The sequence below is a fragment of the Coffea arabica genome, chromosome 10e, assembly GCF_036785885.1.
Source record: "Coffea arabica cultivar ET-39 chromosome 10e, Coffea Arabica ET-39 HiFi, whole genome shotgun sequence".
NCBI classification, from domain to species: Eukaryota; Viridiplantae; Streptophyta; class Magnoliopsida; order Gentianales; family Rubiaceae; genus Coffea; species Coffea arabica.
In genome coordinates, this window is record NC_092328.1 from 43909817 (window position 1) to 44031712 (window position 121896).

Sequence of the window (121896 nt, forward strand, 5' to 3'; positions counted from 1 at the left end):
TTGTATTTTTGAAATGATAAATATAAATTTTTTCAATTAATACTTTATTTTAATATATGTAAAATATAAAAATAAAATTTAGACCTTTATAAACTATGTTTTTGATATATCCACATGTGCATGTGCCCACACCACATACATATATGTGTGACATAAAATATTTAAAAGTGAGCTATATAGTAAAATTATTTGAAGGTGAGCTATATAGTAAATATATTCTACTGAGATGAACCTAAAAAAATAAGGATGTATTTAGATGGTTCGTTTCAATAATATTTTAGGAATTTTAAAATTTTTTTCAATGGATATTTATAGAAAAATTTCAAAGATGCAAAATTTTATGAGATTTTACACTAATCTTACTTATCAGAATTCTAACATTAGATTTGGCTAAAACCTTTTAGATGGTGTTGAAATAGGTTATGAATCGAGAAAAATAAAGTTGAGAGGTGGAAGAATGGAGGAAGTATGCTAAAAGAAGGAATATATAGGGCTATGAGAGTGGGAAGGAGATGAAATTATTGAGTGAAAGAGAGGCGTTGTGATGTTTGCGTGGTGAAAGGAAGAGGAAGGATTTTAAGAATAAAGAAAATAGGGTTGTTGGATAAGAAGAAAATAGGGTCACGAAAGGAGAATGAAGGAGATGACACTGGGAGTGGGTCCTCCCACTTATAATCTAATATAGCATAATATATATCTATCTATGGTATGAATTGAATAACATGATATTTTGTTATGAGAAAATGATGAATTGTTATTATCAATTTATTATGGTAAAATTGTTATTTCTTCTATTAGTTTATTTAATTTTTTTCATATAATGTATGTTATTTATAAAGAAACGACAGCAATTAGTTTAAATATTATGTAGTATCAAATATAGAGAAATGAATTCAAAAATCAAAACAATTTTTAATATTATTTCACATTCAAATTTTTTTTACTAAAAATTAAAAGAATTATTAGTTAAATCATTATTAGTGTTATACATATAGAAAATATAAGATAAAGTATAGATATTACAATGATAATGGGCCACGCAAGTGCAACCACGAGAGGTGCAACAAGGATAGGGACAGGGACAAGAGTGTGTTAGGAGCGGGTAATTGGGTTAGGAATTGGGAAATCGGGTCAGAAATTGAGGGCATGAAACGATGTCGTTCCATTTAATAGCAATTGATTTGGGTAGGGCGGCTAATGGCTGAGTCGGATGAATGTAATAAAGGTGGGGACCCACTTGTGTACAGATCAGACAAGAAATAACAGAATTAGTTGCTTCCCTCTCTTGCTCATTCTTTTCTCTCTCTCTCTCTCTCTTCCTCTCTCTTTTTCTCCTTACCTCCCCATTTCCTTCTGGACATCTCTTTCCCTCGCCAGATCCCATTCAAATTGCATGATTATTGCCTCAGATCCTAACAATTGGTATCAGAGTCTTAGATCCTTGGAGCGAGAGCAAATCCATGGCAGAAGGTACGAGATTCAGGACATTGGAGAAACAAGTGAAGAGGCAGGAAATCAAGCTCCAAGAACTGATGGAATCTCTACTTTCACATCAATCAGAACAGCAACAGCTTAAGAACAACTTAACAATGGAATTGGAAGAAAACAACAAGCGGATGGAGAATATGCTGTCGGGAATGGAACAGAACTTCAGCAAGTCACTGGATCAGAAATTCAATGCACTGCTATCCAGGATGACTACTGCGCAGGACAAGGCCACGGACAAAGGAGAAAGAATTATGATGGATCAGGGGCCAATTCTCCCTACGCCGCCATCTCATCAGAGATTACAACCTGAAGGAGATCAACAGAATGCCTGCAGAAGAGATTGAAGTAAGTACCAACTTCCTAATCCTCCTAAGATAGATTTGCAACTGTTTAGTGGAGAAAATCCTAGGGAATGGTTGCGCAAGTGTGATAAATACTTCATGAATTATCAAATTCTGGATAACCAGAAGGTTGAAATCATAGAAATGTACTTAGATGGAAGGGCGGATAAGTGGTTTCAAGGCATTAAACTTGAGAGGCCTGGATTGAGTTGGACAGAATTTGGAGATCTGTTATGCAAACGATTCACAGACAGTATTTGCAAGGATATAGTAGAGGAATTTAACAAGCTGCAACAGGTAGGTAGTGTGAAGGAATATCAAGAGCAGTTCGAAGAATTGAAACCATTGATGTTAATTAAGAATAGGAATTTAGATGAGAGCTACTTCATTTCTAGCTTCATTAGTGGCTTAAAGGAGGAGATCAAACCTATGCTTCGAATGCTGAAGCCTGCTACTTTGACTGAAGCTTTCGAGCTGTCTCAGTGGCAGGAGTACTCACTCAAAGTGTAGAATAAGAACTCTAAACAATCTGGAGAGGGTAGGTTTGGATTTTCAAGGGGAAATACATCAGTGGTAGACAGCAACACTTACAAGGTCCCTGTCAGTAATGCTCTTAAGGCCTCTAGGTACAGTAATAAGGTGCAGGAGGATGCTATGGACATGAAGAGGATTTCAGCACAGGAGCTGCAGTTTAGAAGAAGTAGGGGACTGTGCTTCAAGTGTGGGGAAAAATATGGTGTAGGCCACCAGCGTAAACTAGGGTATGTAAACTGTATGACATTGGAGGATGAAGAGGATGCAGTTTTTGAAGATGTTGTGGGTGAGCAGGATGAACAGACAGGGAATCCAGGGCAAACTATGGAGCTGTCCCTACATGCATTGTCTGAATCCCTGAGAAGGAAAACAATTACATTGGCAGGCAATCTAGATGGGGAGAAAGTTTTTATTCTGGTAGACACTGGTAGTTCAGATAGTTACATCAACAGTGAGATGGTAATTGGGGTGGATATTGCTTACAGACAGGTTGAGCAGCCATTTTCTGTCAAAATGGGAAATGGAACCACTGTGACCAGCAATGGTATCTGTCCTAATGTGCACTGGAAAATTAACCAACATAGTTTCAGATTTGATTTGAAGGTGATGGAGTTCGAAGGATGAGACATAATTTTGGGGGTGGACTGAATGACGCATTTTAGTCCTATCACGTTTGACTTCCAACAACTCAGGATATCCTTACACAGTGAAGGAAATGAAATTCACTTGCATGGACAAGCAGAGGATTGTGATATGGATTTAATCAGAGGAAGGGATCTGAGAACCTTCATAGAGTATAAAAGACAGATGTGCATGGCATTGAACTGTAAGAAAGAGATGGAAGAAGAAGCAGCAGTTATTTCCCAGGAAGTCATGGAAGTGCTTCAGGATTATGATGATGTGTTCCAGACTCCAAGCTCCTTGCCTCCTCACAGAAGTATGGATCATGAGATCCTCCTCAAATGAGGCACAACCTTTCAAATTGAAGCCTTACAGGTACCCCCACCGTCACAAGGAGGAAATAGAGAAACAGGTTGCAGAAATGCTTCAAAAAGGAATAATTAAGTACAGCAACAACCATTTTGCTTCCCCTGTGCTGCTGATTAAGAAGAAAGAAGGGACTTGGCATTTTTGTGTGGATTATAGGAAGTTGAATGAAATGACCATCAATGACAGGTTTCCAATCCCCAACGTGGATGAACTACTGGATGAGTTAGTTGGGTCTGTGTACAAAACAAAATTGAATCTCACAGCAGGGTACCATCAGATCAGGGTTAAGCCTCATGACACATTCAAGACAGCTTTTCAGACTCACTGTGGGCACTTTGAATTCTTGGTCATGCCCTTTGGGCTCACTAATGCACCAGCAACCTTTCAATCATTGATGAATCAGATATTTCAACCCTATTTGAGGAGGTTTGTATTGGTCTTCTTTGATGATATTCTGGTGTATAGCCCTACCATGGATACTCATATTCAACACTTGAGAGTTGTTTTCGAGGTTCTGAGGAAACATCAACTTTATGTGAAGAGATCTAAGTGTGCATTTGCTCAGAAAAGGGTTGACTACTTAGGGCATACTATCACAGATAAGGGTGTTAGCATGGACTGTTCAAAAGTTAGTAGCATTCTGCAGTGGCCTGTGCCTCAGTCAGTTAAGGAGTTGAGGGGTTTTCTGGGTCTTACAGGGTACTATAGGAGGTTTATTCAACACTATGGTCTGGTGTGTAAACCACTCACTGAGTTACTCAGGAAGGATAACTTCAAATGGAACAATCAAGCTCAGGATGCATTCGAACACTTAAAAAGATTGATGTGCTCAGCTCCAGTTCTCCAGTTACCAGATTTTACAAAGCCTTTTGTGGTGGAGACAGATGCTAGTGGGGGAGGGATTGGAGCTGTCTTAATGCAAGAAGGACACTCCATTGCCTTCCTGAGTAAGGCACTTTCAGTAAAAAACTTGGGACTCTCAGTATACGAAAAAGAGCTCTTAGCTCTGGTAATGGCTGTCACAAAATGGAGACATTATCTTGTGGGAAATCATTTCATTATAAGGGCTAATCATCAGTCACTGAAGTATCTCTTGGATCAGAAGCTTAACACTACTATTCAACACAAGTGGATGACTAAACTCTTGGAGTTGGACTATAAGATAGAATATAAGAAGGAAGCTGAGAATTTGGTAGCGGATGCCTTATCCAGGAGGCATGAACCTGCACACTCAAAAGAACTGGGGTTCTGCTTAGCCATCACATCTGTTAAACCTGATTGGATGGAGGAGTTGCAGAAGAGCTATGAAGGAGACTTGCAATGCCAAGATATCATGAGCCAACTAGTTCTAGACCCCAATGCACACGCTGAGTACAGCCTGCTGGATGGAATTCTGAAGTATCAGGGGAAGATTTATGTAGGGGGAGCCAACAACATTAGGAGCCAACTGATCCAGACCTTGCATGACTCTGCCTTGGGGGGGCACTCAGGTCAGAGGAACTGCTGGCAGAAGCTCAAATCCTTATTCTATTGGGCTGGAATAAAGCAGGCAGTGATTGCATATGTGCAGAACTGTGATACTTGCCAGAAGAATAAAGCTGAGCATGTTTCTTATTCCGGATTGCTACAACTATTCCTATTCCTAAACAAGCATGGCTCCACATTACTATGGACTTTATTGAGAAACTGCCTAAGTCACAAGGGTATGATACTGTCCTGGTAGTGATAGACAGATTCACCAAGTTTGGACACTTTATCAGGCTTACTCATCCCTTCACAGCTAAGACAGTCGCTCAGATTTTCCTAGACCATATCTACAAGATGCATGGACTGCCAGAGTCTATCATTACTGATAGAGACAAAGTGTTCACCAGTGTATTCTGGAAGGAGCTTTTCAAACTAGTGGGAGTGCATCTTCACTATTCATCAGCTTATCACCCTCAAACTGACGGCCAGAGTGAAAGGTTAAACCAGTGTGTAGAGAGTTATCTGAGATGCATGACTGGTGAACAACCCTCACAGTGGAGTAAGTGGCTACCACTTGTAGAATGGTGGTACAATTCCACTTTCCATTCTAGCTTGAATATGACCCCTTTTGAAGCTTTGTTTGGATACAAACCTGCACCATTGCCACTAGGTCCATATCTGGACTTAGTGGTACCTACAGTGTTTGCTATGGTCCAAGAGAGAAGCAGGATTTCAAGTTGCATCAAGGAACATCTTGTGAAGGCTCAACAGCGTATGAAGCACTATGCGGATCAGCACGGGACTGAGAGGAGTTTTTCGGAAGGAGATTGGGTGTTCTTGAAACTACAACCTTATAGGCAGCAAACTGTAGCAGTAAGGAAATGTCTCAAATTGGCTGCCAAGTATTACAGACCATTCCAGGTTGAGGAGAAGGTTGGAGCAATGGCCTACAAGCTTAAACTACCAGCAGATGCGAGAATTCACCATGTGTTCCATGTTTCTCTTCTTAAAAAGAAGCTGGGACCGCTGCAATACAGCTCCCCTAAGTTACTAGAACTAGACGACTGTGATCAATGTCCATTGAGACCAGAGGCTATACTTAAGCGAAGGGCTATCTTGCGTGAAGGAAGGACTGTCATCCAATTCTTGATCAAGTGGAATCACTTGGGCTATGATGAAGCTTCGTGGGAAGATAAGTCATTCATTGAAAACCAGTTTCCTGAGTTCCAGACTTGAGGACAAGTCTGTTTTTATGGGGGAAGGAATTGTTAGGAGCGGGTAATTGGATTAGAAATTGGGAAATCGGGTCAGAAATTGAGAGCATGAAACGATGTCGTTCCATTTAATAGCAATTGATTTGGGTAGGACGGCTAATGGCTGAGTCGGATGAATGTAATAAAGATGGGACCCACTTGTGTACAGATCAGACAAGAAATAACAGAATTAGTTGCTTCCCTCTCTTGCTCATTCTTTTCTCTCTCTCTCTTCCTCTCTCTTTTTCTCCTTACCTCCCAATTTGCTTCCGGACATCTCTTTCCCTCGCCAGATCCCATTCAAATTGGATGATTATTGCCTCAAATCCTAACAGAGTGGGTAAAAGGAGATGGACAAGGGCAAGGGTAAGGTTAGAGAGTTAGGAGAATATAGCAAAAGAAGGGAGATAGTAGTGATAAATATATTGTTATAGCATAAGATATGAGGAGAAAGGTGAAAATGTATATGTTTGGCGTATCTTTTAAATCTTTTGTAATATATGTTGTTATCTTATTTGGGTGTTTTTCTATTTATTTTTGGTTTTTCTTTTTTCTTTTTTTTTAAAAAAATGTAGTTATTTTAACAAAATATTATGTAATACCATAGCTACAATTTATTATTATTTTTTTGTATTCATTGAATCATGTGTAATTAAAAATATACTAAATTCTTAGGGTACAATATGATGAAAAAAAGGAATTTTTTTAGGATAGGATAAAATTTTATAGGCAAGTGCAAGAGTACGTGACAATTAAAAGAAATTCTAAAGTTTTTCCTAGTGATGAGTATGTCATTACATACTTTCCATGAGTGAAAAATTTTTGTCCTTTACATTCATTTAGAATAATACATTTTTATATAGATTGGTAGTAAAACTAATACCATTTTTAGCTTTTCAGCCTTTTCTTTTCAAATAACTATTTTCTAATAACAATAATTTTATTATTTTGATTTGAAATCTTAATCCATGTATAGCACGAGTCTAAAGTCTAGTATACATTAGCATTCTAAAACATCTGCAAGTTTTATAGAAACACAAAAAAAAAAAAGAGAGTACATTTAAATAGGATACCGATGGTAAATAGCGAAAGTTGTTAGTGATAGGTGACGTAAAAAAGAGTACATTAAATAGGGTATTGATAGTAGATATTAGAAGTTGTCGGTGATGGGTGACAGAAAAAAAAGTACATTAAATAAGATACTGATGGTAGATATCGAAAAGTTGTCAGTGCTGGGTGATGGGTGAATGGGTTTTGGAAACTAGAGTATATTTTGAGTATTCTAAACAAATATAAATATTTTTTTTCAAAAAATTACAATAAGTTATGATAAAGTTTTATAGTGCATTTGGGAGTGAGATTCCAACAAAACCAAAAGAAAGGTATAGAAAGTTAAGTTTCCTTATGTTTGGAACTTTCAAGTGAGACGGAAAAGAAAAGAAACGAACCCATTTTGTGGGATCTCAAATTGTCGATTTTATCCTCACAAAACTATCGAATAAAATTTTTTTGAGATATATATCCAAAATCAATCTACTTTTGTTTTCCTTAGAAATTTCAAAATAACATCAAAATCTCTTCTTTTCTTTTCTTTCTTGACTTAACATTTCTCTTCTCTTCCTTTCTATCCTAAGCTTTCATGACTTAGCATTTCTTTTCTTTTCTTATCTATCCTAAACTCCCAAACTAGCCAGCCATTAGACAAACACCAAGAACAACCATATCCAAACCGACATAACAAGACCAAATCCGAGTTGGACGTGCTCTAATCACACATGTATTCTCAAGTGATCCACTCGTTTCCTTTCCTTAACTCTCCCAACTCCCAAACAAGGCCTAGTCTCCTCGTCACTCCTCTGCTGTGGGTGTGGGGGCAGCCTCTTCCGAAATGCAAAGCAGCAAACCTCAGTTAAACGCCAAAATACCACACGTATCTTTGAAGCGGTGAAAGTAAACGCGATTCTTCCCCCCCGTCCCGTTTCCCCAAATTTTTTTCAAAACCCCCAAATTCCCAAAAAAAGCCAAAAAAGAAAATTAAAAACGCAAATTGAAAAAAGAAAAAGAAAGAAAATTCCGTTCCCCTCCCCCGCGAGACACACACACTCAAAAAATATTTTTCAATTTTTTAGGGTTTAGAATTAATTCATGTCAAATTTTTTGGAGCCCAAGTGATTCCAATTTTTCAATTGAATTGCAATGGACGAAGTAGGCGGAGGGGGTGGCAGCGCCGGCGGAGCCGGAGGAAGTGAATCGGGCGGTGGTGGTGGAGGTGGTGGGAGGAGTGGCACGACGTCGGTTGAGGTCGGCGGTGAACGGCTGAGGTTTAGAGTAGAATTAAGGCCCGGCGAAACGACAATCGTTTCATGGAAGAAGCTTCTCAAGGACGCCAACGCCCACGGCCACGGCGCTGCCGCAGCCGCCGCCGCGATGGGTTCTAGTAGTACTGCAGCTGGAGCTTCTGCCTCGGCTTCGAAGCCAAATGGGCCCGGGCCCGGCCCGGACCCGGCTGCTCCTTCGTCTTTTTCGACTCAGGTCAACAATCATGATAATATTCCTGGTCCTCCTCCTCCTCCTCATCCTCCTTCCATGGACCCCCGGTTGGCTCCGGTCAGTTTTTCTGGGGTGAGTTTACAGTTTTGCCCTCTGAGCTTGGGTTAATTACAGTTGGTTTAGTTGATGTAATTGCGTTGGGCAGGGGCAAGTTGGGGAAAAGGGAGAGACAGATGCACCGCAACCGCCCAATCGGTTGAATACAGTAATTGAAAGAATTGAACGGTTATACGTGGTATGCATTGTTATTTTTTTTGGGTTAAAGTTAATATTTTTTTATTGATGAAATGTGGTAAATTAAACAATTCTGAGTTTTTAGGGGAGGGCTAGTAGTGATGAGGAGGATCTGAACGATGTTGTGCCGGATGACGATGAGTATGATACTGAAGATTCTTTCATAGATGATACTGAGTTGGTTAGTTACGGCATCTATTGATAACCTTTTGATATCAAATTCAAATTCGGCAAGTAAACTGATTGATACGATTTGTTGGATTGCTATGGTGCAGGATGAATACTTTCAGGTTGATAATTCAGCAATAAAACATGATGGTTTTTTTGTCAACCGGGGAAAGTTGGAGAGAGTGTGAGTTATTTCCCCCAAAAGCTTCTATTTTTGGTATATTGTTAATGCAAGGAGGACATGAGTGATGGTGGTGCTAACATCTCAGCTGGAATCTTTCTTCTTTTATTGCTTGTGTTTGTGCTCAAATTCCAGATTATCTCAGTTTACATTAATTGGTTTTGCGTTCAAAGTTATCTATGTTTATTCCGTGTTGATGGGATAAATGTTTTGTTACTGTTATGCTGGGGTTTTGACCATACATTGGTGTATGACTTTTCTGATTTGGATTTGGTCAGATATTTGGACACTTATTTGTCTTGTTTTCCCATGTTTTGGTTGCACTATATTTTTTTGTTATATTTATTTGCTATCCACTGTGATATGAAAATGTGCTTTTAGAATAAATACATTTGCATTTGTCATTTTAATTTGGATTTTTTAGATTTTGGTTTTACAATTCCCTGGATTTCTTTTAATCACACTTGGCCATCCTTATGCCACTTGTGCTAGTAGTGAACCAAGCATGTTGCCAAATGAGCAGCCGAAGAAAAGGAGAAGAAAAGATGGAAAAGGTCTTGATGGCAGTGATGATGCTCTTAATCCTGGTAAACATCTAAAAGCTGGAAAGAAGGCTGGAAAACCAGTGCCAATGTTTGGGAGGAATGCATCTGGTCTTCCTACCGTTATAGCTCTACCTAATGTGCACGGTGAGGATCTAAAATTTCAGAATCAGGTGAACGCTTTGGAAGTTTCTTCAAAAAAGAGATCTCATGATTCTGGAGAACAACCTCCATTAGGAGTAATGAATGGAGATGCTGTGACGCTGGGAAAGGTTTCTGAACAACAGAAGCTTGGAACTCACCTGGCCAACAATCAGGGTAATCAAATGAAAGAGGGTTGTGAATATTCTGATACTTCAAATCAAAGATCACAGGAGAAAACTTCCTATTCTCAAAGTAAACCTCTGCCAGGTAAAGCTTTAAACAATGCTGCGCTGGATCAATCTATTCCGCAGAAAGAAAAAAGTGGTATTCGTGAAAGGTCTGAAGTTGGTGTTGCTGATAGTAAGAACTCCATGCAGAATGTGGTGAGTTATCACATACATAACGGTAAAAGTTCATGGAATATGTTTAATTGTTCAATGTATAGTAAGTGTTTGCTCTGACTTGTAGATTGGGAATGATGCTTATGAGTTATCATTTATTATTTGTACTCCAAAGCTTTTCTTAACAGTGATGATTATTGATTGGTTTTATTTTCAAAGCACTATGTAATTCTGTGTTAATTGTGCTATCAGGGAAAATTAATAGGTAATAAGTAAAAAAAGAATTTTAAAAAAGGGATATGGTGTGGACTTCCACCATAAATAAGTACGTAATCACCAAGGAAAATTTCATGGTAAGTTACTCAAATTAAGATTCATGAAATATCAGTTGCTATATGCAATAGCCTGCTCACTCAGGTCTTTGCTTGAAGGTTATGCATTTATTTCTTCCAAGAGTTAACATATAAGTTTGTCGTCAATGGAATTTCTGACTGTTTGTGGTGTTGCTTTTGAAATTTCTCTTCTTTAAGATCAGTGAAGTTTTGAACTTCATGATTGGAGGTTTTTCAGTTTGCCTTAATGTAGAGTTTATTGTACTTTATATCTTTGATACAGCCAACAAGTGAAGAAATTCTAATGGGGATATAAGTGCTTCCATTTCCATTTATACTTGCAAGCAAGCAAGCAATCGTGTAAACTATACATATAAGTCGTGAATGTGTTGGATAGCGTGAACTTCATTTTCAATTGGGCCTTGCTCTAGCTTCATAAAGGAAGCTATTTGATTTCAGTGATTGGGGTCTACAATAGAATTAAGTTAGTGGTCAGTTAGTCCTAAGCAGTTCCTAATGGCAGAGGCAGACCACCACATACACAAAAAACCAAAATTGAAGAAAGCACAGAAGAGAAAGGAACGTGTGATTCCCCATTAAGAGGTTTCCAAATACAATCGCTGGAAAAATTTGTTTTTCTATTAATGTGGATGCAGAAAGGAGAAAAGAATAACTGAAAGGAAAGAAATCTTGACAGCTTATCAGTCTCGCTTTATACTATTTGCTATCTCAGAGCTGTTACTTGGGCTTTTAAGTTTGGAAAAACTTAGTCATGTTTTGAGAATTTAATTCAGTGTTTCTGCTACAATCAAGGCTTGTTTCATCTAGTTGTGGACAGAATGGTTTGGGCTTGAGCTTAGGCTTTGTGGTCTAAACTGAATGATGAATTTTATTCTAAAGTTAGGTTGGAAGTAAAACAAATTGGACGATGAGTAACTCTCCCGAAAAAGGAATATTTATGTTATAGTCCACTGGTTTGGTTGGCCAACACTCCAGCTATTAGTGGCTACTGAGGAAATGAGAATCTCCCTCTTAATGTTGCTTTACTGGCATAAACTCATTCCTGGTTGCTAATATATCTTTTGCATTTAGAAAAGGACCAAAGATGGAAATCGATCATATTGACGCAGATCTCAAGTTTTCTTGCCAATAGTACTCGAAATCTCCTTAACATTACCTTGGAAGGTGCACAGTGATAGTCTTCTGAGCTAAATGAGAGCTAAAACCATTCTTGTCATGATGAGATAGGCTAAGTATTGTTGTCTTGGATGCACCCAACAAGTTCATTTGGATTAGTGCCTTTTACGGCACCAGGCTTGTCATTTTTCTGTCACTCTCTCCATCCCTTTTCATTGTTTTGCTGTATGAAGTAAGGAATTTAAGAAAATAAATAGAGTGTTCGATGTAAAAAAGTAAATAAAAGCATATGATGATAAAGATCCTGAAAGAAAATTAGGACTATTTTAAATTGCACCAGCACCCTATTTTCCAGCTATGCACATAGTTTGATTTCACTATTGTGACTTAAATTTTGTCAAAGTACTTCAAAAGTACCTATGTTTAATGTCTTTGACACATTAGACTCATGGAAAACGAAGTGAAGTTTATATAAAATTTGGTAACTTTAAACATTATTTTCACTTTCTACTTATAGTTTTTTTTCCCGACAACTTAAAGGCGGAGAATTCTTTCAGACAACCAATAACGGATTCGGCCAAGAGAGGCTTAGTGGGGCTTTTTTTAAAAAAGGGAATGGCATAGCTCTCTTGCCTGCAGATTCCATAAGTATCGCGGAAAATTTTAAGCTGCTCCTATTGGTGGGCTAGATAGACCAAAGAGATGTAGGGAGTATCTGGATGTCCCCAGACAAGCTGTGAGATTTTGGATGCGACAAAAGAATGTGATGGGGAGAGTATTAACTTTATTCATGTACGCATTACAGGTTATGGCATATCTCTCTTGTCTGCATATTCCATAAGTATCACGGACAATTTTAAGGTGCTCCTATTTGTGAGCTAGATAGACCAAAGAGATGTGGGGAGTATCTAGATGTCCCCAGACAAGCCCTAAGATTTTGGATGTGACAAAAGAATGGGGCTGGGAGAGTATTAACTTTATTCATGTACACATTAAAGTGATTGGGCTAGCCTTGCAAGGAACCTTACTCTTACAGATAATTTTATTCTGTAAAGATGAGGATGCATTATCATGTAATAAATGATTAGTGATGGTTGCAAGTGTATTAGCATGATCTGTTTTCTTAAAATAAACCAAGAATATAGAGTCAGCTCTAGACCATAGAATGGAGGCATTAAGAAGAGCTGGAAGGGTACATGATAAACTTTTGTCTTGTTATGCAATATTTATGATCTCAACAGAGTGAATTATCATTAACCGACGAAAAAGCAGATATTTGGTCATTATAAGAAGCAATGCGGAAAAAGTGCAAAAAGCTAAAACTCGGCATACTTTTGATAATGTTGCTATTTTGCACTGCAGTTCTCCTTTTTCAGTTGAATGATTAGTACCTTTAGCATATCAGTTCTCTGGAGTAGTAATATCTTGTTTATTTCTGTTATATATTATTCTTTTCTGAATTAGAAGCATGTATATGGCTGTACCTCTCAATGTTCTATGTTGGCTTTTAACAATATTTCTGCACAAATTGGTCTAATATGAGCAGTTATTTGCATCTGTTTATGTATCCTGAAGTCCAAATTAATTTTTGCTCCCTGCTGCATGCAGTTTTGAGACTGTTGATTTCGTAATTGTATTTTATGGTCTTTTTGTATTTTATTAAATGTTGATTCTTTGTAAACCTTCGCAGAGAGTTTCGTACATGCAGAAGAGGGAAGGTTCCAGTGCTAGACCTAAAAGTACATTGCTTGAGAAGGCTATTAGGGACTTGGAGAAGATGGTCGCAGAATGTATAGTGGCCTATTTTTTGCATTTTTTTTAATCTACAAACATGAATAGAAATTCTATATACAAGTTAAGTTTTTTTTTCTTTTTCCCTTGTAACAGCTAGACCCCCCACAGCAGAGGCTCAGGATGCAGATAATTCATCTCAGGGAGTCAAAAGGAGATTGCCACCTGAAATAAAGCAGAAGCTTGCTAAAGTTGCCAGATTAGCGGTATTAACTATGATTTAGCATACTGTGTACATATTAAAGAGGCTGGCTACAATTATAATTTTTGCCATCTGCACTCTTATGTGTCCATCAACCACAATTAGCATTGTACCTTCATATTTGTCTGTTTGCAGCAGGCGAGCCATGGAAAAATATCCAAAGAGCTGGTTAACCGTTTGATGAGTATTGTTGGCCATTTAATTCAGCTTAGGACACTAAAGGTAAATTTTCTGTGACACTAGATTATCATGAGTACATTATGTTCTTTTTAGTTTCCTTCTGTGTGGCTGTGTATTTAACTGCCTATTATGGGTTAAGTTTTGATTTAAGTGCTTTTGTAATTCTGAACTAAAAGCACTTTTGAAAGCTGAACTTTCAGCACTGGAAACATCTCAAGCAAAACCAAAATCTTTAGTTAACTATACTAGTATCTGTTCCATTCCAGCATTGAAGTATCTTTTGGGATATTAATCGTTTCTGGCACCCCCTGCCCCAAGAGGGGAATTTATTTTGGTGAACTTGCTGGTTTAGGTGGTATTAGGCATACATATCTGAACAATAAACTTGAATTATACTAGCAGACAATCCACATGTTTTTAGGATTAACCTTTCTTTCTTTGGTTAAAACAAGAAAGTAGCTATATAAGTTGTTTTATGGCTGATTGCATCTCTTGTAATGGACACTATTTGTTATAACATGTCCCAGTAGCAAGCTTAGATGGTCAACAACAGTTGAAAAAACTGAGATCCCTTGTTACCTGGACCTCTGTTTATAGACTAACTAGTTGGTACAGTTTGTGAGAAGTCTTATATTAATGTTAGCCTTGAGGCTAGGGTTGATTTTTGACACATTTGGCTGGCGCAAGACTGCCTAGATTCTATTAGAAACTAGATGTAGAATGACTGATTCAGGAAAAGAAGAAAGAGATTATTTTGGAGGAACATTGAATAGTTGTAATTTAGAAAATCCTGAAGGGTAGGAAATGTGCAGAAAAAGACTGGAATAGCCTAGAATATTATGATACAAAGCTTACGTGTCTAACTGAAGAGCATTGCACTATCCAAGAACAGAATGCTAATTCATACATTTCTGAAATTGATCTTAACAGCTTTAGATCCTATTTTTAGTTGATAGAATGCTAAATAATAGTCATAAATTGAATAAGAATTGACCCTTTAACTGTGTGTGCATTTAAATATTGGAAAATGTCTCCAAATAGAATTTTGTGCTGAGAATTATTTTTCCCAGCCTGAAAAGGATTATAAGACCTAAGAATCTTCCATAGTAATCTACTAGTTAATTGTCATGACATGCTAATTCTGAAGTAACTGGGAAAGCAATTTAGTTAATGCTGAGACAGTGATTGATGGTGAATTGTTAATATACTTCCTTCGACAATTTCTCTCGCAAACGCTAAATTGCCAATTTTGGGGTTTGCATTTGCTTCTCTTGCAAATTCTTGTTGCTTTATGGGGAATAAATTGGGAAGTTTTGCCTGATTCCCCTATTGTTAAAGTTGGGTGATTTAATTTACTCAAGAGTTGAACAATCAATGGTTTGATAAGAGGACCTTTCTGGATTTTGTACTCGTGATAGTTTTTTGCATGTGCCGTCGCTTTGTGCGTATTTTTAGTGGCATAGTTAAGTGCTCAACTGAACTACTTATGCCTGTGTGTAGTGTCCAAGGACTGTGTTGCTAATGAAACTTTAGCGTTTCACAACTCATATAATTGGAAGAGTCCTCGTACAGAATTGCTTGTGTATCATGTCTATTTGCTTTTGTAATTATTAAGTTAATTTTTGGTGATTATGGATTAGGGAATAGACATTTCTGCTTATGTAGTTAAGAAGAAAGCTGCTTAATTGTGAGAGAGATGTGATTGGAATGGTGAACGTCTTGGAGAGGGCAAAAGCAATGTGATATTTTTCTATGAAGTTTATTATTTTGAGTGCATCTCTTGAACTCTTATCATTTATAAATAAATGGTTACTAGTCTGGAGCAAGTGTTGATTATTACTGCTTGTTATTTTGCTGCAGAGAAATTTAAAGATCATGGTTAGTATGGGATTATCAGCAAAGCAAGAGAAAGACAATAGGGTGCAGCTGGTGAAGAAGGAAGTTGCAGAGATGATTAAGATGCGGATTCCTTTCATGAAGTCCAAGGTATTCTTTTCATGAAGTGTGCTGTGTTACTAATCTGTTTGCCCAACTTTTCTGTTGCATGAGGGTGATTCAGTGTCTTTCGAAATAGTGCAAGTAAACTTTCTTGTAGACATTGTTTAGTCTGATAGTTCTGATGCTCATGAAGGGTCATCGGGCAGCTTAAATTTTGCTATCTGTCTTCCAGGCAGCTGAGCAACAAGCTGGAACTTCTGATGATTTCCAAGAAATTAGTGCTGAGGAGAAAGAAGCATTTAAGAGGAAATATAGCCTGGATGATGCACTGGAAGATAAAATTTGTGACCTTTATGATCTTTATATAGAAGTATGAATTTCTTAAGATGTCCTTGTTTATTTTGCTATGATTCTTTTTACCTTCTTATTTATTATCTGATTTATTTGTTTTGTGGCTTAATTAAGTTAGGCTTTTTTTTTTTAATCTGCGGTTGCAGGGCTTAGAAGAAGATGCCGGTCCACAAGTCAGAAAATTGTACGCTGAGGTAATTGGCATGTCAATGGTGTTACTTAATTTTGAATCACCGGTGGATTCTATTACTGCATGGTGCATTATTTGAGAATATGAGGCCAAGGCCGAGCATTGTGTTTATCTTAACACCCCCAAAAAAAAAAAAAGATTCTTGAAAATCTCAATGGTGTTTATTGCCTGTTGTCACTGCTTTCAGTTTATGTTGATTTCCGAAAGAAGTTATCCTAAAATGGATGCCGTTGCCATGAAGCACTAGATATTCTGTATCACAAATGACTACTATCTCAAGAATAAGTTTCTGTTGTTACTTTTTGTCTCCTAGTCTGTGGGCACTACATTATATTCCTTACATAATGCTTCCTACATCGGACTTTTTGTTATGATGCAGTTAACTGCACTATGGCCAAGTGGATTTATGGATAATCATGGTATCAAACGTGCCATATATAGAGCTAAAGATAGGAGAAGAGCTTTATACGGTCGTCATAAGGTATCAATATACCCTTTGTTTCTTTTGTATCTTTCCTAACCACCTCGAAGTTATGTACTCTTTCATATTTCCTTTTCCTCTTTAAGCTTCATTTATGCTTATCCAGACATGGATTTGCTTCTCCTACGTGGTTGTAGACTTAGTGACTTGGCTATCTAAAAATTCACCTATTAGCTCCTCTAATCTAGTAGCATGTGTGTGGACATAGTATAGTCTGAGTGGAGTTAGTTTCCCTGAGGTCCCAAGTTTGTTAAATTGAAGGATTTATTTATATGAGAGGATCAGGCTTCAAGAAACCTGGAATTCATCCTTGGTTATTTTGCTTGTCTTTCTTCTTCAGCATTTGAACATATTTCATGAGGCTGAAGTTTAGGAAATACCATTTCCAAATGATAATTGGATCTCCATATATGTCACTACAGGACAGTTCTGCCTTTCAGCTTTGTGCACTTTTGTTTTTGTGGTCAAATTTCGTCGATAAATTTAGAACTAAATTCTGATAAATGTAGGAGTGAGTGTAGTGTGATAAAAATTGGGGAGTTATGACACACATAGAACCTTTTTATCACTGAAATTGATCCGACTTTATGGCTCTCCATTCTGCTTTTTACTGGAATGTGTTTCAATTCAACAGCCCAGCTATGCACCCACACAATCATCCTCCTCAGCCTATAAGAAAATCACTGCATAATGAAAATATCACTCATAATTTTACTGCATCTTGTTTCTTGACTTTTGGAATGACAACTATGGGCTTCTTTCTTTCAAGTCTAGTTTTTCTACCTTTTCCCCCTTTTGTTGGGGAGCCCCCGGGGAAAAGGGGGGGGGGGGTTTGTCTATCAATGGTCAGTGGATAATAGAATGATTGTTTATAAGTGAATGGAGTCTTATTGGTAAATGGTTATAGAATGATTCCATGCAAGTTTAGCTAATAGGACCATGGATGTAATTAGGCTAATTCAAAAGAAATAGTTAAGCAATTGAACAGGTATAATTAAAATACAAATATGTTAAAGAGTTGTAAACCTGCAGTCTGAATTCCTCGGACCGATATCCCATTTCCCTACCCAATTGATCACTTAGATTTTATCCAATCTGTAACTGTTTAGATGATGCATTGGCAAAACCTATGATGAGGTGCTACACGTCCAATTTGAGATGAATGAATATTGTGTAATGGAACTTGTATGCCTTGGTTTGAGTTAATCTTGATTAAAGAAGAATGTGCTTGTAAATTGAAAGCTTTTTCCCACTGCTACCCTCGACCCACAATACACAGGTGCACGTGCTGTGCACATTTTAGCTAGGCTGTTCTGTTGATTGAGTTATCGTTTCCCAAGTTGTGGCTTTCATTTCTCAAAACACTTTGTTTGGATGGTTGTTGTGCTTACTGGCTTTAAATTAAACTCTTCATGGATAGGATCCAGAGAAAATTAAGAGGAAGAAGATGTTGGCTCGGAAAACTGAGGCTGCCCGAATGGAAGTGCATACTGTTGCTCAGCCAGTATATATACAAGAAAAGTCGGTTGCTGATTCCAGCGATCATGGGACAGTTTTAGTAAATAGGCCTGCCTCCAGCAATACGGTGGCTGGTGCTGCTGTAAGAATGCCAGTTAACTTCTTAAATGGTTCTAATGTGGACCGTCCAAAGCAAGAGAAAATAAAGGGAAGTGCTAGCGCACATCCTGATGCAATTGCGTCTGAAATTTTACAGTCGAAGAAAATAAAAAGGAAACCAGAAACGGAGTTGGGAGATGCAGCTCAGTTTCGACCAGAGAAGTTGCTTTCTGTTCAGGGAGATGACAAAAATAAATCTCATAAGGTGCAGGTTGCTGGATCTCTCCCAAAGTCAAACCCTCATCCAACTGCTCCTACGAACTTCGAACAGCATTTTGGATAGTAGGATGTCATATAAACTAGAGAGCCGCATTCTAGTTGGATGTACTTACCAGTAATACAATCTTTGATTTCTTTTTCACCCTCACCCCGTTTTTCTTTTGGTATTAGTCCTTATACAGTGGTTCATTTGATTATGATCCTGATATTGTTTTGTAGCTTTTCACAAGAGTTACTAGTGGTCTGTGAATATGATGCATTCTGGATAATGCAGTTCTTCGGTGGAAAATATGGACCAGGAAATGCAGGAAAGAAAATGTAGGAAAGAGTTCCGTAATGCAGAACTCTTTGATAAACTTTCAGATTTTTCTATCTTTTTTTTGTTCTAATCATAGACAGCAGAAGAGCATGGAATATGAGCCATACAACTCTGAAATATATTAGGCTTGACTAAGACTAATTTGATTACCGGATGGGATCAAGTTTAAGTTTCAAAGCGTTCCAAGTGCATTTGGTATTTGTCGTTTTCATACTCATTGTGAGATTATAATGTTCATCAATGATTGGAGAAGGATCTTCAGTCATTTCTGTATTGATAACACTTGTCTCTTTAAGAAAAACCAAAACCTTGCATCTGATATTGAAAACGAAATTAAGCTGTTTTTAGATTGCCTCCTAAAATTGCCGTGACAATTAGTTTGGTTCCCTTCTAAATATAGCACTAGAGCTAAGGTTTATACATTTATTCACACCAAATAATTCAGGAGGCCCTTTCTGAATTTATCATAAAAATACTAGTTTAATTACCTCCGAGAAATAGAGTAATGAAGTGAAATGTCAAAATGAAATGCTAAATAAGATTCACACCAAATTCCTCAAACAAAAATCAAAGTTTTAACTCTCATAGCAATTTCCGAGAGTCAGAAGCTTGTTACCTAATATCATTAGCTGTTATCGAGTTTTCTAGCATCTCATAAATTATTTTTAGGGTTAATCACATTTTATCCCCTTAAAGAATACCACATTTCTCAGTTTACCCCCTAATCTTTAATTTTGCTCACTTAACCCCCTTTAGGACAAAATTGCCCTTGCATTATTTTGACTTTTCATTTACCTTGTTTTCCTTTCTTTTATTTCTTTTTCTCTTTCTGCTTTATTTAATTCTTCATCTTTCCCACAAAAATCTTCACCTTAATGATTAAAATTAAAAAAGAGGAATTGCAGAGATCTATCTTCTCCTCAAATGATTAAAAAAATATTCAAATCACTTTCCTAAAATACAATTTTTTAGCCTTTCAATTCTTTTAATTTTGGATTTTCCTCTTTCCTTTCTAGTTTCTCATTTTATTCCCAAGAAAATATCTTAAGATGAAATTGTGACCTGATTAATAATCATCAATTGAAATTTGTGACACGTGTCATCATACAAAAAATCAAAATTAGTTTTTGATATTTTTAAACCTTCACCCAGAAATATGCAATTACAAACTCAAAACAAAAATTTTCGTTGAAATGGAATTTCTATTGGGCAGGATGAAAGAGAGAAGAAAGAGAAAAAGAAATAAAAGAAAGGAAAACAATTTCATCTTATGATATTTTCTTGAGAATAAAATGAGAAACTAGAAAGGAAAGAGACACTCTTTCTAGCATTTGGAAGTTTTTGAGGGGCATAAAAGGATTGGAAGCGTCTGATTTGCACCGATGAGCTCCTACTGTTATGGTTATCAAAGTTTTTCGTCTAAATGTGGGTGGAAAGCATCGGAAAAGCTAAGAATGCCTAATAAAATTTTTTTAAATGTCAATTTTGTCCTCAAATGTGTACTGAATAAATTTTTATTGACATATATATATCCAAAATCATCTCTTTTCCTACCTTAATTCCCAAACAATATTAAAATCTCTTCTTTTCTTTTCTTTCATAACTTAACATTTCCAATCTTTTTTTTTCTAACCTAAACATCCAATAGCTATTAGTATTAGAATTTGAAAGATTTTGAAAAGGAATTGAAGAAGACAAAGTATGGCCTTTTTATGAAAAAAACATCACAATAGATGGCTAATGATAAAAAATATAGATAGCTAATGATAAAAAATATAGAATATGCTAAAATATGTTATGTTTTTTTGAATTATTTCTTTAACTTTCGGGGTCTATTATTTCACATGATTAACAAGAAATTTCCATCATTTGTAATTATAAAAAATCAACTCTCAAGCAATGTTTGGATTAATAAAAAGGTATGATTTTAATGAAAAAGCAAATAAATCAAAGTAGAAAATTTTTTTTCTAACCATCTTGTTTGGATTACTTATACAAAGAAAAGAAAACAAACACCAAATATTTTGGAAAAGAAAGGAAAGAATAGATTATGTGCAGTTACATTTTATCCATAACTTAATAAAGTCGAATTGTAAACATATTTTAATACTTTACCCTCTTTTTGTGTATTTTCATATTCATCTTGTTATTCTTATGAAAAAATTATGAAATAATAATATTTAAATAGGAATTTTAATCTCTTCTTAGGAGAAAGAAATTACAAGAACTACTAAAATATAGAAAAATAATTTTAAAATGTTAATAATTATCATTAAAAAAATTTAGTATTCAAGATTTTCAAAATTTTTTTATATTCAAAATCATGGTTAATTTAGTACAAGTGACTAAATTGTTTCTCTCCATATAAATACGTAGTATTTCCTAAGTTGTAAGGATAGTAAAGTTAGTTGACCATCGATGAGATAAACATTGAACTCCAAATGACTTATGGTCTATAAAGGAGGTAAGTGATATTTTCAAAACTTCAGAGGACGATAGTGAAATTGTCAGAAATCTCCAGAGATGTTTCTGAAATTATCCTAAAGTGAAAAATGAGCCCATAGCCCAAAATCAAAACCCTTCCAGTCTAGGGTTTTAGCAACCGCTGCTCTTCCTATTTCCGCCACCACGGATCCACCATTCCCTCCGATCATCACAAAGGAAAGGAAATGTGGAGATTGGCGAGGAAAGCAGCTTTTCTTCGAGGAACTCCAAAATTCCGTACAATACAAAACCCTTATAGTACTCAGGTAACCCGATCTCATAATCAGAGTCCACCGCTCCCTGATTTAGCTCTGTTTCAATGGAATCGATTTACTTCATCCGTTTGTGTGAAAGTACCGTATTATCCATCAGCAAGGTTTTTTTCTTCGAACCCATATCTTGAAAATGAGGATTCTCAGTCTGAGAAACCGGTCATTGATGGTTTTGATGAAAACCCTGGATTTAGTTTTGTAGAATCTAACCCAAGATGGGATTTGGTTGATAACCCAGGTGAGGTTTTTCCTGAATTTGTTTTTGAGAGTGAAAAAACTGGTGATTTAGCTGATAATTTGGTTGGGTCTTCGGCTGGAAATGATGATGATGATGAAGGTGGCGTTTTGGATTGTGGAGATGGTAACGCTGGAAAAACTGAGAAAATAGAGGATATGGTGCAGAAATTGGAGGATTTATTGTCTTTGCTTCAGAGTAGTGGCGATGCGAAGTCTTTAGAATCTAGTCTTGAGGAAATGGGGTTGGTTTTGAACGAAGAATTGGTGGTGAAAGTGCTTGAAACTCCGTTTGTTCCGGGTGAAAATTTGATTGGTTTTTTCAAGTGGGTTCTAAAGAATGGTCAGTTTTCAATTACAAAAGCAGCTATAGATATGCTTGTTAGAGCAATCAGCAATGAAGTTAAGACTAGGGATGCTTATGCTTTGTGGGATCTGGTAAAGGAGGTAGGAGGAAAGGATATTGGAGTATTAAGTACAGAAACTCTGAATGAGTTGTTATCCATGTTTTCAAGGTTAGGTAAGGGGAAAGCTGCCTTTGAGGTTTTTAACAAGTTTGAGGATTTTGGTTGTGTACCAGATGCAGACACATATTATTTTACTATTGATGCTCTTTGTAGGAGGAGGATCTTTGATTGGGCATGCTCTGTTAGTGAGAAGATGCTAAATGCAGGTAGACTGCCAGATAGTGAGAAAGTTGGGAAGATTGTGTCTCATTTGTGCAAAGGTAAGAAGCTCAAGGATGCCCATGCTGTTTACTTGTGGGCAAAGGAGGGGAAAGTATATCCCCCCCAGTCTTCTGTAAATTCTTTGATAAGCTCACTTTGTGAAAATGAGAAACAAAAGGGAGTGGAAGTGGAAAGACTGAAGGGCGAAACTGATTCACATTCTCAAGCAGAAGAAGGTGCAGCACATGAAGAGAAAGAAAATGTTTATCTGGCTTTAAAGATGTTAGATGATATCTCTGGAGAAGAACTCAAGCATGCTATTAAACCATTTTCATCTGTCACTGGGGGTTTATGTAGGATTAAAGATTTTGAAGGTGCAAAGAAGTTACTCAATAGGATGATCGAAGCAGGTCCACCTCCTGGGTATACGATCTTCAATACAATCATCACTGGCCTTTCCAAGTCTGGAGAAATGCAAGAGGCTATAGACACATTGAAAATGATGGAGGAAAGGGGTCTAAAACCTGACGTTTACACGTATACTGTCATTATGAGTGGTTATGTAGTGGGGGGTGCAATGGAGGAGGCTTGCAAAGTCTTGGATGAAGCCAAAAAGAAGCATTCAAAGCTTAGCCCTGCTACTTATCATACTCTCATCCGGGGGTACTGCAAGCTTGAACAATTTGACAAGGCTTTAGACTTGATTGGAGAAATGAAGAACTACGGCGTTCAGCCGAATGCTGATGAGTATAATAAACTAATTAGATCTCTTTGCATGAAAGCCTTAGATTGGAGAACAGCAGAGAAGCTACTGGAAAAGATGGGGGAGAATGGATTGCATCTAAATGGGAAAACAAGAAGTCTTGTTAGGGCGGTTAAGGAGTTAGAAGAGGAAGGACTAGCAAGCCAAGATGTACCTACTGCTGCCTAAGTTAGCTCCATGTAATTGCAGCTCCATGTAGCCATGTTTCAGAGATACTTCCATTTTGTTCATCATATCATCTTTTTCCTTTCTTTTTTCTGAACTCACAATGATTGATAAAGAAAGATGTACTGCAGGTAAATCTTTTGCAATCCTGCACGGTCATTACCTCTTAGTAAATTTTTTGAAGTAAAGATAGAAATTTGCTGAGATCCATCTGAGTTGCAAGATTGGGCTTTCAGTTGCTCTTTGTTAGTTGTTACCAGAATTGTTACGGGCCTGTCAAAAATCCCATTTTCTTTTGCCATCAGAAATTTCGTCATAAGAGGTAGCAAGAAATATAAAGGGAAAAAGAAACATAAAAGAAAGGAAGTTTGACAAGGAAATATCAAATATGACTAAAGTGGTCCTTTTTTTTAATAACAACCGAGAAAACGTCATCTCTTACAGCGGATAGCGGGATACGTTAAGAATATACACGTCATAAGCAAAGTCAATTTTAAATACTACAAATACGACAAAGACAAAGACAAATTAAAAACGCAAACAAAAACAAAAAACCGTTAAATCTGAAGTTCAAATAAAAAATATCTATATTATATACAATGCCTAAGCATCACTGTGTGGTGTAAACATACCGTGTCATTTTTTAAAATTTCTAATCTACACTTAATGACAAGGGTAAATAAAGTTATCCCAATTTATTAAAAAAAAAACAAAAAACTTCCCCACAATTAGGAGAGACCTATTTGAATCGTTTATTTGCTGAGGCTATTCACTTTCCCACACTAACTTCCAACTCCCGTCTAATCTGCTCAACTTCCATCATCTTTCCGTGTAAATATCTACACTATAAAAGAACTTAACCAATAAAAAAAAAATTATAAAGAGATAAATTAGATAAATATAATTTTTTTTTATTAACTGCACACATGTTAGGGTAGGATGTGGCTCAAACACTAGCTTGAATAAAGGGGTAACCAAGGCCATGTTGTTGCTAGATTTGAATCACACAGCAAGTACATATATAATTTGTTCTTCTTAAGAAGATACTTGTACAATGAAATGTAAAGTATATATCCTCCTTGTTTTATTGCTCTACCACACAGTACTAATACTACTATTGTCTGATTTCCTCTAAAGAAAAATGCTAAATGAGAAAAAGTAGAGACAACCATGCTCATAAAAGTCCTAAAAAGAAAAAGTTTATCAATCAAGCGCATAAAGCCAAAAAGAGAGAGAGAGAGAGGGCTGAGGGCATTGGCAAATGAAATTTTAACGAGTGATTTTGTTATTGTTGGATGGATGGACCATCTTCTATCGCAATAGTAGTATAAGACCAAATTTCCTGTCAAATCATTTGATATACACATGCCTAACATGTTAGGTGATTAAAAAATTGGAGACTACAAATGAGACATGATGGATTATTAATTAATTCTCCATTATTGTTGTACCTTATTTTTCAGTCTTTGGATTTGTCTAAAAGGGTTTATTTCTTTACAACTAAAAGTTTGGATCAAGAGTGAAAAAGAGGGATTTCCCAGGAAACTTTCATATAGTAAAAAAAAAAAATATTAGTATTCATACATTTCAATGCATGAAGCAAAGAGGGATGGAAAGGTATATACCTTAGGAATTTATGCTACAAAATTGTAAGGATGAGATGATGGACAGTGTTGTAATCTATAATCAGGAAAAGAAAGAGACAGAAAATACCAGAGAAAATGGTCAATCTAATGAACAATAATTAGTTTGGGGGAAATATAACAAGTTGTGATTTTTATTTACTTAATATGATGATGACTATTGTATAAAGTTGTGATTTCTTCCACCAAAAGAAAACAAACTGGGATGCTTCTGTACCAGTTTCAAAAAAGGGATGCTTCTGTACTGTACCTTCTCTACAGGGAGTCAAAGTTGAGCTGCTGATCTAAAGTGCCTCAGTAAAACACATCTCAGTTGTTGCAACTTACATATACATTTATTTTTGTTCTGATCATGATGACTTGTGATTGCTTTTGCTTCTATCTATCACTTTTAATTAAGTAAAATTTTTGGCACTTGCTCAATTCTAATTGATCAAAAGTTGTATGATTAAGGGACACTAATATCAACTTAATTTTACAACCATCTTCAGAGCCAATTTTTAGATCGTAATTTTTTTTTTCTGAAAACATGATGTTAGTGTTCTTAAATTTCATATTCATCCAAACAAGTTAAGAATTATGAAAATGTTGCCCAAATGGTAACAAATTAAGAACGTTACCATGACGCTTTGAGGTTCAATTTAAGACATATTTCTAAACTAATATAAGTAAGTCGATAGTTTTATTTTTATGACATATTAGATATATGGAATTGATTTTTTTTTTTTTTTTCGACACAGGGGTGTCCGGGTCAATCTTTACGGGGCCCGACTAATCCCCTGCAACCCGGGCCCGGCGCTCCAACCCGATCCAAACACGATAAGTGCGCGGAGGAATCCAGCAGAGCGGAGACTCGAACTTGGGACCTCAAGGGTCACCGGTGAGAGACGCTACCGCTGGACCATTCACGCGGGGGGCGATATATGGAATTGATTATACAGACCAAATTGTGAAAAAAATAGGAAAAATAAAGGAGGGGGCCAATTCTATTACTATGAATTTATCCTATTTATTTACACTTTAGTCGTTATGAGCTGGCAAGCCAGTTAGTAGGATTGGAAAACCATGTAGGGGCCAAACTTCAGATTGTCCCAAATCTGAGGGGCCGGTCTATGAAAATTAGCTGCCTATCAAGGTCCATAATTCCATCCATTCCTTTGGATTTTCCCAGCCCTAATATCACCTGACTTCACTATCATTATCACTCCCTGTATCCTTTCACTTTAGCTTCCTAACCCCCAACCAAGAATACCCCTCCCCCCACCTTGAATTTTCTCTGCAATTCCAGCAGATCTCCACTTTCGACCCTTGGATCTCCTTCCATTCTCGATACCCTTTTGCATTTTCTGCGGAATTCTGGTGTGTTTTACGTTTCTTGCACTATTCTTCCTTCCATATTTTCCACGCACATTTCACACACTAGCGGTGTAAAGTTTTCTGCTTTAGGCCATTACTTTTCTCAGTATCACATTGACATTGATGAGATTGTGTAAGCTGACTTCAAAGTCAGGTTAGCTCACTTTTGTTCACATTTTTTGTTTATTTGAACTTTTCTCATGTGGGCTTTTGTCCCTTTTATGTATATACTGCATGGAAGTGCAGCTTGAGTTGTACGGTGTTAGATATTATGTGATATTGCAAATGGGATTTGCATTATTTTGAGGAGAGTTTGAGTTTTTGGGCATTTGGGTTTTTGATAAATTGAAGCACAAATTCAGATCTCAAACATGAATGCTATATAATTGTGGTCTTTCTTCTATTTTTCTTGAATTTGTTGAAAATTTGTGTGATGATCTGATGAGAACTATATGGTTAATTCTTCTATATCATACTAGTTTTCATTTATTGGTATTATATGATAATGAGTTCTGTTTACTTTTTAAAATTCTTAATTCAGGTGCTTAAATCTCAGCTCTTTTCTTACCGGGTCGGGTCGGGCTGTAGCCTCATCATCTGGATAGTTCACGAGCAATGGTATAATGCATTTTTCGTGGATGTTCTTATTTGAAACATGTATAAAAATTTGTGTAGTTTAATTGTTTTATAGGGTTGCTATGAAAACTTTATTTGTAATTTTCTTCTCATGATGTGAATATTAGTTTTCCATGGTGCTGCTGGTTATTAGCTAATTTCTTGTGGAGCAAAATATTTCCCTGTGGCTGTGAATCCTTGAGGGATATATAGAAATCAAGTGGTTTTACTGGTGATCTGCCAATAAAAGCTTTATTCTTTTCTTGATCTTTTCTTTTTCTGCTCATAGGACAGAGGAATGGAAGACATCGATGCAATTTAGTGTATATTGTGTCTTTTGGATAGTTTTTAAGGATTATGCGTCAATGGACCGGGATTTAATTTTTTAGGCACATACAAGTTCCAATTAGACATTCTTGGATTAATTGTTTGCCACCTTTTTTTAAAAAAAATTATTAGCCACTCTTTTTTGTGAAGTGTTCCATTTTTTTTTGGGTTTGCTATAGATTGTTAGATAATAACAATTTTTTTGGAGGATGAGGCTAAACATTTTTGTTTTTAGAATTTTTCTTCCAAATGAAAACACAGGTTTATAAGTTGTCTCATTTTGATTGTACTGCCTTCGAGAAATTACTATTTGTCTCATGCATCTATCATTTTTGCAATATTTCTGTGCTATGTATGACTAAAAACAATTTGGTTGGTGCAGTCCTTTTGTTCCCTGGAAGTAGTTTGGCGAGTTTGTATATCATTACTATATGTTGTGTCCAACTGAGCATGCTTGTCTAGATGCATTCATGACTGTTTTGAGAAGATGCAGATATGTTGTCAACTTGACATTGTTAAATATTAGAGATAAGAAAATATGAGAACTTTCTTCAAAGTATTGGATAAATGTTTGCCATTGCCTGAGTTAATGCAGATGGTAAAGTGAAAAGATGAGTAGAGCTTTTATTACTAACAAGTTGCTTTTTTTTTTTTTTTAAATTAGCTTTTTATTTGGAATATAAGGTTTACCAATTTTTGGAGATCAGAAATACACAATTAATGATTTTGTGATGGCCAAAATGATTTTATTGTATTCTTTGCTGGTCTTAAAGTTGTAACATGTAATCATAGGTCCTCTCATCTGAACAAGCTAGAAAGGAATGGAAGGAAGTGAAGATATTCTAGACCAATCATAAGCTCGTTTAATATTCTTTTTTATGACCTCTTCGTCATATCTAATTTCTCAGTTGTGAGAATTTCATGATTGATGATAAGGTCTGATGATTACTGAAACCGAAAAGGTACTATTTGTATTTGCTCAATGCAGAACTAACTATAAATAGAAAAACAAATTTTTTGCTTTCTATGGCATTTTATTTCTTCACTGTGCATCATTTTTCCTTTCGAGTAAGATAAGCTATGTTAATGTGAACCTTGAATTCTGGTCAAAATTAATTATACATTGATCTGTTATCTATAGGAAAGAGGAAAAAAAACCTGTTGGAGTTCCTTTTTCTATTGTTCACATTGGTTGTTTGTTGTTTCTTATATGACAAGAGGGTGAAGAACATGGATATCTCCTAGTCAAGGTTTCTAGCCATCTTATCCAATGAGACTGGAATTCAGCCTCCATTAATCTTGCTTTCATATGGCTGGGTTGTGCATCAGATAATGTCTCAACTGAGTTATATATACAAAATACTTTATGAAAGCCTATGCCTTTATAATTTTGCCTTCCTGCAATATGATGATTAGGAAGATTATAGTGTTACCCTATCTGGTTTACCATATATTTCTGTACATGTCCTTGTTTGGTTTACTTTGGGTAAGGAAATGAATTGATCAGGCTTTGATGCTTCTTGTTTCAATTTATTACATAGGCCTATCAACAAGAAGCAATGAACTTGGTAGTCAAGTTACTGTGATTGGATTCTGCTGTATTCTACAGCTCTTCAAGAAAATGAAGTTGTAAACAAGAATCCATGAATTTGATAGCTGAGTTACTGTGATAGGATTCTGTTGTAATCTACAGCTCTTCAAAAAAATTGAAGTTGGTTTGCTCAGTTGTTCTACCGACCTGCTTTGAGATCCTTCTGTGTTCCCTGTATATGAGAAAAGAGAATAAAAATATAGGCTTAATCATTCTAAGAGATGGCATCGTTGTTATTATTTTAAAGGACAAATGTCTTATTCTTTGTACCCTATTCAATTATTTACTCTAGGAGTAAACAGTACTGCTTCGTCCTGAAGCATGCTATAGTTGTTTCTCCTACTTCATTTATTTGCTTAATATGGTTTTGCTCCTTTTGATTAGCAAGCATTATGTATCTCTATGTAGTCATTTCAGTTTGTCATGCATAATTTTTTTCCCCTTTTGTTATGTGTCCCATCTTGCATCTGTTAGTGTAAACCACTGCATAGAGGTTCAAAAGATAGAAAGAAATTTACAGTTGTAAAGAACCTGGTGTTCATAGGAAAGTCGGGCAATATGGGAGACTAGCACACAAACTTACACACACACACTCTCTCTCTGTCTCTCTTCCATACCCTGTAAAAGAATACAACATCCGGTTTTAGTTTATTTCTGCTTTACTTTTTCATTTGTCACAAGATGGGGGAAAGAACTCTCAGAATAGGAAGAACGGAAGGTATTGAATGGGATGTAATAGCACTGGATTAGTCTTTCAGCTTTGGGTGGAGAAAAGTTCTTTATTCCATGGAATACAGTTAGACTTTGATCTCTCTGCTGTGGCATACCACTGCTTGCACTTCAAGGTCAATACCATGCCAAATCTGGTTTAGTTAAGTTTAATGGAAGATGCTAGCTTGCAGTTGTAACTAGTAAATTGTCCTTGTTAATGGATGATGCTATCTTACTTCTATTGCAATGGAGATTCATATAGTGAAAGAAGTATCCAACTTTGATGAGATGAAAGTCATGCATCAATGTTCTTATGCTGGTTAGTGCTACGTCTGATTGAAGTTTTGCCCTTCTGGATTCTCTTACTTTGATTTCCTAGGTTTTCTGCAATACATGTGAAGTATTCACACAGAATCAGGCAGTTCATGCTGGTAGTTTTCTGAATGTGAAATTTTACACTTGCGACAAAAAATATATACTCTTGGAAACTTTTTCACTGTGCTTGATTGTTATTTGGGTAACAAATGGAAGCTAATAGTTCACTTTTAAAAAATTTTTTTTTTTACATCGCAAGAGATGGGGAGGATGTTTGTGTGGATTGGCTTGTTTTGGCAATCAAAAAGGTGACAAACGTATTGTACCGGCTTCTCTTATCCCTGAGGCAACTTCAGTGGCCAATCAGCCTAATGGAGCTCAAGTTGGAGGATTGACTAATCAGAATGCAGCGCTCTTGGCTCCACCATCTTCACCTGCTTCCTTCTCAAATTCAGCACTCCCTTCAACAGTTCAGTCCCCCAGCTGTTTCTTGTCTGCAAATTCACCTGGGGGTCCTTCTTCAACCATGTTTGATACTGGTCCATTTGCCCATGAGACACAACTGGTATCTCCTCCAGTTTTCTCAACTTTCACAACTGAGCCTTCTACTGCTCCTCTCACACCCCCTCCAGAATTAGCACACTTAACTACCCCCTCTTCACCTGATGTACCATATGCTCAGTTTCTCTCATCTTCAGCTGGTTTTAGAAGCTCTGGGAAGACAAATTATGTCGCTGCTAGTGATCCTCAAGCGACATATTCACTGTTTCCTGGGAGTCCTGCAAGTACTCTTAGATCACCTGTTTCAAGGGCTTCCCGTGATGCTCTATCGTCATCTTTTCCAGAAAGAGAGTTTTCACCTCAATGGGATCCTTCAGTTTCTTCTCAAGAGACTAATTATGCAAGGTCAGAATCTGGCCGATTGATTGGGCTTGATGAAAATGCAACTGGTGGCTTCAAAAAGTCCCAAGAGTCAAATTTCTTCTGCCCAGCTACATTTGCCCAATATTATCTGGATCCCTCATCATTCCCGCAGTCTGGTGGGAGGTTAAGTGTCTCCAGAGAGTCAGATGCTTACTCAAATGGAGGGAATGGGCATCAGAACAGGCAAACCAAGACAGCTAAGCAGGATGTTGAGGAATTGGAAGCTTACAGAGCATCTTTTGGTTTCAGCGCTGATGAGATTGTCACTACAGCTCATTATGTGGAGATTTCGGATGTCCTCGAGGACTCGTTTACCATGACACCATTTCCCTCGACTAAGCAACATGAGGTGGAAGGTATTCTTACTGCAGCAGCAGTTGAGGAAACAAAAATGGAGAAAACAAAAGCAGAGAAAACGCAGAAAGATACTCAAAGTCCAGAATTCTTTAAACCAGTCTTGAATCCCATTGTGGTTGAGAGAAAAGTGGCAGTTTCTCCTGATGGTCGTCAAGGTGGCACGTACATACCTGAGATGTCTTTTATTTGTCTTCTGAGTATAAGAAATCTATGTGGTTCTCCTTATATTAGTTCTTATTGCTTGCTTTTTCCCACGTCTTCATGCGTCCTGTTTCTGCAGGGACTATAACCGTTTCTTTTCTATCTCAGGCCATGTCTCTGATAGGCAATCTGGAAACATCTCTGTCCGAAGTGCACCTGGGAACCACCTTCTGAGTGATGATGAGGACATCTTTTCTAAGATGGGAGCTTCTCGAATTAGTAGAAAATATCATCTTGGTTTGTCAAGCTCGGATGCAGAAGTTGAGTACAGGAGAGGCCGAAGCTTGAGACAAGGGAAAGGAGACTTTGCATGGCGTGACTAATGGTCACAGTACAAGAGTAGACAACGAAATTGTGTCTCGTATTATTGATATGCAGGCTTGCAATTGGTCTTGAATGGGGGTTTTCTTTGATAGGTAATCTAACCTCTGATCTAACCCCTCTCCCTCCATCTCCCCTCCCTCTCTCTCTCTCTCTCTCTCTCTCTCTCTCTCTCTTGTGTGCTGTTTCCTACTGCTGAATGTATTCTGTCTCTACAGTTATACTCATGTCTGGGTCATGTGATGATCCAGTATAATATCTGGTAAATGTTATTTAATTGGGGTGTTAGGCATTAAGGAACTCCTTTTCTGTAAATGGTCATGTATGCATTTGTTTAGAATTGGCCTGAACCCTTGTTCTGGAAATATAGTACCACTTCTATCAGAACATCACCAATTGTCTGCTCTTTCCTGTTAATCTTTGAAATTTTATTTTCTTTGCTCTTGTTCTGTAGCATGTTACTTTTAACACCATAACAATTAACACTATGAAGATCCGGGGCCTCTGTAGTCATAGGTGCGAGTGATTGTAGCAGCCAATTCGCGGCCACAGCGGCCTGCTGTGGGATTTCAGGATATAATCACCTATGATTCAGACTGGTTTGATGAGATAATTGTTTTGTTCTTACCGTTGGCTTTAAGAGTAGTAAATAAAGTCGGTATGTAAGTCGAAATACTTCATCTTTTGGATTGCTAACTGAAGTATTTGACTAGCGAGCTCTGCTCAGCCTGGGGAATTAGTCTGGGTGATTTCGGGATATCCCTCTAGACCCCAAAGAAAAAAAAGAAACTGAAGTATCTGACTTGCATGTACCACAACAATTTGCCATAAAGATCACACTACCACTGGCCTCTGCAACTTACACGGTCACCTATAACATATTTAGAAAATCTTTTCAACATACAAAAGATATGTGTTCAAGGAAAGAACAGATCAACACTACACATAAAACTAGATGGCTTCAATTAAGGCACAGACTTGCGAAATAGTTCCAGAATACCAGCATATCAAGGAACTTTATGGTCTAAAAGAGCGTCAAAAAATTATCAAACAAATAATGGCACTAATTATTCATCAAAGTTTCCTCGAGAAAGAAGGGATGTGCAAATTGTTACCAAAGAGTTGAGACCAGAGCATTTTCCAACATCATCCGTATGATTAAAGAAATTGGTCCCTTGCAAAAACTAATAGTTTAACAGCATTACTAGACGTAAACCCTTTTTCTCCCAGAAATTTGGTTATGCATTTTCAGATTTAAATCTGGAAACGTAGAGCTTGATTCAACTTCATCTTGAACTCAAGGTAAGCCTTTTCGCAGATTTCCACTCCTTTGCATCTGGTTCTGCTACTGCTACAAGAAACCATCAGTCATAGCTGAGTCTTAACTCAATGTCCAACATTCTTCAAAGCCTTGTACTGTATGGATCATGACCCAATTGCCATATCTGCAGCTACCTCTTCAATCAATCGTTAAAAGGAAAGAGAGAGATTTTGACAACAAGATCACAATGTTCTTTCCTTGCTCATCCCTTATGCAGAGGTCACCAATCGTGAAAACTTAACAGAGGAAAGACTGAATTAGTAGTTCTTTATTTCCCGGTACTTCCAAGTTCCTCAAATCATCAAGCAAAGGGGGTCAATCATTGCTGAAGTTATCAGTTCACCGCAACACTAATAAGATGAGCTGAGGAAAAATTGACAACATATAAACATTACTAACTTCAGTTGATCAGAAACAAAGAACTGCTACTTAAATAACTGTAACATGGAGAGTAAAATGGGGGAATTTCATAAAACAAATGCGCTAAGCCAAGAAGAATACAAGTTCATTTACAATGAAATGAGAGAATTGTAGATAAGAGCACAAGTGTCAGAGTACACTCTGAATTTTAAAGGTTTCTCTGTATGTCACTGTCAGAGCTATTTCAAAGTTCTGCCATGGTAAATGTGTCCTTAATAGATTTCAAGGTATTAACAACTTGTGTTATATTCATTCTATCTTCGGGTAAGTGCATGGAGCAAGCCAAGCCAACTTTAAGCAATGAAATCAAACACTGCTCTAGTAAACTGCTTTTTGTTTCTCCTAGTGAAATGCATATGCTATTGGCTGCTGTAGCCCTTTTGTAGTCTTCGCAAAGAAGTACTGGATCTACAATATCCATCACATGCTCAGGAGTTGCCATTTCAACGTATCTATGAAGATCAAGGCCTCCGGCGAACAAAGGATGCGTGGGCTTCTTCCCTGTCATCATCTCCAGCATTAGGATCCCAAAGCTGTAGACATCTCCACTACTTGATACCTCGGCATCTAAGCCGTACTCTGCATTAATGTTGAAGCTTTTCAGACAACAAAAAATGTCAAAAATAACTTGTGTATCAAGGGAAAATTTTCGTGTTTTTTATATGATGTTGCATAATTATATATACAAACAATAAAGAATCAAATATATGTGTTCTTTCTTTCCTGGAGCCACATATCCTATAGTTCCTGTGATTCCAACAGAGCTGCTTTCTAATGAACTGGGAGGTGAATGAAGATACTTTGCGAGCCCAAAATCTCCAACATGGGCTAGGCGATCACTGTCAAGAAGAATATTGCTTGGTTTAAGATCGCAATAAGCAATCTGCCTGTGGCAATGATGATGTAGGTAATCGAGGGCACAAGCCACATCAATAACAACATTAATTCTTTGAAGAAGGTTCAGTCTATGAAACATCTTCTGCTGATCTTCTTCTGTTGGATGCAACCATTTTTCTAGACTCCGATTAGGCATGAACTCATAGATTAAAGCTCTAAATTCATTCCCTTGGAAATCCAGACTAGTGGAAGAACTTACAATCTTCACAAGGTTTCGATGCTGGATGTTTCTCATTGCTTCACACTCAGCACTAAAACTCTTCAAGGCTCCACTGGTATGATGAACCTGAGAAGCTTCTTATTTTTCTTTGACTCTCTTAGGGGCTGACACTTTGGTAGCTGTAGTTCAGGAATGCCTCCACAGAGTCTCCTGTTCCCAACAACTGATACTGCACTAGCATTTCCAAAAATGCCTTGTGTTGGTAGCTCGCCCACAAAATCATTGAAGGACAAATTCAGGGACTTTATGGACATTCTTACTAAAAAATGGGGGATTGGTCCAGAAAAATTGTTACTAGAAAGGTTAAGATTTTGAGTACCTTTCAAAGAACTGATAAATTCTGGAAAAGATCCCTGGAAAGAGTTACCAGCAAGGGAAAGGATTTCAACGCTACTACAACCACCAAAGGTCCCAGGAATTTCACCTGACAGATGGTTTTCTGAAAAATCCAATCCAGCTAAATTTTTCAAGTTGCCAACCTCTGATGGTATGGTTCCAGATAAATGATTCTGAGAAAGATCTAATGAAATGGACAGGGAAGATATCCCAAAAATCTCTTTTGGTATCAAACCACTGAAGTTGTTTTGAGAAAGTCCTAAGAGTAACAACTGCTGGCAATTTCCAAGAGCTGGTGGTATGGATCCCTCCAAGTTGTTATCATCTAAATATAGTTCATTCAGCAATGAGAGGTTTCCTAAAGACTCCGGAATTTCTCCTGACAATTTGTTGGAAATAAGAGCCAGCTGCTGAAGCTTTTGAAGATTACCAAATGTCCTTGGGATTGTGCCTGTGAGTTGATTCCTTTCAAGATACAAAGTCTCTAAGCCAATGAGGTTACCTAATGTTGAAGGTATCCCTCCATATATTTGATTTCCGCCAAGTGCCATATAGTACAAGAATCGGGATGATAAGTTGCCGATCCTTTTGGGCAAGACTCCCTTTATTTGGTTGTTCTGTAGGCTCACTGCAACCAAATTGCTGCAGTTTGTCATGGTACTCAGAAACTGCATCCCATCCCTTACTTCCCCACTCCCGAAATTATTACTGGATGCCGCTAGTGTTTTAAAATTGTGCAGACTTCCAAAATCAACTGCTATTCTGCCGCTGAATCCATTGTTTCCAATGTCAATCCAGCCTAGCTCAGTGGCATTCGACAGTGAAGCTGGATGTAACCCTGTGAGCTGATTGTCTCTCAACCATGGTTCAAAGTCGCGGTCGCGGCCCGGAACGTTCGACATCGGTCTCGGCATATCGATCGCGGTCTCGGTGAGACGCAAATTTTAAAGTATTTAATATTCTAAAAATTGTTAATAATATAAAAAAGTATGCTAAATAAAAATAATTAAAAAATAGCAAAAGAAACGGCCAAGTCAATCCGTCGCGGTGTGACTCGGCTGATTTCTCGTCTTGACTCGGAGTGATTCGGTGTGACTCGGCCGAGTCAATCCGTCGCGGTGACGACTCGGCCGAGATTTCGAACCATGCTCTCAACTGGAGATACTCAAGATGAGGAAGCATGAAACCTAATGCTGAAGGAAGACTTCCATGTAGTTGATTACTAGTATAATTGATAATATCAATTACATTACATATACTAATATACATTGTATAATAACTATAAGTAATAATAATATTATTATAAGTTTGTAACTAATTAAATTAAATATTACATATATACATATATATACATTATATAATAATTATAAGTAATAATAATATTATTATAAGTTTGTAACTAATTAAATTAAATATTACATATATACATATAAATAAATAAATAAATATATATATATATTCTAACGAGTGGCGGGCCAAGGGAGTCCGCCTCACCCCACATCCTATTAGCCCCCATGGTTGTCATTCCTAGTTTTGAATCTTTTGCCTTATTCCTTTCGACTTCTTAAATTCTACCCTTCCACTATTGGGATTAAAAAAAAAAAAATTGAAAGGGTCAAAGTTTTGAGATTAATTCTGGGATGAAGTGAACCCCTCTCAAACTACGGTTAAATGCACTAAACCTCTTAATGTTTAGAGTGATTTGAATTTTTTTCCCCTACATTATCTTTATTGCACTTTTTTCCCTGGCCTAAGCCACATCAACTTTTTGCCTTAACAAAAAAAGGGTTCCAATTTCTTATTTTTATCCATTCTTCTTCATACTGCCCAAACTTCTCCTATCATCCATATTTTTAGTGCTGAAATTTTATTCTTTGTTTTTTGAGAAATCAAGAAATAAATTTCCAAAATATTCCACTTCTATTAAAAAAATCATCAAATTAAATAAATTCAAAACTTTGTTATTATCCAAAATATTCCTCCTCAAGTTATGAACATTAATAAGTGAAGGTCATATAGAAATATGGTAATACATCCCTTATGCATTCCGTGGACAGTTAAAAACTTTGATAACAATTTAACTAAAAAGTTTTACATGGTACTCTTTTTTGTTAATCATTCTACAATTTTTTTCCACACAAAATGACTTATGTCACATTAGACAATACAGAATGAATTCAGATGCAAAAACTAGTAGTCAAAATAATAACTATAGTATTTTTGCAATGCGATGTATGTGAGATAAAAAAATAATTGAAAAGATAAAGAGAATAGTATGTTGAAAAATGTGTTTGCGATGCAAGCAAACAATTTTTTGACAAATAATTCCTATCCAAACACCCCGGCATTTTTCTTTCTTTCTTTCTTCTTTTCCCTGAACATCTGGTTATGCACGTATGGATTTAATCTGGAAACTTAGAGCTTGATCCAACTTCATCTTGAGCCCATGCTAAGCCTTTTTCTGCTGATTTTCACCATTGTTATGCATCCCATTCTACTACTGCTACAGAAAACCATCAATTATAGCTGAATCTTAACCCAATGTCCAACATTTTTCAAAGGCTCATACTATATGGATTGGATCATAATGCAATAGCAAGATGAAAGACTGAAATCTCTTACCCCCGCCCCCCCCCCCTCTCCCAAAACAAAACAAAAACAACCTTCTTGTAATTCAACGTTCCTCAGATCATTAAGCAAAAGGTCAGTCATTGCTGCTTAAAGATTGTCACACCTGAAGTTAATTAGTTCACTGCCACACACTGACAACATATAAACATTATTAACTTGAGTTGATCCGAAACAAGAAACTGTTATTTAAGCATTAAGGTGAATTGAACAATTTACTTTCAACTCAATCGAGAATGTGCGAAAAGGCTAGTGTTAAATTGACTTGATTAACTGCAATGTGGAGAGTAAATTGGGGGGATTTGATCAAAACAAATGTGTAAAGCCAAGAAGAGTAAAAGGTCATACATTAAAATGAGAGATTCGTGGATCATAATACAAACCTTTGAGTACACTATGAATTTCCAAGGTTTTTCTGTTTATCGGAGCCATTTTAAAGCTCTGCCATGGTAAATGTGTCCTTGATAGATTTTAATCTGCAAAGAACTTGCGTCATATTTATTCTATCTTCTGGCAAGTGAATGGAGCAAGCCAAGCCAACTTTAAGCAATGAAATCAAACACTGCTCTAGTAAATTGCATTTTGTTTCTCCCAGTGGACTGCTTCTGCTATTGGCTGCTGTAGTTCTTCTGTGATCTTCACACAGAAGTACCGGATCCACAATGTCCATCACGCGCTCAGGAATTGCCATTTCAACATATGTATGGAGATCAAGGCCTCCAGTGAACAAAGGATGTGTAGGCTTCTTCCCTGTCATCATCTCCAGCAATAGGATTCCGAAGCTGTAGACATCTCCATTACTTGATACCTCTGCACCTAAGCCATACTCTGCATTAATGTTGAAGCTTGTCAGACAGCCAAAGTATGAATTGTCAAAAATAGCTCAGTTTTAAAATTTGTTGTTTTGTATATGATGTTGAATGAACATAGGTAAGAAAGATTAATTTAAAAAAATCAGTCAGATTTGTACTTTCTTACCTGGAGCTACATATCCAATAGTTCCTCTGATTCCAGCAGAGCTCGTTTCCTGTAAATTTGGAGCTGAATGAACATATTTTGCCAGCCCAAGATCTCCAACATGGGCTGTCAGATCGCTGTCAAGTAGAATATTACTTGGTTTTAGATCGCAATGAACAATCTGCTTGTGGCAATGGTGATGTAGATAATCAACGGCACAAGCTACATCAATAGCAACATTAATTCGCTGAAGAAGGTTTGGTATAGGAAAAATGTGCTGCTGATGTTCATCTGCTCGATGCAACCAAGTTTCTAGACTGCCGTTGGGCATGAACTCGTAGATTACAGCTTTAAAATCATTCCCTTGGAAATCCAGACCTGAGGAAGAACTTATAATCTTCACGAGGTTCCGATGCCGGATGTTTCTCATTGCATCACACTCAGCAATAAAACTCTTGAAGGCTCCATGGTGTTGAAGGTTAAAGACTTTGATAGCCACCGACAAGTTTCCTCCTTCAGTCAGCACTCCTTTGTATACGGAGCCAGAGCTACCAGCACCAATTAGATTTTCTGCAGAGAAACCATTAGTAGCTTGAACAAGTTGTCTGTAGCTGACTCTCAGGAAGAGTCTGCCTAAGAAGTTTGGTAATTTTGGTTGGGTCCTTCTCCTTTTAAATGACCGTAGTCTGAAAATTGAGATTGAGGTTACCACTATCACCAGGAAGGAACTTGTAATCACCACTGGTATGATGAACCTGAGAGGCTTCATATTTTTCTTTGACTCTCCCGGAGGGTGGCACTTTGGCAGCTGTAGTTCAGGAATGCCTCCACAGAGTCTCCTGTTCCCAACAACTGATACTGCACTAGCATTTCCAAAAATACCTTGTCTTGGCACCTCACCCGAGAAATCATTGAAGGACAAATTCAGGGTCTTAATTGATATACTTGCCATATATTGGGGGATTTGGCCAGAAAAATTATTACTAGAAAGGTCAAGAATTTGGACACTTCTCAAAGAACTAATGAATTCAGGAAAAGATCCCTGGAAAGAGTTACCAGCAAGGGAAAGGATTTCAAGGCTACTACAACCGCCAAAGGTCCCTGGAATTTCACCTGACAGGTGATTTTCTGAAAGATCCAATCCAGCTAAATTTTTCAAGGTGCCGACCTCTGATGGGATTGTTCCAGATAAACTGTTCTGAGAAAGATTTAATGAAATGGACAGGGAAGATATCCCAAAAATCTCTTTTGGTATCGTACCACTCAAGTTGTTTTGAGAAAGTCCTAGGAGTAACAACTGCTTGCAGTTTCCGAGAGCTGGTGGAATGGATCCCTCCAAGTTGTTATCATCTAAATAGAGTTCATTCAACAGTGAGAGGTTTCCTACAGACTCTGGAATTTCTCCTGACAATTTGTTGGAAATAAGAGCCAGCCGCTGAAGCTTTTGAAGATAACCAATTGTACTTGGAACTGTCCCTGTGAGTTGATTACTTTCAAGATACAAGGTCTCTAAGCCAATGAGATTACCTAATGTTGAAGGTATCCCTCCATATATTTGATTTCCGCCAAGTGACATATAGTCTAAGAATCGGGATGATAAGTTGCCGATACTGTTGGGCAAGACACCCTTTATTTGGTTGTCTTGTAGGGAAATTGCGACTAATTGGCTGCAGTTTGTCATGGTGCTGAGAAACTGCAATCCATCCAGTACTTCCCCACTTCCAAAATTATTATTTGCAGCTAATAGGGAAATAAAATTTTGCAGGCCTCCAAAATCAACTGCTATTCTGCCGCTGAATCCATTGTGTCCAATGTCGATCCAGCCTAGCTCAGAGGCATTTGACAAAGAGGCTGGAAGTACCCCCCAGAACTGATTGTCTCTCAACTGGAGATACTCAAGGCGAGGAAGCATGAGACCTAATGCTGAAGGAAGAGTTCCATGTAGCTGATTACTTGGCAGAGACAAAACCTCCAGTTGAGAAAGATTATAGACAGAAACAGGGATGTCACCATTTAGTCTGTTTCCGCCAAATCCAATGCCTTTTAGCGTTTTCAACTGACCTAAGGATTCAGGAATATTACCCTCCAAATGATTTGCAGCCGCAGATAGTAAACTCAGGGAAGTAAAATTCCCCATGGAAGGAGGGATATTTCCTGTAAGGCTATTGTTTTGAATAACTAGAGATTCAAGGTTCCTCAGAGAACCAAATTCCGGCGGTATTCTCCCAACTAGGTTATTGTAGCTTAGGTCAAGATGCACAAGCTTGGAGCACCGGGATAGATTGCCTGGAATTTCGCCTTCCAGGGAGTCCCATGACAGATTCAGTTCCCGCAGCCTGAAGAGATTTCCAAACTGGGGCGGGATTCCACCTTGGAAGGTGTTGTTTCTTAGCATCAACGCACGAAGAAAGCTGAGGTTCCCAAGAAACGGTGACAAGAAGCCAACCAAGCCCCTGCCTTGAAGATCTATGCTGGTCACTCTTCTGTGCCTTCGACCGCATTCGACACCCTCCCATGAGCAGAAATGATGAGAATCATTCCACGAGTTCATGATCCCATAAGGGTCATGCTGTATTTTTGACTTGAAATCCAATAAAGCAACATGATCGTGATGGTCTGCTTCTTTTCTGTCCATGGTTTTTGTAGAAGCCATGCTCAGAGGAAGACCTTTGGCATGTACCTCCAATGTCAGTAGTGCTAGCGCGAGATAAATTCTTTTAGTTTCAGGAATTGAGATCAGAAATCTAGCCATTGTTCAGTGCGGAAATGTGGATGTGATTCCCTTCTCAAGTAGGAAAATTCTCAGGTAAGTAAACTAGTCAAAATGGACAATCAGTACTGTAAGCATTATTTATAATTTCATCAGTGACTTCATATGTAAAGGACAGATTCAAGCATTGACAAAATTGAGGTTAGATTCCAGTGAAAATGTAAGGAAGGTTAGTTAGAGTGACTGATTGGGACTGAGTTCTTTCATTATTTAAAAAGTTACAGAGTAAATCTTGGTTGAATAGAGCCAGGTACAACCTAGCTTAGTAATCAACTACATTAGGTAAAGTAGATATATAGACACCTCGGAAAGTGCCAAAAACAAGACAGGAACTTGTACTTAATTATACTCTGTGAAGTTAGTTATTGAATTTGTCATACTACTATTAAACAAGTATATTATGTACATAGGAAAAATTTTCCAGCAGTATTTTCCACGTATCCTAGCTTCGTTTACCACTATTGGCAGCTAATCCATCAACTCTGATTGGCTAAGTATGTCGTTGATTCCAGCAGTATCTACTTAGTGTGTATATATATAAGTGTCAGCAGTATCTACCAAGTTGCGCGACATCCCTTTCATTGTTCTACAGTTTCATTGTATAAAATTACTGTCTATATATTTATACACACCTACCAAAAAGTAGGAAGGTATGCCTAGGAGAAGTTTACAAGTACATCCATCTGTGATGGACATTGATGAACACAAGGAATTAGTATCCCTTGATGTTTTACTGCAGAATGTATATTACCGCAAATTTAGTCAAAGAGTTCACATTTGTGACTCTGAATTATGTTCTTTGCCTCATGATTTTGATCCCCTTAACTAGGGTGTTTGTTCATGATGTAGTGCTGGAATTTTTTGTATAAATTTGTTTTACTCGCAAAATTGCACCATTAAAATTGCACATGGCTTTTTTTTTTTTTTTTTTTTTTAAATTGTAGTTACAGGATGTACTTCAGCAAAATTGAATAGATATTCATGTATGTAGAAAGAAAATTAAAGGCCCTTAAGTGTTGGTTTAAACAAATGTTAAAGCTTATTGCTTGAACAAAACTAATGGTCTCATGCTTAAGCAAAAGAACAAAATATACTGTTGAACTCCATTGAATTTGGCTAGTCTTGAACACTTTAAATAGAAATGCTGTTAAATATTATGAATTTCTACATAATATCCGAGATATTTTACATATTGTTAGTATCACAAACAATATTTCAAGTTTATATATATATATATAGTTAGACAGTTAGTATCACAAACACATCTTCTAACTACTTTTTTTATATTCTTAACTATCTTTTAATTTCACATACATTATACCATAAAAAATGCTAGAGTGTTATTCCAAATAATATTTTCTAACAATCTCCTATCCAAATATTTTCTTTACATCTTTCACATGAATTCGTCCTGGTTATATTAGACAAATCTTAGTGTTTACAGCAAACTCTTGTAAGTTTTGCTGTAATTTGATTATTTGATCATCACAATTTGTTTGTTTGAATCATCAAGAAAAAATGGTGGTGATTAGGACTGTTAACTATTAACATCTTAGGACTGGCGATTGATTACAAAGCTACATCATGGTGAAGAGTTTAGGTAGGGGTTTTGATCAATCACTTAGAATATATATATATATATATATTAATCCTAATAGGGGGTAAGTTTTTGATATATTGTTATAGGGGAAAATTTTATTATTTTTGAAATCCTTAAAAAAAACATGTTGGAATTGAAATGACCAAATTGTGGCAACCCCGATAAAAGATTTTAGATTTTAATTATCTATACATATGCCTCCAATATAGTGTCATGTAAAAGATTGAGGAGGCTTGAGGCGGCAGAAGTTCTGAGTCTAAATCCTTCCCTTCCTTTTCGACTTCTTAAATTCTGCCCTTCCATTATTGGGATTAAAGAAAAGGGTTAAATGCAGAAAATACCCATGAACTTTCATAGCCCTTGCACAATACACCTCGAAATATGTTTATAGGTACTTTGCATCAAGCTCCGCTGAAAAGTAACGGATCTTTACACATAGTGATATTTTATCACACAAATGACAACTTTATCCTCCGATAATAATTGAACGAACAAAAGCAGCCTTCGTCCCAAAGTATTCATCAACTAACTCTTTGACAGATCTAGCAGACAAGGGATGAAAGTTATCACTCCATTCAGAAAGAAACCCATTAACCACAGCCCACTTTTCATCTTCGCTCAATTTCCTCCATTTCTTCCCGGCTTCTTCAACTTTCGAGCCCATGTAGCTGCTCAACTCATTAAACAAGAGTTCTCTACTCTTATTCAAGGCCTCATCTCTTTGTACGATTTGAGAGTTCAATTTTTCAACCTCTCTGGCCAACTTTAATTCAAGCTCTGCATCGCTCAAGCTGTTGTTGCCGCTGGTGCATGAAATCGAGAATCGAAGCCTCGACGATATGTTAATGAGCTGGGGCCTTGAGGAAGAATACGAGAGGAATGGATTGGTTTGGAGTTTGGGAATCGTTGAAGGGGTCTTGGGGCGAAAAGATTAACTCTCAAGGACATTGAGAAAAATTTGTGGGTTTAGATCTCTAATACTGAGAGTTAGAGGCTTGATTTGATCTTGGGCGGTATTTCATGAAATTTCTGAGAGATTCTTGATTTGAGTCGGTGTCAAGCGGTTCACCTTCGATTCCTTCCGGCACCAGCAGATGGAGCAATTTTGTCAAATAATAATTTTCAATCCAATGGAGCTGACAGGTAGGCCTCCTAAGCCTCGTAACGTGCACATTAGATTTCCAGCGAATGCAATAAAAGAAATATACAGTACTCTCTAACTCAGCCGAATCAAGAACCACTAGTGCAGAGATGCTCTTGGCAGAATTAGATTTGCTTTCAGACGATTATTGCATGTACGATGTATCATGGGATTTCAAAGTACTGACGGACAAAGGGCGAGATGTATTAATTAGAACTCAGATAAAGAATAAATGAATCATAAACAACAATAAATTAGTTATGCCCACCCAAAAATGAAAGCAAAATTGGATAAAGAATAATATTTCTTATATTGTTCCTTCAGACTCCATAGCTGCTGCATGATGGCGCTCTGCAAAAACGTCAATCTGATGTTGCAGTGATTCCTGATTTGCTGAGCTTCTATAAATATTCCACCTTATTTTAGATTCTTCAAACCATTATTTTCCCACTTCTAGTCACCCTCTGCAGTGATTCCGCTTTGCTTCTTCCTCGATCGCAAGAAAAAAGCAAAAAAATTTGACAAACTCAAGAATTTTGGCAATGAAACTAATGTTTAGACTTTTTCTTTGCCTTGTACTTTCCGCCCGATATAATGGGTTTGATTGGAACGAAGGGTGTTTTTGTCCATTCAGTTATTATCTGAGGATAAAGTTGTCATTTGCATAATAAAGTATCACAGTGTGTAAAGATCCGTTACTTTTCAGTGGAGCTTGAGTGCAAAGTGCCTATAAACATATTTCGGGGTGTATTGTGCAATGGCTATGAAAGTTTAGGAGGTTTTCTGCATTTAACCCTAAAGAAAAAGAAGAAAGGTTCAAAGTTTTGAGACTAATTCTGGGATGCAGTGAAAGGCAAGCCTCTCTCAAACTAGTGTTAAATGCACTAAACCTCTTAATGTTTAGGGTGATTTGAATTTTTTCCCTAACATTATCTTTATTGCATCCCCCCCCTCCCCCCCAAGCCACATCAACTTTTTTCCTTTAAAAAAAAGTTTGCAATTTCTTATTTTTATCCTTTCTTCTTCATACTGCCCAAACTTCTCCTATCATCCATATTTTTAGTGCTGAAATTTTATTTTCTTTTTTTTTTTTGAGAAATCAAGAAATAAATTTCCAAAATATTCCACTTCTGTTAAAAAAATCATCAAATTAAATAAATTCAAAACTTTGTTATTATCCAAAATATTCCTCCTCAAGGTATGACCATTAATAAGTGAAGGTGATATAGAAATATGGTAATACATCCCTTGCATGCATTCCATGGACAGTCAGAAACTTTGATAACAATTTTAAAAATAAGATTTACACGGTACTCTTTTTTGTTAATCATTCTATAATTTTTTTCCACACGAAACGACTTATGTCACATTTTACAATACAGAATGTATTCAGATGCAAAAACTAGTAGTTAACCAAATTCACATTCATATACATAGACAAGAGATTATTTAATATATTATTTAAAATAGTAACTGTAATAATTTTTGTAATGTGATGCATGTGAGATAAAAAAAAATGATTGAAAAGATAAAGAGAATGGTACGTTGAAAAATGTGTTTGTAATGCAAGCAAACAATTTTTTGACAAATAGTTCCTATCCAAACACCCCGGCATTTTTCTTTCTTTCTTCTTTCCCCTAAACATCTGCCTCTGCACGTTTGGATGTACTCTGGAAACTTAGAGCTTGATTCAACTTCATCTTGAGCTCATGCTAAGCCTTTTTCTGCTGATTTTCACCACTGTTATGCATCCCATTCTGCTACTGCTACAGAAACCATCAATTATAGCTGAATCTTAACCCAATGTCCAACATTTTTCAAAGGCTCATACCATATGGATTGGATCATAATGTAATAGCAAGATAAAAGACTGAAATCTCTTCTCCCCACCCCCCCCCCCCCCAAACAAACACAAAAAAACAACCTTCTTGTACTTCAAGGTTCCTCAGATCATTAAGCAAAAGGTCAGTCATTGCTGCTTAAAGATTCTCACACCTGAAGTTAATTAGTTCACTGCCACACTAATAAGATGAGCTGAGGCAAAATTGACAACGTATAAACATTATTAACTTGAGTTGATCCGAAACAAGAAACTGTTATTTAAGCCTTAAGGTGAAATGAACAATTTACTTTCAACTCGTTCGATAATGTGGGAAAACGCTAGTGTTAAATGCCCTGATTAACTGCAATGTGGAGAGTAAATTGGGGGGATTTGATCAAATCAAATGTGTAAAGCCAAGAAGAGTAAAAGTTCATTTACATTAAAATGAGAGATTCGTGGATCATAATACAAACCTTTGAGTACACTATGAATTTCCAAGGTTTTTCTGTTTATTCGAGCTATTTTAAAGCTCTGCCATGGTAAATGTGTCCTTGATAGATTTTAATCTGCAAACAACTTGCGTCATATTTATTCTATCTTCTGGCAAGTGCATGGAGCAAGCCAAGCCAACTTTAAGCAATGAAATCAAACACTGCTCTAGTAAATTGCATTTTGTTACTCCTAGTGGACTGCTTCTGTTATTGGCTGCTGTAGTTCTTCTGTGATCTTCACACAGAAGTACTGGATCCACAATGTCCATCACGCGCTCAGGAATTGCCATTTCAACATATGTATGAAGATCAAGGCCTCCAGTGAACAAAGGATGTGTGGGCTTCATCCCTGTCATCATCTCCAGCAATAGGATTCCGAAGCTATAGACATCTCCATTACTTGATACCACGGCACCTAAGCCATACTCTGCATTAATGTTGAAGCTTGTCAGACAGCCAAAGTTTGAATTGTCAAAAATAGCTCAGTTTTAAAATTTGTTGTTTTGTGTATGAAAATAGGAAAAAACATATGATGTTGAATGAACATAGGTAAGAAAGATTAATTTAAAAAAATCAGTCAGATGTGTTCTTTCTTACCTGGAGCTACATATCCAATAGTTCCTCTGATTCCAGCAGAGCTCGTTTCCTGTAAATTTGGAGCTGAATGAATATATTTTGCCAGCCCAAGATCTCCAACATGGGCTGTCAGATCGCTGTCAAGGAGAATATTACTTGGTTTTAGATCGCAATGAACAATCTGCTTGTGGCAATGATGATGTAGATAATCAACGGCACAAGCCACATCAATAGCAACATTAATTCGCTGAAGAAGGTTTGGTATAGGAAAAATGTGCTGCTGATGTTCATCTGTTCGATGCAACCAAGTTTCTAGACTGCCGTTGGGCATGAACTCGTAGATTAAAGCTTTAAAATCATTCCCTTGGAAATCCAGACCTGAGGAAGAACTTATAATCTTCACGAGGTTCCGATGCCGGATGTTTCTCATTGCATCACACTCAGCAATAAAACTCTTGAAGGCTCCATGGTGTTGAAGGTTAAAGACTTTGACAGCCACTGACAAGTTTCCTCCTTCAGTCAGCACACCTTTGTATACGGAGCCAGAGCTACCAGCACCAATTAGATTTTCTGCAGAGAAACTATTTGTAGCTTGAACAAGTTGTCTGTAGCTGACTCTCAGGAAGAGTCTACCTGAGAAGTTTGGTGACTTTGGTTGGGTCCTTCTCCTTTTAAATGGCCGCAGTCGGAAAATTGAGATTGAGATTACCACTATCACCAGGAAGGAACTTGTAATTACCAGTGGTATGATGAACCTGAGAGGCTTCATATTTTTCTTTGACTCTCCCAGAGGGTGGCACTTTGGCAGCTGTAGTTCAGGAATGCCTCCACAGAGTCTTTTGTTCCCAACAACTGATATAGCACTAGCATTTCCAAAAATGCCTTGTGTTGGTAACTCGCCCACAAAATCATTGAAGGACAAATTAAGGGACTTTATGGACATTCTTACTAAAAATTGGGGGATTGGTCCAGAAAAATTGTTACTAGAAAGGTTAAGATTTTGAATACCTTTCAAAGAACTGATAAATTCTGGAAAAGATCCCTGGAAAGAGTTACCAGCAAGGGAAAGGATTTCAAGGCTACTACAACCACCAAAGGTCCCAGGAAGTTCACCTGACAGGTGATTTTGTGAGAGATCCAATCCATCTAAATTTTTCAAGTTGCCAACCTCTGATGGTATGGTTCCAGATAAATGATTCTGAGAAAGATCTAATGAAATGGAGAGGGAAGATATCCCAAAAATCTCTTTTGGTATCGTACCACTCAAGTTGTTTTGAGAAAGTCCTAAGAGTAACAACTGCTGGCAATTTCCAAGAGCTGGTGGTATGGATCCCTCCAAGTTGTTATCATCTAAATATAGTTCATTCAGCAATGAGAGGTTTCCTAAAGACTCCGGAATTTCTCCTGACAATTTGTTGGAATTAAGAGCCAGTCGCTGAAGCTTTTGAAGATTACCAAATGTACTTGGGATTGTGCCTGTGAGTTGATTCCTTTCAAGATACAAAGTCCCTAAGCCAATGAGATTACCTAATGTTGAAGGTATCCCTCCATATATTTGATTTGCACCAAGTGACAAGTATTGGGATGATAAGTTACCGATACTGTTGGGCAAGATCCCCTTTAGTTGGTTGTGACCTAGTTCAATTCCAAGTAATTGGCTGCAGTTTGTCATGGTACTGAGAAACTGCAATCCATCCAGTACTTCCCCACTTCCAAACTTATTATATTCAGCATATAGCAAAGTAAAATTTTGCAGGTCTCCAAAATCAACTACTATTCTGCCGCTAAATCCATTGTCTCCAATGTCGATCCGGCCTAGCTCAGAGGCATTTGACAAAGAGGCTGGAAGTACCCCCCAGAACTGATTGTCTCTCAACTGGAGAAACTGAAGGCGAGGAAGCATGAGACCTAATGCTGAAGGAAGAGTTCCATGTAGCTGATTTTTTGGCAGAGACAAAACCTCCAGTTGAGAGAGATTATAGACAGAAACAGGGATGTTACCATTTAGTCTGTTATCGCCAAATCCAATGCCTTTTAACATTTTCAACTGACCTAAGGATTCAGGAATATTACCCTCCAAATAATTTGCAGTAGCAGATAGTATACTCAGGGAAGTAAAATTCCCCATGGAAGGAGGGATATTTCCTGTTAGGTTATTGTCGTGAATCACGAGGGCTTCAAGGTTCCTCAGAGAACCAAATTCCGGTGGTATTCTCCCAACTAGCTTATTGCTGCTTAGGTAAAGATGCACAAGCTTGGAGCACCGGGACAGATTGCTCGGAATTTCGCCTTCCAGGGAGTTCCATGACAGATACAGTTCCTGCAGCCTGAAGAGATTTCCAAACTGGGGCGGGATTCTACCTTGGAAGGTGTTGTTACTTAGCATCAACGTACGAAGAAAGCTGAGGTTCCCAAGAAACGGTGACAAGAAGCCAACCAGGCCCCTGCCTTGAAGATCTATGCTGGTCACTCTTCTGTGCCTTCGACCGCATTTGACACCCTCCCAAGAGCAGAAATGATGAGAGTCATTCCACGAGTTCATGATCCCATAAGAGTCATTCTGTATTTTTGACTTGAAATCCAATAAAGCAGCAGGATCACCATCACGATCACGATTATGTGCTTCTCTTCTGGCCATGGTTTTTGTGGAAGCCGTGTCCGAAGGAAGATTTTTGGCATGCAACACCAATACTGTTAGTAGTGCTAGCACGAGACAAATCCTTTCAGTTGCATGAATTGAGATTAAAAATCTTGCCATTGTCCGGAGTGGAATTGTGGATGGGATTCCTCTCTCGAGTAGGAAAATACTTACAGTAGACTAGTGAAATTTGATAATCAGTACATAGGTTACTCCGTTTGTGCAAGGACAGATTCAAGCATTGATGGATTGAGGTTAGATGCTAGTGAAAATGCATTAAGGGCTAGACTTGAGCCCTGGGATTTGACCGCAGACTTAGAAAGCCATCTACGGACGCTTTACGCCCAATCATTCCGAATAACGCTTGCATTTTAGAGTGACCAGACTCGAGCTTAAGTTCTTTGTTTCTAAATGAAAAGCTGTACAATAAACCTTAGTAGACTCAGGACCAATACGACGGTAAACTATTAATTAGGTTTTTGTGTACATTTGACCCAAATCGGAACAAGTATGATTGACGTTTGATACAATTGGTACGATTATTATACTTTTTACAAAAGTTAGCATACGTTTACAAACGTGATTGTATTCATATACTATACTAATTTAATGTACATGAACACATGTATATAGTAAAACAATATTCATGCTCAAATATGCGTATTGAGATCTCAACATTTCTTGTCCTAAATTATATTTGGTTTACTAGTTATACCTCATCGTGTCCAATTACTCTTTTCTTGGAGGATGAGTGCTTGGGATATTTTATTCATCTATACCGTTTTTGATTGTATAGGAAGGATTTTAGAATAATTGTCCTCAACGGGGATCAACTTGGAAGCTTCAACCTTGGTTGTATGTATATAGGTCCCATGAGAAGTGTAACGAAGTCAATTTATGCTTTATGATGGATTCATTGGATTTCTACCTTGTATATAAATAAGAAGAAAGTCAAGTTACCGTAGCAGCCCATCCATCTTGGTTTTAAATCTCAGTTTCCTATATGTAAGCATTCGATTCGAATTGAGTGCCATGATGCTTTTGTGTTGTACATATTTAAATTTTATGTGTATAATTATATATTATAATTTTTGCATACCATTTAACCTTTGATTTTTCTGAAAGGAACTCAAACAGTTATGTGCTCCATTGACTAGCCCAAATAAAGGTAAAGCGGATGGCCAAATTCTCAAAAATTGGGAAAGAAAAATGTCATTAGAAGAACAGTTCATTGATAATTGCAGAACCATTTTTTTGGTCCTCGATACACCGGGGAAAGGTTGCGAGTATTAACTTCTATTCTTCGAGTTAGTGAAAGGGATGCATTAGAGTCAATTCAGGATCGAGTAGTAGTTAAAAAAAAATTGGACTCGAACTCGAGTTCAAACTTATTGAACTCTTGAGAGTTGTGCAAGAGCTAGAGTTCGATTTTGATTTTTTTGTCTTACTCGAGTTTGATCAAATCGAGTCCAATCAAGCTTAATCGAGCCCAATCAAATTTAAATAGTATATTTTATATTATTTTAAACAAGGGACGAGATAGACTTCCACACTAATAAATAAAATTTTTTTAAAAAATATAAATGTGAAGTGCAATTAAATTGAATTAAGTTCGACGAGCTTTCGAACTTAACATATTAGGTTTGGACTTGAACTCGTCAAGTTATTTGAATTACTTGAATTCAAGCACAAAGTCAATCGTCCTGAGTTTGAACTCAAATTTTGACCGAATAAGTTAGCGAGTGAGTTACTCAATTGCACTCCAATCGTTTGGCACACAACAGATGCTAAGAATTGACCATTAGCACATCTGTTAAAAGCTCCCTCCTCTCTAGCAGAGGGATTCTCTTCCTTCTCTCTAGGTTTCCTTCTCTACCCTTCCTCCTCCATAGGAGGGAGATCTTAGCCAAGGTCTCCCTTTCTCTTCCTTTGTCCTTTGCTCTTCCTTCCATTCAATAAAGTCTCTCCTAAGTTATTCTAGTGAGAGTTTTCTTCTCTCCTAGGGTGTCCTATTGAGAGTTTTAGTCTCTCCTAAACTATCTTAGGGAGAGTTTTATTTAGTTTTGTTCTTTACTTTTTCAGATCTTGGAGTTTTTTTAAATCTATATGTTAGATCTACAATTTTTTCAGTCTTCTCATCAGATCTCACTTTCAGTTTTGAGTTTGAACCAGTTGGATAGCAGATCTAAGGGAATATTTCAGATTTGGATCAATCTCGGCAGATCTCACCATCTTTATTGGACCTTACAACTGTTGATTAGCAAATCTGACGATTACAGCATGCACAAAGAGAGCTGTAGTGACTTATTCTATGATGAAATGTTTTTCAAATTTATGGTACTTTTTAGATCTATCCTTAATTTTTCAAATCTTATGTATTTGTTAAATTGCAGATCTATAATTTTAGTGCATGTTTATCTGCCATCAGGACAGCAATGTATCTCAATTGTGCTGGAGGATTTCCAGTAATCCTTTAATGAAATATGTTTTATTATAAAAAAAAAAAAAGAATTGACCATTAGCGTCACAAGACTCGCAACCAATAACGTGAATGGGAAAATGGAATAGAAACGTACATAACTGTGTGGAAAAGTGTATATGAAGTCAAATTATGTACACAATTTTTACCTCACATATGCTAGTAGTTTGGTATACACTAAAAGAGGGAGAAGTAAAGGCATATTGCGTTTTAAATCCTCATACTTTTTGTTACTCCACAAAGTGGTAAGTTTACAATAAAAACATTGGTCAGAAAATATTTTATACTTATGTTCTGAGGTAGGCATGAGCAAACACAATTTAAACCACCAAAATATTAAGAGTAAGCAGGGAAAAAATCTTAATTATACCCAATTGTAGTTAGGCATTTACTGCACTTTGCCCCTGATAAATCATTTATCAACAACTTGTCCTCTAAGACTAGCGGTTAACTATATAGGATAATTTTACCACCCAAGAGCATACGAAACAAATCTTTTATACCCTTGCATATTTAGTGCACTACCACATTTGCCCTTTCTTATCCATTTTTTCCTTTTCTTTTTCATCTCTTATGAATGTATTGCTGCTTTTCTCACACTAGTTACAATCATTCGTATAAAAATAATTTTCTATTTAACCTTATTTTAATTTATTGTAAGTTTTAATTTGTTATATTCATTTTAGAAATTGGTTAGTCACTATGCGTTTTAGAGCTGAATTACTTGACCAAATATGATTTAAAATTAAAAGTCACGTCTTTTCATTGTGATGTATTTTTAATGCAATAGGGAAAAAAACACGGAAACTCGTAGAAAGAACTTAATTTATTTTCTTTTTAAGTTGTTGAAGAATAATCTTAGTCAATGAAATCAACATTTTGAAAAGCAGGAGTTAGCATCCTTAATTACTTGTATTCGTTAATTACGCAGGTATCTTGGTATATGATGAATCAACTATTAAAAATGAAAAATTTAAAACAAAAAACAAAAATGATTATCATTGTTTAAAAAAAAAAAGAATGATCTGACATGACTTGAAAAAAAACATGTTGGAATTGAAATGACCAAATTGCGGCAACCCCGATAAAAGATTTTAGATTTTAATTATCTACACATATGTCTCCAATACAGTGTCATGTAAAAGATTGAGGAGGCTTGAGATCGCAGAGGTTCTGAGTTTAAATTCTTTCCTTATTCTTTTTTATTTCTTAAATTCCATCCCTCCATCGGATTGAAAAAAAAATAAAAAATGAAAGGGTCAAAGTTTTGAGACTAATTCTGGGATGAAGTGAAAGGCGGGCCTCACTCAAACTAGTGTTAAATGCACTAAAGCTCTTAATGTTTAGGGTGATTTGAATTTTTCCCCTGACATTATCTTTATTGCACTTTTTTCCCTCCCCTAAGCCACATCAACTTTTTTCCTTAAAAAAAAGGTTCCAATTTCTTATTTTATCCATTCTTCTTCACACTGCCCAAACTTCTCCTATCATCCATATTTTTAGTGCTGAAATTTTATTTTATTTTATTTTATTTTTTTTGAGAAATCAAGAAATAAATTTCCAAAATATTCCACTTCTATTAGAAAAATCACCAAATTAAATAAATTCAAAACTTTGTTATTATCCAAAATATTCCTCCTCAGGTTATGAACATTAATAAGTGAAGGTAATATAGAAATATGGTAATACATCCCTTATATGCATTTCGTGGACAGTTAAAAACTTTGAAAACAATTTTAAAAATAAGATTTACATGGTACTCTTTTTCGTTAATCATTCTATAATTTTTTTCCACACGAAACGACGTATGTCACATTAGACAATACAGAATGAATTAAGATGCAAAAACTAGTAGTCAACCAAATTCACATTCATATACAAGTGCGAAAAGGCTAGTGTTAAATGCCTTGATTAACTGCAATGTGGAGAAAATTGGGGGGATTTGATCAAATCAGATGTAAAGCCAAGAAGAGTAAAAGTTCATTTACATCAAAATGAGAGATTAAAAAGAATAGGCTCTTTTCAGGCTTTCTAATGAGGATCATAATACAAACCTTTGAGTACGCTATGAATTTCCAAGGTTTTTCTGTTTATTCGAGCTATTTTAAAGCTCTGCCATGGTAAACGTGTCCTTGATAGATTTTAATCTGCAAACAACTTGCGTCATATTTATTCTATCTTCTGGCAAGTGGATGGAGCAAGCCAAGCCAACTTTAAGCAATGAAATCAAACACTGCTCTGGTAAACTGCTTTTTGTTTCTCCTAGTGAAATGCATATGCTATTGGCTGCTGTAGCCCTTTTGTAGTCTTCGCAAAGAAGTACTGGATCTACAATATCTATCACATGCTCAGGAGTTGCCATTTCAACGTATCTATGAAGATCAAGGCCTCCGGCGAACAAAGGATGCGTGGGCTTCTTCCCTGTCATCATCTCCAGCATTAGGATCCCAAAGCTGTAGACATCTCCACTACTTGATACCTCGGCATCTAAGCCGTACTCTGCATTAATGTTGAAGCTTTTCAGACAACAAAAAATGTCAAAAATAACTTGTGTATCAAGGGAAAATTTTCGTGTTTTTTATATGATGTTGCATAATTATATATACAAACAATAAAGAATCAAATATATGTGTTCTTTGTTTCCTGGAGCCACATATCCTATAGTTCCTGTGATTCCAACAGAGCTGCTTTCTAATGAACTGGGAGGTGAATGAAGATACTTTGCGAGCCCAAAATCTCCAACATGGGCTAGGAGATCACTGTCAAGAAGAATATTGCTTGGTTTAAGATCGCAATAAGCAATCTGCCTGTGGCAATGATGATGTAGGTAATCGAGGGCACAAGCCACATCAATAACAACATTAATTCTTTGAAGAAGGTTCAGTCTATGAAACATCTTCTGCTGATCTTCTTCTGTTGGATGCAACCATTTTTCTAGACTCCCATTAGGCATGAACTCATAGATTAAAGCTCTAAATTCATTCCCTTGGAAATCCAGACTAGTGGAAAAACTTACAATCTTCACAAGGTTTCGATGCTGGATGTTTCTCATTGCTTCACACTCAGCACTAAAACTCTTCAAGGCTCCATGGTGGAAAAGGTTAAAGACTTTGATTGCCACTGCTAAGTTTCCAGCTTCAGTCAGTGTTCCTTTGTATACAGAGCCAGTGCTACCAACGCCAATTAGATTCTCTTCAGAGAAACCATTAGTGGCATGGAAAAGCTGTCTGTAGTTGACTTCCAGGAATAATCTTCCTGATAAGTTTGGTTTTATCATTCTCTTCTTCGATGGCAACTGTATTAGGAAAATTGAGATTGTGATTACTCCAATGAACAGAATCGTAGTTGTAGATACGACTGGTATGAGGACCCCGAGAAGCTTCTTATTTTTCTTTGACTCTCTTAGGGGCTGACACTTTGGTAGCTGTAGTTGGGGAATGCCTCCACAGAGTCTTTTGTTCCCAACAACTGACATAGCACTAGCATTTCCAAAAATGCCTTGTGTTGGGAACTCGCCCACAAAATCATTGAAGGACAAATTCAGGGACTTTATGGACATTCTTACTAAAAATTGGGGGATTGGTCCAGAAAAATTGTTACTAGAAAGGTTAAGATTTTGAATACCTTTCAAAGAACTGATAAATTCTGGAAAAGATCCCTGGAAAGAGTTACCAGCAAGGGAAAGGATTTCAAGGCTACTACAACCACCAAAGGTCCCAGGAATTTCACCTGACAGGTGGTTTTCTGAAAAATCCAATCCAGCTAAATTTTTCAAGTTGCCAACCTCTGATGGTATGGTTCCAGATAAATGATTCTGAGAAAGATCTAATGAAATGGACAGGGAAGATATCCCAAAAATCTCTTTTGGTATCAAACCACTGAAGTTGTTTTGAGAAAGTCCTAAGAGTAACAACTGCTGGCAATTTCCAAGAGCTGGTGGTATGGTTCCCTCCAAGTTGTTATCATCTAAATATAGTTCATCCAGCAATGAGAGGTTTCCTAAAGACTCCGGAATTTCTCCTGACAATTTGTTGGAAATAAGAGCCAGCTGCTGAAGCTTTTGAAGATTAACAAATGTACTTGGGATTGTGCCTGTGAGTTGATTCCTTTCAAGATACAAAGTCTCTATGCCAATGAGATTACCTAATGTTGAAGGTATCCCTCCATATATTTGATTTCCGCCAAGTGCCATATAGTACAAGAATCGGGATGATAAGTTGCCGATCCTTTTGGGCAAGACTCCCTTTATTTGGTTGTTCTGTAGGCTCACTGCAACCAAATTGCTGCAGTTTGTCATGGTACTCAGAAACTGCATCCCATCCCTTACTTCCTCACTCCCGAAATTATTACTGGATGCCGCTAGTGTTTTAAAATTGTGCAGACTTCCAAAATCAACTGCTATCTGAATCCATTGTTTCCAATGTCAATCCAGCCTAGCTCAGTGGCATTCGACAGTGAAGCTGGATGTAACCCTGTGAGCTGATTGTCTCTCAACTGGAGATAGTCAAGATGAGGAAGCATGAAACCTAATGCTGAAGGAAGACTTCCATGTAGTTGATTACTAGTATAATTGATAATATCAATTACATTACATATACTAATATACATTGTATAACAACTATAAGTAATAATAATATTATTATAAGTTTGTAACTAATTAAATTAAATATTACACATATACATATATATACATTATATAATAATTATAAATAATAATAATATTATTATAAGTTTGTAACTAATTAAATTAAATATTACATATATACATATAAATAAATAATTAAATATATATATATTCTAACGAGTGGCGGGCCAAGGGAGTCCGCCTCACCCCCATCCTATTAGCCCCCATGGTTGTCATTCCTAGTTTTGAATCTTTTGCCTTATTCCTTTCGACTTCTTAAATTCTACCCTTCCACTATTGGGATTAAAAAAAAAATTGAAAGGGTCAAAGTTTTGAGATTAATTTTGGGATGAAGTGAACCCCTCTCAAACTACGGTTAAATGCACTAAACCTCTTAATGTTTAGAGTGATTTGAATTTTTTTCCCCTACATTATCTTTATTGCACTTTTTTCCCTGGCCTAGGCCACATCAACTTTTTGCCTTAAAAAAAAAAGGGTTCCAATTTCTTATTTTTATCCATTCTTCTTCATACTGCCCAAACTTCTCCTATCATCCATATTTTTAGTGCTGAAATTTTATTTTCTTTGTTTTTTGAGAAATCAAGAAATAAATTTCCAAAATATTCCACTTCTATTAAAAAAATCATCAAATTAAATAAATTCAAAACTTTGTTATTATCCAAAATATTCCTCCTCAAGTTATGAACATTAATAAGTGAAGGTCATACAGAAATATGGTAATACATCCCTTATGCATTCCGTGGACAGTTAAAAACTTTGATAACAATTTTACTAAAAAGTTTTACATGGTACTCTTTTTTGTTAATCATTCTATAATTTTTTTCCACACAAAATGACTTATGTCACATTAGACAATACAGAATGAATTCAGATGCAAAAACTAGTAGTCAAAATAATAACTATAGTATTTTTGCAATGCGATGTATGTAAGATAAAAAAATGATTGAAAAGATAAAGAAAATAGTATGTTGAAAAATGTGTTTGCGATGCAAGCAAACAATTTTTTGACAAATAATTCCTATCCAAACACCCCGGCATTTTTCTTTCTTTCTTTCTTCTTTTCCCTGAACATCTGGTTATGCACGTATGGATTTAATCTGGAAACTTAGAGCTTGATCCAACTTCATCTTGAGCCCATGCTAAGCCTTTTTCTGCTGATTTTCACCATTGTTATGCATCCCATTCTACTACTGCTACAGAAAACCATCAAATATAGCTGAATCTTAACCCAATGTCCAACATTTTTCAAAGGCTCATACTATATGGATTGGATCATAATGCAATAGCAAGATGAAAGACTGAAATCTCTTACCCCCGCCCCCCCCCCCTCTCCCAAAACAAAACAAAAACAACCTTCTTGTAATTCAACGTTCCTCAGATCATTAAGCAAAAGGTCAGTCATTGCTGCTTAAAGATTGTCACACCTGAAGTTAATTAGTTCACTGCCACACACTGACAACATATAAACATTATTAACTTGAGTTGATCCGAAACAAGAAACTGTTATTTAAGCATTAAGGTGAATTGAACAATTTACTTTCAACTCAATCGAGAATGTGCGAAAAGGCTAGTGTTAAATTGACTTGATTAACTGCAATGTGGAGAGTAAATTGGGGGGATTTGATCAAAACAAATGTGTAAAGCCAAGAAGAGTAAAAGGTCATACATTAAAATGAGAGATTCGTGGATCATAATACAAACCTTTGAGTACACTATGAATTTCCAAGGTTTTTCTGTTTATCGGAGCCATTTTAAAGCTCTGCCATGGTAAATGTGTCCTTGATAGATTTTAATCTGCAAAGAACTTGCGTCATATTTATTCTATCTTCTGGCAAGTGAATGGAGCAAGCCAAGCCAACTTTAAGCAATGAAATCAAACACTGCTCTAGTAAATTGCATTTTGTTTCTCCCAGTGGACTGCTTCTGCTATTGGCTGCTGTAGTTCTTCTGTGATCTTCACACAGAAGTACCGGATCCACAATGTCCATCACGCGCTCAGGAATTGCCATTTCAACATATGTATGGAGATCAAGGCCTCCAGTGAACAAAGGATGTGTAGGCTTCTTCCCTGTCATCATCTCCAGCAATAGGATTCCGAAGCTGTAGACATCTCCATTACTTGATACCTCTGCACCTAAGCCATACTCTGCATTAATGTTGAAGCTTGTCAGACAGCCAAAGTATGAATTGTCAAAAATAGCTCAGTTTTAAAATTTGTTGTTTTGTATATGATGTTGAATGAACATAGGTAAGAAAGATTAATTTAAAAAAATCAGTCAGATTTGTACTTTCTTACCTGGAGCTACATATCCAATAGTTCCTCTGATTCCAGCAGAGCTCGTTTCCTGTAAATTTGGAGCTGAATGAACATATTTTGCCAGCCCAAGATCTCCAACATGGGCTGTCAGATCGCTGTCAAGTAGAATATTACTTGGTTTTAGATCGCAATGAACAATCTGCTTGTGGCAATGGTGATGTAGATAATCAACGGCACAAGCTACATCAATAGCAACATTAATTCGCTGAAGAAGGTTTGGTATAGGAAAAATGTGCTGCTGATGTTCATCTGCTCGATGCAACCAAGTTTCTAGACTGCCGTTGGGCATGAACTCGTAGATTACAGCTTTAAAATCATTCCCTTGGAAATCCAGACCTGAGGAAGAACTTATAATCTTCACGAGGTTCCGATGCCGGATGTTTCTCATTGCATCACACTCAGCAATAAAACTCTTGAAGGCTCCATGGTGTTGAAGGTTAAAGACTTTGATAGCCACCGACAAGTTTCCTCCTTCAGTCAGCACTCCTTTGTATACGGAGCCAGAGCTACCAGCACCAATTAGATTTTCTGCAGAGAAACCATTAGTAGCTTGAACAAGTTGTCTGTAGCTGACTCTCAGGAAGAGTCTGCCTAAGAAGTTTGGTAATTTTGGTTGGGTCCTTCTCCTTTTAAATGACCGTAGTCTGAAAATTGAGATTGAGGTTACCACTATCACCAGGAAGGAACTTGTAATCACCACTGGTATGATGAACCTGAGAGGCTTCATATTTTTCTTTGACTCTCCCGGAGGGTGGCACTTTGGCAGCTGTAGTTCAGGAATGCCTCCACAGAGTCTCCTGTTCCCAACAACTGATACTGCACTAGCATTTCCAAAAATACCTTGTCTTGGCACCTCACCCGAGAAATCATTGAAGGACAAATTCAGGGTCTTAATTGATATACTTGCCATATATTGGGGGATTTGGCCAGAAAAATTATTACTAGAAAGGTCAAGAATTTGGACACTTCTCAAAGAACTAATGAATTCAGGAAAAGATCCCTGGAAAGAGTTACCAGCAAGGGAAAGGATTTCAAGGCTACTACAACCGCCAAAGGTCCCTGGAATTTCACCTGACAGGTGATTTTCTGAAAGATCCAATCCAGCTAAATTTTTCAAGGTGCCGACCTCTGATGGGATTGTTCCAGATAAACTGTTCTGAGAAAGATTTAATGAAATGGACAGGGAAGATATCCCAAAAATCTCTTTTGGTATCGTACCACTCAAGTTGTTTTGAGAAAGTCCTAGGAGTAACAACTGCTTGCAGTTTCCGAGAGCTGGTGGAATGGATCCCTCCAAGTTGTTATCATCTAAATAGAGTTCATTCAACAGTGAGAGGTTTCCTACAGACTCTGGAATTTCTCCTGACAATTTGTTGGAAATAAGAGCCAGCCGCTGAAGCTTTTGAAGATAACCAATTGTACTTGGAACTGTCCCTGTGAGTTGATTACTTTCAAGATACAAGGTCTCTAAGCCAATGAGATTACCTAATGTTGAAGGTATCCCTCCATATATTTGATTTCCGCCAAGTGACATATAGTCTAAGAATCGGGATGATAAGTTGCCGATACTGTTGGGCAAGACACCCTTTATTTGGTTGTCTTGTAGGGAAATTGCGACTAATTGGCTGCAGTTTGTCATGGTGCTGAGAAACTGCAATCCATCCAGTACTTCCCCACTTCCAAAATTATTATTTGCAGCTAATAGGGAAATAAAATTTTGCAGGCCTCCAAAATCAACTGCTATTCTGCCGCTGAATCCATTGTGTCCAATGTCGATCCAGCCTAGCTCAGAGGCATTTGACAAAGAGGCTGGAAGTACCCCCCAGAACTGATTGTCTCTCAACTGGAGATACTCAAGGCGAGGAAGCATGAGACCTAATGCTGAAGGAAGAGTTCCATGTAGCTGATTACTTGGCAGAGACAAAACCTCCAGTTGAGAAAGATTATAGACAGAAACAGGGATGTCACCATTTAGTCTGTTTCCGCCAAATCCAATGCCTTTTAGCGTTTTCAACTGACCTAAGGATTCAGGAATATTACCCTCCAAATGATTTGCAGCCGCAGATAGTAAACTCAGGGAAGTAAAATTCCCCATGGAAGGAGGGATATTTCCTGTAAGGCTATTGTTTTGAATAACTAGAGATTCAAGGTTCCTCAGAGAACCAAATTCCGGCGGTATTCTCCCAACTAGGTTATTGTAGCTTAGGTCAAGATGCACAAGCTTGGAGCACCGGGATAGATTGCCTGGAATTTCGCCTTCCAGGGAGTCCCATGACAGATTCAGTTCCCGCAGCCTGAAGAGATTTCCAAACTGGGGCGGGATTCCACCTTGGAAGGTGTTGTTTCTTAGCATCAACGCACGAAGAAAGCTGAGGTTCCCAAGAAACGGTGACAAGAAGCCAACCAAGCCCCTGCCTTGAAGATCTATGCTGGTCACTCTTCTGTGCCTTCGACCGCATTCGACACCCTCCCATGAGCAGAAATGATGAGAATCATTCCACGAGTTCATGATCCCATAAGGGTCATGCTGTATTTTTGACTTGAAATCCAATAAAGCAACATGATCGTGATGGTCTGCTTCTTTTCTGTCCATGGTTTTTGTAGAAGCCATGCTCAGAGGAAGACCTTTGGCATGTACCTCCAATGTCAGTAGTGCTAGCACCAGATAAATTCTTTTAGTTTCAGGAATTGAGATCAGAAATCTAGCCATTGTTCAGTGTGGAAATGTGGATGTGATTCCCTTCTCAAGTAGGAAAATTCTCAGGTAAGTAAACTAGTGAAAATGGACAATCAGTACTGTAAGCATTATTTATAATTTCATCAGTGACTTCATATGTAAAGGACAGATTCAAGCATTGACAAAATTGAGGTTAGATTCCAGTGAAAATGTAAGGAAGGTTAGTTAGAGTGACTGATTGGGACTGAGTTCTTTCATTATTTAAAAAGTTACAGAGTAAATCTTGGTTGAATAGAGCCAGGTACAACCTAGCTTAGTAATCAACTACATTAGGTAAAGTAGATATATAGACACCTCGGAAAGTGCCAAAAACAAGACAGGAACTTGTACTTAATTATACTCTGTGAAGTTAGTTATTGAATTTGTCATACTACTATTAAACAAGTATATTATGTACATAGGAAAAATTTTCCAGCAGTATTTTCCACGTATCCTAGCTTCGTTTACCACTATTGGCAGCTAATCCATCAACTCTGATTGGCTAAGTATGTCGTTGATTCCAGCAGTATCTACTTAGTGTGTATATATATAAGTGTCAGCAGTATCTACCAAGTTGCGCGACATCCCTTTCATTGTTCTACAGTTTCATTGTATAAAATTACTGTCTATATATTTATACACACCTACCAAAAAGTAGGAAGGTATACCTAGGAGAAGTTTACAAGTAGAACCATCTGTGATGGACATTGATGAACACAAGGAACTAGTATCCCTTGATGTTTTACTGCAGAATGTATATTACCGCAAATTTAGTCAAAGAGTTCACATTTGTGTCTCTGAATTATGCTCTTTGCCTCATGATTTTGATCCCCTTTACTGGGGTGTTTGTTCATGATGTAGTGTTGGAATTTTTTGTATAAATTTGTTTTACTCGCAAAATTGCACCATTAAAGCTTTTTTTTTTTTTTTTTTTTAAATTGTAGTTACAAGATGTACTTCAGCAAAATTGAATAGATATTCATGTATGTAGAAAGAAAATTAAAGGCCCTTAAGTGTTGGTTTAAACACATGTTAAAGCTTATTGCTTGAACAAAACTAATGGTCTCATGCTTAAGCAAAAGAACAAAATATACAGTTGAGGTCCATTGAATTTGGCTAGTCTTGAACACTTTAAATAGAAATGCTGTTAAATATTATGCATTTCTGCATAATATCCGAGATATTTTACATATTGTTAGTATCACAAACAATATTTCAAGTTTCTATATATATATATATATATATAGTTAGACAGTTAGTATCACAAACACATCTTCTAACTACTTTTTTTATATTCTTAACTATCTTTTAATTTTACATACATTATATCATAAAAAATGCTAGAGTGTTATTCCAAATAATATTTTCTAACAATCTCCTATCCAAATATTTTCTTTACATCTTTCACATGAATTCGTCCTGGTTATATTAGACAAATCTTAGTGTTTACAGCAAACTCTTGTAATTTTTGCTGTAATTTGATTATTTGATCATCACAATTTGTTTGTTTGAATCATCAAGAAAAAATGGAGGTGATTAGGACTGTTAACTATTAACATCATAGGACTGGCGATTGATTACAAAGCTACATCATGGTGAAGAGTTTAGGTGGGGGTTCTGATCAATCTATATTAATCCCAATAGGTTTCTTGAGACTAGCCCACTTGAACAATGTCACTTCACCAAAAGTTGATTGGCTTAGCTTTGAGAGGTTGATGTTCTGTAGGAAGGGTGGCTGCGGGTCGGGTACCCGCTCCGTCCACCATTTGGCTGATCTGACCCGCACCTTGCGGGTCAACTATTTTCTGACTTTTAACTGCCTTGTATATTAGCGGGTATTCGGTTATAGGGTACTCGCTGAGATAGGGTTGGGTTGATGGGTACCCGTCCCACCCCACTTATCATTTAATTTTTTTAAAAAAAATTATATTAATTTAATTTTATATTTTACACATTCATCTAAGATTTAATAAAGATTTTTTTCTCAAAAAAAGTCTCCCACCAAAAAACAAGCATGCGAAGAGAATACAAGATAAAAGAAAAAAAAAATAAAAGAATTCAAAATCAATAAAAGTTTGAATTAAGTAGCACATTTTTTTAAATATATGTTTCACATTAATTAAATTCTTTTCTATAAAACATAAGATTATGACCTCTACAAATGAGTTTTGTAAATAAACTATAGTATCTCATGTTTGTAATGCAATTTGTTTAGTGAAATTACTTATTTGGCTCTAAAAATATTGTCTCCGTTTGGATTAGCTGTTTTTTGGGATGTTTTTAAAAATTTTTACTGTAACAGTGTATATCGGGCACCCACAGGTTTTTAATTATGAGAGCCTAATCCACCTTGTATTTTAGTGGGTACTCGACCATTTTTTGATCCGATCAAATAATATAAATCGAGTATTCTAATTTTTGGATTAGATCGGATTGGATCGGATCTATCGACTTTTCGGGTTAATAGATAAATTTGCTCACCCCTATTAGGAGTATGCAATCGGATTAAATTATTGGGAAAATTGGAAAAAGGGTAGAGACGGATTCAAAAATTATAAGAAGGGGGTAAGTTTTTGATATATTGCTATAGGGAAAAATTTTATTATTTTTGAAATCCTTAAAAAAAAAACATGTTGAAATTGATATGACCAAATTACAGCAACCCCGATAAAAAATTTTAGATTTTAATTATATACACATATGCGCCCAATATAGTGCCATGTAAAAGATTGAGGAGGCTTGAGGTCGTAGAGGTTTTGAGTTTAAATCCTTTCCCTTACTCCTTTTGACTTCTTAAATTCCATCGTTCCACTATTGGGATTAAAAAAAAGAAAAAAGAAAGGTTCAAAGTTTGAGATTAATTCTAAGATGAAGTGAAAGGCAGGCCTCTCCCAAACTAGGGTTAAATGCACTAAACCTCTTAATGTTTAAGGTGATTTGAATTTTTTCCCCTGACAGTATCTTTATTGCTCATTTTTCCCTCCCCAAAGCCACATGAATTTTTTTCCTTTAAAAAAAAAGGTTACAATTTCTTAATTTTTATCCATTCTTCTTCATACTGCCCAAACTTCTCCTATCATCCATATTTTTAGTGGTGAAATTTTTTTTTGAGAAATCAAGAAATAAATTTCCAAAATATTCCACTTCTAATTAAAAAAAATCACCAAATTAAATAAATTCAAAATTTTGTTATTATCCAAAATATTCCTCCTCAAGTTATGAACATTAATAAGTGAAGGTGATATAGAAATATGGTAATACATCCCTTATATGCATTCTGTGGACAGTCAAAAACTTTGATAACAATTAAAAAAAAAGTTTTAAATGGTACTCTTTTTTGTTAATCATTCTATAATTTCTTTCCACACGAAACGACTTATGTCACATTTTACAATACAGAATGTATTCAGATGCAAAAACTAGTAGTTGACCAAATTCACATTCATATACATAGACCGGAGATTAGTACTTTTTGCAATGTGATATATATGAGATAAAAAAATAATTGAAAAGATAAAATGATATGTTGAAAAATGTGTCTGCGATGAGCTGAGGCAAAATGGACAACATATAAACATTATTAACTTGAGTTGACCCGAAACAAGAAACTGTTATTTAAGCCGTAAGTTGAATTGAACAATTTACTTTCAACTCATTCGAGAATGCACGAAAAGGCTAGCGTTAAATGACTTGATTAACTGCAATGTGGAGAGTAAATTGGGGGGATTTGATCAAAACAAATGTGTAAAGCCAAGAAGAGTAAAAGTTCATTTACATTAAAATGAGAGATTTGTGGATCATAATACAAACGTTTGATTACACTATGAATTTCAAGGTTTTTCTGTTTATTGGAGCTATTTTAAAGTTCTACCATGGTAAATGTGCCCTTAATAGACTTTAATCTGCAAACAACTTGCGTCATATTTATTCTATCTTCTGGCAAGTGCATGGAGCAAGCCAAGCCAACTTTAAGCAATGAAATCAAACACTGCTCTAGTAAATTGCATTTTGTTTCTCCTAGTGGACTGCTTCTGTTATTGGCTGCTGTAGTTCTTCTGTGATCTTCACACAGAAGTACTGGATCCACAATGTCCATCACACGCTCAGGAATTGCCATTTCAACGTAGGTATGAAGATCAAGGCCTCCAGTGAACAAAGGATGTGTAGGCTTCTTCCCAGTCATCATCTCCAGCAATAGGATTCCGAAGCTGTAGACATCTCCATTACTTGATACCCCGGCACCTAAGCCATACTCTGCATTAATGTTGAAGCTTGTTAGACAGCCAAAGTATGAATTGTCAAAAATAGCTCAGTTTTAAAATTTGTTGTTTTGTATATGATGTTGAATGAACATAGGTAAGAAAGATTAATTTAAAAAAATCAGTCAGATTTGTACTTTCTTACCTGGAGCTACATATCCAATATTTCCTCTGATTCCAGCAGAGCTCGTTTCCGGCAAATTTGGAGCTGAATGAACATATTTTGCCAGCCCAAGATCTCCAACATGGGCTGTCAGATCGCTGTCAAGGAGAATATTACTTGGTTTTAGATCGCAATGAACAATCTGCTTGTGGCAATGATGATGTAGATAATCAACGGCACAAGCCACATCAATAGCAACATTAATTCGCTGAAGAAGGTTTGGTATAGGAAAAATGTGCTGCTGATGTTCATCTGCTCGATGCAACCAAGTTTCTAGACTGCCGTTGGGCATGAACTCGTAGATTACAGCTTTAAAATCATTCCCTTGGAAGTCCAGACCTGAGGAAGAACTTATAATCTTCACGAGGTTCCGATGCCGGATGTTTCTCATTGCATCACACTCAGCAATAAAACTCTTGAAGGCTCCATGGTGTTGAAGGTTAAAGACTTTGATAGCCACCGACAAGTTTCCTCCTCCAGTCAGCACTCCTTTGTATACGGAGCCAGAGCTACCAGCACCAATTAGATTTTCTGCAGAGAAACCATTAGTAGCTTGAACAAGTTGTCTGTAGCTGACTCTCAGGAAGAGTCTACCTGAGAAGTTTGGTAAATTTGGTTGGGTCCTCCTCCTTTTAAATGACCGTAGTCGGAAAATTGAGATTGAGATTACCACTATCACCAGGAAGGAACTTGTAATTACCACTGGCATGATGAACCGTAGTCGGAGAAGCTTCTTATTTTTCTTTGACTCTCTTAGGGGCTGACACTTTGGTAGCTGTAGTTGGGGAATGCCTCCACAGAGTCTTTTGTTCCCAACAACTGATATAGCACTAGCATTTCCAAAAATGCCTTGTGTTGGTAGCTCGCCCACAAAATCATTGAAGGACAAATTCAGGGCCTTTATGGACATTCTTACTAAAAATTGGGGGATTGGTCCAGAAAAATTGTTACTAGAAAGGTTAAGATTTTGAATACCTTTCAAAGAACTGATAAATTCTGGAAAAGATCCCTGGAAAGAGTTACCAGCAAGGGAAAGGATTTCAAGGCTACTACAACCACCAAAGGTCCCAGGAAGTTCACCTGACAGGTGATTTTGTGAGAGATCCAATCCAGCTAAAATTTTCAAGGTGCCAACCTCTGATGGGATTGTTCCAGATAAATGATTCTGGGAAAGATCTAATGAAATGGACAGGGAAGATATCCCAAAAATCTCTTTTGGTATCGTACCGCTCAAGTAGTTTTGAGAAAGTCCTAGGAGTAACAACTGCTTGCAGTTTCCAAGAGCTGGTGGAATGGATCCCCCCAGGTGGTTATCAGCTAAATATAGTTCATTCAACAGGGAGAGGTTTCCTACAGACTCTGGAATTTCTCCTGACAATTTATTGGAATGAAGAGACAGCCGCTGGACTTTATGAAGATAACCAATTGTACTAGGAACCGTCCCTGTGAGTTGATTACTTTCAAGAAATAAAAGCTTTAAGCTGATGAGATTACCTACCGTTGAAGGAATTTCTCCGTATATTTGGTTTCCACCAAGTACCAAGTATTGGGATGATAAGTTACCGATACTGTTGGGCATGATCCCCTTTAGTTGGTTGCCACCTAGGTCAATTCCAAATAATTGGCTGCAGTTTGTCATGGTACTGAGAAACTGCAATCCATCCAGTACTTCCCCACTTCCAAAATTATTAGCTGCTGCCAATAGCCAATGAAAATTTAGCAGGCCTCCAAAATCAACTGCTATTCTGCCGCTGAATCCATTGTCTCCAATTTCGATTCGGCCTAGCTCAGAGGCATTTGACAAAGAGGCTGGAAGTACCCCCCAGAACTGATTGTCTCTCAACTGGAGATACTCAAGGCGAGGAAGCATGAGACCTAATGCTGAAGGAAGAGTTCCATGCAGCTGATTACTTGACAGAGACAAAACCTCCAGCTGAGAGAGATTATAGATAGAAACAGGGATGTTACCATTTAGTCTGTTTCCGCCAAATGCAATGATTTTTAACGTTTTCAACTGACCTAATACTTCGGGAATTTTTCCCTCCAAATGATTTTCGGCCGCAGATAGTATACTCAGGGAAGTAAAATTCCCCATGGAAGGAGGGATAATTCCTGTTAGGTTATTGTAGTGAATCGCGAGGAATTCAAGGTTCCTCAGGTAACCAAATTCTGGTGGTATTCTCCCAACTAGCCTGTTGAAGCCTAGGCTAAGTTGCAAAAGCTTGAAGCACTGGGATAGATTGCCTGGAATTTCGCCTTCCAGGGAGTTCGATGACAGATTCAGTTCCTGCAGCCTGAAGAGATTTCCAAACTGGGGCGGGATTCCACCTTGGAAGGTGTTGTTACCTAGCATCAACGTACGAAGAAAGCTGAGGTTTCCAAGAAAAGGTGACAAGAAGCCAACCAAGCCTCTGCTTTGAAGATCTATGCTGGTCACTCTTTTGTGCTTGCGACCGCATAGAATTCCCTTCCACGAGCAGAAATCAGAGTCATTCCATGAGTTCATAATCCCATAAGGGTCATGTTGAATTTTTGACTTGAAATCCAATAAAGCAACAGGATCACCATCACGATCACGATTACGTGCTTCTCTTTTGGCCATGGTTTTTGTGGAAGCCGTGTCCAAAGGAAGATTTTTGGCATGCAACACCAATACTGTCAGCAGTGCTAGCGCGAGACAAATCCTTTCAGTTGCATGAATTGAGATTAAAAATCTTGCCATTGTCCAGAGTGGAATTGTGGATGAGATTCCCTCTCGAGTAGGAAAATACTTGCAGTAGACTAGTGAAATTTGATAATCAGTACATAGGTTACTCCGTTTGTGCAAGGACAGATTCAAGCATTGATAGATTGAGGTTAGATGCTAGTCAAAATGCATTAAGGGCTAGACTTGAGTCCCGGGATTTGACCGCAGACTTAGAAAGCCACCTACAGACGCTTTACGCCCAATCATTCCGGATAACGCTTGCATTTTAGAGTGACCAGACTCCAGCTTAAGTTCTTTGTTTCTAAATGAAAAGCTGTACAATAAACCTTAGTAGACTCGGGACCAATACAATTGTAAACTATTAATTAGGTTTTTGCGTACATTTGATCCACATCGGGACAAGTATGATTGACGTTTGATACAATTGGTACGATTATTATACTTTTTACAAAAGTTAGCATACGTTTACAAACGTGATTGTATTCATATACTATACTAATTTAATGTACATGAACACATGTATATAGTAAAACAATATTCATGCATACTAAATTATATAAAATATACACCGATCAAATATGCGCATGGAGATCTCAACATTACTTGTCCTCAATTATATTTACTTGTTATACCTTATCGTGTCCAATTACACTATTCTTGGAGGATGAGTGCATGGGATATTTTATTCATCTATACCGTTTTAATTGTATAGGAAGGATTATACAATAATTGTCCTCAATGGGGATCAACTTGGAAGCTTTACGATGGATTCAATGGATTTCTACCTTGTATATAAATAAGAAGAAAATCAAGTTACTGTAGCAATCGATCTTAGATTTAAATCTGAATTTCCTATACGTATGCATTCGATTCAAACTGAGTGTCAAAATGCTTTTGTGTTGTACATATTTAATTTTTTTGTGTATAATTATATTATAATATTATACCGAATATATGTAAAGTATTTTATTAATGTACACTATTTCTTTTTTTTTTTTTCACGAGTTCAATAACATAAAATGTGATTATACGCCAAACCATGTAACAAGTATAATGACCAAATTGAATTACACGGAACCAAAACCGCACTGGCACTCATTCCGTCCAATGCAGTGTCATGTAAAGAGTCTTACTTTTGAAATTGTCATCATCGTAATGCATACTATTTAACCTTTGATTTTTCTGAAAGGAACTCAAACAGTTATGTGCTCCATTGACTTGTAACTATCAAGTTTGCATACCATCCTCCAAAGAAATTGAAAGTTGACACTGCCAACCAAATAATCGAATGGTTTTGGTTACATTTGATTCTTTTGGAAAGAGTTTAAAGGCCACACTCAATTCAATGAAAATTTGACATTTTGCAGCCAATTATTCTAATGGTTTTGTTTGTATCCCTGGACAAGAATTTATGCTAAGGCATGGGCACTAATGTGCTTGAGATCCCACATTGTATGGTTTGTGAAAGGAAAACTCCAAATTGCGTAGTCATGTGGAGAAAATTAAAAGTCGTTGGAGAGGTTGATGCAATTGTTAACTTATAATATGGGCAAAGGTGGGAAAAGGGTAATTTTTTGAAGAGGCAAATTGGATTGAACCTAATGCATACAGGATACAACTGGTTTCTAGCCAAATAAAGGTAAAGCGGATGGCCAAATTCTCAAAAATTGGGAAAGAAAAATGTTGTTATTAGAAGGACAGTTCATTGATAATTGCAGAACCATTTCAGACAGCCAAAGTTTAAACATAAAATGTCAAAAACAATTTATATCAAGGGAAAATTTTCGTGTTTTTTATATGATGTTGCATAATTATATGTACAAACAATAAAGAATCAAATATATGTGTTCTTTCTTTCCTGGAGCCACATATGACATATCCTATAGTTCCTCTGATCCCAGCAGAGGTGCTTTCTAATGATCTGGGAGGTGAATGAAGATACTTTGACAGCCCAAAATCTCCAACATGGGCTATCAGATCACTGTCAAGAAAATATTGTTTGGTTTAAGATCGCAATGAGCAATCTGCCTGTGGCAATGATGATGTAGGTAATCGAGGGCACAAGCCACATCAATAACAACATTAATTCTTTGAAGAAGGTTCAGTCTATGAAACATCTTCTGCTGATCTTCTTCTGTTGGATGCAACCATTTTTCTAGACTCCCATTAGGCATGAACTCATAGATTAAAGCTCTAAATTCATTCCCTTGGAAATCCAGACCGGAGGAAGAACTTACAATCTTCACAAGGTTTCGATGCCGGATGTTTCTCATTGCTTCACACTCAGCACTAAAACTCTTTAAAAGATCCATGGTGGAAAAGGTTAAAGGCTTTGATTGCCACTGCTAAGTTTCCAGCTTCAGTCAGTGTTCCTTTATATACTGAGCCAGTGCTACCAACACCAATTAAAGCTTATTGCTTGAACAAAACTAATAGTCTCATGCTTAAGCAAAAGAACAAAATATACAGTTGAACTCCATTAAATTTGGCTAGTCTTGAACACTTTAAATAGAAATGTTGTTAAATATTATGGGTTTCTACATAATATCCGAGATATTTTACATATTGTTTGTATCACAAACAATACTACAAGTTTCTACCTAAATATATATCACAAACAATATATATATATATATATATATATATATATATATATATATATAGTTAGTTAGTATCACAAACACTTCTAACTACTTTTTTTCTTAATATTCTTAACTGTCCTTTTGGATTAATCTTTCCTACACTGACAGTGTATACACTATCAGCATTGGATGAATGATAACTATGCAAAATTTGAGTTTGAAATTCAACTTTTGTACTCATGTCATGAATCCAACGATAATAGTGTATACACCGTCAGTGTAGGAAAGATTTACTCCTGTCTTTTAATTTCACATACATTACATCATAAAAAATGCTATAATGTTATTCCAAATAATATTTTCTAAAAATCTCCTATCCAAACATTTTCTTTACATCTTCCACATGAATTCGTCCTGGTTGCATTAGATAAATCCAAAATCTTGTAATTTTTCCTGTAATTTGATTATTTGATCATCACAATTTGTATGTTTGAATCATCAAGAAAAAATGGTGGTGATTAGGACTGTTAACTATTAACATCATAGGACTGGCGATTGATTACAAAGCTACATCATGGTGAAGAGTTTAGGTAGGGGGTTTTGATCAATCTACCTATATATATATATACACACATATGTATATTAATCCCAATAGGTTTCTTGAGACTAGTCCACTTGAACAATGTCACTTCACCAAAAGTTTAGACGACGATGTTTTGTTGCAACCAGATCATAAATTATTGGGAAAATTGGAAAAAGGGCAGAGACGGATTCGAAAATTATAAGAAGGGGGTAGGTTTTTGATATACTGTTATAGGGAAAAAATTTATTATTTTTGAAATTCTTAAAAAAAATACGTTGGAATTGAAATGACCAAATTACGGCAACCCCCATAAAAGATTTTAGATTTTAATTATCTACACATATGCCTCCAATACAGTGTCATGTAAAAGATTGAGGAGGTTTGAGGTCTTAAAGGTTATGAGTTTAAATAGGAATAGCAACGGGGCGGGTTTGGGGCGGGGACCCCGCTTCGCTGTCCAATACTTCCCCCCACCCCTGCCTTGCCTCCCATCCCCCGCTTCCCCCCACCTCGCCCCCACCCCGCCCTACTTTCGCCGTGGGATTAATAAAAATTTGTCATATAATTTCATTGTAGTTAAATTTTAGCAAATGATTAAGTACTAAAATATCAATACATTACTAAATCGTTATACATTGTAATTTAACAATTGAAATCTGTAAGAACAATCAAACAAAAATTATTTGAATACAATCTAACATGATGAAACAAATAAAACTAAAGTAGTCAAGTTTTCACTTTTGAAATAAATATAATCACTAAGTCTTTATTGTATTTTTTTTTGACAAAAAATATTATTGTGTTAAGTGTAATTAGAAATTTAGTATAAATATATTAGTAAATTTAGTATAACTAATTAATAATTTCTATTAGTAGATATGTATAATTATTAGTCTAATTGATAATATCAATTGTATTACATATATTAATATACATTATATAATACTTATAATTAATAACATTATTATTATAAGTTTGTAACTAATTAAATTAAATATTACATACATATATATATATATATATATATACACACACTAACGAGTGGGGGGCGAGGGATGGGGCAGGGTGATTAGCCTCCGCGGTTGCCATCCCTAGGTTTGAATCTTTCCCCTTATTCCTTTCGACTTCTTAAATTCTAGCCTTCCACTATTGGGATTAAAAAAAAAAAAGAAAGGGTCAAAGTTTTGAGAGTAATTCTGGGATGAAGTGAAAGGCAGGACCCTCTCAAACTAGGGTTAAATGCACTAAACCTCTTAATGTTTAGGGTGATTTGAATTTTTTCCCCCTACATTATCTTTATTGCACTTTTTTCCCTCCCCTAAGCCACATCAACTTTTTGCCTTAAAAAAAACGGTTCCAATTTCTTTTTTTTTTTTTTATCCATTCTTCTTCATACTGCCCAAACTTCTCCTATCATCCATATTTTTAGTGCTGAAATTTTATTTTCTTTTTTTTGAGAAATCAAGAAATAAATTTCCAAAATATTCCACTTCTATTAGAAAAATCACCAAATTAAATAAATTCAAAACTTTGCTATTATCCAAAATATTCCTCCTCAAATTATAAACATTAATAAGTGAAGGTGATATAGAAATATGGTAATATATCCATTATATGCATTCCGTGGACAGTTAAAACTTTGATAACAATTAAAAAAAAAAGTTTTACATGGTACTCTTTTTTGTTAATCATTCTATAATTTTTTCCACACGAAACGACTTAGGTCACATTTTACAATACAGAATGTATTCAGATGCAAAACTAGTAGTTTACCAAATTCACATTCATATACATAGACAGGAGATTATTTAAAAGAATAACTGTAATACTTTTTGGAATATGATATATATGAAATAAAAAAATAATTAAAAAAATAAAATGATATGGTGAAAAATGTGTCTGTGACGTAAGCAAACAATTTTTTGACAAATAATTTCTATCCAAACACCCCGGCATTTTTCTTTCTTTCTTTCTTCTTTCCCCTAAACATCTGGTTATGCACGTATGGATTTAATTTGGAAACTTGGAGCTTGATCAACTTCATCTTGAGCTCATGCTAAGCCTTTTCTGCTGATTTTCACCACTGTCATGCATCCCACCCTGCCACTGCTACAGAAACCATCAATTATAGCTGAATCTTAATCCAATGTCCAACATTTTTCTAAGGCTCATACTGTATGGATTGGATCATAATGCAATAGCAAGATGAAAGACTGAAATCTCTTCCTCTCTCCCAAAACAAAAACAACCTTCTTGTACTTCAAGGTTCCTCAGATCATTAAGCAAAAGGTCAGTCATTGCTGCTTAAAGATTGTCACACCTGAAGTTAATTAGTTCACTGCCACACTAATAAGATGAGCTGAGGCAAAATTGACAGCATATAGACATTGTTAACTTGAGTTGACCCGAAACAAGAAACAGTTATTTAAGCCGTAAGGTGAATTGAACAATTTACTTTCAACTCATTCGAGAATGTGCGAAAAGGCTAGTGTTAAATGACTTGATTAACTGCAATGTGGAGAGTAAATTGGGGGGATTTGATCAAAACAAATGTGTAAAGCCAAGAAGAGTAAAAGTTCATTTACATCAAAATGAGAGATTTGTGGATCATAATACAAACGTTTGAGTACACTATGAATTTCCAAGGTTTTTCTGTTTATCGGAGCTATTTTAAAGCTCTGCCATGGTAAATGTGTCCTTGATAGATTTTAATCTGCAAACAACTTGCGTCATATTTATTCTATCTTCTGGCAAGTGCATGGAGCAAGCCAAGCCAACTTTAAGCAATGAAATCAAACACTGCTCTAGTAAATTGCATTTTGTTTCTCCTAGTGGACTGCTTCTGTTATTGGCTGCTGTAGTTCTTCTGTGATCTTCACACAGAAGTACTGGATCCACAATGTCCATCACACGCTCAGGAATTGCCATTTCAACGTATGTATGAAGATCAAGGCCTCCAGTGAACAAAGGATGTGTAGGCTTCTTCCCTGTCATCATCTCCAGCAATAGGATTCCGAAGCTGTAGACATCTCCATTACTTGATACCTCGGCACCTAAGCCATACTCTGTATTAATGGTGAAGCTTGTTAGACAGCCAAAGTATGAATTGTCAAAAATAGCTCAGTTTTAAAATTTGTTGTTTTGTATATGATGTTGAATGAACATAGGTAAGAAAGATTAATTTAAAAAAATCAGTCAGATTTGTACTTTCTTACCTGGAGCTACATATCCAATAGTTCCTCTGATTCCAGCAGAGCTCGTTTCCTGTAAATTTAGAGCTGAATGAACATATTTTGCCAGCCCAAGATCTCCAACATGGGCTGTCAGATCGCTGTCAAGTAGAACATTACTTGGTTTTAGATCGCAATGAACAATCTGCTTGTGGCAATGGTGATGTAGATAATCAACGGCACAAGTCACATCAATAGCAGCATTAATTCTCTGAAGAAGGTTTGGTATAGGAAAAATGTGCTGCTGATGTTCATCTGTTAGATGCAACCAAGTTTCTAGACTGCCGTTGGGCATGAACTCGTAGATTAAAGCTTTAAAATCATTCCCTTGGAAATCCAGACCTGAGGAAGAACTTATAATCTTCACGAGGTTCCGATGCCGGATGTTTCTCATTGCATCACACTCAGCAATAAAACTCTTGAAGGCTCCATGGTGTTGAAGGTTAAAGACTTTGATAGCCACCGACAAGTTTCCTCCTTCAGTCAGCACTCCTTTGTATACGGAGCCAGAGCTACCAGCACCAATTAGATTTTCTGCAGAGAAACCATTAGTAGCTTGAACAAGTTGTCTGTAGCTGACTCTCAGGAAGAGTCTACCTGAGAAGTTTGGTGACTTTGGTTGGGTCCTCCTCCTTTTAAATGACCATAGTCGGAAAATTGAGATTGAGATTACCGCTATCACCAGGAAGGAACTTGTAATTACCACTGGCATGATGAACCTGAGAAGCTTCTTATTTTTCTTTGACTCTCTTAGGGGGTGGCACTTTGGTAGCTGTAGTTGGGGAATGCCTCCACAGAGTCTTTTGTTCCCAACAACTGATATAGCACTAGCATTTCCAAAAATGCCTTGTGTTGGTAGCTCGCCCACAAAATCATTGAAGGACAAATTCAGGGACTTTATGGACATTCTTACTAAAAATTGGGGGATTGGTCCAGAAAAATTGTTACTAGAAAGGTTAAGATTTTGAATACCTTTCAAAGAACTGATAAATTCTGGAAAAGATCCCTGGAAAGAGTTACCAGCAAGGAAAAGGATTTCAAGGCTACTACAACCACCAAAGGTCCCAGGAAGTTCACCTGACAGGTGATTTTCTGAAAAATCCAATCCATCTAAAATTTTCAAGCTGCCAACCTCTGATGGGATTGTTCCAGATAAACTGTTATGAGAAAGATTTAATGAAATGGACAGGGAAAATATCCCAAAAATCTCTTTTGGTATCGTACCACTCAAGTTGTTTTGGGAAAGTCCTAGGAGTAACAACTGCTTGCAGTTTCCAAGAGCTGGTGGAATCGATCCCCCTAGGTGGTTATCATCTAAATATAGTTCATTCAACAGTGAGAGGTTTCCTACAGACTCCGGAATTTCTCCTGACAATTTATTGGATTGAAGAGACAGCCGCTGGACTTTCTGAAGATAACCAATTGTACTAGGAACTGTCCCTGTGAGTTGATTACTGTCAAGAAATAAAGTCGTTAAGCTGATGAGATTACCTACCGTTGAAGGAATTTCTCCGTATATTTGGTTTCCACGAAGCCACAAGTGTTGGGATGATAAGTTACCGATACTGTTGGGCAAGATCCCCTTTAGTTGGTTGCCACCTAGTTCAATTACCCATAATTGGCTGCAGTTTGTCATGGTACTGAGAAACTGCAATCCATCCAGTACTTCCCCACTTCCAAAATTATTATGTGCAGCAGCTAGCAAAATAAAATTTTGCAGGCCTCCAAAATCAACTGTTATTCTGCCGCTGAATCCATTGCCTCCAATGTCGATCCGGCCTAGCTCAGAGGCATTCGACAAAGAGGCTGGAAGTACCCCCCAGAACTGATTGTCACTCAACTGGAGATACTCAAGCTGAGGAAGCATGAGACCTAATGCTGAAGGAAGATTTCCATGTAGCTGATTACTTGGCAGAGACAGAACCTCCAGTTTAGAAAGATTATAGACAGAAACAGGGATGTTACCATTTAGTCTGTTATCGCCAAATCCAATGCGTTTTAACGTTTTCAACTGACCTAATTCTTCGGGAATTTTTCCCTCCAAATGATTTTCAGCCGCAGATAGTGTACTCAGGGAAGTACAATTCCCCATGGAAGGAGGGATATTTCCCCTAAGGTTATTGTGGCGAATCATGAGGGATTCAAGGTTCCTCAGGTAACCAAATTCTGGTGGTATACTCCCAACTAGATTATTGTGGCTTAGGTTAAGATGCAAAAGCTTGAAGCACTTGGATAGATTGCTCGGAATTTCGCCTTCCAGGGAGTTCCGTGACAGATGCAGTTCCTGCAGCCTGAATAGATTTCCAAACTGGGGCGGGATTCCACCTTGGAAGGTGTTGTTACTTAGCATCAACGTACGAAGAAAGCTGAGGTTTCCAAGAAAAGGTGACAAGAAGCCAACCAAGCCTCCGCTTTGAAGATCAATGCTGGTCACTCTTTTGTGCTTGCGACCGCATAGAACACCCTTCCATGAGCAGAAATCATGAGAGTCATTCCATGAGTTCATAATCCCATAAGGGTCATGCTGAATTTTTGACTTGAAATCCAATAAAGCAGCAGGATCACAATCACGATCACGATCACGATTATGTGCTTCTCTTCTGGCCATGGTTTTTGTGGAAGCCGTGTCCAAAGGAAGATTTTTGGCATGCAACACCAATACCGTCAGCAGTGCTAGCGCGAGACAAATCCTTTCAGTTGCATGAATTGAGATTAAAAATCTTGCCATTGTCCAGAGTGGAATTGTGGATGAGATTCCGCTCTCAAGTAGGAAAATACTTACAGTAGACTAGTGAAATTTGATAATCAGTACATAGGTTACTCCATTTGTGCAAGGACAGATTCAAGCATTGATAGATTGAGGTTAGATGCTAGTCAAAATGCATTGAGGGCTAGACTTGAGCCCCGGGATTTGACCGCAGACTTAGAAAGCCACCTACAGACGCTTTACGCCCAATCATTCCGGATAACGCTTGCATCTTAGAGTGACCAGACTCCAGCTTAAGTTCTTTGCTTCTAAATGAAAAGCTGTGCAATAAACCTTAGTAGACTTGGGACCAATACAACTGTAAACTATTAATTAGGTTTTTGCGTACATTTGACCCAGATCGGAACAAGTATGATTGACGTTTGATACAATTGATACGATTGTTATACTTTTTACAAAAGTTAGCATACGTTTACAAACGTGATTGTATTCATATACTATACTAATTTAATGTACATGAACACATGTATATAGTAAAACAATATTCATGCATATTAAATTATATAAAATATACACCGATCAAATATGCGCATGGAGATCTCAACATAACTTGTCCTAAATTATATTTGGTTTACTTGTTATACCTTATCGTGTCCAATTACTCTATTCTTGGAGGATGAGTGCATGGGATATTTTATTCATCTATACCGTTTTTGATTGTATAGGAAGGATTATACAATAATTGTCCTCAACGGGGATCAACTTGGAAGCTTCAACCTTGGTTTTATATAGGTTCCATGACAAGTGTAAGAAGTCATTTTATGCTTTATGATGGATTCAATGGATTTCTACCTTGCATATAAATAAGAGGATAGTCAAGTTAGCGTAGCAGCCCATCCATCTTGGTTTTAAATCTCAGTTTCCTACACGTATGCATGCGATTCGAATTGAGTGCCATAATGCTTTTGTGTTGTACATATTTAACATTTTTTTGTGTAAAATTATATTATAATATTATACCGAATATATGTAAAGTATTTTATTAATGTACACTATTTTTTTTTTTCACAAGTTCAATATACATCCGTCTGGCAAGTGAGTTTTTTGGGTGTTTGTCTAAAACTTTACTGTAGTTTACTGTAAAAGTTTTTAAAAAATTTTTTAAGGTGTATAAATTTTTGAATATTTTTAAGTGTATAGTTTAAAAATTTTGAAAAGTTTTTTGAGATTACTGTAGCTAAAGTTTTTAAAGAACTTATAGCAGACAAATTTGACAAAAAACTCAAGTGCCAAACAGGGCCATACGACAAACCATGTAACAAGTATAATGTCCAAATTGAATTACACGGAACCAAAACCGCACTGGCACTCATTCCGTCCAATGCAGTGTCATGTAAAGAGTCATACTTTTGAAATTGTCATCATCGTAATGCATACTATTTAACCTTTGATTTTTCTGAAAGGAACTCAAACATTTATGTGCTCCCTTGACTTGAATATTCTTCACCAGTAACTATCAAGTTTGCATACCATCCGAAGAAATTGAAATTTGACACTTCCAACCAAATAATCGAATGGTTTTGGTTACATTTGATTCGTTTGTAAAGAGTTTAAGGGCCACACTCAATTCAATGAAAATTTGACATTTTGCAGCCAATTATTCTAATGGTTTTGTTCGTATTCCTGGACAAGAATTTATGGAAACACATGGGCACTAATGTGCCTTGAGATCCCACATTGTATGGTTTGTGAAAGGAAAACTCCAAATTGTGTAGTCATGTGGAGAAAATTAAAAGTCGTTGGAGATGTTGATGCAATTGTTAACTTATAATATGGGCAAAGGTGGGAAAGGGGTATTTTTTGAAGAGGCAAATTGGATTGAACCTAATGCATACATGATACAACTGGTTTCTAGCCCAAATAAAGCTAAAGCGGATGGCCAAATTCTCAAAAATTGGGAAAGAAAAATGTTATTAGAAGAACAGTTCATTGATAATTGCATAACCATTTTTTTGGTCCTCGATACATTGGGGAAAAGAGTTGATTCCAGATCGAATAGTACACTACTCAAATTTGATTCTAGTTAAAAAAAAAAAATTCGGATTCGAACTCGAGTTCAAACTTGTTGAACTCTTGAGAGGTGTGCAAGAGTTAGAGTTTGATCTCAATTTTTTGCCTTACTCAAGCTTGATCAAATCGAGCCCAATCAAGTTTAATCGAGTCCAATAAAATTTAAGTAGTATAAATTTATATTTTATATTATTTTAAACAAGGGACAAGATAGACTTTTACACTAATAAATAAAATTTTTTTAAAACATATAAATGTGAAACGCAATTAAATTAGATTAAACTCGATGAATGTTCGAACTTCGAACTTAACATATTATATTTGAACTTGAACTCGTCAAGTTATTTGAATTACTTGAATTCAATCACAAAGTCAATCAATGTGAGTTTGAACTCAAATTATGGCAGCTTAGTATGAAGCATAAGTTGAAGCATTTTGTCTGGAAATGTTTGAAGGGAATCCTGCCAGTCAATGCAAGCATCAAGGCTAGATGTCAGCAAGGCAATCCAGTGTGTAAATGCTGTGGTTTATACTCAGAGTCGATTGAACATATGTTGTTCTTTTGTAGCCATGCAGAGGTGATTTGGAAGGTGGCACCAATTCAATGGGATGGGTTGGAGAATCTAAAGGGAAAGTTCTGGTTGTGGTGGTCTGAGTTAGTGGAGGCTACATCTAGGGAGAAGGGTGAGGAGCATGTTATATTCACAGTCAACCTACTATGGCAAATTTGGAAAGATAGGAACGAGATAAATTTCAATGGGAAGGGTAGAGGTCCAGGGGTGGTGGTAAATAAAGCTGTAACGGAGTGGCTGGAGTATCAAGAGTGTGTAGGGGAGGGAAGTGAGGAAGAGGAGGAACCACAGCAACTAAAAAAGGAGAAAGGAAGATGGACTGCCCCTGACAAAGGGTGGATCAAGCTAAATACTGATGCTGCATTGAACCGGCAGAACAGAAAAGCTGGTTGGGGAATCGTGGCTAGGGACTGGGAAGGAAAGCTGATTGCTACTTGGGCATGTCCTTCATTCACTTGCTCTGTACCTGTACTTGAAGAGGCATTGGCAATAAGAGCTGCAATGGTAAAAGCTGCTACGGAAGGCTGGGAGAAAATTATTATAGAATCTGACTGTAAGGTGGTGATCGATAAGATTGAGAAGGGAATGGAAGATGTTGTTACGTCTACTGTCTTGCAGGACATTAAACTGCTACAATATAACTTTGAAGAATGTTGGTTTTCCTTTGTTAGAAGGGACTTCAACTTTGTTAGTCACTCTTTAGCTAAGTTTGCTCTTAAGTTAGATGCTATTGTTGATTGGAAAGCTAACTTTCCAGTTTGGTTGCTTGACTGCGCTCAAGCAGACGTAGAGGAGCAGTTGCTTCAGAATGTGTAACCTGTTTTTGGATGAATGAATTGTTGCCGTTTTAGACAAAAAAAAAAAAAGAAAAAGTTAGCGAGTTACTCAATTGACTTCCAATCGTTTGGCACACAACAGATGCTAAGAATTGACCATTAGCAGCGTCACAAGACTCGCAACCAATAACGTGAATGGGAAAATGGAATAGAAACGTACATAACTGAGTGGAAAAAGTGTGTATGAAGTCAAATTATGTACACAAATTTTACCTCACATATGCTAGAAGTTTGGTATACACTAAAAAGAGGGAGAAGTAAAGGCATATTGCGTTTTAAATCCTCATATTTTTTGTTACTCCACAAAGTGGTAAGTTTACAATAAAAACATTGGTCAGAAAATATTTTATACTTATTTTCTGAGTTAGGCATGAGAAAACACAATTTAAACCACCAAAATATTAAGAGTAAACAGGGAAAAAATCTTAATTATACCCACTTGTAGTTAGGCAGTTACTGCACTTTGCCCTTGATAAATCATTTTATCAACAACTTGTCCTCTAAGATTAGCGGTTAACTATATAGGATAATTTTACCGTCCAAGAATATAAGAAACAAATCTTTTATACCCTTGCATATTTAGTGCACTAACACATTTGCCCTTTCTTATCCATTTTTTCCTTTTCTTTTTCATCTCTTATGAAAGTATTGCTACTTTTTTCGCACGCGTTACAATCATTTGGATAAAAGTATTTTTTTATTTAACCTTATTTTAATTTATTGTAAGTTTTAATTTGTTACATTCATTTTAGAAATTGGTTAGTCACTATGCGTTTTAAAGCTGAATTACTTGACCAAATATGATTTAAAATTAAAAGTCACGTCTTTTCATTGTGATGTATTTTTAATGCAATAGGGGAAAAAAACACGGAAGCCCATAGAAAGAACTTAATTTATTTTCTTTTTAAGTTGTTGAAGAATAATCTTAGTCAATGAAATTAACATTTTGAAAGAGAAGTTAGCATTCTTAGTTACTTGTATTCGTTAATTACGCAGGTATCTTGTTATATGATGAATCAACTATTAAAAATGAAAAATTTAAAACTAAAAACAAAAATGATTATCATTGTTAAAAAAAAAAAAGAATGATCTGAAATGACTTGAAAAAAATAATATTTTAAGTTTCCTAAGTAGTAGGGCAAGAGAGAAAATGGTGGCATGACAAATTGAGAAGAGAAAAGAAAATTTGAAAAAAAAAAACAGGTTAGTTCATATATTGTATACACTCATAGTATACATAAAATTAATCCCATTTACTAATTACTAAAGGCAAATGATATATCTTTTGCCATATTTTCTGATGGTTAGAAATCGATAATTATTGGCCGTTAGTTCTTGGGGTAAAGTGCCGATAAAATAATCTCAGGAGGGGCAAACTGCCACTTACCCCCAGGTACTAGGCGGTTTAGTGTAATTAATACTTTTTTTTTTTTTAGAAACTCCTGGAATGAGGAATGAGGAATGAGCAGAGTCATGGTCGAAGCAGGCGAATGTAGTCAACTTTCCACAATAAAACCGCGTTAAAATAATCACTCTTTCAACTGTTTCTGTCCACTGCCAATCTTTCAAGTTTATCATTTTCTATTTCTCTTCCACCAAACAACACGTTAGTTTCAAAATTTCTCCAGATAGTGACTGCAGTGCTCTACTTAGCTATTTGCTGCATCCCTTTTCTTTAAATATCTTTGTCTATCCAAAAAAAAAACACAAAATTTCCAGTGATAATTCATCAAGAAAGCCATGGCTGCTGCAACTGCAATTTTTCAGTACATGTTTTTACTCATTCTTGTTTGTCAATTTCACCAATCGTACAGTCAGCAAAGCTATCTTAACAACAAACAGTTTGATTGTAACGTAAACTGGAGCACAGCGATGGGATTTAAATGCAATGGAGCAGCTAAATCTTGCAGGTCATACCTGACTTTCAGGGCAACTTCAACCTACAACAGTCCCGTCACCATAGCTTATTTGTTGGATACAGATGCGACTGAAATTGCTAGAATCAATAATATTTCGGATGTGGGCAGAATTCCTTCTGGCACTTTGATCATTGTTCCTGTAAATTGTTCTTGTTCTGGTCAATTTTATCAGCATAATGCAAGTTATGTGTTGAAAGGAACCTCGGAGACTTATTATGCTGTTGCTAATGAAACTTATCAAGGTTTGACTACTTGCCGGTCACTGGAAGCTCAGAATTCGTATAATTTCAGGAATTTGAAAGTGAATATGAAGCTCAGTATTCCAGTTAGGTCTGCTTGTCCTACCAAAAATCAGACTGCCTCTGGATTTAAATAGGAATGGCAACGGGCCGGGGGCCGCCTCGCTGCCCAATACTTCCCCACCCCTCTCCTTCCTCCGTCTCTCGTTCCCCCCGTCTCGCCCCCATCCCGTCTCACTTTTTTCACGGGATTAATAAAAATTTATCATATAATTTTATTATAGTTAAATTTTAGTAAATAATTAAGTACTAAAATATCAATACATTACAAAATCATTAAATATTGTAATTTAATAATTGAAATCTATAAAAACAATCAAACAAAAACTATTTGAATACAATCTAACATGATGAAACAAAAAAAAACTAAAGTAGTCAAGTTTTTACTTTTGAAATAAATACAATCACTAAGTCATTAATGTATTTTTTGTGACAAAAAAGTGTTATTGTATAAAGTGTAATTAGGAATTTAATATAAATATATTAATAAATTTAGTATAACTAATTAATAATTTTTATAGATAGACATGTATAATTATTAGTGTAACTGATAATATCAATTATATTACATATGCTAAATTATATTATATAATACTTGTAACTAATAATAATATTATTATAAATTTGTAAGTAATTAAATTAAATATTACATATATACATATAAATATATATATTCTAACGAGTGGCGGGGCGGGGGTTCCATCCCATCCCACGCCACCTCCCATCCTATCAGCCCCTGCGGTTGCCATCCCTAGGTTTGAATCTTTCCACTATTGGGATTAAAAAAAAAAATGAAAGGGTCAAAGTTTTGAGATTAATTCTGGGATGGAGTGAAAGGCAGGACCCGCTCAAGCTAGGGTTAAATGCACTAAACCTCTTCATGTTTAGGGTGATTTGAATTTTTTCCCCCTACATTATCTTTATTGCACTTTTTTCCCTCCCCTAAGTCACATCAACTTTTTGCCTTAAAAAAAAACGGTTCCAATTTCTTATTTTTATCCATTCTTCTTCATACTGCCAAAACTTCCCCTATCATCCATATTTTTAGTGCTGAAATTTTATTTTATTTTTTATTTTGGAGAAATCAAGAAATAAATTTCCAAAATATTCCACTTCTATTAGAAAAATCACCAAATTAAATAAATTCAAAACTTTGTTATTATCCAAAATATTCCTCCTCAAGTTATGAACATTAATAAGTGAAGGTGATATAGAAATACTGTAATACATCCCTTATATGCATTCCGTGGACTGTCAAAAACTTTGATAACAATTTTAAAAATAAGATCTTTTTTTTTTTTTTTTCAAACGGCAACATCATTAAAAATAAGATCTACATGGTACTCTTTTTTGTTAATCATTCTATAATTTTTTTCCACACGAAATGACTTATGTCACATTTTACAATACAGATTGTATTCAGATGCAAAAACTACTAGTTAACCAAATTCACATTCATATACATAGATAGGAGATTATTTAATATATTATTTAAAATAATAACTGTAGTACCTTTTGCAATGTGATATATGTAAAATAAAAAAAATAATTAAAAAAATAAAATGATATATTGAAAAATGTGTCTGCGATGCAGCAAATAATTTTTTGACAAATAATTTCTATCCAAACACCCTGGCATTTTTCTTTCTTTCTTCTTTCCCCTAAACATCTGGTTATGCACGTATGGATTTAATCTGGAAACTTAGAGCTTGATTCAACTTCATCTTGAGCTCATGCTAAGCCTTTTTCTGCTGATTTTCACCACTGTCATGCATCCCATTCTGCTACTGCTACAGAAACCATCAATTATAGCTGAATCTTAACCCAATGTCCAACATTTTTCAAAGGCTCATACTATATGGATTGGATCATAATGCTATAGCAAGATGAGAGACAGAAATCTCTTCCCCCCCCCAACAACAAACAAACACAAAAACAACCTTCTTGTACGTCAAGGTTCCTCAGATCATTAAGCAAAAGGTCAGTCATTGCCGCTTAAAGATTCTCACACCCGAAGTTAATTAGTTCACTGCCACACTAATAAGATGAGCTGAGGCAAAATTGACAACATATAAACATTATTAACTTGAGTGGACCCGAAACAAGAAACTGTTATTTAAGCCTTTAGGTGAATTGAACAATTTACTTTCAACTCATTCGAGAATGTGGGAAAACGCTAGTGTTAAATGACTTGATTAACTGCAATGTGGAGAGTAAAATGGGTGGATTTGATCAAAACAAATCTGTAAAGCCAAGAAGAGTAAAAGTTCATTTACATCAAAATGAGAGATTTGTGGATCATAATACAAACGTTTGAGTACACTACGAATTTCAAGGTTTTACTGTTTATCGGAGCTATTTTAAAGCTCTGCCATGGTAAATGTGTCCATGATAGATTTTAATCTGCAAAGAACTTGCGTCATATTTATTCTATCTTCTGGCAAGTGCTTGGAGCAAGCCAAGCCAACTTTAAGCAATTAAATCAAACACTGCTCTAGTAAATTGCATTTTGTTTCTCCCAGTGGACTGCTTCTGCTATTGGCTGCTGTAGTTCTTCTGTGATCTTCACACAGAAGTACCGGATCCACAATGTCCATCACGCGCTCAGGAATTGCCATTTCAACATATGTATGAAGATCAAGGCCTCCAGTGAACAAAGGATGTGTAGGCTTCTTCCCTGTCATCATCTCCAGCAATAGGATTCCGAAGCTGTAGACATCTCCACTACTTGATACCTCGGCACCTAAGCCATACTCTGCATTAATGTTGAAGCTTATTAGACAGCCAAAGTATGAATTGTCAAAAATAGCTCAGTTTTAAAATTTGTTGTTTTGTATATGATGTTGAATGAACATAGGTAAGAAAGATTAATTTAAAAAAATCAGTCAGATTTGTACTTTCTTACCTGGAGCTACATATCCAATAGTTCCTCTGATTCCAGCAGAGCTCGTTTCCTGTAAATTTGGAGCTGAATGAACATATTTTGCCGGCCCAAGATCTCCAACATGGGCTGTCAGATCGCTGTCCAGTAGAACATTACCTGGTTTTAGATCGCAATGAACAATCTGCTTGTGGCAATGGTGATGTAGATAATCAACGGCACAAGCCACATCAATAGCAACATTAATTCGCTGAAGAAGGTTTGGTATAGGAAAAATGTGCTGCTGATGTTCATCTGCTCGATGCAACCAAGTTTCTAGACTGCCGTTGGGCATGAACTCGTAGATTAAAGCTTTAAAATCATTCCCTTGGAAATCCAGACCTGAGGAAGAACTTATAATCTTCACGAGGTTCCGATGCCGGATGTTTGTCATTGCATCACACTCAGCAATAAAACTCTTGAAGGCTCCATGGTGTTGAAGGTTAAAGACTTTGATAGCCACTGACAAGTTTCCTCCTTCAGTCAGCACTCCTTTGTATACGAAGCCAGAGCTACCAGCACCAATTAGATTTTCTGCAGAGAAACCATTAGTAGCTTGAACAAGTTGTCTGTAGCTGACTCTCAGGAAGAGTCTACCTGAGAAGTTTGGTAATTTTGGTTGGGTCCTTCTCCTTTGAAGTGACCGTAGTCTTAAAATTGAGATTGAGATTACTACTATCACCAGGAAGGAACTTGTAATCACCACTGGTATGATGAACCTGAGAGGCTTCATATTTTTCTTTGACTCTCTCAGAGGGTGGCACTTCGGCAGTTGTAGTTCAGGAATGCCTCCACAGAGTCTCCTGTTCCCAACAACTGATACTGCACTAGCATTTCCAAAAATACCTTGTTTTGGCACCTCACCCGAGAAATCATTGAAGGACAAATTCAGGGTCTTAATTGATATACTTGCCATATACTGGGGGATTTGTCCAGAAAAATTATTACTAGAAAGGTCAAGAATTTGGACACTTCTCAAAGAACTAATGAATTCAGGAAAAGATCCCTGGAAAGAGTTACCAGCAAGGGAAAGGATTTCAAGGCTACTACAACCACCAAAGGTCCCAGGAATTTCACCTGACAGGTGATTTTCTGAAAAATCCAATCCAGCTAAATTTTTCAAGGTGCCGACCTCTGATGGGATTGTTCCAGATAAACTGTTCTGAGAAAGATTTAATGAAATGGACAGGGAAGATATCCCAAAAATCTCTTTTGGTATCAAACCACTGAAATTGTTTTTAGAAAGTCCTAGGGGCAACAACTGCTTGCAGTTTCCAAGAGCTGGTGGAATGGATCCCCACAGGTGGTTATCATCTAAATATAGTTCATTCAACAGGGAGAGGTTTCCTAAAGACTCTGGAATTTCTCCTGACAATTTATTGGAATGAAGAGACAGCCGCTGGACTTTATGAAGATAACCAATTGTACTAGGAACTGTTCCTGTGAGTTGATTACTTTCAAGAAATAAAGTTGTTAAGCTGATGAGATTACCTACCGTTGAAGGAATTTCTCCGTATATTTGGTTTCCACCAAGTGACAAGTATTGGGATGATAAGTTACCGATACTGTTGGGCAAGATCCCCTTCAGTTGGTTGTGATCTAGGCCAATTGCAACTAATTGGCTGCAGTTTGTCATGGTACTGAGAAACTGCAATCCATCCAGCACTTCCCCACTTCCAAAATTATTATCTGCTGCAAATAGCAAAATAAAATTTTGCAGGCCTCCAAAATCAACTGCTATTCTGCCGCTGAATCCATTGTCTCCAATTTCGATCCGGCCTAGCTCAGAGGCATTTGACAAAGAGGCTGGAAGTACCCCCCAGAACTGATTGTCTCTCAACTGGAGATACTCAAGCCGAGGAAGCATGAGACCTAATGCTGAAGGAAGAGTTCCATGTAGCTGATTACTTGGCAGAGACAAGACCTGCAGTTGAGAGAGATTATAGACAGAAACAGGGATGTTACCATTTAGTCTGTTTTCGCCAAATCCAATGCCTTGTAACGTTTTCAACTGACCTAGTACTTCGGGAATATTTCCCTCCAAATGATTTATGGCCGCAGATAGTACACTCAGGGAAGTAAAATTCCCCATGGAAGGAGGGATAATTCCTGTGAGGTTATTGTCGCGAATCACGAGGGATTCAAGGTTCCTCAGAGAACCGAATTCTGGTGGTATACTCCCAACTAGCTTATTGGAGCTTAGGTTAAGATGCAAAAGCTTGAAGCACTGGGATAGATTGCCTGGAATTTCGCCTTCCAGGGAGTTCCATGACAGATACAGTTCCTGGAGCCTGAAGAGATTTCCAAACTGGGGCGGGATTCCACCTTGGAAGGTGTTGTTACCTAGCATCAACGTACGAAGAAAGCTGAGGTTTCCAAGAAAAGGTGACAAGAAGCCAACCAAGCCTCTGCTTTGAAGATCTATGCTGGTCACTCTTTTGTGCTTGCGACCGCATAGAACACCCTTCCATGAGCAGAAATCATGAGAGTCATTCCATGAGTTCATAATCCCATAAGGGTCATGCTGAATTTTTGACTTGAAATCCAATAAAGCAACAGGATCACCATCACGATCACGATTATGTGCTTCTCTTCTGGCCATGGTTTTTGTGGAAGCCGTGTCCAAAGGAAGATTTTTGGCATGCAACACCAATACTGTCAGTAGTGCTAGCGCGAGACAGATCCTTTCAGTAGCATGAATTGAGATTAAAAATCTTGCCATTGTCCAGAATGGATGAGATTCCCCTCTCGAGTAGGAAAATACTTACAGTAGACTAGTGAAATTTGACAATCAGTACACAGGTTAGAAACAATCATAGCTCCATGAGTTACTCCATTTGTGCTAGGACAGATTCAAGCACTGATAGATTGGAGGTTAGATGCTAGTCAAAGTGCATCGAGGGCTAGCCTTGAGCCCTGCGATTTGACCGCAGACTTAAAAGCCATCTACAGACGCTTTACGCCCAATCATTCCAATAACACTTGCATCTTAGAGTTGACCAGACTCGAGCTTAAGTTCATTGTTTCTAAATGAAAACCTGTACAATAAACCTTAGTAGACTTGGGACCAATGGAAGCTTCAACCTTGGTTGTATATAGGTCCCATGAGAAGTGTAACGAAGTCATTTTATGCTTTATGATGGATTCATTGGATTTCTACCTTGTATATAAATAAGAAGAAAGTCTAAGTTACTGTAGTGCATTCCTGTGCGTAGGCATTCGATTCGAACTGAGTGCCATAATGCTTTTGTGTTGTACGTATTTAAATTTTTTGTGTATAATTATATTATAATATTATACCAAATATATGTAAAGTATTTTATTAATGTATACTATTTTTTTTGTTCTCACAAGTTCAATAACATAATGTGATTACACGCCAAACCATGTGACAAGTATAATGATCAAATTGAATTACACAGAACCAAAACCGCACTGGCACTCATTCCGTCCAATGCAGTGTCGTGTAAAGAGTCGAACTTTTGAAATTGTCATCATCGCAATGCATACTATTTAACATTTGATTTTTCTGAAAGGAACTCAAACAGTTATGTGCTCCATTGACTTGAATATTCTTCACCAGTAACGCCCAAGTTTGCATACCATCCGACGAAATTGAAATTTGACACTCCCAACCGAAATAGTCAAATGGTTTAGGTTATATTTGATTCGTTTGGAAAGAGTTTAAGGGCCACACTCAATTCAATGAAAATTTGACATTTTGCAGCCAATTATTCTAATGGTTTTGTTTGTATCCCTGGACAAGAATTTATGGAAACATATGAACACTAATGTGCCCACATTGTATGGTTTGTGAAAGGAACTCCAAATTGTAGTCATGTGGAGAAAATTAAAAGTCGTTGGAGAGGTTGATGCAATTGTTAACTTATAATATGGGCAAAGGTGGGAAAAGGGTACTTTTGAAGAGGCAAATAGGATTGAACCTAATGCATACATGATACAACTGGTTTCTCGCCCAAATAAAGGTAAAGCGGATGGCCAAATTCTCAAAAATTGGGAGTTCATTGACAATTGCAGAACCATTTTTTTGGTCCTCGATAGATTGGGGAAAAGTAGCAAGTATTAACTTCTATTCTTCGAGTTAGTAAAAGGGATGCATTAGAGTCAATTCGAGATCGAGTACTACACTACTTAAAATTCGATTCGAGTTAAAAAAAATTTGGATTCGAACACGAGTTTAAACTTACTGAACTCTTGAGAGTTGTGCAAGAGATAGAGTTCGATTTTGATTTTTTTTACCTTGCTCGAGTTTGATCAAATCGAGCCCAATCAAGTTTAATCGAGTCCAATCAAATTTAAGTAGTATAAATTTATATTTTATATTATTTTATAGAAGGGACAAGATAGACTTTCACAATAATAAATAAAAAATTTTTAAAAATATAAATGTGTAGCGCAGTTAAATTGGATTAAATTCGACCAACTTTCGAACTTAACATATTAGGTTTGAACTTAGAACTCGTCAAGTTATTTGAATTAATTGAATTCAAGCACAATGTCAATCAACGAGTTTGAACTCAAATTTTTACCGAATAAGTTAGCGAGTTACTCAATTGACTTCCAATCGTTTTGCACACAAGAGATGTTGAGAATGGACCATTAGCGTCACAAGACTCACAATCAATAAGGTGAATGGAAACGTGTATTATATGAAGTCAAATTATGTTCACATTCTTTATCTCACATATGCTAGAAGTTTGGTATACACTAAAAGAGGGAGAAGTAAAGGCATATTGCGTTTTAAATCCTCATATTTTTGTTACTCCACAAAGTGGTAAGTTTACAATAAAAACATTGGCCAGAAAATATTTTATACTTATGTTCTGAGTAGAGCTGGCAATTTGTCCCAAGTCCCAATGGGCTACCCATGCCCAAAGGAACTTTGGGCGGGATGGGTATTATAATTTGGTATTGGGTTTAAGTTGGGACACATCCCAACTATACCCATTAATGAATGGGAAAGGATGGGAAATACTTGGGTACCCATTGGGCTCAAATGGCAAGGGCTCCGTTTGGATTAGCTGTTTTTGGTAGGTGTTTTTGAAATATTTTATTGTAGCAGTGTATATGAAAAATTTTTACTATAAATTTTTTTTGAAATATTTGATATATTAATATGGATGGGATGTTTCTTGAGTTATTGTATATTACTGTAACATTGTATTTGAAAAACTTATTTTTTGAAAAAAAAGTCAATCCAAACGGAATCTTAGATTCAAAAATTATCTTTAACAATTTTTATAGTCATACCAGCGAATATAATCTAGTAGTCTTCCTAGTCATTATCCACAAGAATTTCCAGCATTTCAATTAGTTTAGACCTGTCATCCTTGGACAATGATAAGGATAAATATTCAACATCCTAAGGACCTTGGCCATCTTGATATATGTTGGAATATGGCTGTATATCTATCTTTTCCTTTATTTGTTAATCCAATTTTTGGTGGGAATCTTGAGTATAAAGCACTTGCATGTTTATTTAATAAAACTAAAAGAAATTTAATAAATCAAAAATATTAAAATTATATAAAAATAAAAAATGAATTAAAGGAAAAAAAATATGTAGAAAATGGATTTGGGTATTGGGCGGGATCAATCTAAACCCATCCCAAAATGATCCCGCCCAAGTTAGTCCCAAAACACATATGGGTAAGGTTGGACCCAAACCCATATGACTCGGTTCCATCTCAAACCCAAGCAAATCCCGCCCATCCCGCCCATTTTGCCACCTCTAGTTCTGAGTTAGGCATGAGAAAACACAATTTAAACCACCAAAATATTAAGAGTAAACAGGGAAAAAAATCTTAGGTTAAATTTGCTATTTCTGCCTTAATTATACCCACTTGTAGTTAGGCAGTTACTGCACTTTGCCCCTGATAAATCATTTTATCCCTGATAAATCATTTTATCAACAACTTGTCCTCTAAGACTAGCGGTTAACTATATAGGATAATTTTACCATCCAAGAGCATAAGAAACAAATCTTTTATACCCTTGCATATTTAGTGCACTAACAAATCTTTCATTATGATGTATTTTTAATGCAATAGGGGAAAAAAACACAAACTCATAGAAAGAACTTAATTTATTTTCTTTTTAAGTTCTTGAAGAATAATCTTAGTCAATGAAATCAACATTTTGAAAAGGAGGCGTTAGCATCCTTAGTTAATTACGCAGGTATCTTGTTACGCAGGAGGTTTAGTGTAATTAATTTTTTTTTTCTTAAAACTCCTGGCATGAGGAATGAACGTCGTCACGATCGAAGCAGGCGCAAAGGTAGTCAACTTTCCACAATAAAACCGCGTTAAAATAATCACTCTTTCAACTGCTTCTGTCCACTTCCAATCTTTCAAGTTCCATCATTTTCTATTTCTATTTCTATTTCTCTTCCACCAAACAACACGTTAGTTTCAATTTTTCTCCCCTTCAGTGTTTTACTTAGCTATTTGCTGCATCCCTTTTCTTTAAATATCTTTGTCTATCCAAAAAAAAAAAAAACACAATATTTCCAGTGACAATTCATCAAGAAAGCCATGGCTGCTGCAACTGCAATTTTTCAGTACATGTTTTTACTCATTCTTGTTTATCAATTTCACCAATCGTACAGTCAGCAAAGCTATCTTAACAACAAACAGTTTGATTGTAACGTAAACTGGAGCACAGCGATGGGATTTAAATGCAATGGAGCAGCTAAATCTTGCAGGTCATACCTGACTTTCAGGGCAACTTCGACCTACAACAGTCCAGTCACCATAGCTTATTTGTTGGATACAGATGCGACTGAAATTGCCAGAATCAACAATGTTTCGGATGTGGGCAGAATTCCTTCTGGTACTTTGATCATTGTTCCCGTAAATTGTTCTTGTTCAGGTCAATTTTATCAGCATAATGCAAGTTATGTGTTGAAAGGAACTGTGGAGACTTATTATGCTGTTGCTAATGAAACTTATCAAGGTTTGACTACTTGCCAGTCACTGCAAGCTCAGAATTCGTATAATTTCAGGAATTTGAAAGTGAATATGAAGCTTAATATTCCAGTTAGGTGTGCTTGTCCTACCAAAAATCAGACTGCCTCTGGATTTAAGTATCTTTTAGCTTATCTTATAACATGGGGTGATTCTTTTGAGGCTATTGCTAGCATGTTTAATGCTGATGTGCAGGGTATATATGCTGCTAATGAGTTGTCTCCTAACCATCTTATTCATCCCTTAAATCCTCTTTTGATCCCATATAAATCTGAGGCTACTTATATCAATACCTCATTGCTTTCATTGCATCCACCTCCTTCCCCTCCACAGCTGCCTGTGGTGCCTGCACCACCTACTAGTAATAACTCCTCTCGCAAATGGGTTTTTATTGGAGTTGGAATTGGTGTTGGTGTTTTGCTGCTTTTGTTGGTTGGCTTTCTTGTTTGGTTCCTGCGGTATAGGCACCGGAAAGGTACTTCACTGGCAGAGACTAAGGATCACGGTGATAACAACTTTGCTTCTGAATCTGTTGATGTTTACAAGGCTTTGCCAGAATCAGAAAGTAAGTCATGGTCTGAAGGGGTTAAGTTTGCAATTGAAAGTCTCACTATGTATAAGTATGAGGAATTGCAGCATGCCACAGGTTCTTTCGCGGAAGCCAACAGAATCAGGGGATCTGTTTATCGAGGCAATTTTAAGGGGGATTATGCAGCAGTGAAGATGATAAAAGGAGAGGCACTAGAGGAGATTAATGTACTCAAGCAAATTAGTCATTCAAATATAATAAGGCTTTCCGGTTTCTGTTTGCATGATGGTAACACATACCTTGTGTATGAGTATGCAGAGAAAGGTGGCCTGAGTGATTTGTTGCATTCTCAGAATAAAGGAAGTGATAGCTGTGGTCTACTTGAGAAAGAAGGTTATCCTTCTTCATGCAGACTGAATTGGAAACAGAGGGTTCAGATTGCTTATGATGTTGCTGATGCTCTAAATTATCTTCACAATTATGCCAATCCTCCTTACATTCATAAGAATTTGAAAAGCAGCAACATTCTTTTGGATAGTAACATGAGGGCCAAGGTTTCCAATTTTAGTCTTGCAAGGCCTTTGCATGCTGACAACCAAAATGAAGGGAGCTTGAATGTGCAAATGACAAGGCATGTTATTGGGACTCATGGTTATATGCCGCCAGAGTACATCGAGAATGGATTGGTGACCCCAAAACTTGATGTGTTTGCCATTGGTGTGGTGATTTTGGAGCTATTATCTGGAAGGGAGGCAATCCGTCATCAGGGTGAAGTGGGAAAGCTTGGGGAAGAGGAGTTACTCTATGCAACTATTAATAAGGTGTTAGATGGGGAAAATGTGAGGGAAAAGCTACAAGACTTTATGGATCCTCAATTCAGAAATGAGTACCCATTAGACTTGGCCCATTCAGTTGCTCAACTGGCTAGGAATTGTGTGGCTTATGATCTCAATACTCGTCCCCCGATGGCTGAGGTTTTCGTGACACTGTCCAAGATTCTTTCCTCATCTTTGGACTGGGATCCTTCAGATGAACTTGAACGCTCTAGATCAGTAGATCATGCCAGATAGCATAAGAAGCTAATGCAATCTCTGTTTTATATCATAGAATACTCAGAGAAAATCAAATGGCGAGCATTGGCCTGGCCAGCTTTCTTTGCCTAATAGTCTCAATGTACCATGTTTCTGATAATAGGTACATCCTGTGCACAGGTTTCACCTAATGTATTTATTTGTAGCTTCTAGCTTGTATTGGTCTTTCAGATCTAAAGGAAACCCCTGTTGTATGTGTTGCATTTTTTTTCATGTATTTGCCGCCATTAGTGCAGCATCCTCTGAATGAATGAAATTCTCTTATTTATTAAAAAAAAAAAGAAAACTTGTAATGCCAAGTGAAGTTTGTTGATGTAATTAGTAGCTAATCTGCTGCAAGCTTTTCATGCATGAAGTGATGACGAACTTGTTAAATATACTAGGTGTATAATACAAAGTTTGTTGAATAGCAAGTTGCACAATAAGATTGCTTTGAATAAAGCCACAGTGCAGTACCACTTTCACACTGTTTTCTTTGAATTGATTAAAGCATATTTCAGACTTTCATCCGTGGAATACAAATGAGAAATTATCTTGACCTGTGCTGTGAAAAGTTTTGAGTACCTAAATTATTATTTCAGGTTCTATCCAAATTGTCAATATCTAAGTAGAATTGAACTCAAATTTCAATTTTGTTACATTCTGCAGCAAATGATACAGAAAATATAGGTAGTAAGCCAGTAAAGCATACCATGCCAAGAGAGGTAGATGGGAACCGTGACCAACAGTTTGAATTTGGAAAGGCCAGAGAAATACATGGACAAATACATTATACATGGATTTAATGGGCATTCAGGTAGTAGATGGTTGTCAAATTATAGAATCAACATAAAAGAAGATGATAAATTGACGTCTGCAGAGCCTTCAAGGTCCAAAGTCAACTGCCCAAATCTAAAATAGAAATAGATGGAGATGATCAAATGTCTGAGTCCGTCGACTAAATAATTATTTGTCACTAGGCCACCATGCAAGTTTTCAGCACCTTCTATCTCTGATTTCCAGTATATGTGCACGCGACAAATGAATTTGATCTTCTCTTACTAATGCTAGCATGATTTTCAACAGAAACTATACTGGTTATGGTAACAGATAGATCATAGGTGGCTAGAATTTATACAACTGGGAAAGGCTGGTCACAGCTACTCTGTGGAGGGAGGATCTTCGCCATAGTGGTCAAAGGTCTCCCAGTGCCCTTTCCTCAGCATCATTATCATCATTTTTCTCCTTCAGTTTAAGTCCTTCACCTCACCGAACTTTACCTGCCAACTTCTCAATTTCGCTTTTAGGGACTTCATTTACTTATCTTCAAATTCTCCAACCAACAAATTACTTAAGCAAGTCCAATCCCATCAAGCATGATCAATCAGGGAATCTCTTTTATGGTGTTTTGGTAGGTGGGACTCAAGTAGTAGTTAAGCAAATTGATATGTCATTGGTTAAGAGAGAATTGTATTTCATTTCAGAATTGGTAGTACGTGAGAAGTTATCTGATTCTGTATTTGTCCCTCTTCTGGGGCATTGCTTGGACACTGAAAATGAGAAGTTTCTGTTTTATAAGTATATGCCTAACAAGGACTTGTCAAGTTGTCTGCCTATGGAAGTTGTTTCAGATTATGATAAACCATTACCATGGTTGGATTGGACTGTGAGGTTGAAGATTGCAAGTGAAGCTGCTGCAGGTCTGTCTTTTCTACATCACGAATGTGTTCCACCCCTTGTTCACAGGTAGCACAAGTGTTTTTTCATTAAATGTGCTAGATTCCTTTATTTATTTTTATTTTTTCTGTTTAATATGGAAGAGGGTTATTTGATTTTCAGATTATTGTGTTGTGGTGTTCACCTGGCATTCTTGTGTTTTGCTTCTTGTAGAGCTATTCAATCTAGCAGCATACTTCTTGATGACAAGTTTGAAGTGCGATCAGGAAGCCTTTGTTACATCTCTGATGAAGAAAAAAGGATCAGTCAAGATAAGTTGCACTCTATAAGAATCAGTCAGAAAGCGATTCCCAAGTTCCTGCAGTTCACAAAGTTATTGATGATGTTATACTTATTCTATTTTGACCAATATTTTGATAAAATATCAAAGTTTAGCCATGCCTTAGTAATTTCCATGGAGAAACAAACTATACAAGAAGAACTTGGGAAGTATATTGTTCACTATAGTAGAGGCATAATTTTTGTTTTCAATTTCATTGGAAAAGTTGATGGATTTTGATGCAAGCACGAGCATCCGAGCACAAAATGTTGGTACATGAATTATCTACTGTGACAGAAACCTACCTTTGTATGGTGGAAGTTTGGCCTAGATCCTTGCCAATTTCATTCTTGCCTGAAAATTGAGTAGAGACAAAATGATATGTAGCCTGGCCAGCTATAAATGTCCTTAAGAAACTATGCTAAAATATGAGTAATTCATCCTTTTCAACCCTAGCTAGTACCTACATTTACCAGATTTTGCTATAAAGCTCACTGTAAAGCACTTGGTTTAAGAAATATAGTTTATCGGCTACCAACAAGTAGAACCTTTTGGAAGCTTGTCAGAAAGTTACTCTTCTTCTCCATGCCACATGATATTCCATTTTGGCCATACTTTAATCTTCAAGCCCCCAGTTTATCTGTCTCTCTGAGAACCAGTAGTGGATTTTTTTTATTTTTTTATTTTTGAAAATAGGGTACAAGGGTAGCCTATTCTAATGTGATTATTGTCTAAATCTACTATTGAATGGCCAGGTACGACTAATGCCCTGTGCTCCTGTGATGTATTGCTTCAGAAAGGTTTTACTTGAATTAATTACAGGCAAGCTGGGTTTCAGTGCTGATAATGAATCTGCCATCTAGGATTGGATGGAAAGTTCACTGTCTTATATAACTTCAGACAATAAGGACTTCGTTGTCAGGATCTTGGACCCGCCTTTAATAGTAGATGAGCATCTTCGGATGCAAGCATGGGCAGTTGCTCTTGTTGCTAAGGCCTGCCTTAGTCCCAAGCCTTCTAAGAGATCCCAAATGGCACATGTATGGATGGCTTTGGAACATATCACATCACCAAGCTTGGGTAATGGAAACTTTCAACCCACTGGTCATTTCAGGCCACTTGATCCAATTGATGATATTGCAAAGATCCTCGGGAGATCTGCACTAATAGGTGGATTAATGACTTTCTATTAGCTGTTTGAAAATTCGAAATTACATTGTTGTAGCAATTTGGACATATGTTGCAGGAAAGACATATAAGGCAACCACAAATAAGACATATTTGGGCAACAATGTCTCAAGAAACCATGAAATCCTGGAACCTAGAGGGATCAATGAGCCTTGTCAAAATCCAGAGTTCCTGGCTCACCCCAATTTAACTGTGTTCTCTTTTCAAGAACTCATGGATGCAACCAGGAATTCTAGAACAGTGGTTGGAGCTACGAAGCTTTGGACTATATACTAAGCTTGGCTTTGTGAAAAATCCACGTCAAAGAGTGGCAGTGGTTCTGTAATTGCTGTTAGAAAATTGTACTCTCAGAATATGGAAGTATTAGATTTGTGTCAGGTAATTCAGCTCAACCTGTAAGTCGTGACTTATCTCAAGCTGATGTGTGAGCTGATATCTAATTTCATTAATTTTACCAAGTTCATTTCCCTCCCATTTAAATTTGGTTAAATTCTCATCCAAAACAGGACATATTTGTTTCTGCTAATGTATACTGCCATCTTTTTGAAAACAATATTAACTGATTCTGGTAATGCTGTGCTGCTATCTCGTTTCTTCGACGTAGTAATTTCTCCAATTAAGGTCCAAATGGAGAACTTGATTTATCCTATTTCTACTGCTACAAACTTTTCTGAGCTGCTGTAACTGTTCTATTTTGCACATTCTTGAACAGTCACAAGTACACTTGCTTGGAAGCCTCTCTGATCCAAATGTAGTTGAGATCCTTGGATACTGTTTGAAGGGGAAAGAGCAATTCCTTGTTCATGAAGTTATGCAACAAGGAAGCTTGGAGAACCATCTCTTTAACAGTGAGATGTTGATTATGCAGCTTAAATGTTATCTTGAATAATCCTTCTGCATTAGTTACTGGTCAACTGGTAATAACATTCCACTCAAGATCTACTCTTGATTATTCTATTTACTTAGGGGGTTTCTTCCATTCATTCACTTTCCTGGGACACAAGGCTCTAAATTTTGATTGGAGCAGCTCAAGGCCTGGCATTCCTGCCCTCAGACATATTGCTTGATGGGGTAAGATACATATTTAAATTGAAGAAGTAAATCAGTCGATTGCATGTGAAGTTGGTTTTTTTTTTTTTTTTTTTATTTTAACTGAAGCTTAGAGGTTTCTGCTTAGAGTTCTATACTTCCATGTGCATGTCAAGTATGATAATCAGTATAGGTGACAACGAGCTTGATTATTAATCAATCTTTATAGCTGTTAACATTGTTCAATGAATTTGTTTAGTCTTACAATGCAAAGATATTGGGTTTTGGCATAGCAAAAATAGATCGTCCAACGCCCTTTGATGATGTACATCTGCGTTTCTATAGTTAGAGAAGATGTGTCTATTCTGCTCCGACTACTTCCTCACAGTACAGTACTATGCTACTGCCGACCAAAGTAAAGCTTGAAATGACATGCATGCCTAGACTTTGGACAAGTTCTTAGAAAGATCGCAAATAAGGATGACATTATTATTCTACTAATTAACTCATATTTAACAGAGCTCACGAACACCAAGTGCGATGTATATGGTTTTGGTTTTGTATTGGTGGAAACACTTACTGGTCTATCAGGAAAAGGCAAATATAGTCTACCAAGATTAGGTTCATGTGATCTGATTGAGTTTTTCAGGTCCCATTTGTCTGACAGAAGACAGTTGGAGAAAGTTTTGATTCCCGGTTAGACAAAAAATACCCCTTAAAAGGTGCACTGCATTTAGCTCTGCTTGCTCTAACATGCCTTGACCCTGAACCCAAAGGTTGTGGAGAAACTTCAACACATTCAATCTGCTCCAGGAAAACCAGAAATCCATGGATAGACAGCTCATCCAACAAGGTCAAGAACGTTTCAGTCTTAGTCCTCCACTTGTACCAAGAAATCCAGGGCTAACCATAAACAAGATCAGCAAAAACTGTCTTTTAGACCTTAGCTTCCTGCTCTTCTGGCATGGCGTGACTGGTAGATGGATATCACAAAAAGTAAGGAACGACTCTCAGGCTCAGGTAAACAAACATGTCCTCTTTTGGGAAATATTTGCTTAAATTAATCTGGAAATAAAGTGGCCATCTTTTCAGAGATGGTATGGCTATTATGTGTTCCCAGCATTGCAGAACGACTTGGTAAGACAGCATGTCATAGCAGATGGACTGTGGGCCTTCTTTCATGTGCAGTCCAGTTGATGGTAACTTAAAACACATCCATGTCCTTATAGGCCATATCCAGATATATAGATTCATTAAGCAGGTTTTTCTTTTTTTGGGATGAATGCCCTTCCACAATTTTTAAGGCAGGTCAAATCAATGAAGCCTATAATTGCAATCTAATAGCTCTGCATCAATTGGTAACTTTTCACGGTATATCCATGTGTTTTTCCATGTCTCTCAGAATGTACAGTCCATCTTTTAGTTCCTGAACTCTGAAGACCAAATAAAAACTTCTATAGCAACAATACGGATTTCTGTGATTCTTTTATTGATTTATCTTTTTGGATTTCATCATTTACCTGTCCAGCTTTCCTTCACACAAGTGCACATGGAAATTTCCCAATCTGGTGGATAATTGTCTCCCAGCCTGAGCATCTACTGCATTGTTTCTTGTTGAATATTCTGAATCTTTCATTTACCTTTTGAGTATGTGCAATGAGGCATTTGATATAGCAAATCAATCATCCAAGTGATCTTTCATAGTTTGGATTGTTGATCTTCAAAAGTTCTATCTTATTGCCAATTGTTACACAACTCTTTATGGCTTTGTTTCATTCAGAAAAAGGTGTTCACATAAGTGGTTTAAGTGATCAGATAGTATTTCTGAAGTTGTGGCATCCTTTGGCAGCTAAATAACCACTTAGAATATGAATAGCCTATTTATATTCTAACCTTTTAAACTACTTGGATGGACGGATCAAGAGCAGAAAATCCTTTTTCAAAAGCAAATCAGATCACGTAAAATGCAATCAAAGGAGTCACCAAATTATGAGACATGATTTAGATTTCCAGATTAAGAGCCTAAATGAATCTATCTCATGTAACAGAAAAAGCATCACACGAATATTAAACACACTTAATTGGTGATAGACAGGAGACAGACCATATCTGTTCGAAGTTATCACAGTTAAGAAAACTTTCTTTGGCAATGATTCAAATAAAGGGTATGAAATAGTTGGAAAATACAATGTGGGTAGAATTGAATGGATAGATGGCATGCAAGTTCTTGGAAAAACTTGAGTTGCCATCATCCTTCACAAGCTTGCATGCAAATAATGGAACATTAAATGCAATAACAATTATGTCAATGATATCTTTTTTTTGTTTCAGTAGTATATTCTGAAATATTCTATCCTGATTGATTGAAAGCTTTTTTCTTAACTGGCTCTCTTTGTTTGTCCGTGTTGCTATGTTTACATTTGTGTTTTCAAGGATGATAGCAAGTTTTGAAGCAGAACCAGACATTACAAATTTTTTGACATTAACGTGTCCATGCTCTTTCCGGACAATGTCTTAGATGGCTGTTCAAACAATTGCACGTCCGTTTTGCCAAGGAAAGACCAGGAAATGCAAGAAAACAAAACAAAAAAGAAAAGGAGTTGCAGGAAAACCGAAAAAAAAAAAAACTAAGATCATATACGGATTAATGTCATTTTAGATGAGGTCATCTAAGCATCATAAGGGCATCCACAGTGGTTTATATTTTTTAGAGTGTAATCTACATGACACGTCAGTATTTTACTTATTCCTCTTTTATTATACTTCCACTTACAATGGATTACATTCCATAAAATGTAATAGCATGGGTCCACAATTAAATCAAACATTTATTTTAATAATGCACAACTCATATCCCATAAATAAATAAAGTAATTTTTTTAAAAAATAATTTCATTATTTTTAAAAAATAAATTAATAGCTTTCATTAAATTTTTTACCTGTTGGATTTTTTATTTTCTAAAAAATAATATTATTAATTTCTAAGTTTGAACAATATTTCTTTTTTTTATCTCTCAAAAATAATATATTGTTATTTACTGAAAAATAATTATGTAATTATTAAACAAATATGTGATACCTCAAATGCGAAGATATCATAATAATCCATATTTAATTAATAATTCTTTATGTAATTAGTTGAACTCCATGACATAATATTACATAATTTAAATCAAACAAAATACAAATAATAACATAATGAATACTAGTTTTCATTGTTATTGCCTCCAAATCGTTCCCAAATATGCTCAACCAAGTTCGATCGAAGTTGATGATTTATTTCTCAATCACGTAATTCCGCGTTTCTCTAAAGGTAATATTGAAAATTTTCGGCCAATTCTTAAGTCACAAGAATCGTTCCATCGTTGCAGCTTCAAAAAATTTTGTCCATTGCTGACACTGATCCACTATTATACACAGTATCAGAATGATGCATGTAATGAGCATTATACGGCTACAATGGGTGGCCGTGTAATGGGCAGTATCATGGGAGGTATAACTCCGCGGCAGATGCTCTGAGTTACTAGGTACTAGTACTTGGGTTGATGGCTACCCAATTTAAAAACTCAAACCGTCCAAAACACGTTTACGTCTTTTTCAGGGAACACTCAACTAATCCAGCACAACCCATAACAATGGTTACCCAAATTAAAAACTCAAACCGCCTAAGACTCGTTTGCGTCTTTGTCATCCAACACCGAACTAATTCAACACAATCCACGCCAATCTCGTTGTTGGATTTTGGGTAATTTTGCCAACCGTATAAATAGATGATGTCAAAAACAAACCTCGCATACTTTTAACTCTCTTGAATGGATTTGGTCCTCGGATCCGGCTTGAAACAACCGAGAGATTCAATTCCAGAGTAAGGAAACTTTTCCTTGCTCCTATAACCCAAGATCCAATTTGAAGCAATCAAGCAAACCCAAATTCAGCGCTGGACCTCGCCTGGAAATTTTGGGATAAAGGTCCTCTGGTGACAGTGACATGCAGTTAGATGTAGGATGTAGACACTAATTTAGTAAATATAGCTACTAACAAAATAAAGTGAACAAACACAAGAAATTTTTTCTATCATTGAAATATGCGTCCCAAAATTTGTTCGATTTTTACATGTTGATGTGTTGATATCTACATTTGTTGTTAAGGATAGCAATGAAAGTGAGTGCCTACTCTGTAGGGAAGGAACGAGACAGGAGTTGGGGTGGATGTTTCCCCGCCCCACTTAAATTTTGATATGGTATAACATATACGTATATTTTAATATGTATAATACAAAATAAATGCTATGTTATTGTTATTATATAAATATATTTATATGAAATAAATAACATAACTTGTCATGACAAAATGATGTAATTGTTTTTTATTAAAACTTCAAAAGAATGATTAATAAAATTATTATAAGATTTATATAGATGAAAAAAGTTTAATTAAATAAAAATAAGAATGGTAGTAGGGCGGAGCGGGTGTATCACAAGGGTAGTGGAGGGGGGGGGGGGGGTTCGGAAAATGAGACACTTCCTCGTCCTAAAATCACCTCATTGTCATCCCTATTTATTGTTTTAGTGTCTATATTTATTTTGTTCGAATTTATCCTCCTGTCGCCATTGGTGACAGCAGAGGACCTGATCCGTTATGTTACTTTGCTGTCACCAGACATTTTGAAAGTTCCTAACGTCATCTGCGAGCAGACCATTATATCACGAATAGTGCCATTAGCAGCTCTAGAGCTGATGCTGATCTCTTTATTGCTGAACCTCTTGACCAAAATTTGCAGTTCCTCTGTAACACCATGAAACATATGTCCAGTATCTGCAAGGCCAGTTCTTATGAAGTTGCATGTTGCAGTGTTTCTCTCTTTTTTGGCTGCCAATCTCATATGGTTGACCTCTTTAATTGAAACTATGAAAGGGCTGATGCTGATCTCTTTATTTCTGAACCTTTTGACCAAAATTTGCAGTTCCTCTGTAACACCATGAAACATATGTCCAGTATCTGCAAGGCCAGTTCTTATGAAGTTGCATGTTGCAGTGTTTCTCTCTTTTTTGGCTGCCAATCTCATATGGTTGACCTCTTTAACTGAAACTATGAAAGGCACTCTTCAAGAAAGAACCAAGCAGATGTTGGTTGGCTTCGTTTGACATTTCGCAATCATTTGTTTCATTAAGAATATTTCCACTTGGATGCAAAAGCAGAATGATGCAATAGCATAATCCTCCACATGCCACCACATCTCACCTAGTTTTAACATGCATGGACAAAGAAATATCTGACTTACCTATGATTGAGCAATTTACATAATTCTTAATTAGCCATTAGGCCTCCATGTACTAAGCTGCTGTCTACCTGGCTGTTTGTTTTTGTTCTTGTTTCTTTGGGTATTAACTCTATCTTGTATTTTGCTCATAGTTCTTGGTATTTACCTATAATTTACTTATGATTCAACATGAAGGGAATTTCTGGTCTCGAATTTTTAGTAGAAGTTTGAGAGGAAAGAAAATGTTAACCATTATTAATATATCGATGGACATTATCATTGCTTACAAACAAAAAGAGATGGGGTTGATGAGGAGATATTTAAGGATTAGTAGTCTAGGACGTTGTTTTACCAGCTTTACTAAAAGAGAAATTGGATAGGTTTTAATGGGAGTGTTTAGAAAGCAGAAAAAAGGCAAGAAACTGGATTTTCTATACAAGACTAACAGTAATAAGAATGACGTTGTACAGATCATGGTTCAAAGTTGCGGTCGTGGTCCGAACCGTTTCACATCGTTTTGCCATATTGATCACGATCTCGACGAGAAGCAAATTTTTGAAATATTTAATATTCTAAAAACTGTAATAAATAAAAAATTAGTAAAATAATAAAAATTCGAATTGATTCAAGATAATTCGGAGTGAATCGATGTAATTCGACCGTTTCAACTCTTCATGGTGGCTTCTCAGCGAGTCAAATTTCTCAGAATTGCAGGGAACCATGAACACGAGGGATTGGGTGGCCTTTAGGGAATATCCGTGGTATTAAGTGAAACTACAGGACAATATAATACATGTATACAGCAATGTTTTGAAAACCGGACCGAACCGGCTGGTTCGACCGGTTGAACCGCGAACCGGCCATGACACCAGTCCGGTTCAATGGTATTGTTGACTTTGCTAGAAAATTGGTCAAAAACCGGTTGAACCGTGAAAACCGTCGAACCGGATTGAATCGACGGTTTTCCGGTTTTCAGCTTTCCCTCTTTTTTTTTTTTTTTTAAGTTTTGCAAAATGCAGCAATCAAGATTCGAACCAAGACCTTTGTAATAAAAGACCAATGTATTAACCATTGCACCATCACATCTTATTAGTTTTTTTTGATAACTTATTTATATAAAGCAAACACTCATATTTCTTTTTTCCATTTTTCTTACAAAATCTCATCCCCTCATGGTTCTTTCTTTTTAATTTTCAACTCTCTCTCTCTCTCTCTATCATCTTTTCTTTTGTCACTCCCTTTTTAATCAAACCTCTTTATTTTTAATTTATTGATGTTTTCTTCCATCTTTTAATTTTGTTTTTGTCCATTAAATTGAAAAAAGTTAAAAAAGAATTTTTTTTAACCCAAATTATTTAATGCCACAACCACTCACTTTTATCTTATTTTTTGTTTCTTATCAAGTTTACATTTCTATTTTCGATTTTCTTGATTTCTTTCGAACTCCAAATTTTCTTTTTTAAATTGCAATCTCTAAATCCCAAAACGTAAATTAAAATTTAAATTCATAATATCTAAATTCTCAGAGACATGAATTTTGTATAATTTTAAAATATTGTGATATTTTGGGGTTGGATTTAGATATAATTGAAATTGAGATGAAATTTATTTGTTTTAACTTATAATTTAAAAAATTTATTTTTAAAAATCCAAGTTATTAAAAAATAGTAAATTTTTCATCATATAAAATATTAAATTAGTCCATTACATGTCTTATTTTGTACATATATATATTTATATAAATTATTTTTTAAAAAATTCATTGAACCGAGGTTGAACCGGTCCAATCAATTGAATCTCGACCCTTTTACTTCACCGATTTAATTAACGATTCGATTTTTAAAACATTGATATACAGACTAGTTCAAAGTGTTTGCGAGAAGACTAGTTGATTAGCTTTCAAAGTCAACTGAACAATACACCGACTAGTTCAAACATTTCTGCATCATAAGTTTCCAATTGAACCTGAGATCATCTGAATTTGATGATTTGTCACCATTAATTACCTGATTTTCAATAGGAAACTGATGATAGTCATGATCGAAAGATCAATAGATGCCTAGGAGTTGTGATAATTGGGAAAGGCTGGTGACAGCCGTCCTGAGAAGAGAAGATCTCCGATTCACCGGTCAGAGGACTCCAAGTGAGCTTTCCTTGGCATCATTATCATCAATTTCGTCCTTTAATCTAGCTTCTTCCTCTCGCCGAGTTTCATCTTTCAACTTCAACAACTTATTCGCGGGGGTTTCATTTACACGTCTTCAAATTCTCCAAGCAACGGATTACTTGAATGAGTCCAAGCTCATTAAGCATGGTCTCTCGGGTGATCTCTATGACGGAGTTTTAGAAGAAGGGACTCGAGTAGTAATTAAAAAAATTGATCTTTCATCAGTCAACAAAGAATCCCTTTTCATAGCAGAGTTGGAAGTTCTTGGGAAGGTTTCTCATCATCATAGATTTGTCCCTTTCCTTGGCCATTGCTTGGAGAATGGAAATGAGAAGTTTCTGGTTTACAGGTACATGCCTAACAAGGACTTGTCAACTTGTTTGTCCAGGAAAAATATTTCAGGTAATAATACACAATCACCATTCCTTGACTGGATAACGAGGTTGAAGATAGCAACTGAAGTTGCTGAGAGTTTGTATTATCTACATCATCAGTGTGTCCCTCCCCTTGTCCATAGGTAATAAATATTCTCATCATTTTAGACCAAGCACAGATTTTTTTTTTTTTTGAAAAATAAATAGTATAAGCTTAAGTCCTCTTTTGATTCGTGTAGAGACATTCAAGCAGGCAGCATACTTCTCGACGACAAGTTTGAAGTGAGGTTAGGAAGCCTTTATAAAGTCTGTGCTGAAGAAAAAGACATTGCTCCGAATACCATTGCTAGGTTAGGGTGGTACTTCTGATACTCTCTCAACTTTATGTGGGATTTCTCTTTGCAATATAGCAATGCCCTGCTAATGAAGACTGCAAATTCTTTATAACAAAGGAAGAATATTTGTCAGTTAAAAGAGTAATTTGATAAAATTCATAGTGATTCTAATGCAAGCATCAGCTAGGGAGTTGAAAACATTGTCTGAAACATAGATACTCCTTCAAGACATATTTAAGCACTCTACAGCAAGAGCTACGCGTCCTATCTACCATAACTTAGCTTAAAAATTTCTGGCTGGATATCAGCATTGCTACTATCTAGTATCCATGATTTGCTGTCACATCTACCACTTTGTTCAACAATTTCTGTGCTTAGGATGAAAGGTGGCCAGAAATAAACTTCTTTATTTGAAAAATATATGTACTTTTCGAGGGATTGACAACTCTGCCTTATAAACTTGAGACTTTTTGATGCTCCTCAAATTTCAGATGTTTATTTGTTAGACTAAGGATAGATTCTGCTTTTCCGTGAGTGTACAATATGTGGTATTTGGGAATCGCTAAGCTATGAAACTGCAACTTTCCACTCTTTTGCTTACTGCTAACTTGTGAGTTTTATTTCTGTACTAAGTTTGTGACATTCTTTCTTCTGTTATACAGGGGATCCAACCAAGGCACTCCTGGTATGTAGAGGATACTTGTAAACCATGTTCTGTTTATCATTCCACTTGAATCTGTTCAAATGACATGGTGTATGAAGCCAATTTTGGATTACGTGAGGAGATTGCTCAGTAGTCACAAGAAATGAACATTACTCAAAGACGTGTTAGTTTAATAGAAACTGCCTCGACTTCAGTTCAAATTCAAGTTTGTATTCTTGCACATGCCAGATTCTGCTAGAAAAGCCTCACAATAGTCCCCACTTTTGCCTTATGTGTCATATTTGAAAAAACCAGTTGGCTTGACCATGTTCCAGAGTTAAGCATCATAAGGCAGTTAGGAATTGACTTTCCCCAATAACAGAAGAAATGATTGAAGAAAATTAGTACAACTTTGCAATTAAGTTACACAAATACTCTTCTCCATGTTTCATGGTAATCAGCAGAGCATACAGATGTTGGTGTGTCTTTTTGTCTTAAGTATCCCCAATTATTTTTTGTTCCAAGAATGAGGTGAAATGTTTCCAATTTAGGTGTTACCATCAGCTACTTCTGAAGCATTCCAAATCATATTATCTTGAATGGCCAGGTACGTCTAATGCAAGTTATGCAACATGTGCCTATGATGTTTATAGCTTTGGGAAAGTTTTGCTCGAGCTAGTCACGAGAAAGCAGGGTTTTAGTGCAACTGAAAATTCCATCATGAAGGATTGGATGGAAAATGCGCTGGCTTATATCATTCCTGATAAAGAGGAACTCCTTGTAAACATTGTGGAGTCGACTTTATCCTCGGATAAGCATCTTTTGTCCCAAGTATTGGCAGTTTCATTTATCGCTAAGGCATGTCTCAGTCCTGAATCTTCTGAAAGGCCCCATATGGCACAGATACTTTTGGCCTTAGATCATATTATATCAGCAAGGTTTGGTGGTGAAAATTTCAAGCCTATTGGTCATCATGGCTCAGAGAGTACAGCTCTGGTGATTGCAAAGATACTACAGGGATCTGAAATAGTAGGTTGGTTAATGACTCTCTTTAGCAGTGTAAGAAATTTGATATGATAAATGTTGAAAAATACGTGTATCTTGCAGGAAGGATGCCAAAGGCAACTGGCAATGCAACACTAGGCAGCCGCACTGCCTTAAAAGAGGGTTATCAAAATGGGGGCAGCTTTGTTCATCCCGAGTTGACTATTTTCTCTTATTCTGAACTCATGGTTGCAACCAGAGGTTTCAGGAGTGATGCAGTGCTGAGAGAAGGCGAATTCAGTGCAATAACCCAAGCTTGGCTTCAAGACAAATCCACATCAAAGAGTAGCAGTGAAGCACTAGTTGCTGTTAGAAAATTTTACTCGCAAAATATGCTACTATTAAATGATTGGCAGGTAGATTAACCCGCAAATAGAAACTACCTCTTCTCTGACAAATTTTTGCAGTTCATTTGGAACCCAATTTCCTTTTGGCTCACAAGCGTTACTCCAAATTCAATTGGTCTTTTCTGGCTCTTACAATACTAGAACATAATCTTCCTACACTTTCTGTTAATGTATGCTATCATCTTCCCTTGAAGTAATTTACTGTTGGCATTGATATGGTAATTGCATTAGATAAGTTTAATAACTCCTCCAAGTATATAGTGAAGAACTCTAACTTGCTTTGTCCAATCTTTTCTAAGTTGCTTATTCGTTTCACATTTTCTTGAGCAGTCTCGGGTATGCTTGCTTGGAAGGCTCTCACATCCAAACTTAGTCGAGTTCCTTGGATATTGTTTGGAAGACGAAGAGCTATTCGTTGTTCATGAATATATGCAAAATGGCAGCCTAGAGAACCATCTCTTTAGAAGTGAGGTTTAGACTAATATGCTCTAATAGTTACTCAAACTAAGCCTCATTTACTGATAGTAAGCTTCAGATGAAATAATTTTACTTTGATGTGTTTAGCAAGCTCCGATGTTCGGCCACTTTCTTGGGACATAAGAATTAAGATCCTAATTGGAGCAGCTCGAGGCCTGGCATTCTTGCATGCGGCAGAGTGGCAAGGTTACTATGAATACTTCGGCACCTCAGACATCTTGCTTGATGGTGTCAGTTAAAATCTATTTGCGCAATGTTCTCATGAAATGTATTTGCCAAAACTTAGAGGTTTCTGTATTATCAGGACTACATAAAGTTTAACATGAATGCTGAGTTTTTTCTTTGAATTATTGATGACAATATCTATTACCGATGAAAAACTCATTTTCTTTGAATTTTGGTCATATTTTTTGTTGACAGTCTTACAATGCCAAGATATCAGGTATTGGCACAACAAAGATTGTTCGTCGAAATGTCTTTAATGAAGTACATCCTCTTTGGTATGAAAAGGGAAAGTATTTTAATGCTCCTCCTGAGTATGATCTGAGAAAAAATATCCCAACAGGTAATATTGCCAGCTTGACTGTTTGAGCTTTTAAAATTGAGCCCACTACTGAGTACTCACCAAAGTTAAGCTCTTGGACATGCTCGATTGGATTTAAAACAAATTTGAGTAACAAAAGAAAAATGTTATAAATTCTAATCATCAACTCATATGTAACAGGGCTTATGAATGTGAAGGGCGATGTGTTTGGTTTTGGTGTGGTATTGGCTGAAATGCTAACAGGTTTATCAGCAAAAGGTAGATATCGCCTTAGTTGGGGAGAGCACCATCTGGTTCCATTTTTCAGGTACCATATGAATCTGGAGAAGATCCAACTGGAGAAAATTATGGATCCCCAATTAGAGGGAAAATATCCAGCAAAAGCTGCTCAAAAATTAGGAGCTCTTGCTTGTTTATGTCTTCAAGATGAACCTGAATTCAGATTAACAATGAAACAAGTTGTGGAGATATTAGAACGCTTTGAATCTGCTAAGGAATAAGCAGAAGAGCCTAGGACAAATCAGACAGCTTATGATCATGACTACCACCCTCAGCATTCTTAGTTTTCCACTTCTACAAAGCATTGGTGGAAATCCGTCCCATAAAAGCTGACCTATTGCTTTCATAAATAAACATAACAGATCCTTAAATATTTGTCCTGATTAGTTGGTTGATATGTAATCTGTTCGTTCTTGTTCCTTTTTGTAATCTCAGCTTCGCACTGGTTTAAAAGCAAGTTCTCCGAAGAATCAGCTCGGACCAAAGAATGCATACCTACACAATGAATTAGTTTAGCATTCAACAAAAACTAATTGTACACTGAATTGACTTTGAAAAAGATGTAAGTGCAATTAGAGTCTGAAGTAATAGAAGATAATAATTTGTTGGATTGATTCCTTCAGTCTCATCTTGAGATTACTGATGAAGGACAATTAACATGGTGTTGTGAAAATCAACCGTCAGAGAAGAAAATGGAGTTTCTTAACGGGACTGGAAGGGAAAGGGAAGTGTAGTGAGGAAAAAGTACTCAGGAAGATCATATCCACAGGTTAACTTTTCTGGCAAAGATTGTTGTAACTTTGACTCGATGACTGGATAGGAATTTGTTCTTGGAGACATCAGAGAAAAGAGAAGGGGAGGGGAACTACACTCTAGGCCCTTCTTGCTTAAGGATTCTATGTATCATAAGATAGAACGTCATCAATGGTTTAATGTTTGAAGTGATGGCGCATTTGTTCTCTTCTGAAATGTGGAGAATATGAGGAAACAGTCAATTTTCAGTTCATTCATATACCAAAGCTGGAATTTCGAGCCAGATTTGGTGCCTGATCCTGTAAGGAAAATTTCCCTTACTCTCAGAACCTGATCTGGCCCAAGATTTGGTTTGAAACAAACAGGAATATAGTGCCATGAAAAGCTCTAGAGCTGATCTCTTTACCACTGAATCCCTCGTCTAAAATTTGTTGTTTCTTTACAACACCATGAAACATATGTCCAGTATCTGTGAGGTCAATTATTCTGGTGAAGTTGTTCATCGCACCCATGAGTGTGAAGCAACGAATGGGTGTTTTTTGTATCTTCCACCAAAAGAAGCAACTAGCTCCTCTAATAGGGAACTGCCATTCTCAAAGAAGAAGAGTGATGTTTCTTGTTTCCTAAAAATTGGTAGTAGCATTTTCAATTCTTCGTTCTTTGGTTCATTAGGAGGTTGCAGTGGGATTCAATTAAACGAGACAGTGAAATATTTAAAATTTTGGAAGAAGTATGAACAGAACTAGGAGCTGCCAATCTCATATGGTTGACTCTTTTGAGTCTCATATGGTTGACTTTTCTGATATAAAAGTATTAAAGGCACACTCTTCGAGAAAGAACCAAGCAGATGCTAGCTGGCTTTGTTTGAACTTCGGCAAACATTTGTTTGATTAAGAACTTCGGCAAACATTTTTTTTATATAACTAAATGAACTTGTAAATACTAAATGACAAGTTGTAAAATCTAATAAAAAAAGCAAGTATAAAAATCACAAGTAAATCAAACATTTTAACTAAGTGTAAGTTTGAATCAAAAGATGTACATTGGATGAGTAAACCGTAAGACTAATGACAAAAAAAAAAAAAATCACAAGATTCATGAACATATAAATAAAGTGTAATATCAAATCATATACAACTAAACAAAGAAATATATAAAAATCTATTCCTTAAAAGTATAAGGATTGAAGAGAAATGAAGTACATGATAGTCATGTAGGAATAATTGGTGACTTGACAAGTGACATGACATTTATTATAACAAGAGGACAAGTCATTTAAAGAATTGATGAGTCATTAATTCACAGTAAAAAAAAAAAGTTGGATAGGTCTCAATTTGTCACGTCATAATAAGATCTTGATATTATGATCTCAATATAATGTGTAGCAGCGAGCACATGAAAAATTGTGCCAGGTAAATAAATAGGAAACGGCTAAAGGAAAAAAGTAAGATAGATAATCCACTTTTCTAATAACAATACTATCTTTCAAATTAGGATTCTTTACTAATTTAAGCATTGTAGTGTATTCCAGGGGAGATAACCCCATTTTTTTTTTTTATGGGTTTTCTACTCTAGACGAATTCATCAAGGCTCGAGTGTACAAGCAGGTGCTAGGTTTTATTTTTCCAACGAGCATTTTAACTAACACTAATCCTGAGGCAATTTTCATTTGGTTTTCTCTTTACATATTATCACGAGGGGTTGAGTGGCCATTTTTAAATCATAGGGGGGATTCCGTGGTATTAAGTGAAACCACGGGTATACACAAATTTGTTCAAAGTGTTCGTGAGAAGACATGTGATTCGCTTTCAAAGTCGACTGAATAATACACCAACTTAAATATTTCATTCTCCCAGTTGTCTACATCATTAAGTTTTCAACTGAAATACATTGCTGCTCTTATTAAAGAATTTAAGATAATCTGAATTTGATGGGTTATTACTATTGATTACGTGATTCTCAAAGGAAAGTATGATTCTAGTGATCGATAGATCATAGATGAGTAGGAGTTATGACAACTGGGAAAGCTGGTCACGGCCACCCTGCGGAGAGAAGACGACCGCATCATTGCTCAGAGGACCCCAAGCGAGCTTTCCTTGGCATCATTATCATCAGTTTCCTCCTTTAATCTTGCTTCTTCCACTTGCCGAGTTTCATCTTTCTGCTTCTCCAGCTTATTGGCTGGGGAATCGTTTTCATACAATCAAATTCTCCAAGCGACAGATTGGTTCAGTGAATCTAACCTCATCAAGCATGGTAGCTCTGGGGATCTCTTTTATGGAGTTTTGGAAGGAAGAACTCAAGTGGTAGTTAAAAAAATCGATCTTTCATCGGTCAACAAATAATCCCTTTTTATAGCAGAGTTGGAGGTTCTTGGAAAGGTTTCTCATCATCATAGATTCGTCCCACTGGTTGGTCAATGCTTGGAGAACGCGAATGAGAAGCGTTTGGTTTACGAGCATATGGTTAATAAGGATTTGTCGACTTCTTTGTCTAGAAAAATCGAATCAGGTAATCGTAGAAAATTACCATTCCTGGACTGGATAACAAGGTTGAAGATAGCAACTGAAGTTGCTGAGGGTCTGTCTTATCTACATGAATGTGTCCCTCCCCTTGTTCATAGGTTGCAAAGTTTTCCTCATTAATTTTGTGCCCAGCAGGGTTTTATTATTTGCATTTTTATATTGGTTTTTGGAACGTAACCTGCAGCTTATCTTTACTATTTTAGCGACATTCAAGCAAGTAGCCTACTTCTCGATGACAAGTTTGAGGTGAAGTTAGGAAGCCTTTATGAAGTCTGTGCAGAAGAAAAAGACATGCGTCAGACTGCTACTTCAGGTTTGTGCAGTAGCTTAAGTTAATATTTCTTGTGTTCATTGTGACATCCTTTCAGTATTTCTCTAGAATTATCTGTATTTTAGTTTTTGTGGTTGCAGAAAAAGAGATAAGTGCCATGTGAGTACTTATATCTAAAATTCTTTACGAGAATGAAAGCGTATCTGTCAGTTAAGAAAATAACATAAGCATCCGCAACTGAGTCAAAATGATTGGAGCAATGATTCCATTTCTTGTTTTGACATCGATAGACATCATAGTTGTAGGTTGAGGGTATCCGGATTCGGCATATAATGCTAAAAGATCAAATTTAGAGAGTGTATGTTTAACCTGGTCCCTTTCAACAAAATTTATAGTCAAAGCAGTCTATTGTATCAAGCCAAGCGTAGCCTTATACTTCATTAGCATAGCATCACGATTGCAACATCCCTGCCATCTGCCCTCTTGAACATGGAAAAGGGACCAAGAATTAACATCTTTAGTTGATATGACTTCTTTCGGTTGGATTGAAACTCTATGCTCTTGAGATTTTACATGTGAGACTGGCGTTACATTCTTCTTTTCCATGATTCTACAAGTATTTGGTTCCTGCGGGGTGCCTTAGCCATACCTGCAAAAGTGAAATTAACCATTCATTCTTTTGCTCCCCCAGTTTTCGAATTTTACTTCTGATTTGTATTCATTCTTCTTCTGCACAGGGCATTTGGAGAAGGCACTTTTGGTAAGTAATTTTCATTCAGTTTTAGTTCTACACCATCTGATATATTATTCCAAATGGTTGAATCAGCATAAAGTATACATAGTGTAACCTTAAATACTTAAGAGTTCAGTTCAAAAAATTGTATATTCTTTATTCCAGTATAGACCTGATTTTGCTAAAAGAACCTCATATGTAGATGTCTATGCTATACCATACAAGGAAAAACCATCTTTATGAGCATTTTACGGTAATAAGGATATATGGAGCAGTATTGGACTGATATTCCCAGTTAAAAGAAGGAAATGATAGAGATATTGAATAGAATTTTCCAATTCAGTTAAGGGGTTGCTTTTCTTCCCAATGTTACATGACAATTGCTAAAGCAAACAGAACCATTATTGCTCTCAGCTGCAGCACCAACAACTTCACTGCTACAAGATATCAAGAGGGCATCGGTCATTTGGGACCAAGAAGCTGGTAGGTATGTTTCTGTCCCAGTTCCAGCTTCAGATACACGTGGTAGATCATTCGTACCTGAAGGGTCAAAGACAAGTACAGGACTAAAAAATGATGACAAGAGGCCAGTAACTTTTTTGTCTCCCGGTAATCATTAGTGAATTTCATTTAGACAGTTAAAATGGTTGCTAATGTGCTGCATAATCTTGTCTAAATTAGTCTATTATCTTAAAAGATCAGGTACATCTAATGACAGTTATGCATCATGTGCCTATGATGTTTATAGCTTTGGAAAGGTTCTGCTTGAGCTAGTCACTGGAAAGCTGGGTTTAACTGCCACAGATGATTCCGCATTGAACGGTTGGATGGAAAATGTGCTGTCTTATATTCTCCCTGATGATGTGGAAGTTGTTGTAAACATCATTGACTCGTCTTTGGTCAGAGCTAAGCATCTTTTGGCCCAGGCATGGGCTGTTTCTTTTATTGCTAAGGCATGTCTCAGTCCTGAATCTTCTGAACGACCCCGGATGGCTCAGATACATCTTGCTTTAGAGCATATTGAATCAGCAAGTTTCACTAATAAAAACCTCAACTTCACCGGTAATCATGACTCAGTTAGATCTGCAGCTATGGAGATTGCAAAGATACTTTGGGGATGCAAAATAGTAGGGTGGTTTTGTGAATGTCCTTAGCATTTTGATAATTTCAAATGAGAAATGCCAAAGATAAAACTATATCTTGCAGGGAAGACAGCACGGGCAACTGCTTCTGGAACAACTCTGGGCGGAGGCACTGCCTCAAGGAACCATCGAATCTCAGAAGCTAGTGACTTTGAGGAGACCTATCCAAAGGGGGGGATCTTCACTCAGCCCAATTTAACTATTTTCTATTATGCACAACTCAAGGCTGCAATTAGACATTTTGGGAGTGATATAGGGATGAGAGAACTGGAATTTGGGAGAGTATACCAAGCATGGCTTCAAGACAAATCCAAGTCAATGCATGGCAAGGGATCCATAGTTGCTGTTAGAAATTTGTTCTCCGAAACTAAGCAGCTATTAAAGGTAATGGAAACCAAGCTTGTGAGTAGTAACTAAATTTAGATACTCTAACAAACTCTACTCCTTGCAATTGTATCTAATTCATTTTACCTCACAAGTATTGCTCTTTATTTCAAATGATCATTCTACCTCATACAACACTAGAACATATCCTCCAAAGCTTTCTAAAAATATTTTGCTGTCAGCTCTATTTCAATAATCTATCATTGGCAAAGTCGGTGGTAATTGGAAATTATGTAATCGACAGTGTTTGCTTTGTGGTAACTTATTCAAACTTCTATCAGTTGCTGATGTTTTAGTATTCCATTTTCTGGGCAGTCCCGTATAAGCTCACTTGGAAGGCTTTCTCATCCTAACCTAGTCAAGTTCCTTGGATATTGCGAGGACAAAGAGCTATGTGTTGTCCATGAATTTGTGCAAAGTGGCAGCCTAGACAACCATCTCTTTAGAGGTGAGATTTTGATCATATTGCTCTATTAGTATCTCAAACAATCTAAGCATCATCTACTGTATAAATTTTCCATTGAAACAATCTTAATACTTGGATGTCTCTAGCGGGCTCTGAAGTTCAGCCACTTTCCAGGGACACAAGACTTAACATTCTAATTGGAGCAGCTCGAGGCCTAGCATTCTTGCATGGAACACAGAAGCAAGGTTTTTATGAATATTTCGGTACCTCAGACATCTTGCTTGATGGTGTAAGTAGAGAAGCAAAATATTTGACCAAGACAAGTTTATTGGATGTGCAATCAAATAATATATATCCAATTATCCACCAGAGTTTATCAAACTACTTCAAAAGATTTAAAATGCATGCCGCCTTTTTATATCTTCAGCAAAACTGCTGACAAATCATTTACTGATGCAATTCTCATCCATCTCAATTTTGGTTTACTATCTTGTTTTCAGGCTTACAATACGAAGATATCGGGTTTTGGCACTGCAAAGATAACCCCTCTAAGTTATCTCTATGATGTACATCCTAATTTTTTTATGAATGGAAGATATGTTGATGTTTCTCCTGTGAATGTCTTCCCAGGTGCAAATGCAGGTAACCCATCCAGATTGATCTCTTGAGATTCTAGACTACCGGTTGGGGATCTTGTGCTACAAAAGCACTACCAAAGAAATTAAAACTCCAGTGGTAGCTTAATCGGATTAAAAAAAAAAATTTTGACTTGACAAAAAATGAGATTATAATACTAATAATTGTCTCTCTCATGTTAGAGAGCTTATGAATGTTGACAGGTGCCGAACCTGTGCAATAATAATAAATAAAACCTAACTACCACCAAAAGCAGTCAATAATCAATTCTAAGTACTGGAGTAGGGACTCTAGGTGTGCAATGGATTACTTGATTCACCCTGTTCTCGAAGAGTTTGCTTAATCCGATATACCAGAATTAATTATCTGACTAAATTCATTAACTAGTAGACAGTGACAAGTAGGGTCGTCTTCTCAGGAACTGGAGAGAAATTTGTTTTTTTTTTAGTCAAGAATAATGGGGGGTTTAAGGATTAAATGCTAACTAAATAAATAAATCAAATATGAAAAATAATTGATTGACAGAAATAAATGGGGAAACTCTAGCCAAGGGTATACTTCAGAAATGGTTCAGACACTGATTATTGATTCACAAATAATTCCAACATTTATTAATAGATTGGTTATAGCTGTCATGCATGCGATAAACAACCAACCTTTTCTTAATTTATCGATAGTCAAGGTACAATCGTTGACTATTTCTCTAACCCGAAAACAATTCTAGGTATGACCGTAGGATTTAATTTCTAGATTGCATTAAGACTTAGAAAAGCCCAAATCCTAACTAACAAACACGTTACGAGGGTTTGTTTAAACTAGATCGTATGTTTCCCTGACATAAACCCAATTATGCCAGTTGCTACCAGTACAGAAATAATTGAACAATTATGGATTCAACTACCCCTAATTAGCAAAATAGCTCACGTGAATAATTAAATATTGCGCACTATTCAATCATATACAAAAGTTATAACGATTAAAAACAGAAAACATACAAATACCAATAAATGGAGGAAGCAGTTAAAATAAATTCGATATCACAGTAATTGTCGAACCAAATCCTCAGTTGTCCCCTTAACTAGAATTGGAGAGTTAGTTTTCCATTAATGGAAAACCATCCATGCGAATGGTTAGAGAAAGAGGCCCCCAAGACTTGACTTCCACAACTGATAGAAAGAAAGAAAAGATCGAAAGCCTAACAAGTAAAAGCCTCCCTCGGAGGAAGCTTGCGGAGCAGACCATGATGAATTAATCTCCCATCTGTCAATGTTGCCAGCCAACTCTTAATCACGCGAGATCCGGCTTTTTTCCTCTCATTTTGTTTCCTATTCAGCTTCTACTACTCACTGTTTCTTTCCAAACGTGAAAGAAGGAATAAAAATAGACTAGCTTCCTTTTTTTTCTTTCCTAAGAATTAGCAATCAAATGGGAGCCGGCCTTTTCTTTTCCTATTTTCTAGTTTCTCAAATACATTGAACTTCTTAATTTTCCTAAGAAGAAGAATTTCCTCATAATTTAAGATGTTTCTCAATTGTATTCGAAAACATGCTTCGTAAGTCTTCGGCTTGAATTAGGAAACTACCATGCGTGAATCCCGTCATCTCTAGACTTGACAGTAATTCTTGAAAATTTACCCCTTTTATCACATGTTGCTCATTTTCCTACAATTGGCACCATTATACCAAATATAAGTAGAATCAATCAATTAAAATAATATTTAGCTAAAATCAAGGGGAGAATAATTATAAATTTAGCAACAAATTATGATCTATCAAATGTGAAGAGTGATGTGTATGGTTTTGGTGTGGTATTGGTTGCAATGCTAACAGGTTTGTCTACAAAAGGGAGACAGCGGCTTGGTTGGGGTGAAATCAATCCAGTTCTGTGCTTTATGGATCTCAAAAGAAACACATTGGAAAAAATTATGGACCCAAAGCTAAAAGGCCAATATTCTTTTAAAGCTGCACAAAAATCAGGTTCTCTTGCTTCCATTTGTCTTCAATATGATCCTGAATTCAGGCCATCGATGAAAGTTGTTGTCAAGGTACTTGAACATGTTGCAGCTGTTAAGGTGGAAGCACAAAAGCCCTGGATAAATCAGAAAGCTCATCAACATGCCCAACAACTTTAGCCATCTTAATAGTTCTAGGATTCTATCAATGCTTTAATGAAATCCAGCCGATAATAGCTAACTGTTGTTTTCTCTCTTAAAAATTAATAGATCCTTTCGTATGCTTGTCCTGATTAGTTAACTGATGTCTTCTACAGCTTCGTGTTGCTTTGGCAATCTAAGCCTCATTTGTCTGTAAAAGATAATAGTGATTAGAGCTCTATAGTCCTTTGACGGATGTCCTTTTAAGAATCAGCTCGAGGGATCAAAATGAAATAAGAGATAATTTTAGATACCTCCCCTGAGGTTTCTGACAGTCTCACGCCCCTCTCCTGTGGTTTCAAAAATACCACAAACTTCCTCTAAAACTAAATAGTCAGTCTCAAAGTAGACCAAATTCAAAAATACAAACAATAAAAAATGGGGAGTTGGAGAGAGAAACAACTTATACCACAAATGCCCTGATTATCTTGCATTAGTGAGTTATCTCATATGAAGAATAATCAAGTGTAGCTTGTTGCAAAGTATAAATTTTACTACTTGTAATTGCTTTTAAAGTATGGTGTAGCTTTTGATAACTTGTAAAATTTTGCCTAGACAAGGTGTGTGATGTACACCGTGTTTATTGAAACATACAGCGTGTTACTCATTAATAACATTATATCAGATCTTTTTACTAGATGATTATTTGTTCTAATCGCTTATGAACTTGACCATTAGTGCTTATGAGAATGCATTAAAATAGATAAATAGTTTACTTCAACGAGTGGCAAGTACATAAATACTTAGTGAATGTAAAATATAGTTGAAATAATATACACCATGTAACTGACCAAGTACAATGTGCACCAATTATTGAATATGCGATTAGTTGTCCACATACATATTGCAATTAGCTGTTGTAGCCACAACTTGTACTGATTTTTAGTAAATATTTTTTACTTATATGAGTAGTACTGATTTGTTTGTAAACATCTTTTATAGTGTGATGCATAAATACAATTAGTTCACGAAAATGTACATCATCTTAGGTATTCATTACTTGAATGTGTATTTCTATGAAAGATAATGCAATGATATGCATACCTTTGGAATGGTTATTGATACTTTGACCAACTTGTGCATCTCCTTACAGGCTGCAGTAGATGTGTAATTTTAGAGAGGTAGTTTACTTCAATAAATAGCATGTATATAAATACTTAGTGAATATACAATCTGGTTGAAATAATGTACACTGTGTTATCGATCAAGTACGATGCATAGAAATTGTTGAACATACAGTTATTTGTTCACATGCATATTGCAATTAGTCATCACAGCAGTATGCATAGTGTAATGGTATGCATACATTTGGAATGGTTATTGGTGTTTTGACCCATTTGTGCATCTCCTTGCAAGCTGCAGTGGGTATGTAATTTTATCTATATGACTAATACTAATTTGCCTATAAACACCTTACACGGGGTGATCTATGAGGTACAATCAGTTTACAAACATGTACATTATGTTAGATATTAGTTACTTGACTGTGTATATCTGTAAAAGGTAGTGTAATGGTACGCATAAATTTGGAATGGTTATTTGTCCTGATAATCACGAAATATTAGCTAACTTGTGAGGGTATTTAAGTCTTTTTGGTCATGATGATGTAACAAATGGGACCTAAAATTCTAACATGGGAGGTTTGTGATATTTTTGAAACCACAGGGGATGAGAGAGAGACTGTCAGAAAGCTCAGGGGAGGTATCTGAAATTATCCCTATAAAGAAAGCAAATTATAAGGGCCATCTGTGGATGTTAGCCTAGGCTAAAAAGTAACAAAATTATATAGCATTAGATTACTGTTTCTGCACTGTCAGTTTTTTTTTTTTTTGGAATATTTTGTGTTTTGGAACTACAAAGGAGGAAGC

General features: G+C 36.5%; 16 protein-coding genes across 28 annotated transcripts; 8 read left to right on the plus strand and 8 right to left on the minus strand.

Moving 5' to 3' along the window:
• Positions 1-8124: 8124 nt before the first annotated feature.
• Positions 8125-19027, plus strand: LOC113712507 (ubinuclein-1). 7 transcript variants are annotated; one of them, XM_027235979.2, is made up of 14 exons: positions 8125-8695; positions 8769-8858; positions 8943-9038; positions 9133-9209; positions 9702-10066; positions 10160-10275; positions 13393-13492; positions 13590-13699; positions 13831-13917; positions 15736-15861; positions 16046-16183; positions 16311-16358; positions 16734-16835; positions 18256-19027. In XM_027235979.2, exons 1-14 carry the CDS (start codon positions 8270-8272, stop codon positions 18733-18735), a joined length of 2361 nt encoding a protein of 786 aa, XP_027091780.1. In that variant the 5' UTR covers positions 8125-8269; the 3' UTR covers positions 18736-19027. The 7 variants fall into 7 exon arrangements, with proteins under 7 accessions (XP_027091780.1, XP_027091775.1, XP_027091777.1 ...); XM_027235974.2 differs by having other exon boundaries at positions 9702-10275; XM_027235976.2 differs by having other exon boundaries at positions 9702-10275; positions 13834-13917.
• A 2482-nt stretch (positions 19028-21509) lies between these two features.
• LOC113711637 (small ribosomal subunit protein mS80 (rPPR6)-like) lies at positions 21510-23784 on the plus strand. Its single transcript, XM_027234794.2, has one exon. It carries the CDS (start codon positions 21660-21662, stop codon positions 23577-23579), a length of 1920 nt encoding a protein of 639 aa, XP_027090595.1. The 5' UTR covers positions 21510-21659; the 3' UTR covers positions 23580-23784.
• Positions 23785-26343: 2559 nt separating this feature from the next.
• Positions 26344-32343, plus strand: LOC113711948 (uncharacterized protein At1g76660). Of its 7 annotated transcripts, none has more exons than XM_072067375.1 (5): positions 26344-26729; positions 27117-27193; positions 28310-28479; positions 30394-31573; positions 31725-32343. In XM_072067375.1, exons 3-5 carry the CDS (start codon positions 28459-28461, stop codon positions 31937-31939), a joined length of 1416 nt encoding a protein of 471 aa, XP_071923476.1. In that variant the 5' UTR covers positions 26344-26729; positions 27117-27193; positions 28310-28458; the 3' UTR covers positions 31940-32343. The 7 variants fall into 7 exon arrangements, with proteins under 7 accessions (XP_071923476.1, XP_071923478.1, XP_071923479.1 ...); XM_072067377.1 differs by having other exon boundaries at positions 26344-26578; XM_072067378.1 differs by lacking the exon at positions 28310-28479 and adding an exon at positions 29059-30138 and having other exon boundaries at positions 26345-26729.
• Positions 32344-33862: 1519 nt separating this feature from the next.
• Positions 33863-34810, minus strand: LOC113711517 (probable LRR receptor-like serine/threonine-protein kinase At3g47570). The gene is made up of 2 exons (XM_027234677.1): positions 34365-34810; positions 33863-34274 (listed from the first exon to the last, which is right to left on the minus strand). Exons 1-2 carry the CDS (start codon positions 34808-34810, stop codon positions 33863-33865), a joined length of 858 nt encoding a protein of 285 aa, XP_027090478.1.
• Positions 34811-38081: 3271 nt separating this feature from the next.
• On the minus strand, positions 38082-41515 carry LOC140015031 (uncharacterized). Its single transcript, XM_072066854.1, has 2 exons — positions 38738-41515; positions 38082-38587 (listed from the first exon to the last, which is right to left on the minus strand). Exons 1-2 carry the CDS (start codon positions 41466-41468, stop codon positions 38193-38195), a joined length of 3126 nt encoding a protein of 1041 aa, XP_071922955.1. The 5' UTR covers positions 41469-41515; the 3' UTR covers positions 38082-38192.
• A 4917-nt stretch (positions 41516-46432) lies between these two features.
• LOC140015258 (uncharacterized) lies at positions 46433-49874 on the minus strand. Its single transcript, XM_072067185.1, has 2 exons — positions 47138-49874; positions 46433-46967 (listed from the first exon to the last, which is right to left on the minus strand). Exons 1-2 carry the CDS (start codon positions 49872-49874, stop codon positions 46573-46575), a joined length of 3132 nt encoding a protein of 1043 aa, XP_071923286.1. The 3' UTR covers positions 46433-46572.
• An 8644-nt stretch (positions 49875-58518) lies between these two features.
• Positions 58519-61918, minus strand: LOC113711520 (uncharacterized). The gene is made up of 2 exons (XM_027234679.2): positions 59175-61918; positions 58519-59024 (listed from the first exon to the last, which is right to left on the minus strand). The coding sequence occupies exons 1-2, from the start codon at positions 61903-61905 to the stop codon at positions 58630-58632; spliced, it is 3126 nt and encodes a 1041-aa protein (XP_027090480.1). The 5' UTR covers positions 61906-61918; the 3' UTR covers positions 58519-58629.
• Positions 61919-65656: 3738 nt separating this feature from the next.
• On the minus strand, positions 65657-69091 carry LOC113711521 (uncharacterized). Its single transcript, XM_027234680.2, has 2 exons — positions 66316-69091; positions 65657-66165 (listed from the first exon to the last, which is right to left on the minus strand). Exons 1-2 carry the CDS (start codon positions 69053-69055, stop codon positions 65771-65773), a joined length of 3135 nt encoding a protein of 1044 aa, XP_027090481.1. The 5' UTR covers positions 69056-69091; the 3' UTR covers positions 65657-65770.
• Positions 69092-71013: 1922 nt separating this feature from the next.
• On the minus strand, positions 71014-71352 carry LOC113711522 (probable LRR receptor-like serine/threonine-protein kinase At3g47570). The gene has a single exon (XM_072067186.1). It carries the CDS (start codon positions 71350-71352, stop codon positions 71014-71016), a length of 339 nt encoding a protein of 112 aa, XP_071923287.1.
• A 3369-nt stretch (positions 71353-74721) lies between these two features.
• On the minus strand, positions 74722-78276 carry LOC113711693 (uncharacterized). The gene is made up of 2 exons (XM_027234863.2): positions 75421-78276; positions 74722-75270 (listed from the first exon to the last, which is right to left on the minus strand). Exons 1-2 carry the CDS (start codon positions 78161-78163, stop codon positions 74876-74878), a joined length of 3138 nt encoding a protein of 1045 aa, XP_027090664.1. The 5' UTR covers positions 78164-78276; the 3' UTR covers positions 74722-74875.
• A 2349-nt stretch (positions 78277-80625) lies between these two features.
• On the plus strand, positions 80626-81600 carry LOC140015259 (uncharacterized). The gene has a single exon (XM_072067187.1). It carries the CDS (start codon positions 80626-80628, stop codon positions 81598-81600), a length of 975 nt encoding a protein of 324 aa, XP_071923288.1.
• Positions 81601-86084: 4484 nt separating this feature from the next.
• On the minus strand, positions 86085-89614 carry LOC113711924 (uncharacterized). Its single transcript, XM_027235164.2, has 2 exons — positions 86744-89614; positions 86085-86593 (listed from the first exon to the last, which is right to left on the minus strand). The coding sequence occupies exons 1-2, from the start codon at positions 89478-89480 to the stop codon at positions 86316-86318; spliced, it is 3015 nt and encodes a 1004-aa protein (XP_027090965.1). The 5' UTR covers positions 89481-89614; the 3' UTR covers positions 86085-86315.
• A 3511-nt stretch (positions 89615-93125) lies between these two features.
• On the plus strand, positions 93126-95663 carry LOC113711781 (protein LYK5-like). The gene has a single exon (XM_027234980.2). It carries the CDS (start codon positions 93313-93315, stop codon positions 95341-95343), a length of 2031 nt encoding a protein of 676 aa, XP_027090781.1. The 5' UTR covers positions 93126-93312; the 3' UTR covers positions 95344-95663.
• Positions 95664-106677: 11014 nt separating this feature from the next.
• LOC113710987 (uncharacterized) lies at positions 106678-111640 on the plus strand. Its single transcript, XM_027234096.2, has 9 exons — positions 106678-107500; positions 107597-107707; positions 108355-108377; positions 108943-109368; positions 109443-109735; positions 110057-110192; positions 110291-110433; positions 110624-110768; positions 110928-111640. Exons 1-9 carry the CDS (start codon positions 106872-106874, stop codon positions 111245-111247), a joined length of 2226 nt encoding a protein of 741 aa, XP_027089897.1. The 5' UTR covers positions 106678-106871; the 3' UTR covers positions 111248-111640.
• A 2137-nt stretch (positions 111641-113777) lies between these two features.
• Positions 113778-117848, plus strand: LOC113710988 (probable serine/threonine-protein kinase PBL18). Its single transcript, XM_072067188.1, has 11 exons — positions 113778-114082; positions 114178-114359; positions 114489-114617; positions 114716-114734; positions 115313-115335; positions 115723-115917; positions 116011-116435; positions 116515-116834; positions 117150-117282; positions 117387-117529; positions 117741-117848. Exons 1-8 carry the CDS (start codon positions 113778-113780, stop codon positions 116647-116649), a joined length of 1413 nt encoding a protein of 470 aa, XP_071923289.1. The 3' UTR covers positions 116650-116834; positions 117150-117282; positions 117387-117529; positions 117741-117848.
• LOC113711523 (probable serine/threonine-protein kinase PIX13) lies at positions 116709-120007 on the plus strand. The gene is made up of 5 exons (XM_027234682.2): positions 116709-116834; positions 117150-117282; positions 117387-117529; positions 117741-117882; positions 119706-120007. The coding sequence occupies exons 1-5, from the start codon at positions 116709-116711 to the stop codon at positions 120005-120007; spliced, it is 846 nt and encodes a 281-aa protein (XP_027090483.2).
• Positions 120008-121896: the final 1889 nt, after the last annotated feature.

What these genes read in the sequence shown, in the direction of transcription:
- LOC113712507 (XM_027235974.2), top strand. Translation starts at nt 8,270, where the DNA reads ATGGACGAAGTAGGCGGAGGGGGTGGCAGCGCCGGCGGAGCCGGAGGA. An exon ending in CTCCGGTCAGTTTTTCTGGG is followed by an intron (nt 8,696 to 8,768) that starts GTGAGTTTACAG and finishes TGCGTTGGGCAG; the next exon opens with GGGCAAGTTGGGGAAAAGGG. An exon ending in CGGGGAAAGTTGGAGAGAGT is followed by an intron (nt 9,210 to 9,701) that starts GTGAGTTATTTC and finishes TTGTGCTAGTAG; the next exon opens with TGAACCAAGCATGTTGCCAA.
- LOC113711637 (XM_027234794.2), top strand. Translation starts at nt 21,660, where the DNA reads ATGTGGAGATTGGCGAGGAAAGCAGCTTTTCTTCGAGGAACTCCAAAA.
- LOC113711948 (XM_072067375.1), top strand. Translation starts at nt 28,459, where the DNA reads ATGATTACTGAAACCGAAAAG. An exon ending in TGATTACTGAAACCGAAAAG is followed by an intron (nt 28,480 to 30,393) that starts GTACTATTTGTA and finishes TTACATCGCAAG; the next exon opens with AGATGGGGAGGATGTTTGTG. An exon ending in TCCTGATGGTCGTCAAGGTG is followed by an intron (nt 31,574 to 31,724) that starts GCACGTACATAC and finishes TTTCTATCTCAG; the next exon opens with GCCATGTCTCTGATAGGCAA.
- LOC113711517 (XM_027234677.1), bottom strand. Translation starts at nt 34,810, where the DNA reads ATGAGAAACATCCAGCATCGAAACCTTGTGAAGATTGTAAGTTCTTCC. An exon ending in TATTTGATTCTTTATTGTTT is followed by an intron (nt 34,275 to 34,364) that starts GTATATATAATT and finishes TTGTCTGAAAAG; the next exon opens with CTTCAACATTAATGCAGAGT.
- LOC140015031 (XM_072066854.1), bottom strand. Translation starts at nt 41,468, where the DNA reads ATGGCTAGATTTCTGATCTCAATTCCTGAAACTAAAAGAATTTATCTC. An exon ending in TATTGGATATGTAGCTCCAG is followed by an intron (nt 38,588 to 38,737) that starts GTAAGAAAGTAC and finishes ACATTAATGCAG; the next exon opens with AGTATGGCTTAGGTGCAGAG.
- LOC140015258 (XM_072067185.1), bottom strand. Translation starts at nt 49,874, where the DNA reads ATGGCAAGATTTTTAATCTCAATTCATGCAACTGAAAGGATTTGTCTC. An exon ending in TATTGGATATGTAGCTCCAG is followed by an intron (nt 46,968 to 47,137) that starts GTAAGAAAGAAC and finishes ACATTAATGCAG; the next exon opens with AGTATGGCTTAGGTGCCGTG.
- LOC113711520 (XM_027234679.2), bottom strand. Translation starts at nt 61,905, where the DNA reads ATGGCTAGATTTCTGATCTCAATTCCTGAAACTAAAAGAATTTATCTG. An exon ending in TATTGGATATGTAGCTCCAG is followed by an intron (nt 59,025 to 59,174) that starts GTAAGAAAGTAC and finishes ACATTAATGCAG; the next exon opens with AGTATGGCTTAGGTGCAGAG.
- LOC113711521 (XM_027234680.2), bottom strand. Translation starts at nt 69,055, where the DNA reads ATGGCAAGATTTTTAATCTCAATTCATGCAACTGAAAGGATTTGTCTC. An exon ending in TATTGGATATGTAGCTCCAG is followed by an intron (nt 66,166 to 66,315) that starts GTAAGAAAGTAC and finishes ACATTAATGCAG; the next exon opens with AGTATGGCTTAGGTGCCGGG.
- LOC113711522 (XM_072067186.1), bottom strand. Translation starts at nt 71,352, where the DNA reads ATGGATCTTTTAAAGAGTTTTAGTGCTGAGTGTGAAGCAATGAGAAAC.
- LOC113711693 (XM_027234863.2), bottom strand. Translation starts at nt 78,163, where the DNA reads ATGGCAAGATTTTTAATCTCAATTCATGCAACTGAAAGGATTTGTCTC. An exon ending in TATTGGATATGTAGCTCCAG is followed by an intron (nt 75,271 to 75,420) that starts GTAAGAAAGTAC and finishes CCATTAATACAG; the next exon opens with AGTATGGCTTAGGTGCCGAG.
- LOC140015259 (XM_072067187.1), top strand. Translation starts at nt 80,626, where the DNA reads ATGAAGCATAAGTTGAAGCATTTTGTCTGGAAATGTTTGAAGGGAATC.
- LOC113711924 (XM_027235164.2), bottom strand. Translation starts at nt 89,480, where the DNA reads ATGGCAAGATTTTTAATCTCAATTCATGCTACTGAAAGGATCTGTCTC. An exon ending in TATTGGATATGTAGCTCCAG is followed by an intron (nt 86,594 to 86,743) that starts GTAAGAAAGTAC and finishes ACATTAATGCAG; the next exon opens with AGTATGGCTTAGGTGCCGAG.
- LOC113711781 (XM_027234980.2), top strand. Translation starts at nt 93,313, where the DNA reads ATGGCTGCTGCAACTGCAATTTTTCAGTACATGTTTTTACTCATTCTT.
- LOC113710987 (XM_027234096.2), top strand. Translation starts at nt 106,872, where the DNA reads ATGCCTAGGAGTTGTGATAATTGGGAAAGGCTGGTGACAGCCGTCCTG. An exon ending in ATCCAACCAAGGCACTCCTG is followed by an intron (nt 108,378 to 108,942) that starts GTATGTAGAGGA and finishes TTGAATGGCCAG; the next exon opens with GTACGTCTAATGCAAGTTAT. An exon ending in GAGAAAAAATATCCCAACAG is followed by an intron (nt 110,769 to 110,927) that starts GTAATATTGCCA and finishes CATATGTAACAG; the next exon opens with GGCTTATGAATGTGAAGGGC.
- LOC113710988 (XM_072067188.1), top strand. Translation starts at nt 113,778, where the DNA reads ATGAGTAGGAGTTATGACAACTGGGAAAGCTGGTCACGGCCACCCTGC. An exon ending in AGCAACTGAAGTTGCTGAGG is followed by an intron (nt 114,360 to 114,488) that starts GTCTGTCTTATC and finishes CGTAACCTGCAG; the next exon opens with CTTATCTTTACTATTTTAGC. An exon ending in TACTTTGGGGATGCAAAATA is followed by an intron (nt 116,436 to 116,514) that starts GTAGGGTGGTTT and finishes TATATCTTGCAG; the next exon opens with GGAAGACAGCACGGGCAACT.
- LOC113711523 (XM_027234682.2), top strand. Translation starts at nt 116,709, where the DNA reads ATGAGAGAACTGGAATTTGGGAGAGTATACCAAGCATGGCTTCAAGAC. An exon ending in AAACTAAGCAGCTATTAAAG is followed by an intron (nt 116,835 to 117,149) that starts GTAATGGAAACC and finishes TTTTCTGGGCAG; the next exon opens with TCCCGTATAAGCTCACTTGG. An exon ending in AGACAACCATCTCTTTAGAG is followed by an intron (nt 117,283 to 117,386) that starts GTGAGATTTTGA and finishes GGATGTCTCTAG; the next exon opens with CGGGCTCTGAAGTTCAGCCA.